This window comes from Mauremys mutica, chromosome 23 (genome assembly GCF_020497125.1).
Source record: "Mauremys mutica isolate MM-2020 ecotype Southern chromosome 23, ASM2049712v1, whole genome shotgun sequence".
In the NCBI taxonomy this organism is placed as follows: Eukaryota; Metazoa; Chordata; order Testudines; family Geoemydidae; genus Mauremys; species Mauremys mutica.
This window is the reverse complement of record NC_059094.1, coordinates 18,160,383-18,280,949: the sequence shown is the minus strand read 5'-3', so window position 1 is coordinate 18,280,949 and position 120,567 is coordinate 18,160,383. Positions and strand designations below refer to the sequence as shown.

The following is a 120,567-nucleotide window of genomic DNA, read 5'->3' as shown; positions in this document are numbered from 1 at the left end:
TGTGGGGCTAGGGGAGGGAGTGCTGGGTGTGCAGTGGGGGGCTGGGGGAGGGAGTGCTGGGTGTGCAGTGGGGGGGCTAAGGGAGGGAGTGCTGGCTGTGTAGGGGCTGGGGAGGGAGTGCTGGCTGTGCAGTGGGGGGGCTGGGGGAGGGAGTGCTGGGTGTGCAGTGGGGGGCTAGGGGAGGGAGTGAAGCCTGTGCAGAGGGGGGCTGGGGGAGGGAGTGCTGGGTGTGCAGTGGGGGGGCTGGGGGAGGGAGTGCTGGGTGTGCAGTGGGGGACTAGGGGAGGGAGTGTTGGCTGTGCAGTGGGGGGGCTGGGGGAGGGAGTGCTGGGTGTGCAGTGGGGGGCAGGGGAGGGAGTGCTGGGTGTGCAGTGTGGGGGCGAGGGTAGGGAGTTGTTGGTGTGCAGTGGGGGGCTGGGGATGGAGTGCTGGCTGTGCAGTGGGGGGCTGGGGGAGGGAGTGCTGGGTGTGCAGTGGGGGGGCTAAGGGAGGGAGTGCTGGCTGTGTAGGGGCTGGGGAGGGAGTGCTGGCTGTGCAGTGGGGGGGCTGGGGGAGGGAGTGCTGGGTGTGCAGTGGGGGGCTGGGGGAGGGAGTGCTGGGTGTGCAGTGGGGGGGCTGGGGGAGGGAGTGCTGGGTGTGCAGTGGGGGACTAGGGGAGGGAGTGTTGGCTGTGCAGTGGGGGGGCTGGGGGAGGGAGTGCTGGGTGTGCAGTGGGGGGGCTGGGGGAGGGAGTGCTGGGTGTGCAGTGGGGGGGCTGGGGGAGGGAGTGCTGGGTGTGCAGTGGGGGGCTAGGGGAGGGAGTGTTGGCTGTGCAGTGGGGGGGCTGGGGGAGGGAGTGCTGGGTGTGCAGTGGGGGGCAGGGGGAGGGAGTGCTGGGTGTGCAGTGGGGGGCTGGGGGAGGGTGTGCTGGCTGTGCAGTGTGGGGCTGGGGGAGGGAGTGCTGGGTGTGCAGTGGGGGGCTAGGGGAGGGAGTGTTGGGTGTGTAGGGGCTGGGGAGGGAGTGCTGGGTGTGCAGTGTGGGGGGCTAGGGGAAGGAGTGCTGGGTGTGTGGGGGCTAGGGGAGGGAGTGCTGGCTGTGCAGGGGGGGCTAGAGGAGGGAGTGCTGGCTGTGCAGTGGGGGGGCTAGGGGAGGGAGTGCTGGGTGTGCACTGGGGGGCTGGGGGAGGGAGTGCTGGCTGTGCAGTGGGGGGCTAGGGGAGGGAGTGCTGGGTATGTAGGGGCTGGGGAGGGAGTGCTGGGTGTGCAGTGGGGGGGCTGGGGGAGGGAGTGTTGGGTGTGTAGGGGCTGGGGAGGGAGTGCTGGCTGTGCAGTGGGGGGCTGGGGAGGGAGTGCTGGCTGTGCAGTGGGGGGGCTAGGGGAGGGAGTGCTGGGTGTGTAGGGGCTAGGGGAGGGAGTGCTGGGTGTGCAGTGGGGGGCTGGTGAGGGAGTGCTGGGTGTGCAGTGTGGGGGCTAGGGGAGGGAGTGTTGGGTGTGCAGTGGGGGGCTGGGGAGGGAGTGCTGGCTGTGCAGTGGGGGGGCTACGGGAGGGAGTGTTGGGTGTGTAGGGGCTGGGGAGGGAGTGCTGGCTGTGCAGTGGGGGGGCTGGGGAGGGAGTGCTGGGTGTGCAGTGTGGGGCTAGGGGAGGGAGTGCTGGGTGTGCAGTGGGGGGCTGGGGGAGGGAGTGCTGGGTGTGCAGTGGGGGGGCTAGGGGAGGGAGTGCTGGGTGTGCAGTGGGGGGCTAGGGGAGGGAGTGCTGGCTGTGCAGGGGGGGGCTAGGGGAGGGAGTGAGGGGTGTGTAGGGGCTGGGGAGGGAGTGCTGGCTGTGCAGTGGGGGGCTAGGGGAGGGAGTGCTGGGTGTGCAGTGGGGGGGGCTACGGGAGGGAGTGTTGGGTGTGTAGGGGCTGGGGAGGGAGTGCTGGCTGTGCAGTGGGGGGCTAGGGGAGGGAGTGCTGGCTGTGAAGTGGGGGGGGCTACGGGAGGGAGTGTTGGGTGTGAGGGGGGGGCTAGGGGAGGGAGTGCTGGCTGTGTAGGGGCTGGGGAGGGAGTGCTGGCTGTGCAGTGGGGGGCTAGGGGAGGGAGTGCTGGGTGTGCAGTGGGGGGGCTAGGGGAGGGAGTGCTGGGTGTGCAGTGGGGGGGCGAGGGGAGGGATTGCTGGGTGTGTAGGGGCTGGGGAGGGAGTGCTGGGTGTGCAGTGGGGGGCTAGGGGAGGGAGTGCTGGGTGTGCAGTGGTGGGGCTAGGGGAGGGAGTGCTGGGTGTGTAGGGGCTGGGGAGGGAGTGCTGGGTGTGCAGTTTGGGGCTGGGGGAGGGAGTGCTGGCTGTGCAGTGGGGGGGCTGGGGAGGGAGTGCTGGCTGTGCAGTGGGGGGCTAGGGGAGGAAGTGCTGGCTGTGCAGTGGGGGGGCTGGGGGAGGGAGTGCTGGGTGTGCAGTGTGGGGCTGGGGGAGGGAGTGCTGGCTGTGCAGTGGGAGGGCTAGGGGAGGCCTGTGCAGTTGTGTGGGGAAGCAGTGCTGCCTGTATAATGGCAAAGGAGAGGCGAGTGGGCCCTCAGGAGGGAGTGCTGGCTGCGTTAGTGTCAGGGGGGCGGTGCAGTGCGCTGGTGGCCCTGGGGAGGGAGAATTGTGGAAGGAGAAGAGGTGAGACAGTAGTGGGTGCCTGCTGTTAGAGGGGAGAGAAAGATGCAGTCCTTCCCTGCAATGCAAGTTTGTCCCAGGGGAAAGGATGGAGACCTCCCTTGGTAGGAGGAGGAACTGAAACCCTGCAATGTGGGAGAGGAGCTTGGAGATGAAGAGAACAGAGTGGCAACAGTATGGACATTGGTGGTGGAAGTGGCAGTGATGCAGGTTGGTTTGTTTGCATCCTAGGAAGTTGAGAACATTGAGTAAGCACGGCAGGGCTGACAGTGCCAACTCTACTCATGCAGTTTATACATACACCGGCAGTCAAGAATATATCCAATGCCACATCAACAATGATGCTGAACAATTCCTTTGAAGTATAAAAATGCCTTTTTCCAAATTGAATCTGACAATTTAAATTTGGCCCATAACTTATATTTGGGTAAAAAAAGTTTTTATAAAACCCAAGATCAATAAAGATGTTTCCACAATTCTGTTTTAATGCCAGTAAAATAGTTGTTTAAAATAAATAGGCCTTCTCCTGTAGGATGGGTTCGTTTGTTTGACATCAGGGGCGTTCATTAGTGCTGTGTTAGAAGCACCCCCTTGTGGTTATGTGCAATGTGTAAGGATAGCTACAAAGAAAAGATCCACAGGGCTACAAAGCCATGGAAGGAAAATGGGATCTGAGAATGTAGGGGTCAGTGAAAGTGTTCAGTTTACCTGCACACTCTAGAGCTCCCACCTTTACCCCGTTCCTAGAGCTCAGGGCATAACCTTCTGCGGGTTTACAGGGTCTTTTACTAGTGAAAGAGCCTTACGCATATATCCTTATCCTCTATTTATTAACAATCACTAAAACAGAATGCACACGCTAAGCATACAATACTCACCACTCCCAATAAGGCAGACAAACTTTTCCTGGTGGCCAGTCAGGATCAGGTCATCCAGGGACTCCAGCTTCTGCACAATATAGTTGGCTGGGTGTTGAGATCTGGCAGCTCTGATCTTGGGCTGTGTCCTGGAGTTGGTTCCAATTAACTTCCTTTTGAACCCCAGTTTATATATTGAAACATGAGTCCTGCTTAGCTATACCTTAACCAATTATTTTACTAAAATATTACAAAGTAATTCTTTGACCAATCCTAACATATTGTGAAATAATTCTTTACCCACTAATACACCACCACCTTAGTTGATTTAAATCTTGCAAAATTAGTTATGCAGACAGAAATCAAAGAACCAGACAGAAACCAGACAGGTAAACAATAAAGAAGTAAGGACCATAAATGTCAGAAGCTGGGAATGGGTGGCAGGGAATGGCTCACTTGATGATCACCTGTTCGGTTCATTCCCTCTGGGGCACCTGGCATTGGCCACTGTCGGAAGACAGGATACTGGGCTAGATGGACCTTTGGTCTGACCCAATATGGCCGTTCTTATGTAAGGCAAAACTATAAAGAAGTAGAGATTTCACAACCACAACTGTTGGTAAGTGATTCCTTGCCAGACAGAATGCTGTCAAACAGTTTTCTTTAAACATCTTTAGATCTTTTTATCTGGTGGTGGTGGGTACTAAGAGCGGGTTCTTTACAGTGGGCTATTTCATTGTTTGAATGTAGTTTAGATGGAATGTGAGGATGTGACTCTCTGCTTCTTGGCTCATGGCTGCTGCTGCTGTCCTAATGTGGTTGCAGAAAAAGGCCTTAGACCTTACAGTCACCATCAGCATAGCAGGGGGTTACAAGGGTAACTCCTGAGAGCATTGATGGGAGCACCCCACATCCACAGGAGAAGGTCCTGGTGCCCTTGGATTTCTGAGGCAGAACTGGATGCTGAATGCTCCTTGGCCCCTGGAGGGTGAATGTGGCAGAGAGCAAACGGAAGCTTGTAGCGTTTAGTTGTTTGATAACAGCAGTGTCTAAATGGTCTGCCTTGGGGGTCAGGTGCATTTGTCAGTTGCCTCATGCTCAGGCATTTCCTGCCCTCTCGGCTCTATATGGTGGTATTAGCAAGCACACATAGAGCGGTTATTTATAAACTCTGGGCCAAATCCATCCCTGCTGTCATTATTGACTGTCACTCTGGGAGGAATGTGACCCGCTGGGATGATGTTGGTGACACTGATTTTTTTTTCTTTTCTTTTTTGGAATTAGTTGTTTTCCCCATTGTCCGGCTGCGAGGGCTTGCAGAGGACAGAAATAATGAGCAACACTTTGACTGCAAAGTGTGAACTTTACAAGATCATCTCACAAAGATGATCTGTGTGAAACACTTCAGGAACAGCTCCCTTTCATTAGAAGGCAGCCTACATTCCTGACCCCACAGCAAGCTTGAGCCCTGATCTTGCAATCTGATCCATGCAGCTGGACCACCATGCCTATCCCCTCAATACCAAAGGATCAGATTGCCTGACCAGGGCCATAACATTATTACTGTTACATAACATTTATATCGCTGTAGTCAATGCATAGTTGCATCAGCCAGATCAGGGCCTGTTGTGATAGACATCTTGTGGAAAGCATGATAGATTAACCCAGGTCTGACTTAAAAAGTAACCTTCCCATCCCAGTTTTCTTTCACAGTCAGTTCTCAGATTAGCTTCTGCTCATTAAAATGATAATTTAATAAAAAATGCCATTGCAAACCAGGGAGTTAGAGGTGGGGACTGGGTAGCAGGACTCCTGGGTTCCAGTCTTGGCTCTCCTACTGACTTACTGTGAAATACACCTTTGTGCCTCAGTTTCACCCTCTCTGGAATCTACACCCTAATACTTTGCTACAAGCATTACCAGGGCAGAGGATTGTGAGGTTTAATTAATTGTAAAGCATGCTGAGATCCTCAAATGGCAGAGACAAATTCTTATCATTGTTGGTGAGGCACAAACGTCAGTAACTCAGGTAGTTCTGAAACTTAACATCTTATTCTCATGGAGTTAGTTCAGTTAAATAGTATTGGTTTCATGCTTAGCATTAGTATTTTTTAAATAACTATCAAACAAAAAGCCAGCCTGATATTTCTGAAGACATGCACACAAACACACCGGAGTCTTCAAGCAGGGGGTTAATAATGACCATGGAATTCAAATGACCCACTTTCACTTCTGCTTCAACCTCGAAAGCCCAGGGCTCCTCATAGAACAAAGGAGATTGACTGTGGCATCATTCTAACCCTATTTATTGTTGACATTCCCATAAGAGGCTGTAGCAGAAGCTTTGGCAACATATTAATTGAACTATACATTGTACATGCTACTCAATGTAAATTACACTATTATGGGGATGCCATTTGATAATATAAACAGTGCTGTATGTATCAGACAGGTGACCCCCTCTCTGCTAAATCCTAGAACTGATGTTCAATCTCCCTGCAGGAGAGGATTCTAGAGTTGGCAGATACACTTCCCGACCTGCACCATTAGCTCCTTATTGAGAAGCAGCACCTCCTGGACTAGTTATTCAGATCCCACCAACACAGCAGTGGAGGAGCTGTAGTCTAAATAAGACTAGGATACCAGCCATGATGAGGGTTAATACTGACCAACTCAAGTCATTTTTGTTTGACCCACTAGGGCAGGGGTCCCCAACCCCCGGTCCGCGGCCCGGTACCGGTCCGCGGCCTCTTAGAAACCGGGCCGCGAACCGACCCAGTGGAGCTTCCGCAGGCATGCCTGCGGGAGGTCCAGCTGAGCCGCGGGACGAGCGGTCCCTCCGCAGTCGTGCCTGCGGGAGGTCCGCTGCTCCCGGGGCTCAGCTGGAGCTTCCGCAGGCACGCCTGCGGAAGGTCCACTGGAGCCGGTGGACCTCCCGCATGCATGCCTGCGGGAGGTCCAGCTGAGCCGCGGGACAAGCGGTCCCTCCGCAGTCGTGCCTGCGGGAGGTCCGCTGCTCCCGGGGCTCAGCTGGACCTCCCGCAGGCACGCCTGCAGAGGGTCTGGCAAACGAAACCGGTCCCTGGACCTAAAAAGGTTGGGGACCCCTGCACTAGGGGTATAGCAACAGCCAAACGCTCAGCTGAGGTTTCATTCATTTTCGGGTGTCCACAAAATACTGTAAATCTGGGGCACGAGCATTAGTGTTAAGTGGTGAAACAGAAGGGCAAGAAACAATGGAAATAGGCACAGCCCTCAGGAATGGATCAATCTGAAAGGATTTAATCATCCACAGCAGGCAGACTTAACACTGACATTGTCAGAGGTTCATCTCCTCTGAAAGGTAATCGTGCCAGACAGAGCTGCCTTAGCCAAGGGCAGCAGTGACACCAGCATCAGTGGCAGGAAGGTTTCAGTTAACTAGACCTGGTGTCAAGTCAGGTTTGCGTCACTGGAGTTCTCTGGTACCCTTTCCGCTTCCTATTTCTGTCAATCGCACCCAAGCAGATACAGTGAACGCAGAAGGGGGCCTGCTAGAATTCTCTGCACATTTGTGATGCTTGCATCTCACATACCTGCTGCTGCTCATTTGACAAGAGCTGGGCTGTAAATTCTAACTTCAAGACAGACCAAAAATCCATTGCAGAACAGAACCAGGGACAGAGGCCCAGAACCTCAAAGGTAATTAGATACCAAAAACACAGGGAATTAAGTACCTAAATACGTTTGAAGATCTAGGCCTGAGCTTCCTTGGATGCACTGCCTACTCTCACTGCATTGCCAAGCGTTACAATGACCAGTTTGGTAATACGATGATAGTTAAGCTGTAGTGTAGTCATAGCCTAAGTCAACATAAGTTACGTTGCTCAGGGGTGTGAAGTAGCCACCTCCTGAATGACATAACTTATGCTGATTTAAGTGCCAGAGCCTCTCCTGCTGACATAATCCCCCCAACAAGTGGTGGAAGTTAATTAAGTTGACGGGCTCGCTATAGCCATAGCCCTGTGTATGGGCCTGACAAACTGCTAGACCCCCATGCTGTCCCCCATCAGCACTTTCAGATGCACTGAAGTCATGCTAGGCATTAAGTGACATCACCTTCCCCTGCTAGGCAAGCAACTCCATCAGCAAAGTGCTTCCCCCATCTCTGTTTTTTGCCTCTATGCGGCTTAGACAATTTAACCCCCTGAACAGTTCCTCCTCTTGCTCAAAATAACTTGAAATTGGAGATGCAGGAAGTGGTAGGTTATTAAAGATACAAGTTATTTTAAGCAGTCAATTTCTGTTCATAGTTGGGGTTGTTTTTCCCTTTGCACTGGGCACAACTGTTTTTGCCCTTGTCACCTACTTGTATGCAATATGCGGACGTATGCAATTATCAAAAGGAAACAATCCCTCACTTTCTTATTTAGAGTTTTGATTAGCTCCTGTACTTACTCTAATTTGTGCCCGGATACTACAGGAATTGCCATGCTGAATATGACAAGTGGTCCATTTAGTCCAGATTGCATCAATGGCTAACAACAGACATTTCAAGAAATAAGTAAAAAAATGCCACCGTGGACAATTATGGAATAACCTACCTATAGGGGACATTTCTTCCCACATCTTGTCAGTTAACCGTTGGTTTAGGCCCTGAAGCAGGAAGGTTTATTTACCTTCTTAACTATAATTGGGATGTTTTCAGTACAAGTGTCTAATCTTTGTTTAAATCCTGATCTTGTGGGCTCAATATCCTGTGGCAATGAGTTCCACAGTTTCAGTTACACGTTATGTAAGATTTAATTTACAATTTAAATAATTTAAGAAAGACATTTGTTTACAAGCAACAGTAACTGTTGCTGATTCTGTACATTGCATTTTTATTAGACACCAACAAGGAAAAAAACAGAACATTTGGCACAAGAATGCCAATTTTTTATTTTTTTGGACACATGAACACAAAATATCCCTGCAGGCTAAAAAAAATACATTGCAAATTGTACACGACCAGCATCTTATCGCAACATGGGGCTGCTAACCCACCCATAACAGTTTAGAAAGAGTACCTCGTATTGCTATAGACATACATCCAGTCCAATTTAATAAAATACAATTTTAAACATTACAAGTCTAACAATATAGAAACAAAAATTACATCATAAGTCAAAATGAACAAATGCAAACATTTTACATTGAAGTTTCAGCCTCTAGACATAGAAATATCATGAAAATGTCAATAGCAAGGTATAAGAAAATCTGTGATATTACAAGATCTTTCCTCAAATTTCACAAGGAAAAAACCTTGCAGTTGAAACAGTATTGATACAATGCCCTCCAAACTCTGCTTTCTTAAAATGAAAGTAGAGCTACTGCCTTGCTATTGAGCAAGAAAACTTCTACAGCACATCCACAAAGGTAGTTGGGGGGGGGGGGAAATGTTAAACGCTCTGTGAACAAGAGGATGCCATTGCCCATATGAAGGGCAAGACTTTTGATATAGGTAAATAAGCTCTAAAATTAGTCTGGAACAAGATACGTACTGTGCGGGCTGGTGTACACTTGAAACGCTACAGCACTTAAGTATGGACACTCCCTATGCTGGCGTCCACCTAGCGCTGTTGACAGGTCAGCTTAACTACATCCCGCAGGGGTGTAGATTTTTCACATCCCTGAGTGATGCAGTGAAGCTGACCAAATTTTCTAGTGTAGACCAGGCGTAAGAAGCATGTTTGCCTGTCTGTCACAACCTTTTATGCCCTTTGGATGCAGCCACAGGCACTACACTAAACTGTAGTGCTTACAGTAAGAATAAATAAGTTGGGCCTGTCTGAATGTCTGAGACAGGCCAACTGGTTCGTTCCAGAGCTTGTTCAGAATCCAACTGTTTACAAAGAAAGCAGAACTGGTTCAAAAGTGGGGTTTCTGCTCTTCTTTACTGTCAACTATCCCTTCCCCCAATTCATTAAACTTTGCTACATTTAAAATCTTCCACACCACATAGCTAAACAGTGGCCAACAGGCTTTATTTATTAAAAAACCAAACACCCTAAGAACTACAGCTACAGAATGCACATCTTCCCATTGATTGACACATGCATAACGATTCAGTCAGTCCCAAGGGGTAATTCAGATCATCAAGCTGCACCTCATCACTCAGCTTTCAGAACTGTATACAATATTGCTGCAACTTTGATCTTGCAGTTATAACCTCCCGAAAGACACACCCTTCAATGACAATAATTCTAAATCTAAAATGCTCTTCGGTTCTCTCTACCTCTCAAAGTGACAACACTGCACCCTTACCAGTATTTTAGTCCTATGATGTTCTAACACAAGATTGAGTTAGAAAGTTCTTGCCATGCTTCCCAGAGCTAGCTGAGGTCTAATAATCTGTACAGTTTGAGATTAAATATTCAGGCTAATTGCAGGCAAGCAGATGAGAGGCTCTCATTTCATTCAATCTGAACTAGAAGTGCTTGGCACTGGACATCTATCTATCTGGTGGTAAAAATTAAATATCAGTCTTATCCACCCTTGACTAATCAGTCACATTCTTGCCTAGTGCATGAACCCACAGTGATCTTTGATCCTATAAGCTAAAGGGTGCTCAATTTCTCTTCAAGGTGCCAAAATTCACCATAGATTGGGTCAAAGTTCATTCTAAAAGGGTTTTTTGTATTCTCCCTGAACAAGTATTAAGAAAAGCAGCCATCTAGCTGAAGCAGCAGTCTCCCACCCACATGTCCTGATTATTATCCAAGTGAGGTATTCTTTAAAAAAAGCTTAACAAATTAAAAAGAATCTTATCTAAACCTGTCCATACTACACACCAGGAGCAGAGCTTGCTTCAGTCCCATTTTCCAACAGAAAAAGTTTAAACTAATTTTAATGGGGCATACTACTCTGAAAGTAGGTTATAAAACTGTCTTGATGACAAACTTCAGCTTACTTAGGTACAACTGAAAGACAGCATTTAAAAATGTAAACTTTATTTTATGTACAAGCTTATTTAGAAGACTGAAGGAAAAAACAGCATTTCATATTGCTGAGCTTTCGAGAGGGCTGGTTTCCAAGCTTGGGAACAACACAGTACTTAGCAGCAAACCCCACACCAATGGCAGAGACCACAGTGCAATAAGCTGGTGACTTTTCAAACTTCTCTTAGCTTCTGCAGTGGTGTAATGTTAGCTATGTTGAATCTCGGAATAAGATTTTAGTCTGTGTTAACTCACGTTAACACTAAAAGAAATCTATTCTCAATGTACTATGTTTGTGAGTTCCAAAAGTATTAAGTGAAGCAGAGCCCTTCTTCCTTTTTATACATTTTAGCTGAAAAAAGCCAAGCAAATTAAAACAACTAATTTCTAGTCTGGGACAGAATATATTTGATTTACACTTTTTAAACATGCTGTTGAATGCAATTGTGTGAGCAACCTAGATTTCCAGGGGAAAAAAAAAAAGATTAAAATGCTGGTACCAGTCTTCAGGTCGCTACTGTCACACAACACACTTAGAACTGTACAGATGGCAAGCCTTTCCTATATATAACACCCAATTTCCAAGCTTATAAAAAAAGTGGTAGACAGGACACCAGTGAATATAAAACAGTTAAAAATAATTATTAAAAAAACCCATGGAAGTGCATCTTTTCTGATTAGTTTCAGAAACTGCCAAACTGTGTGTTCAGAAAACGACACAAGAAGGTTGGTTAAACTCGTGCACAATCCTCAGCTAGAATTTTACACTGTCAGGGGGGCTTAAAAAAAATTTATTGCCAAAGTTAAACCTTCTATGAGAAAAGTTTTAAAATCACCTAGATTTATCAAACCACACAGCAGCATAAAGTGGGCACTTTTGTAAAAGTTTGAAAAATATCTAAAAGCTAATTTTTTTTTAAATATTTTATCATTTTTAGAAGGGGAAATGGTTCAGTACTTGTTACCATATCATGGCAGTATTATTTGTAACCATCATAATTAAAACCTGCTGCCAGGCATCACTATCTGGTTATGTTACACATTCACAGAACAAGAACCACCTAGCTGAATCCGCAGTATAGTGCAATTGCTTTGCAGCCCAAGTCTGCAGAGATTAAAAAGAGAACTAGTAAAACTGACAAAAAACTGCAATACCTGTGAAAGTTAATGTTTGTTAAAAGGCATTTACAGTAGTGAAATCTAAAATCTCCATAAAAAAAAAAATCTATGGCCCCACACAATAGAATGGTTACATTGAATTGGAGTAAAATGGTTTGCCATAATATGCATACTTACTAAGCAGTGCATGAAGAAAGGGAATTACTCATCTTGATAAACTAGTGGGATGAGGAGATAACTTAAAAACCATAGCTAGCAAAATATTCAATAAAAATCTTTCATGCCAAGTCTTTTAAAAATTTCAGGATGATCGGCCTTTTGCGCTTTGAGGTAAAAATTCAGTCCAATGCATCAGAAAAGACAGTTCATGAATTTCTATTACTTAAAACAACAAAACAAATGGCTCAATTGTGTTGGTGCATCAGACATTGCTGTGAAGTGTAGATTCAGTGCGACTGTTCAGAGCTGCTGGTAGTACGCAGTCTGAAATAAACTGAGCCCTAGCTATAAGCAGTAGGTGTTCAAAACATTTCAGGACTGCGTGGGTTGCCGGTTCTGCCTCGTCTTCCCAGATGGACTCAGGCAAAATACATTGTATGCTGGGTATCATGGTGGATTTGCACTGCCTTTGCCAGAGCCTGGGGATCCCGGCCATTACTCTGTCCTGAAACGTGGCTGCCTTCAGCACTGTAAAGATGTAGACACATTTAGAGGGCTATGTACAATGGGACAAAAACGAACATACTTACACAGTTCATTTCTCAAGGTTCTGTACCTGTTATCTCTGTCTACAGCAATAGTCTGGTCCTGGAGCACTAACTCAGGCCAGTAGCTGATCATGAGTCATCCACATACAGATTAGTGCAGAGAGGAGTCCTCCATTAATATAGTGTACTCAAGTCTTTAGACCACTTTCCATTTTAGTCCAACAATCACCACTTCTACAGCACCTTTCATCCAAGGATTTCAAAGAGCTTCACCAACATTAATTCCTAACAACAGCTGTGAGCTAAGTATCTCCTTTGTAATGATGGGAAAACAGAGGTGAAGCGACTTGCCCAAAGCCTGACAGAGTCCATACTAAACCTGGATTAGAGGCATTCCTGGCATTTAGACCTATACATCTTCTGGCCAATGCTGCCTCAAGTGCATCACCTGAAAAGTACTAAGGGATCTTTAGTGAACAAGAGAGTCACCAGAAACTCAGTTTTATGATTCCTCCCAGGTGCACAAGGAGCTGGAGAGAAGGAAAACCTAACTTTCTACTACAGTGCTTTAGCTGCAGTAACTCTAATACAAACCCATTTAACGGCACAGGGAGGGAGAATGGTTGAAGTTACATTTTCAAACTTGCATAAAAGAAAAATATTTTTTTTTCCCATAATGAAGAAGACTGGAAAAAAGCTCACACTGCACTAATGGAAAGTGTAATATTACCCACCCACCCACAAAAAAAACAAAAAACAAAAAAAAAATCACACAAGTGTGTTGTTGTAATAAATAAAGACTCTTCTGACCTCAGCTTCAGTTCTTCCCATGGCTATTACACATTTCTATTTTATTTAAATGGATGGTTAAGAACTAACCACCAAATTTTATAGTTTGGCTTTATGAGGCATATCCAGTCTACTGAGAAAGGCTAATTTTTAAAATGTCGTTTTAGTGACTTTACTGCTGGACTGACAATCCTGGAGACCTGCATATGCACAGGGCAGGTACAGAGCACTGCTCTGGCAAATATCCTTCCAGTTCAGGGGCAGGCAACCAGTTAACAAGAAGGGGGAAGCTGTCTCCATGCTCCAATCAATTCTTAGCCTCTCAACACTGTCAGACATTGCTATTTGAGGTAGGACTAGACTGAGAACCCACCAAATTGGTTCACACAGAAGGCCAGTTCAAATCAGTGACTGGTATAAAGGGAAAGGAAGAAGAGTTATCAGCATTTTATTCTTCACTTACAAGTAAACCAGATCTTTTTAGACATGTTAAACAGTCTACTGTAACGAGACAGAACCCTTTCACTCCTTACCTATCATGATCCTTGTCTACAAGATGGTATCTTGCCCTAAATGCTACCAGCCTGGCATAGTATGCAGGAGCTGGAATGGAGACGGATCTTGTACAGCGGACATACGTGTGACACAGCTGGTAGGTTAGCAGCTGCAATTCATCTGCGGTGAAACAGTTGTCATCCCACAAGACCTGATAGTGAGATGGGCGGCTGGTACCCTGGTAAAGGAGGCAAATATACGTTTAACTGGATTATATCAATTTAAGGCAGATAGAGCTCTAGACTTCTTGAATCAGTATCATTCAACTGAAACTGAGAAGTAGTTTCTAGAGATATTTATATCCAAGTGATAGATCAGAATCTTAGCACTGATTCTTCATGTGTTAAATAAAACTGAGAGAACTGCAAGTCGGCTCAAACTGTAAACAGATGCTGTTGTCATCTGTGAGTGACAACAGCTCCCAACAGCACAAGTCTAGTGCAGACTGAAGATTACCTGAATTCCTGCATGGCTACAGAGGTAAAAGTCAAATTCAGAGGGATGTGTGATGGTGCTGTCCACGGTAGTGCCTGCTGGTACATTACCACTTTTACCCACCTGGTTGGAAAAAGATTGTAATTAGTACATTTACTTCTGCATGTGAACCTTATGCAGCCCTACCAGGACGGACTTATTTTAAGCTTTTAGTGAACGTAGTGCTCATGACAGTGAGGAAGTACTAAGGTCTTTTCCACACTAAGGATTAAACGATGTTTGCAATGTGGCGGGTCATTTTCTGGGAACCTTGCTATAAACGCCTCTATGTACCTAACCTCCTAAACTTGAGCAGTTTTAACAGTAAAAATGTGGCTCCAGAAAAGCCCATGCCAGTCGGTATACACTTAAACAGGGCTGTTGGTAGCACGATTATAATTATAGGTGGGAGTAGATCTAAAGCTGGATAATCCAGGCACATCACAAGCTTTCGCTGAACGTTTAAATTTCCCAACCCCACCCCTGCTCAGACCCTCTCCCTGGGACCTGCAATACACATGCAATCTTAAGCCCAGGAACTTTCCTGAGAAAATACGGCAGTTTGGTGATGTGAACAAGACTCACGCACAGAGACAAAGTAGGCAAGTTTCCAGACCCCCAATTTGGTGCCAAGGATCACCCTGCCACAAGAGCCTGATTTGCTTAGAAACACTGCTTACTGCAGAGTAGAATCATTCCACTACTCTGGTAAGTAAACTGGACATCATCCCCAGCCAGCTGTTCTCGCATTTCTACACAATTCCTCCACTTGTGTACGCAACAACATTACTTGCCCTTTCAGTTTTGTCAGCACAGAAGAGTCTAGTGTGATGCCTTTTCTGCACAACAATGTAGGTTATTCCTGGTCTATAATCTTCTTCCAAACTGATACAGGCCTTCCGGATTGCAATCAATTCTGGCCAAGCTACCTAGAAGTACAAGTGATGAATTCAGTATGCAGGACAGTATTCTCATTAGTTTCTCTGAACAGATGTAATTTCACAACAGTACAATTCAAAGCACAATTCATTGTGTGCACACCTGAAGGGGAAAACAAAAGGAAAATTTAAAACGTTGCTTATATGAAGATTGCTAAAAAATCCTTGTCCTTCAGGTTTGATTAAGAAGCTTCATTCTTACCTTAAGTTTCTAGAGACTTACATTAAATATGATTTTATAAAAAAAACTTAGAGTTTAAAGGTATGAACTGATCAACTAAGTTACCTTACATTTACATTCACCCCCAAAAGGATCCGATAGTGTATTTATATAGCTATAAAACAGCCTCACTAACAGAGCCATCTCTGGGGTGGAGGGTGGCAGCCTATTAGCCACAATATATCACTCACAATGGAAAGGAGGGGAACTTTAACCTTGAGTAACCCAGACCAAACCCAGCTCCTCCAGAAAGCAGGATTGGATTTTTAGCACCCACATGGAGCAGACAAGACCTCTTGTCGAGAGTCTCTCACCCCAAAGGCCTCCAGATCTGATCACCTGCACTCAGTCTACCTTTCCCAAGTACTGTACAAAGGGCTGTCTTGATGTTCACAAGATTCAAGCCTCTACAGGGTCTAGGTGTTTCAAAACTGAAGCTTAGCACCATCAAGCCACTCTCTGAGCAGAAAGGTATGTAAGAATCTTCATCTAAACAGCTGATGTAGATAAAGGTGAGTTGAGGCTGCCATGTGTGCCAGGGTGCCATCCATTAAGGAGTCTCCCCCTCCAGTAGGGGTTCATTTGCCAATACCATTTAGATTCTCAATGGCAAGACTTCACTGAACCCCAAAGAAATGTCATTAGAAAATACCTGTTTCATCTGTCCCTCTGAAACTCCTCCTCTGTAGTAAATGATCCGTGTGGGCTTGAAGCGAGTAGATTTGTAGAACTGGATCAGCAGCTCTCGTACCATGTTAGTCAGGTCCTGGATCACTTCCTGACTGTACAGTAACTCCTGGGAAGTCTCCTGACGGGAGGTCTGCACACGCACAGTAGCACAGTAGCGACTAGGGTGGCCATCCATACTGCCTACCACAGCAGCAATGGACGGCTTCTTTCCATCCCCAGCGGGAGGGTGAGTGACATCTGCTCCCAGGAAGATCACTGGTTGCTGGAACACAGAGGGCCTGTTCAATTTAAAGAAGGCTTAGTTAAAACGCAAGGAAGGAAAAGAGTTAAACGTAGCAAGTCATCTGACAAGGAAAGATTAGACAAGTAGATCTGAAATATCCTTAAGAACTGAAAACTCGCCAGGTATTTTATACAGGAGAGTCCCTGCCCCCAAACAGCTTGCAATCTAGAGAGAACAGACAAGGGAAGTGGAAAGGGACACACTACAAAAAAAGGGGGGTGGGGTGGGAGAAAGATGCAGGTGGCTGAAAGCTGAAGTTTAATATGCCACAATTTCACTCACCTCCTTCTAATAAGTGAGAGAACCACAAGAAGGGAAGAACTAGTGTTTACAGGCCTCACAGAAGTAGCGTGTTTTTAAGGAGATACTTGGAAGGGAAGGTGGAAGGATCAGGACACAGAAGCAGGAATGGACAGACGTAAATGGAGTGGGGGTTATTCAGGGAGGTTAGTGGAAATGAGCAATAGAACAGGCTTTACAGTTTACTACAGAGCTAAGTGGTGTCTGTGATAAAGACAACAGGTGTCTGATCAGGAATCATAGCCAGTTTGACTAGGTGCTCCATATGTAACAAAGCGGCAAGAAAAATAGGTTTCTTGCTTCAGGACAATTCTGGATGTAGTCATCCATCAAACTATGTCTAGACAGTTTACTGGACATTATTGGTTATAGAGGTAGACGTGAAAACATGTAGTCATGAGACGGGTGACAATTCCCAAGGCAATTCAGAAAATGGTCATGTGCTAATAGAAGACGAACACTGAGAATTTTAGAGATCTCCCATCTTTTCATTTTATTTTACTCCAACCTTTTGTCTCCTTTTCAGCCACATTGCTGGACAAGTCTGAAACCTGAGGCAGGCTTTATCCTAAGGTACAATGTATAAAATAGCATGTTGTGCAGCTTTAGTTCTAAAACAGAAGGCACGATCATTTGTCCCATTTAATACAAAAGCATCAACATCTATAGAAGATTTCTAACCCACCCATTGTTTGGAATGATACTGTTTTAGTTACTAAAAAGCAGACCAAGTTAGGCCTTCATTTAAGCTTTAAATTTGATCTAACCTTTGATGAGGTACAAGCACATTGTTGATCCCTCCAAGCTTTGCATTTATCTTCAGACAAAGATTGGACAGAGTTTGGGGTGAGGTTTTTACCACATTCTTCACCTGAACACACTGCGTGGCCATTCCTAAGAGAGTGTCACCAACTCGCTTAACCTCAGCTGCAACAGAAAAGCAAGGTGATTCTGATTATCAGAAGCATCAATGCTCCCCTACCTCCCCCTTGTAAGACATTTGAAAAGTAGGTCAAGATTCTAAAGATTCAACAGTGAACGAGAGTCCACTCTGTGTAACTCTATCTGTAGAAAAGTAGTGAGATATTTACCAACCTCTAGAAAAAGCCCATCACAGAAAAAGGCATTGCTACTCTACCCATCTCATCATTATGCACCTTTAAGTACAGATGATGTACAGTGAGTTAACTTTAAATCTCCTTTCCATACCATACACAGGAGTCTTTCCAGGCAGGATCACTACTATGAGCTGCAGACCAACGTAGGTCAACTTCAAGTGTTTGAACATCGGCTCCACGCTGTCTGCGCCTTGTGCGTATTTACAGAAACATGGCTGGCCTTGGATTGGCATCCCCGCATCCTTTGAGATCTTGCGCAGCTGGTCTGTGAAACTCCTATAAAACAAATGAAATATTAGCTTTTGGCAAATCAGTCCACACAGTTTCAGTCATTTCAGTCCTCTGGCAACTAGGCACGTCATCTTCTACACTATTCCACTGAATGGTCAGTTTTATACTGCTAAAATTCTCTTTAATTAGACCTTTACTAGCTTAGACCTTTACTAGCACAGTTCTAGTTTTGACTGAAGAGAAACTTTTCATGTCTTCACACACTGCAATTGTTCAAATGTCTTCTCAGCCACATGAGTTACATGAGCACAGTTTTAGAAACCTGAACCAGCCATAGATTCTTCATCAAGGACAGGTGCCTTTGGCATGACTGAAGAAATTTGGCTTAGCAATAATGGGGCTTATCCTGAAGTCCTTACACACAGGGAACTCTCTGAAGTCAACAGGAGTTTTGGATGCAGACAGTCACATTTGAGTCTCACATTAACAAAAGCCACAGTTTATTTGGTGGGACTTTCCTTTATCATCAAATCACTACACCCACCACTAAAACTCAGTGGATTATTAAACAGCCCAAAGCAATACCATCTCCAACAGTTTAAGACCAGAAATGACTTCTGTAAAATGAAACTGCAGCAAGACGTTAAATAGCAACTTAATGCAATAATTACAGGTAAAATTAAAATGTACAGGAAATTCAGTTATTGTTCCAAAAATCAGCTAACCCTGCGTCATAGCTCACAGAACCTATAAGCACATGAAATATATAATGTATACAAGGACAAGGAATTACTGGCACTGCAGGTACCATTATAAGTGCATTAATGGAGATTTAATGCCTCAAACAGACCTGTCAGTACCAAGCAAAGGAGAGAGAGTTCAACATTACCAAAGGATCAGACTCATTAAACATTTAGTTGTGTTCATTTTGTATATTGCAGAAGTAGGTAAGTAGCTGTCTTAAATCCCCCCCCCCAACATGACCAACTCCACTGGGCCCTTATATTGCACAGATCTCGTGAGCAGAAATACTCCAACACATATTTAAAGTAGCCATTATCTGAAACCACTGAAACACTGAAAATACAGTTAGTCAAGCAAGGTTCTCCAGATATTCAGCTTCCTTACTTTCAGTTTTAAGCCAGTCCTCTCTAACAATCCAACCCGAAACAGTTTGACATTTATAGTAATCTCCCTTCCCCTCCTGAATCCCTAAAATGAAGCACCAAACCCCTAAAAAATTTAGAGCTTCCATGTAATATTAACAGAGAAAACAAAGGACAATGTCTTATTCTATGTTCTGTAAAGTGCCATATATATTTACGGTACTCAACATTTAACAGTCTGGTTTAGCTACACAATGTTAATAATGCATTTCGTTTATAGCTAAAAATAAATAAATCTGAACTGTGTAAGAAGTGAGTTCAGTAAAACATTACACAAACACTGAATAGCTCAGTAAGTACAACCCGCTCTCTGCACTACTACAGTGCTTTACAACATGAAGGATCTCTTAACTCTCTGGCACCAAGAGTACACCACCTGAAAGCCTCTATGGATACGAACCAAGATGATACTTAGAACTTTTGTAGGTTATTTGGAGGAGAGGGAAGGAGCACATGTTGATTGGGAAGCTGTTCAAGCATGAGGAGCAAGTCAGGAAAACAGAGACCAGTAGTCAGAAGAGAAACATAGGCCAAATGCAGGCAGCGGGAGGAAAAAAGCAGAGGTACAGACACGGTTGTCGTCTTCTCCAAAAATAGCATTTCAACAGTAATATGAGCACCTTGACCGTTTTACTAGTTTAACAGTTTACAGAAGTTTACCAATTCAGGTTACAGACTTGGTTATTCCCCACCTTCACGTTGAAAATATTTAAGCTACTACAGGGCAAGGATTTCCTGCTTTTACTGTGTTACATGTGTTCACATCAAGTTATCATAGAAATGTAGGACTAGAGACATAAATAGGTCATCTAGTCTGGTTCCTTGCACTAAGGCCGGGCTCAATATTGTCTATACCATCCTAGTGTGGTGCATGTTATATCATAACTGCTGGTAGCACAAAGATACTCACTTGAGCAAGTCTTCTCTGCACTGTTTTTGAGGTGCAAAGCAGGCAACAGCCCAAACTTTAATCTCGATGCCAGCGTAGAACTGTTTCCCTCTCATGTCCCAAACACCCTGGTTTGGTGTAGCTACAGTCTTGTTCTAAATAAAGACAAAAATCACTTAAAAATTAAAAACTATGATCAGGTTGATAAAGCAGTGAACAGTATTCTCTAAAGGTTTGTGTACAAGTGAACTTTTAAATTCAAAATACCCACCAATGCTTCATAAGTCTGATTCTAACAACAAGCTATTTTACAACAGATACCAAGAACTCACCCGGCCTCCATACTGCAGCATCGGCGCTGGCAATACTCTGCCTGTTAACTCTGTCATTTCATTATGGACCACAATGCCAAACTCCTTCAGATACGGATCCGGTCCACCTACCATACTGTTGCTCTTCACCTGGAGATCAGGAGAACATCATCATAACCATACATAGGATTTCAGGTGGTTGTTCTTAGAACAATAAGCACAGAGTGGCTCAAGCCATATCCCCTTATGTCAGTGCGGCGCATCGAGAAATGTCCAGGGACATGTGGCAGGGCCCAGACCAGCCCCTGAGAGGGAGTGCCACCTCGCCCTGCTCTGCCTGCAGCTGTGGCCCCTGCTCCCAGCCTGGCCATGACTCCAGTCTTGGCATGGGGTGGTGGGGCGCAGACACATTCTATTACTGCTAAGGGGAAGGTGAGAGCGGAAAAGATTGGGGACCACTGGCTTATATTAAAAGAGAAAAAAAAAGTCTCTTCAGCTTCTTCTATTCTTGGCTAGTCTGCTTATTCACAGAGGTACCTTAAAGCAGGGGTCCCCAACCTTTTCAGGACCAGGGACCGGTCATGCCTGCGGAGGGAGCGCTCATCCCGCGGCTCAGCTGGACCGCCCGCAGGCGTGCCTGCGGGAGGTCCACCGGCTCCGGTTGAGCTGCCGCAGGCATGACTGCGGACGGTTCGCTGGTCGCGCGGCTCAGCTGGACCGCCCGCAGGCATGCCTGCGGCAGCTCAACCGGAGCCGGTGGACCTCCCGCAGGCGTGCCTGCGGGCGGTCCAGCTGAGCCGCGCGACCAGCGAACCGTCCACAGGCATGCCTGCGGGAGGTCCACCGGAGTCCCGGGAGCAGCGGACCTCCCGCAGGCATGACTGCGGAGGGAGCGCTCGTCCCGCGGCTCGGGTAGACCTCCCGCAGGCACGCCTGCGGGAGGTCCACTGGGTCGGTTCGCGGCCCGGTTTGTAAGAGGCCGCGGACCGGGGGTTGGGGACCCCTGCCTTAAAGGGATCAAAAATTCTATGGATTTTGCTACAATTTTCCCACAGAAACCATTTGAAAGATATACACAAAACCCATCTATGGTGAAAAAAAACGTGACACACACAACTTGAAAATTTTCTATCAAAAACCATTTGAAGGGAAAGGGAAAAGTCTTATGACTATTTTCCATAAAGCTGAACTACAGCTACTCACAAGTCTGCTGATTTCTTCCTGCCTGTCTGGTGCCGACCTTGCAGTTGCCTTTATCATAGTTGAAGTCTGATTGTCTGTTAGCTTCTTGATACATCGTTGGCCTGCCACAATGTTACACACCTACATAGCAACAGAATTAGGGATGGTTTATTGCCTCTGAAACAAGGGCTATAAGTCACAGTTAAAAGTTACCCGACTCCTTTACCTCAAGTGGTAAATAAGTGTGTTTCTGTTCCTGTCCCACTTGGAGACACGGAAGGTGAGGATACTTCAGCTGCAGACTGTACTTTTGCTTAAAATACTGAGCTACTGTACACTCCATAGCCTGTCCATTTTCCAGCTGCAGAGGGAACCTATAAAAAAAATGCACTGCTTTGATTATGCTTCTCAATGAAGTGGTTAATTCTTTTTAAAAAACGATATGGAGAATATATTTGAAAGCCCGAAAATGCCCATTTTCTATATAGTTATTTCTCCTTATGTAAACATATGTATAAAATAGTTTCTCAGTGGGCATTGGACTTGAAGCCAAGTTAAAAAAATTATGGCTTTAGAGACATTTTAAAAGCTAAGGCATCTCTCTAATTATTCATCTTGTGGAGAAAGTACAGTTGTATCCTAAATCCACTGTCATTGTTCCAACCAGTCTCATAAAATTAAGAGTTCTTTTAAAAGCCACATGGATATTTTGCCTCCTGAGCTAGCTACTCTTGTAGAAATAAGGCACTCAGCATCTCCAATAGCTTTCACTTTATAGAAGATATTGTGTACATACGTCTGATGGCTCGCTGGTCGCCTGGTAACATTGCAAACTCTGTATTTTCTCTTCATCTGGCCACAGTGGGTAACCTCTACTTTTAGACCTGAAAACCCAAGACAAAAGCCACCAAAATAAAAATCAGACACAGTCAATCTATTACCACCTCTAAGATTTACTTTCAACTTGGAAAGATGAGTGACAAGGAATAGGCCAGTTTCCAGGGTCTGCAGCCTATGAACTCTGGTAGCACAATTTATTACACTCACAGGCTTCCAATATTTTGCACCAGCAGTTTCTAAACTATGCATTTACCTCGGATTTCTTTGGTAAATTTAACACGCTGGGAGTCTGTAAGAGGCTTGGTCTGTTCATTGATGTTCTGAATGTCCAGGACCTCACACATGAACTCAATGATAGGCTGGGCACGATAGAAAGCAGTCGCCGATACTAAGAACAGAAAGACAGGATATTTAGTCTAGAGGAGGTACTTTCTTATGCCATTAAAAACAGAAGTTCTTGCATACCATCAATATTGAGCATCATGTTCCACATGGCAGGCCTGACCGACTGATGGAATCCAAACCAAACCTCTCTGCCTCCTCCCAGAGGGTGGTAGTAACCTTCAGGAGGAGAGAAGAAGGAACGGCCCACAGGGGTGTATCTGATGAAACAGGAAGAGTTAACACTTAGATTCTTCCTTTCATTGTATTCCCTGGGTTCCCAAAAGTTCAAGTCCTAATATATGTAGGTCCCATAGGGCAGACCATATTTCTTCTAACGCAAGTATGTATCAAAAGTTTATTAAAAAACAACAACAACAAAAATAACCACACAACAGATCCCTTCACCCCTTTTGCAGCAGTATAGTTTAAGTTTGGAGCAATGGCAAATAGGCACCATTTTAATAGATTGATTCAAGCCCAGACTGATTAGGAAACCTGCAATCAAAAGTACCCACCTCATGGAGGGAAGGTGTCGTGTGATTACATCAAGTGCCTGTACAGAGTCTTCAGGAACTTCATTTAAATGCCCTGCCAGAGCTTCCAGAAGCAGCTGAAGGCTGACCACTGACACCCACTGAATAGACACTTTAAACGTCTGGTCCTTCCCCTCACCTGGGAGTGTCACCTCCATATCCACCTAAACAATCAGGGCAGATGCAGCACAAACATAAATTAACAGACTCAATATCCTAGCGCAACACTAAGCAACACTCATTCTCATGGACTTGCTTTGAGTCTACAGGTTGTTTCTCAACTAGGATGTAGTAATTTAAGGGAATTCTACAGCAAACAAGAGTAGTTGCATAGAGAAGTTTGAAACCTGGTAATTTAGTCACATCAAGAAGCTGCTCTCAGGTTCTGTTTGTATTAGCCATTATCTTCAACTGGAGGTTAATATGGTGACACCAAAGCACTTAAGAAGAGAGCTATGATTAGTCATCCACTTTTTGTCCCAAATAATTGATAGGAAGAGGCTGGTTTGTGTCCATAACAACACAGTAAAGATATGTTAACCTCTAGTCTTCAAGTCAATGCACTGAACTTCCTCAGGAACCAGTCAACACCACAATTAATCACCAAGGGAATCAAAGATCTATGGAGGGATGCAAAGTGTTCCTCCCCAGAGGTTGAGCACGCTACTTGAAAATTACTCTCTTCCACCATTAGCCTACAGGGTCTCCCTCACATGGCAGTGTGCCACCAGTAATCTGGTTCTCAGAACAGAGAATGAAGTAGGGTTATTTTCTCCAGAAAACTTAGTATCTACACAGATTTTACCCAAATCTGGAAGTTTTGGTATATATTTCTATCTACCAACATACTATTAAGAACTAGGCCACACTAAAATATTTCAGTTGAAAATTACAGAGTTTTAAACATAAGGCTTGACTGGAAGGTGACAGTTTGTTAATGTTTATCCTCATAAAGAGTAAATTTAAGGAGGCCCACTAACTTCCTTGACATTTTTGTGAGAAACAAAAGGAAGCATCTGAAATATCTGGTAACTGTTGATCCATAAATGCTACATTACACTCTGTGCTCAACTTCCTTCCCCCTCCTCCCTTGTTCCTATTTACCTCACCTTCTTCTGCTATTTCCCTTCTCTATACCTCTGCCACCATTAATAAAAATGTATTTAAAAATAGGAACTAGAACAAGTCACGTGTCTCAGCAGCCCGATCAGTTTGCTTGTATGTCATGTTTCCCCACTACTCTTTGCTTTTAAACGGTTTAAGTCTGTTCTGATTAAGCATTTTGGGATGTTGACCGTCTTCCTGCATCTTTGGATAGCACCTAGCAGAACTGTGCTCCACTTCAAGTTTGGGACTTTGGGTGCTACCATAATATAAATCACATCATCAGGCAGACAAGCTGATATTCTGTTAAAAGCCTTAGAAAACCTAATATTAAGAGAACCTAATGATTCTACTCAAATTTTCAGTTTTAATGAAAATGGTTCTTGCCTTGGATTTACTCAAGTAAATTAACATGTGTAACTAATGATTTGTACTGTGAGACCATATGTCTGTAGAGAGGAAGTGAGCTACAGAAGCCTTTGTTTTCAAGTAGATGGGGGGAAAATTGAGAGTCTAGTGTAGAAAACCGAACTTTGTTTTGGTTCTGAACATTAAAACCAGGCCTGGCAGCAACTAGTTTAGCTGGTGCTAGAGCATATTGGCACCCTGGCACTCCTTTCCTATGTTAGGACTTGCCTAAACAAAACTAAAAGGTTTTAACAACCTTTTGAGAAAAATGTACACCAAGAAGTGTGATCTGTCTTAGCTGCCTCCAGACCACAGTGTGTTGATTTACACTGTCAAGGCCAAGTTCAAACACAAGAGCTCCTGGAAAAGAGTCCACTGAAGAACCCAGATCCTTGGATTTCATACAATTCCTATTGCCCCATGGTTTTCAACTACCACTAACTGTAAGGTTTCTTTCTATTGCACCTTTTATCCCAGCACATCATAAACTATGCATGGTATTGCAGTGTTGGTACGGCAACATGTCACTGGAAGATTAAAGCTGTCTACTACAACACTTACCCTATCTCTCCCAATAGGCAACGGGTGTGCAGTGTACATGTTCCTTTTGCCATCATATCCTGGCTGTCGATCACCAAATATCTGCATCTTGAAGTGTCTCACCATAGTATCTACCACCTCCCTAAAGAGGAATGGCATTGTTCAATAGATTAGTGTGAAGAATAAGCAAATGCAGTGATGCATTAGCAGAGTTCTTATAATTGGCCATAACCGGACTCAAGCCTGAAACGAGTTGCTATCAGAGACAACAATGCACCTGATTCTGCCCATACCCAAGTTGCCAGCAGCCCCTTTGTCCCTGAACAGAGACACAGGGCAAACACATGTGCAGAATGAAGAACAAAAATGTGGTCCAAAGAACAAATGGATTCTAACAAAATTCCATCATTAGTTAAATTATAGACAGAAAAAACTATTTGGCCCACTGGTCTCAGTGTAGGATTGTTCCTACAACATATTTCTCAATGTTTTCTACATCTACAGGCCAACTGTAAAAGCTTAGCACAGCTTTCTCTGAGAATATGATACAATTTGTTTTTCCACACCACCTAGGAGCCCTAATCCTGGCTCATTACTAAATCGGCGACTATTACCTACATCGCATATATAAAACTATACTTGGCAGCAGCTGGAGAACTGCTAAAAAAAGTAGAGTTTCCTTCAATTGAGGCTGCTTTAGTGTTTATTAAGCCATCCTTACCTGTTCACTCTTCGGGGCCGCTTTTCTGGTTTGATATCTACATCATAGTGATAAACATCAATTTTAGGGATCTGCACCTGAAAATGATTGGCTAAGAGACGGATGGGTTTCCCAACAGTTCCCAGGCCGGGGCGGCGGGGCGGCTGGAAGAGGCTGGCTGGGGGCCCTGTGAAAGTCAAAGAAAAAAGTTTGAGATAATAAATGATCATCTAACACAATGTCCTCCCAACTGGACATAGGACTGTAATTCAACTGAAGGCTCCTTCTGACAGATGAGGGAACAAAGTCTGAAGTGCCTTGCCCAGGTTGCAAGATTTACAAATGAAAGTGCTCTTTAGTGGCTCCATTGCCTTTTAACAGCTCTAAATTATTTTCATGAAGAACAGAATCATGTACCCAAAACATATAAACTAATTACAGCAGTAATGTATGTAAGAAATCTACTTTTGTAAACACGATTTATGAAGTCAAAGCCCTGTGATGAAATTTAGTTTTTTGTATACTATATATACACTCATCACCTTGTATAGTATCATTAGTGAATAATAGAGAGTTTATTATTAAGTCCATTACAGGCTTCCATGTATTATGCTCAGAGTCAGTATTTAATGATGGATTCTTGGCATGATCAAGTGATTAGAGGTCCAATTTTTAATCTGAAAATTGATAGTATCTGGACTCGGTGAAGAGTTTTTTATTCTATAATATAAATTAAGAATACCTTTTTTAATATAGGACTGACAAAAAAATATTGTGGTTTCCACTCCCACAAAAAATGCTGTGCTGTTTACATGCTAATCGTGAAATGCTATTCAATGTAAACAAAGCTCGGGCCAATTTCAAATTCCAACACAAAGATGGGAGTGAGGAGGACAGTTTCCTCTAAAGGAAGAGAAACAATAAGAGTAAAATGTTTTAAACAAAATTATTAGTGTAAAGACATCCATGTCTTGTTAATAGAACTGGATACGGTAGCTTATAAAAATCTGGGTTTTAATTACTTCTGAGAAAATTTGCAGAGGCTTCAAGAAGGAAGCCATATTTGAACTCAAATTAGCCAATGTCATGTTTTGCCAGTTTCCTCAAAGATATAAGTTAGAACTGGAATGTTACATCATTTAAAGGAACACTTATTTGAAAGTCAAATGTGTCTGATTTTTTTTTTAAACTCACTATTGTTTAAACACTTGAACTGAAGTGACTGAGTAAAAAAAAATTATCTTTTTTTCAGTTTATTTTGTGCATTTGACAGCATTCTGTGTAGTCACAGTTTCACGATTCCCCTGCTTGAGTCTTTTGCATAGCAAAAAAAGAGAGAAAAATTTTTGAAAAATAAAAAGCATGACTGTAAAGCCACAAAAATTGGTAGGATAACTTAGGAGAAATTTAACAACTGAAGCTGCTTTAAAAGCATTTTTTTACCTGACAAAATTTTAAGTTGACAGTGCCCCTTTCAGTCAAAGGGCTGACAGAGAGTCTGAACTTATCCCAGGGGAGCGGGGAGGAAAACAGACATGTCGGGAAACCTCAGAAATGCAGCAATAAACTTTTGCATGCAAGACTAAATCCCAAGAAGCCAGATACCTTTGTTTTATAGGAAGACTTCTAAGTCTCCACTAAATTACCAATTTTTATTTATAGATTTGTGACTATTAACACTAAAATATTTTAAGTGCTAAAGTACTTAGAGGGTGATACTCCAAGTAGATGTAGTCCGTTTGATATATCAATTCTCCGAAGTTGAGGAGAACAGCACACTAGCTTCTTTGAGGCACAGATTTTGTCTTACTAGATATCAAACACGCCATATGCACCATGGCACCGCACCTGTATAAATAGTTTTTATTTATTTTAACTCAAGGACAGCTTGTCATAGGATACGGTTTCATTTTTAAAAAGTTAAAAAGCATGAATCATCGAGGGCAATCAAAGTTTGCTGTGCTTGTTTGGATACTAGAGAGATGATCCATTAATCCTGTGCTAATTAGTCTGAAGCAGTATAGCTTTTGTGGGCACTGACCTGCTAAAAGAGATTAAATGACCAACTATATTTACCCATTTACCTTCTTCAGTATTTGCAAGTTTTGTAAATTAGGAATCGAAACAATTCCAGACATTTGTTGTCAAGAAAGGAGGTTAATATTACTGTACATCTTCTCTTTATAATCTCTTATTCTTTCTGATACAAAGTAGTAAATTAAATGCTATTGTCCATCTGAAACCAGGGCTTCACTACAATTTATGTATCAGAGGGGTAGCCGTGTTAGTCTGGATCTGTAAAAGCAGCAAAGAGTCTTGTGGCACCTTATAGAGTAACAGACGTTTTGGAGCATGAGCTTTCGTGGGTGAATACCCACTTCGTCAGAAGTTTATATAATTTGTTTCCATAATTTTAATTTTGTCCATTCAACTTCACTAGGATGAAATATTTGTATCCCACACACTGTTGCTCTAGTTTTCCTGCCATGTATTAACAGCCTAAGGTACCTCCAAGGGGAAGCAGTGTGACACAAATGAAAGAGGACCTCTTGGAAATGTGTGAATTTATACTGCATCACACATTGATTAACAGACTGTAAACATTCAAAGTAACACCTATAAGAGTGATCTTTCAAAACATCTCCCAAGACATGGAATTAATGAGGGCAGATTTGGTCTTCAGATCAATAATTTATTGCTGTAGATTTTGCAGAGCTCCTGAAAATATCAACTTGCTAGGATAGGTATTCTAGAACCTAGGGTAGATATATATACTTCGGTCAAGAAATACACCTTGCACACATTTTAATCTTTAACCATTATCTCATGTGACAATACTCACCAAGTTCTGCATCCAATAAAAGGTGACATTTCATCATATCCCAACAGCTTTCATTTTAATGACCAGATAAGTCTCAAGTTTTAATCAAAACTCTTTCTACAATGGCCCACCTTCAAAAGTTAGGCATGTTTTTAGGATATCATGCAATAATGTACTGTGTATGCCAATTTTCAAACCTATCACCCTACTGCTTCTCTTTCACATCAAGTCACTTCCTTGGCTAAGGCTGTATTCCACACTAACTCATCATATTGTAGTATGTCTAAGTAGAAAAACTCCTATAGCAGATGGAGTGGCCTGTCTGTCATGCAGAAAGTTTTGAGTGTATAGCGAATCTGCTGGTAAAGTTTAGCAACCCACTTCAGTTCCTCTTTAAAAGTGACAGATCGCTGAGATACACTTGTCAGTATCACCTCTGCCAGAGACCTCTACACTGATCATCTCCAATAACCTGGCACAACCTTATCGCAATTTGTTACTTACAAATGTAGCAGTGGAATGAAACAGTCACTACATTCAGGGCATTTTTAATAGCATGGCCTCACCTATTCTTATTAGAAAAAAAACCCTATATATTTCTTAGGAAATACTCAACTGAACAGTATAGAACAGAAAGTATCACTGATTTGTGAAAGGCCTAAGAGCTGCAGACAGGGTTAACCACACATTGCAATATAGTTAGCAAATTATTAAGCACGCTGCAGCAAAAAACATTTAGAGAAGGCGAAAATACTCTGGCTGGAAAGTAACCGTGGGCAGAACTTAGAGGGGGAATGGAAATTTTCATGGGTTCCTTCGCCCACCTATGAATCAGTCATTGTTAGTAACATGTCCAATGTCTTTACTCAGTATCAGAATACACCCGACACATAAAAAATAACTGGATTTAAAGCACAGCACACAGCTTGTTGGCATCAGGTGCCAGACCTCCTGGACCCAGGAGGCGGAAACAACTTCCTTTCCCCTCCCTCCTGCATTTAAACTACTCTGGAGAAGAGCAAGGAGATCATCAGCTAAAGAGCTACATGTCCCTAGTCCGACAGGGCCCCTCAACATGTGGGGCCGGGGGAGAGGGCTGATGGGGGAGCGGGCCAGGGTGACAGGCCTCTGACCAAGGGTACACACCAGCACCCAGCTAAACCCGGGCTCTCCCCTGACCCTTGCTGAGGAAATGTTCCCCGCAGCGTGGGCCAGGCCTCACAGGGGGGGCTGGGCACCCCCTGAAGCAAAGGAAGCCAAGCCCCCAACCTCCTCAGGACCCAGTGTCACCAGGAATCACCCCCCACCCCCACCGCTCCAGGAAGAAGCCAAGCCCCCCCCCAGCACTGCCCACCTGGGGACCACCCAACCCTGCACCCCGCTATCACCTGGGAGCCCCCCACCTCCCAGAGGGCGTCACCATCTACAGGAGCCAGCCCCCCCGTGGAGGAAGTCACCCCCCCGTGGAGGAAGTTACCCCCCCCCGAGGCAGAAGTCACCCCCAGGAGAGACCCCCCCACCAGGAGCCAGCCCCCCCTCCAGGGAGCCGGGGCTCCCCCCACCCCCGGACACCCCGCCGCTCACCGGGTCCCAGCGCCTCCATGGCGGCGGCGGCGGCGGCCTCGGTGCGGTCCCCCCCGGCCGCGGCCGCCCCGGGCCCCGCCGCTCCCGGCCCCGCCGCCGCCGCGTATCGCTTGATCTCGGGAATGTTGGCTGCGGGTGGGGTCGGCACCGGGAACTGGGGTGGGGGTGGGGGTGGGGGCGAGGCGGGGCCGGCGGGAGCGGGGCCGGGCGCGGGTGGCTCCTGGCGGCGGCACAAACAATCCCCTCTGCGGCGCCACCGAGCCCGAGCAGGAACCGGCGCGGGTCCGGGAGCGCGCCCCCGAAGCCGCCGCGGGGACGCGCGCGAAACCCCCCTTTTCGCTGTCGGGGTCGCGCGCGCCGCTGGAGAAGCAGGGTTCGGAGGCCAACCCAGCGGCCTTCCCGGGCTCGCGCTCGCCCCGCCCTCTTCCCGTCGCGCGGGAGCGCGCACGCCGTCACCTGGGCCGGCGAGCGTCCTCTGCGCGTGCGTGTGCGCGCGTCCCCGACCCCTCCTCCGGCCTTTTAAACCCGGCGGCGAGCCCGGAGGGGTAACTGCGGGGGCCCGGTGCACTGAACTGCGGCCTGCTCCCCAGAGCCCAACCCCCCCTAAAACCCGCCCAGACCCAAATAACCCCTCCCCAGAATACCCCCCGTTCCCCAAACCCCACCTATTCCCCGAGTGCCCCCCCCAAAACCCACCATCCCGACCCCCCCTGCTCCCTCCCGAAAACCCGCCCCAGACCCAAATAACCCCGCCCCACAAAACACCGTTCCCCAAACCCTTCCACTAAATACCCCCTCCCCAAACTCCACCTATCCCCCCAGTGCCCACCCCAGACCCAAATGCCCCCTTCTCATATACTCCCAAACCCCTCCACTAAATACCCTCACCCTAAAACCCACTCTACAAAAAAATACCCCTCCCAAATATCCCCAAACCACCCTACCCAAAATACCCCTTCAAAACCCACCTCCTCCCCAAATACACTTCTTCCAAAAAAATACCTTTCCATGAGTACCCTGGGCACACACAGTGGAAAGCTACATCCCCCCCAATTGCCCCAAACTTTTTTTGGTGGGGAAGGGGGAGAACAGCTCATGTTGAAAATTTACTTTAAGACCTCACCGTGTTAACATCTTAGGTTATCAAAACTGAAATAAAATGAACTGGGTCATAAATTATGTGGATCACTTTTGGCATCCCTCAGCTTTGGCACTTAAGTCTGGGTCAGTTTCATTTGCATTGGCACTCATTCTCTGGCTGTCATGTGCTGGCACAATGCTCTGTGCCAGACTAGTGAGCAACAGGTAACATCTTAACCAAAAACATCGATGGAATTTCTTTTAAAATTAATTATTGTTTTTCTATTGATTTCATTGGTCTGAATCAACTGGGTCCCTTCGTGCTATGTTTCCATCTTAGGTACTTTATGTGCACCATCACAATCTTTAATGTATTTATCCTCACAATACCCCTGTGAGGTAGGGAAGTGCTATTGTATTTATTTATATCATTTTACAGATTAGTAACTGAGGCACAGAGAGGTTAAGTGATTTACCCACAGTCCATAGGAAGCATGTGATGGAGTGGGAAATTGAAACCAGGTTTCCCAAGTCTTTGGTGAATGCCCTACCTACTGGATCATCCTTTTCCCCGTGTATAGAAAAGCAGGATTTTCCTGCCCTTTCCAGTCCTTGCACACTTGGCTTTTCAGTGTCCCATTCCATAGAATGGCAGTTCTCAACCTATGATGTACAGACCACTGGCCAACAGAACTAGTTGAGCACATGGTGCCTGTTCTCATTTCTAATTGCTACATCACATTTTAGAATTTAATGCATACATACTTTCCTAATATTAGTTTTTCATATAAACAGCTGCCACAGAGATTGTGTGATTGTGAACAGGAGGGAAATCTGAGACCCTCTGTCTATCAAGATATAGTCTGCACTATGAAAAAATTTGTAAATCCATAGGAATTGCCATAGTGACTGAGACCGATGAACCATCTAGTCCTGTACCATCTCGGATACTGGCCAGTATCAGATGCTTCAAAGATAGGCCCAAAAAAAACCCACAGAAGACAGAACAGGGATAATCTGCCCTCCTTGAAGATCTCATCTTAATCCCGAATAGAGACTGGTTTAAACTCTAATACCTCTCCTACTTTAGTTTTTTATTTATTATAACATGGCTTCAACTGCTCTGGAACCTATATGATGGGCCATTACCAATTCCTCTAGAATTTTCACAGGAAATAATGAAAGTTCCTTTGCAGCTACCCAGCTAGCTCTTTCTAGTTTACTTTCTGAATGACATACAATACAATTTGGTTTTAGGTACACATAGGCCATATAAACCTATCCCTAGTCACATCTTTGCAGAGCTATGATGTTCTAGGATCCTCACTCACTAAAGGTAATATAAGAACATAAGAATGGCTATACTGAGTCTGACCAATGGTCTATCTAGCCCATCATCCTTTCTTCTGACAGTGCCCAATGCTAGATGTTTCAGAGGGAATGAACAGTATAGAGCAATTTTAAGTCATCCAACCCCTGTCATCCAGTCTCAACTTCTGGCAGTTAGAAGTTTAGGGACACCCAGAGCATGGGGTTGCATCCCTCAGCATCTTGGCTAAAAGTCAAGGATGTTTCATAACCCATGCTTCCAGCCCCAAAGCTCTTCATGTGAGAATTTCCTTCTTCTACCTCTCCAAGCCCTACCTTATGCCCCCAAGCAGGGTATTCGTTTAACCTAATTGCAGCCTGTATAACCTCCTGCTGCAGAGGAAATTGTATTCATTAATGAGCTTCATTAGATCTTCAGATGTTTTGAAGAAATGAAAATTATACTAAAAACCATTCCAAATTTGAACTTTGGTTACTCCTCAATATACTCACATGTTAATGAGAATAGCTATTTTTTTGTGCAGGGTTACAATGCTCTGGTAAGTGTAATAGTTTTTCTTACTAGTGTTAATGATTGATTAATACCCAGCAGCTAATAGTTAACACAAAGAGATGGATCAATAATAATCATGGGATGTCACTCAGAATTTGGCTGGCGAGTGATTGCTTGGGAATTGGGTGGTGTCACTAATAGTTTGGTCATTAAATACTTGGGATGCATTTTGCATTGTATTCTTCATTAATTTACACAGTAAGGCTTCAGTCCTGCAAACATTTATGCCCATGAGTATCTTTACTCACATAAGTAGACTCGTTAAACTCAGTGGACTACTCACATGTGTAAAACTTATATAGGTGTGTATATGTTTGGAAGATTGATGCATAAACAAATTGCAATCCCAGATTAAGATATAAGAAATATCAGGATTCATTGCTTCTAAGGTAAGAATCTAATAATTACAATTCTGTAGTTGGTACTGCTTCTTTTCAATGTGATCTAATAAAGTATAGCATATGTGAACCAGAGTGAAGAAGCCTGGTGTTTTGGCTGTAAAGTGACATCCCCCTGGATATATGTAGCAATATGCAGTCTTATATGTGACTCCATGCTAAAATAAACTGATGCCAACAATTAAGTCTTAAACCTCTCATTCTTGTGCATCCTGGTATGAATATACAATATAGTTATTCAGCAAAAATATCAATACTGGTAGGAAGAGAGTTCTGCAGTCCCCAGATAAGTAAAGAAAAAGGCTAAAATAAGTGGTTAGAAATTAATCTTAATAGTTTCACAAAATTTCTGAGACTAAAAATATAAAGCCTAGATAGAAAACAGTATTTGAAGAAAGCTTAACCCCTGTATTGATTATGACCATAAATCAGGACTTCTTTGATCCCCTTTAAGTCACTAGCATAGCTACTAGCCTGTTCATGTGTCTTTCTGTTGGATTCCTCCTTATTTTCCTGTTGAAGCAAGGGTTTGCTTATTTGCTTGGAAATCTTATTTTTATAAGTGTACATTTCTCCACAGCATTGCAGTGGTTTCACCCTTAAAGGTGAAGATGTTGGATTTTGTATGAACATCGTGACCCAGTCCCCAGACTGTTTTTTTCCTCTACAGTGATACGACGGATGGAGTAGCTATTATTTATTTATTTTGTTGGCAAGATCTGTGACAACTTCATAGTGGGTGTGTATTCACAGAATTCCATCTGCCTAGATCCCAGCCAGTTATACCCAGCCTGGAGCACAAATAACAACTTTGGCCTCAATCCTACAATGAGCTGTAGGTAGGCAGAAATCAGTGTGGGCTCATGTGGATACAGAGATACTGCCATATAAAGATCATTGCTAGATTGCGGCCTTGCTGGGGATGTTTTTCATTTATCAGGATAAGGATACCTGGTGGGTTAGATTTGATTTGAAATTCAACATAGCCAGGCACTGTCTATCTGTTTAAAACGTTATGTCCTTCATATATACGTGTGTCAGAAGCATGGCTTGTTTGGTAAACTACACTCTGGTGTGGGCTATGCCTGTTTGTTTTCTTCCTTCCTTCCTTCCTTGTTTAGTAATTCTCTCTTTTTTTTTTTTAACCAAACAAACACTTATCTAACTTCCCTCTTACAGGGCTGCCAACTTTCTGAACAAGTGAAGGCAAGCATTCAACACTATTAGTAAAACTTTATAATAGTATATGCCAGCATCCTTTTACTACCAAGCCAAATATGGCATTTGCGTCTATAACTCTTGAAATGCAGAATTCTGTGGGGATCACAGGCTATTTAATAACAGAAGCCAATTGGTAATGTTTTCTGGGTAGCAAGAAAGCAGCTGCTTCATTTATGTTGCATTATACCTGGTTTACTCTCCGAGAGTGAAGCTCACCGCTGTGCCATGGGCCACAACGATTTGACATGCCAAGATAGCAGGAAGTAACAATTGCTTTAAACTGATGGCAGGCTGCACGGGCAAGGAGGAATCTGCACCCACCTTCCTTAAAGGGCTGTCTTGCTTGGCTCCACTCAGTGGGGTTCTTTTATGACCCAGGGCTGGGGCGGGGGGGGGGGGAGCGCCCCAGCACCAGAAATGCCATTACAATGGGGCCATTAACCGTGGAAGGTGCCCTATGGCCATGCCTGCCTGGGGAAACTGAGGCCATAGGCCCGAACCAGGCAGCGCCCCCCAGCACGCACTGGGCCACCCCCCGTCTATCCCCTTTGGCCAGAGCTAGGCCACCCATAGGGGGCGCCCCCGCCCCCTGCAGTACCAGAGAGGCGCGGCCCTGATTGGCGCAATAGCCCCGCGCTATGTATTCTGCGGCTAGAGCGGCTGGGACTGGGCACCTCTATCCCCACGGAGCAGACGAAGCGACGGCGAGAAGAGAATTGACATCTCTGAGGCACCAATGGGATGCTGGAGGGGCGGGGACATCCTGTTCAGAGCGGATTGCGATTGGGCTACAGAGATGTAGGGCGGGCGAAGCGAGTTAGTTGTCCAATGGGGTGCTGAGTAGGCGGGGGCTGTAAGGGAGAGAACGAGCTGTGATTGGTCCGAAGTGGGAAGGCGGGGCCAGCTCAGGCAGAGCGCGAAGAATCGAAGGGGCCTCAATCGCTGGCTTGGTGTTGCCTTTAACGGCGGCGGCGGCGGCGGCGGCTGAAGAGAGCCGGGCGGGGCCTTGAGGGGTAGCAGCGCCGAGGGTCCCGCTCGCTACCGGACAGCAGGAGGCCATGGCGGCTGAGGTAAGCCCGTCCGGCCGGCATCGCCTGGCCGGCGCGGGAGGGGATGCCGGGGTGCAGCGACCTTCCGCCCTACCCCCTCCCTGCCGCTCGGTTCCGACTGACTGGGTCTCCCGCAGCTGGCGGGAACTACGACTCCCGCCATGCACCGCGGCCACCGGGCTGGCGGCGCCACCCTGCAGGGCCCCTTCAGGGGATACTACAGGTCCCAGCATGCACCACGCCCAGGGACTACACTACCCAGCGTGCACTTCGGCACACTGAGCCAAGGGGATGCTGGGAGTGTTTGTGTGGCCTGGCTCAGGGGCTGGCAACATTTTCAGACTGTACCCTTCAGAGTCTGATTTGTCTTGTGTACCCCCAAGTTTCACCTCACTTAAATGGCTTGCTTACAAAATCAGACCTAAACATACAAAAGGGTCTCAGCCACACTGGTACTGTAGGATTGCTCACGCTCTCATTTTACCATGCCGTACATGCCATATAACTATAAAATAAATCAATTGGAATGTAAATAGTGTACTTATATCTCAGTGTATAGTTTATAGAGCAGTATAAACAAGTCGTAAGAAATTTTAGTTTGGACTGACTTCACTAGTGCTATTTATGTAGTCTGTGGTAATGCTAGGCAAATATCTAGATGAGTTGATGTACCCCCAGAGGTATGCGTAACCCTGGTTGAGAACCATTGGCCTGGCTTACCTATCAGGGTGAGGGTAATGCATGCTGGGATGTCTGCCCTGGGGTTACACCATAAAGGTGTTGTCCGCACTGGCCCATGCTGAGCATCTGATCTCCTGGGGGGATGGGAATACTAGTGTTGCCAGGACTCTGAGCCTGGTTAAATGACAATCAGTCAAATTCCTACACTCTTGATCTACTGCTGTCTCTACCATCACTACCTGGGGTGGGCAATTGGATGCCTGAGTTGTGTCAGTACAGATTCCTGTTTAATTATGAGAGAAGTGCCCACAGAGCATAAGACCCACACACAATACAAATGAAGACCCCAAACTATGAGATTTGGGGGGTGCACATATTGGCATGGCATCTGTTTTGTTTTTAAATGTCGTGGACCGCATTTAGCCTGCAGCAAGGGCTTTCTCCAATACTACTTCTATGGCTATTCCTCCCTGGCGGTACAGACTATGGAGCTCCTTGGCTGCTCTCTTTTCCTCCCCTTGCCCCTTCTGTCAAGGACATGTTTTTCCTGTTTCTTTGGTAATGCACATATTATCCCTCCATCATCATCATCTTGATCCGATGCCAAAAGGATGTCCTTCTAAGAGATGCTTAGCTGGTCTGTCTTCTGTCATCTTAACTATGTGCCTTACTGCTGAAGTTGTTGGGATTTCACTACAGTTGTCCATTACACAGAATAATAATTAATGACCTGTCAGGTTGTCACCTTCCTGGAGTGATTTTTAATTGCTCACACAATTAGGGATGGCTTTATTTTATGTCAAGTTACATAAAGTTAAAAGTGTTAATATGTCAGGTGAAAGTGGCAAGTTTCTCATGGCTTTTACTGTTGTCTCAAGCAGTGGTAACCAAGCAGTGTCTGGGTACAATGTTTGATTTTTTGCTTTGATGCTTTCACTGAGTTCATCATTTAATCAACTTTATACAATAATAAATACAGCATAATCATGTTTCAGTTGAATGAACTGAATTCCTAAGAGGTTATAGTGATAACATTTCAATATATCTTGTGTAATCCAATTTGATGCATTGGGATGAAATTGAATTCAATGAATCATCTCTGTTAACTTTAATACAGTATAAGCTGCTTAATATTATTCTTGGTTTCTAGCTTAATTCAGAAGCAGAGGATCTGAAATCTGACTTGCAGAAAACCTTTGACAGTGATTCTGACAGTGGACAGGGCAGCTGTGAAACAAGCTCTCCAAGTCAATCCAACAAGGGAATTGCATCTCTTGGTGACATAGGTCTGTAATACTGTCAGGTCTCTCTTTTGGGTTTTAGTTTTTGTTTTAAAAACTGGGTGTTGTACTTTGCATTTATAGGTGTTTCCTTTTGCAGAAGGCTGAGAGAATGTGGTCTTGGACTATTTGCCCTTCAGAAGTCACACATTTGATTTGCTAACCCTTGATTATTTTTTTCTATGTAACCTGCATAAGCTGCTGCTTTTTCCTCTATGTATACAGGCTTTAATTCTCAGATTTTTACATTTAAAAAAAACATCAGAGCAATCACTAACAATGTACATTCTTAAATGTTTTTCTAAATATTATAGAAGAAAATATCTCATAACAGTCATTTGCAGTCTGACACCACTTGGCTTACTAACATACCAATCCAAAACAACATACAGAACTTATGCATGATGTAGTGTAGGAAAATCACACCAATTCATGTATTTTGATTATTAATACAGAACATATGAAAAAAAATGTCTGGTCTGATTCAACAGTGTTAACTCTACTGGCTTGGTGTGTGATGTTTCTCCTACATTTACACCAATCCAATCTGGCCAAATTTTTAAAGGCTGTTGTCGGGGGGGGGGAAGAAAGTAGATGGCTGATGCCTGGAAGAGGAGCATTTGTCTGTAGAAGTTCCATTTGAAAAATGTTGAATTCTCTGATGCTGCAAGAAGAATGCTCAGAGCTCAGTGGAGAAGTGTAACAGTGCTTTTTTTAATAAGGAAAGCTTTCACTTTAAGATAACACTGTCCTAATGATAGTTTCCTATTAAAGTTAAAGCTCAGTGATGTTTCCTGTACCTGGTATGGTTGGAAAAGTAAATGAGAGGATAAAAGAGGATTCTGAACGCACACTTTGTTCCATGTTTATCAGATGAATCAGTTCTTCCCTAATAACACACTCTCTCAAATTTTAAGTATTTTAATAAGTATTATACACTTACTACCTTTTGATCTGAGCTCATTAGTAGTTTTATGACGTTCTGGACTGCAGGCTTTTTTACATATAAAAAAACTAAACAAATATCGCATTTAAATAAAATTTATAAAAAAACACAATTAAAGTGTGGCTAAGGTTTCTGCTGAACAACATTGCATTGTTTTCCCTTCACCGTTCTGAAATACGGAACATCAGAACTCTGAACTCAAACAGTAGAAAACCAGGAAATGTTCAGTTATGGTCTCCCACATATCCTTGAAAAGAAGATAACTGGTTTTGTAAGTTTGTGTTTTAAGGTAGGAATACACACTTCAAAAATATATTGATCTATTGTATAGCAGAAGAGGAAACATGCACAGTGACTTGTATGAGACTAGTCATTTGAGTAAAATTATGATCCTGTTTAAATATTTGCAGGATTGGAGCCATAATGTGTCTATTATAATTCACTTAGTATATTACTATTTCCTATATATGTTCATGTTTTTATTATATATAAATACTTTAGTCTCAAGGAAAGACACTAAAAACTAAAGTCATTTTGAGATGGTTCTAAGTTTCTTTAAGGGTGGATAATTGTATATATTATGCTGTTGGGGTGTGGGGGGGAATGGGTTTTCAAAGTATAGATTAAATTGGATTTGCTATGATGTACTAAACTTCCATTGGTATTCATGAGACTTCAGGGGATAATAAATGTCTCAGAGAAAAGTATCTGGCATGGTGCATGAACTAATCATTTGTCAATTATCATATTTTTTTAAAAAAACATGTTGTGTGCCATAAAGAGTGTAATGTATTTCCACCAGATTCAGATGAGGAGATATTTGTGAGTAAAAAATCAAAAAGCAAGAACGTGCTTCAGGACAGTGAGAGTGAGGGAGAAGAAGAAGGCATTTTTCCTGAGAAGACTGACATTGTGGATGAGGATGTGGAAAGTGAGGAGGAAAATGAGAACAATTTTGCCCAGAAGAACAAAAAATCCCATCGGATTCGCCAAGCTCTGCGGGACAGTGATGAGAGTGACACAGGTGATCCATTGCATTCTGGAAACCTTGAAATAGGTGTGAAGTCCAAATTGACTAAGGATGAGTTGGGCTCACAAGTGAGGAAACCTGTGGAGATGCCAGTGAAATCTCGGAAAAAATACAAAAAATATAAAAGTGATTTTGAGAAAGAAACAGACAAAGTGATAGGCAAATCAAGAAGGAAGACGGAAAAAGAGAGAAAAAGAGAGGCTGTTAGACAGCTGAAGAAGGAAAAGAAACACAAACAGGAGGTATAAAAATTTACTTGCAAACATTTCTGGTGTTTTCAGTTGTTTAAATTCCAGCATTTGGTAGTGGTGGTCTGAAGCCTCCAACAAAATATGTGAGTCCACATCACAACACTAAGTTAGACATCCACATAGGGGGCCCCCAAATTTTGGACAGGGTTTTTTTCTGAGCCATTGGTGGGTTTTGTGTAGTTCTTCCTTGTGTATGCTGATTGCAGCAGTTGAGAACCTGTCTCCATAAATTAGCATATCTAATTTTGGAATGCTGTAAAATCAACATGACTGGCCTACAGAATTTGAAAGATTTTTGTTTTGGGAATGATGGGATGGTGGTTTTTGAATTTTGCTAATGACCCTAAAATCATGAAGGTATCTTTCAAAAATTTTGAAATAAACTTGTAAATTAATATAATTCTTTGTACTTTTCTTCTTATGCTTACCAGAAGGATGGCGACGAAAGATACCGTTTTAATGATAGTGGGTGTCTTCTTGCTGACAAAGAACTCTTTGAGAATGATTTAGAGGAGGAAAATGATCCCCTTCTTGAAGATGAAGAGTCACTAGAATCAATAAGAGCTGCTGTGAAAGACAAAATGAAAAAACATAAGGTAACATACTTTAGTTTAAGGTTATAATCTTTGTAGAAGGTATTGTACCTGAGTATGTAACACACACTTTTACCAAAAGTGGAAGAAAATAGTCCCCCTATCAGATTGCTCGCTAGAGGTGAAGGGATATTAGCGCCCTCTCTGAAGAGCATTGTCATAGAAAATTCCAAAAATAGTATTGCAGCAGAGGCTGTAGAGGCACTTAAAGAAGTTGCAGAAACCAGGACAATAGTTGGCATTGGTTTATGAAAATGTTTGCTGATCCTATTTCAAGATTGATGGCACAGAAAATAATTGTACAAAGTTATTTTGTTGCAGGCTTCTTTGCCCTTGACAGCTCCCGTTTGTTTTGAAATTTAATAGACTTCTTTTTACCAATTATAGAGTAAAGATCTGTTTTCTGAGAGTGAAGACTACAAATGTGTATTTGATGATGATAGTGAGGAACCTACATTAAAAGGACCCAAAAGAAAGGTGGAATATTTCATTATAAATATCTGTTCCTTTTTAACTCCTCGGCATTTCTTCATAATTTTATTTGAAGGCTTATCTATATTGCTCCTGAGAGTATCTTATTCTTCTGTTTGATTTGGGTTTTGTTTTTTTAAACTCTGCTCCAACTGTTAGTACTTTCTTCTGTTTTCTTGCTGTTTGAAAGAAGAAAACTATTTAGTAATATAGATACACTTCTGCACAACAGTCCTGTGGCTTCAAGGGTCTTTCTTTTCTCTGTTTAAGGAACGGAAGGCAGCAAGATTAAGTAAAGAAGCCATTAAACGACTGCATAGTGAGACCCAGCGACTTGTTAGAGGTAAAACCTAAACTCTTTGGTGTAAGGGTGAACATAAGAACAGCCATACTGGGTCAGATCAAAGGTCCATCTAGCCTAGTATTTTGTCTTCATCAGTGGCCAATGCCAGGTGTCCCAGAGGGAATGAACAGAAGTAGTAATCAAGTGATCCATGCCCTGTTGCCTATTCCCAGCTTCTGGCAAACAGAGGCTAGGGACACCATCCCTGACCATCCTGGCTAATAGCCATTGATGGACCTATCCTACGTGAACTTATCTAGTTCTTTTTTGAACCCTGTTATAGTCTTGGCCTTCACAACATCCTTTGTAAAGAAGCGCCACAGGTTGACTATGCGTTGTATGAAAAAATACTTCCTTTTGTTTGTTTTAAACCTGCTGCCTATTAATTTTATTTGGTGACCCCTAGCTCTTGTGTTATGAGAAGGAGTAAATACTTCCTTATTTACTTTCTCCCCATCAGTCATGATTTTATAGAGCTCTATCAAATCCCCCTTTAGTCGTCTCTTTTCCAAGCTGAAAAGTCCCAGTCTTATTAATTGCTCCTCATATGGAAGCTGTTCCATATCCCTAATAATTTTTGTTGCCCTTTTCTGAACCTTTTCCAATTCCAATATATCTTTTTTTGAAATGGGGTGACCACATCTGCACACAGTATTCAAGATGTGGCTGTACCATGGATTTATATAGAGGCAATGTGATATTTTCTGTCTTATTATCTATCCTATTCTTAATGATTCCCAACATTCTATTTGCTTTTTTGACTGCCACTGCACACTGAGTGGATGTTTTCAGAGAACTATCCACAATGACTCCAAGATCTTTCTTGAGTGGTAACAGCTAATTTAGATCCCATCATTTTGTATGTATAGTTGCATTTATCAACACTGAATTTCATCTGCCATTTTGTTGCCCAGTCACCCAGTTTTGTGAGATCTTTTTGTAGCTCTTCGCAGTCTGCCTGAGACTTAACTATCTGAGTAGTTTTGTATCATCTACAAATTTTGCCACCTCACTGTTTACCCCTTTTTCCAGATCATTTATGACTAATTGAATAGGACTGGTCCCAGTACTTACCTCTCTCCATTCTGAAAACTGACCATTTATTCCTACCCTTTGTTTCCTATCTTTTAACCAGTAAACAATCCATGAGAGCACCTACTCTCTTTCCCATGGCAGCTTACTTTGCTTAAGAGCCTTTGGTGAGGGACCTTGTCAAAGGGTTTCTGAAAATCTGAGTGCACTATATCCACTGGATTTCCCTTGTCCACATGCTTGTTGACCCCCTCAGAGAATTTTAGTAGATTGGTGAGGCATGATTTCCATTTACAAAAACTATGTTGACTCTTCCCCAGCAAATTATGTTCCTCTGTGTCTGACAATTTTGTTCTTTATTATAGTTTCAACCAGTTTGCCCAGTACTGAAGTCAGGCTTACCAGCCTGTAATTGCCAAGATCACCTTTTGGAGCCAAAGGGTGATCTGGTTGAAACTATAATAAAGAACATCAGCTATCCTCCAGTCATTTTGGTACAGAATCTGATTTAAATGATAGGTTACAGACTACAGTAAGTAGTTCTGCAATTTCACATTTGAGTTCCTTCAGAACTCTTGGGTGATACCATCTGGTCCTGGTGACTTGTTACTGTTTAGTTTATCAATTTGCTCCAAAACCTCCTCTAATGACACCTCAATCTGGGACGATTCCTCAGATTTGTCACCTAAAAAGAATGGCTCAGGTTTGGGAATTTCCCTCACATCCTCAGCCTTGAAGACCGATGCAAAGAATTAATTTAGTTTCTCCACAATGGCCTTATCACCCTTGAGTGCTTCTTTAGCATCTTGATCATTCAGCAATTGGATTTAAAAAAAATACATGTTGTTGTTTTGATGTACAATTTTTTTTTCCTTTTGGCAGAATCATCTCTGTCTCTCCCGTATCATATGCCTGAGACCAAAACCATCCATGAGTTCTTCAAGCGTAGACCTCGACCAACATTACAGGGAAATGCTATGGCATTGCTAAAGTAAGGACCAAGCTTATCTCATAGTCTCTTTTCTAAATCAAGGCTCTCAATCTTCCTGAAGCAGATTTCATAACGTGGTCCAGGTTATGAAAAAGCTATCTAATATACAGCCTCCCTTCTTATTTGCCACCATGTAGGCCTCCCACCTTTCCTTGGTAATCCCATACTGCTTCTATGGCAACTAAAGTGATTGCTTCAGTGGGAAAGTAATACTAGAGAAGTATTTATTATGTTTTTAACTATGTTTTTAATGCAGTTTAACAGCTGGAAACAAGAAGTATCACCATGTGACTAGCCAACTCTCCACAGACCAGCAGTAAGGGTGTTGATTGATCATCAGTTGGACACAGACCACAGTCTGAGAATCAGTGTTCTAAGTGGCAAACCTGCTAGTTTAGTAACTAGTATGTAATAGCAGGCCACATCTGTTTCCCCTGAATAGATTGATGTACCAGCTAGTCTCTGACAGGAGTGAAATTAAAATCCTTATTTATATTGTACTTGCTATACAGAAGTAAAATTTGAAAAGATCATGCTCATCTAAATTCTCATTCTCCTCTCCAAATTCAAACCACTGCTGTGATTTTTCTCCATGCTCAATTTAATACCAAATCCTGTTTTAGAAGGTGTGTTGTACACTGAAATAAAGAGTATTCAGGGCGCATTTAGTGAACTTTTTTCCTTTTAACTTAAAAAGAAATGAATTCCAAAGAATCCTACATTAATTTGCATTAATGGTTGAGATTTTTAAATGCCCAAATGTCAGGCTGTTTACTGTTATGCTTCCTAGAGTCACCCTAACTTGATATTATTGTATTTGCATAGAACTAGTAATTTGTGTTACTGAGTAGAGAGTATTATATATAGGCATAATGTACAGTAATATTAGATAATTGGTATTGTAATGTGATATGAGAACCAACTCAGTTCTAGGATTCTGAGCATCTAAGATCTGAATTACAATATTGCATTACTATTGTTGACTTCAAGCAAATATGTTAAGTAAGCAGGGCTGATTGAGCACTCCAGATTAACCCTGGTTGCCCCCCTCTCTCCCAAACCACCTCCCACCATGAGTTTAGAAAAAGTTTGGATCATCTTTTTTGTTTTAAATATTGTAGACCAATTGTATTCTACTGTGGCTACAAAATCTCTCAGGAATTAACTTAATCCAAGTTGTGATAATGTAATTTACTTACCAGTTGATTCTGCACTCTTTAGAGTGAACCTATTGTAACTCTTTGTAGTAAAAATGTGTCGGATTAATTTTTGTCCATTTTTAAAATGGAATTTGAAAATGAAGATATGTTTAAAATAAGCAGCGGTTATGAATGATGATTCTCCCCACTCCCTCCAAAACTGATTTTTCAAGGACAATAAATAGAACATAGTTTTGTTGCCTTGGTTTGATTTAGGCTTTTCTCACATTTAACAGGAGTCATTTTGAGGACTGATGTACTGTGTTTTGGTTGGTGACTTTATTTTTCTGTTCTTGGCAGGTCCACTAAATATCAGCCCTGTCTAAATGAAGAAAGTGCAGCCACTAAGAACTCAGCTGTAAATTGCAGCAATAATCAGACTGAAGAGGCTGATCAACTGGCAGCTAGGGAACTGGAAATGGGATTTAATAAGGATACTGGTGTTACCATTGTGGACAAACCTTCCCGTGATGTAGTGGAGAACCTGATAGAAAACTGTGCTGAGAAGCACAGAGAGGATGGTGCTTCCGATATTTGTGAGAGACCTACAACTGCTGGTAATTCAGAAGAACAGCAGCAGTCTAGCCTACACAGTAATGAATGCAGTGAACAAATGGAGAGTGAAATTCCCTTGGCATCTGAAGGATGTGCCTATGTACAAAGAGAGGACCAGTCACAGAAAATAGGTGTAGAACATGAAGAATCTGTTCAACAGGTGGTACCGGTGGTGGATATTCAACCTGAAAAAGTAAGGAAGTCTAAACTGGATAAACTTCGGGAGCTGGGAGTGGATCTATCCATCAAGCCACGACTTTGCTCTGATAGTGATTCCTTTATTATCCTTGATGAACCTGAATCAAACAAAGGTACAGTATTACCTGTTGCAGTCTGCTAGATTTGACAAGCTAGGCAGGGTTAAGCCAGAACTTAGATGGGAGAACTCTGAGGAACAACTAGAAGTTGGTGAATCAGAAAGGGGCAGGCACACTTTCTTTTAAGGAAAACTAATGTCACAGCATAGTACCGGCTATGCTGGTGGCTGTACTGTCTTTCAGATGAGATTTTAAAACAGAAATCCTGATCCTTTGTTAAAGATCTCTCGGCTCTTTCAGTAAGAAGAGTTTAATGATATTTTGCATACTTCAATTCTCCCTGCAGTTCTAGTTAAATAAGATGGCATTTGCTTTTTGTACTAAGCCGGAAGGCCAACATTTTTCAACTTAGGGTGCTTAAAATTAGGCCTCTAAATCTTTTCATTCAGGTATTTGAATAAGAAACCTGACTTTCAGAGATGATGCGCATGAGTACCTTCTGATTATTTCATTAGAAGTCATGGCTGCACAGCAAATGAAAATCAGGTCACTCTTATTTAGCACTCTAAGGATATCAGTGTCTAGCTTTAGGCACCCATGTTTGAAAATTTCAGCTGTTTCAGTGGTGGATAGGTGATCCCATTTCAATCTAAGTTTGCATTACACTTTGAGGTCCTATAATATAATTCTAGTAAGTTTCCATTTATACCTACATACATTTATTAATAGCATTCAGTCTGTTCTTTAAATTATACGGAAACATGGCCTATGCCATGAAATGATGACTCCTCCACTATCAACCTGGATTTAAATATATATGTTGGTCTGATCATATGCGGGGGGGGAAGAGTCTGTTAATGAAATGGAATGTTGATACCCAAATCTCCAATGAATAATTAGTTGTGAGGTGGGTTTTTGTGTTTGTGTTTTTTTAAGGTTTTCAACTGGCATTTGATCATATGCCCAAATATTAAAGTAAGCCATCCTAAGTGCATGGTTGAGCAAAGTTATCCAGAGATGGGCCACTGTTACTGATGTAATTTTCAAATCAAATAACGTTGACCCCTCTTGCACTTCAGCATCCAGTGTGTTTTTTAAATTTGTTTTTGTTTTTTATAAAAAACTTACTTTAGAAACATGTTACAACTGTATGTATAAAAAGTGACAAATTATTTTATTTTTTTTTGCTGCCTCAAATTAACTTGATCTAAGCAGGAATTTTTCTTCTGACTTTAAATATAATATATTATTTTAAGAACTGGAAGCACTGAAAGCACGTTTCTTGAAGCATTCACTTCACACAGCCAAGTTAAAAACGGAACGGACTGTGAACTTGAGCATTATTCGTAAAGAGACCACTGCTGAGGGAAAAGAGGAGCTAAAAGCAGCTGTGATGCCGGTGACTTTGGCTGCAGAAAATCTAGATGATACAGTCCATGCAAAGCCAGGTATATTTGGGGTGAGGGTCATAGTTGTTGAGTTGGAAAAGAAGTATATTTTCTTTGTTAAGAAACTACTGTAATATCTAATATCCTACGTCTTTACTGGAAGCCAAGGTTTCAACTGGAGTTTACTTTCACCAAAATACAAGTATAAGATAATTCAGTATGTCCTCTGGATCATCTTTTATGTGTGTCTGCCTTGTTGATTATAAGCTTCCGTCTTAGGATGTTTCATGCAAAGTGGTGAACACATTGACCAATTAAAACTACATGCTTGCTTCAGTTTCATAATGAGCTGCAATCAATAGATAAGTAATTGTGAAGAAAAACATTCAGATTCTCTTACTGGTTGATCATGGAGTTTTTAATCTGTGATTCTCTTTGCAATTGCAACCATATTTTTCCCCCCCGACACCCACACAAAAATGAGAATCCCTGCTTCCAGAATTAACAGGCATTGTTCCCATTAGCTATATTTTTCTAACCAGGTTGATATGTTAGAAGCTTGAAAAGGTAACTCTTGAACTGTGTTCGCTATTAAAGAGGATGTTGCCCTGTGCCATAATGTAGCCATTCACCCTCTGGAATCTCTCTCCCCCTACCCCACGATTTCATATAAAACATTTATCCTTAATCATATACATAAAATCTGTAGATTAACCCTCGTGTGGTATTCATAATTAATAGTACTTTCATCCCTGTTGCTATTCTTAATACAGGCTGTTTGTGTATCATATCATTTTATTTGCATGTATTGAAAATGATAACTATATGGGAAACTTAATCTGAATCACGTATAATATTTAAATGGTAGAGGTGGGTAATTTTGGCTTGTTCTACGACATGCATGCTTTCTAGCTGTTGGTGAAATATTTCATTTGCCATGGGCAACTGGAAGCCACTTCTCTGATCAGAAGCAAGAGAAAGAAGAACCCTTTGCTAGCTCAAGGGGCTGTGCCAGTGGCATTTGTTGATAATGAGGAATCATCCTGATAATTCATAAAGTTGTTACCTCTCTAAATGGTGTTTTATTTAGGCTAAGAGATTTAGCTCCTCTAATCAGCAGATCAAGTCAGAAAACCTTTTATTTAAAATAAAAAAAAAAAGCACAAATGCCTTTAATCTTCTTTCTGTGTGTGTAGTTACATTAAATTGTGCGCTTGAGGCAGCAAAGTTTAAGGCTTCATTGTAGTGCTTCTAATGTATTCATTTATTCATTTCTGTCCAGGTGAAAAGCTACAAGTGCTGAAGGCTAAACTACAGGAGGCCATGAAACTCCGCAGGATTGAGGAACGCCAGAAGCGGCAAGCACTGCTTAAACTCGATAATGAGGACATGTTTGAGGAGGAGGAAGAAGAGGAGGAAGAAATGACAGACGAGTCTGAGGAAGAGGAATGCAACCCGGAGGTCTATACACCACTTTGTCAATGTCTAATGTCTGCTGACTCCTCATAATTAACAGGGAAATGAGATAAATCAGAGTTTTGTGCAATATTAATATGCACAATTTGCCATGGAGACAGTTCTTTGACACTAAAAAATACTGTACGGTAACTTGGTGTGTGAGAGAGAGACACAGGCATGCACATTGCCCTTTAGGTATGCTGACCTCACTCTAAGTACGCTGCCTTTTTAAGTAGATCAGCAAGTTGAGACAGCAGCTGCTGCCAGCAAGCTCCCTCCCTCCTGAGTCCTGTCATGTGTCGTCTCCCCCAGCTCTGTGGAGATGGGGTACAGGAGTGGTGGGAGGGGGACACCCTGACATTAGCCCCTCTCTTCCTCCTCCCACCAGCATAGCAAGCAGCAGGAGAAGCTCCAAGGCAGAGGGCAGGAGCAGCACACAGAAATGGGGGCGGGACACCTGAACTGCTGGGCACTTGATGGCCTGCTGGGCGGCTTGCGCACAGGGAACTTAAGGGAACTGATGAGGGGGCTGCTGACCCACCCTGGTTCCAAGCCCCCACCAGCTAGCTGTAACGGGCTGCTCTTCCTGCAAGCAGTGGACAAAGCAGGTGGCTGCCCAACAATGTTATAAGGGAGCATTGCACAACTTTAAATGAGCATGTTCTCTAATAGATCAGCGAGGTAATGTTAAGTGAGGAGTTAATAGATCTTTGTTTCAATACCACTCTCTTCCTGACCAGTGACACTAGCACAGAGGTCCCCAGACTGTGTGCGGAGGACTGTTCAGGGGGGTGGGGAGGGCGCGCCACCCAGCTCTGCTCCTGGCTCCAGCTGCCAGCCCTGTGCCCCTGGCTGGGACTCTGTTCCCATCCCAGGCTCAGCCCTCTTACCCCTGTCTGCCCCCCTCTTTCCCCCTGAGCCATGCCCCGCTCCCGGCCTTGGCCGGGGAGGATGGAGTAGGGGGCATGGACAGGGTTAAGTGGGGATGTGACCCTGAAAAGGGGACTACAGCACTGGCATCTGGGCAATAAGTGATCTTTACCAGTCCATATACTAGTTCAGCTTGACCTAAAACACTTGAAATATATGAATAGTCAGAATCTTTTAAAATTAATACAGCATTTTAGTGGCTGGCTGACTGTCTTAGCAACTTAAACCTCTTTTTTGCCTAGAGTAAATGTTTGCTTTGCCATACGAGTTCAGATAACTCCCCGCTCAGTTTAGGTATGCCCCCTCCAGGATTGGCCAATATCTGATCCTTCACACAAAGGTGAAGCCCTTCCCGCTGTCTCACCTAGTCAAGTAAACAAAAAGCCTATAATTTTTTCCATTTTGAGTGATGCCAGTATTTTCAGCTCCTGGCCGCAAGAAGTTTGATTACAACAGAATGGATGAAGACTTAAGTGAGATCCCTTGGCTGATCTCAGAGACGCAATAGAGTCAGTCTTGGAGGCTAGACATTCTTTTCCAAACAGTTATTAAGGGGTCAAAATGACTTGGTTATTCTAAGCCCCTTCAGAGCAGACATTGGAGTAGAGAAGTCCAGGAGTTGGAAACATCCTTCAATTCTCCCCTCAATAATTCCATGTTAGAACTGGGCATATAAAGGTATGCAGTTTAAGTAAATGGTCAAAATAATAATTCCTGCTGTCTCATTACATGGATATGTGTTGGGTTTTTTAGACTGTAGAGTTCCTTCTTGGTGAGGCCGAGGAAGATGATGAGGAGCTGGAAGAGAAGGGTACTGAAGATGGTGATAAAGAAACTGACAAAGAATCAGTTGATGAGGAAAGGGTGGACAATTCTGTGCATTGTGACTCTGTTCCCAAACCTTCCTCAACAGAGTCTACATTGATGCTATTCAAGGACAACTCCTTCAAAATGGGGTAAATAAACCGGTCTTTAGAAACGGTGATCCCAGCCTGCCCCAACTATGTTTTAATCTGATTAACATACACATGAGATATTTGATTTGAGAACTAGTGGATTCGTGTATGTGTTTAAATATAAGGATGCCTGCTGTCTGTCTCACCATTTGTGATAATATTTAGGAGTGTTTTTGCATCTTCAGGACTGCAACAGTCACGTATGAAAATAATAGTTTGCATGTGAAAGTGATGCTATGATAGCAGTGATACTTTTAGGTAGTTTCCCAGACCTGAAGAAGAGCTCTGTGTAAGCTTGAAAGCTTCTTTCTCACCAACAGAAATTGGTCCAATGAAAGATATTATCTTACTCAGCTTGTCTCAATGAAGATCCTTGTCATTTGGTGGAAGAATCAACTTCCTAATGGCAGTGCATTCCACATACATTACCTTGTCTATAAAAGACCAGGCCTGATAGTTAATGCACACAAAACAAAACTTGGTCATAATACTTTTTTTTTTTTTTTTTTTTTAAATTGCAGATATTCTCTTCCTGATGAAAAAGCTGAGTTGGAGGAAGCTCCAGGCAAAAGACCTAGCAAGTTAGGTAAAGTGAAACTGCTATTAAAGCAAGCATTTTGCTTTGGGATTTTCAGTTCTGGCACACAAGTGATTTGCACATTTCTGTATCTAGTTACCATTGGGGTGTCTCTATCATATGCTTGCACTGGGGCTGTGAAATGCTGCTTTGCTACTTTTACTAAAAACTTTAAAAACCACTGGGTCCCTCTTTGTGGTGGGGATTGGAGTATGACTCCTAATCAAAACTTCTTGCATCAAATTGTAAGTTAAAGTATCCAGGATGTGGGTTAGATTTGAATTGTAAAATGTCATTTGATTAGGCATTTTAAGGGAACTGCTGGTGCCAATTTATTGTGAACTATTGAGGCATGTGACTTTCTTTTGCTGATGCAGCCAATGTAACTCTTCACATTCCTTGGTTTGCCTGCACTCATGGTACAGTGGCATTCTTAAAACTCATCTTAAATAGCTGCTTTCTTCCTTAGAAGATGATGATTCATTTTCACTGCCAACTTCCGCAAAAGAGAGCAGCCACAACAGCAGCTTTGAGTTGATTGGCTCCATGATTCCATCATACCAGCCTTGTAACAAACAGATGGCACGTGGGGCAAATTTTCTATCTGCAGTAGGAGGTTTCAGATCTTCCTCTCCAGCTTTGTTCAAAGCAAGCTTTATCAGCTCTGCTTCCAAGGTAAGACTCCTCCCTCATCTTTTCTCCCTTCATTGCACTGTCCTTGCAACTTCATATGTTCTGTGACTTAAGGCCAAAGCCAAGCTTCCTTTTATAGGTCAAAAATGTAAGCGTAGAAGATAACCAGTGTCCCCTCTGTGGTTAAATGGGATTTAATCAATGCAGAATCTCTGTCTTGACCAATTACATAAATATTTAAAAAATTCATATTAGAACAAATCAGGGTGATGTATTAAATACGCAAATCCAATTCTAAAAATTCAAAAAGTATTGGCGGAAACCCATTGCTGAATAATCTGTATTTGGTAACTCTTTATGAACTATACAAAAATATTCCCATGGCCTATACAACATCTCACACTAGTACATTCTTAACCAGGTAGCAGGACAATCATGAATACTTGTTAACCTTCTTCTGTATTTTCATCTGTTTAAAATGGCACAACCATTAACCCTTTTTGCTTCCAACTTGTAGGACCGTGGAAAGATTGTGTTTATATTCTAGTTCATTATCAGATCTTGTGAATTTTATCTTAATTTTTTTCCCTGACTAGAGTTCAGGAAAGATGTCTGAGCCCTCTCTTCCCATAGAGGATTCCCAGGATCTGTACAATGCCTCTCCTGAGCCCAAGAGTTTATTTCCAGGAGCTGGAGAGTCTCAGTTTCAGTTTTCTCTGGAAGATGATACTCAGAGCCAACTTCTTGATGCAGACGGGTAGGTTACTAATCTACATCCTTCAGGGGTTTCATTCTATGTGTGTTAACAGAAGTAGGACAGATTTTTATGGGGTTCTTACTCCCTTAGGCTCATGAAAAGGCATGCTATTTAAATGGCTTTGTTGGTCATTTATGTTATGCCATGCTTTACACAGCGTGATTGGCCCAGTGATAACCTCTTTATTAATGTTGGAAACTGTAGCATATTGAGTACCAAAGGTGCCAATGCATGTGTCTATCCCTCACAAAATTTTTAGTTGGTATTTTTAAAGGTGTGGTGGCATTTTTATGTTTTTTTTAAATCCCTCTTTAAAAACCCTCCACAAATCTGAAGTAGGTCTAGATTTTAATTAGTTTTTTATCTTCCGGGTTTCAGTACAGTATTCATTTGCTGAAACAATTAAGATCAGAAAACCATGTAATAACTAAAACCTTCTTAATCAGCTGATCTGTTGACCGCTGTTAACTTTACTGACTAAAAAGACATGGATGCATTTTACTCTTGCTAGCCATTGCAGCTTTGGCAGAGCAAGATGGATTTTATTTTGCATCATACATCACCAGAACAGCCAAATTGCATTGGCAGAACCATTACTATTGGCAGTGTGAGTTGGAAAACACAACTAGATCCTCTTATTCCAGATTGAGTTTGAAAGACTAGCAGTTAGAGAAGCCATCTACCTACTTAAATTGAGCAAAGTTGATCTAGAATCAATGAGAGATAAACATGGAACTCCCACAATGTCATGCTTAGTCATACTATAACTGAGTCTTAAGACTCTTTTGGGAGTTCAGCTTTGTCTCTGTAGACAAGCCCTCCGCATAGGTGGAAGGGCAAAATTCTCCAATATGTGGTGGGTATTAAACTGTAGTTGCCAACTCCTAAATAAAATTTACTTTCAGGTTCTTGAATGTTGGGCACCATAGGAATAAGTACCAGTCCTCAAAGCATCAGCTGTCTCTGGCTAGTATGGATGAGAATGCAATGGATGCCAACATGGATGAGTTGTTGGACTTGTGTTCTGGGCAGTTTAGCAGTCAGGCTGAGCACACTCCGAATGCTAACACTGGCAAAAAACAAAACATGGAAGAACTGCTCAATCTCTGTTCAGGGAAATTCATCTCTCAGAGTAAGTCCTGAGTTCTGTTCCCAGTGACCTTGATTTGTGATTTTTGGGGGCAAATCTCAGTTTAAAAAAAAATCTTGTATTAATTAATCCTTTAGTGCTGGTCATGCCTAAGGAATTTTAATAGTGTACTTGGAACCCTAAGAGTTTAGTGCACTTTAACTGTTTGGAATCTTTATAGACATGTGTTGACTATCATTTCCAAGACATTCAGTGATGTTCCAAAAGGAAGCTGTGTAATGATTTCTCTTTTCGATTCTTTCTGTAGCAACATCTCCAATCTGGACATCTTCAGCATCCTCTAAGCCAGAAAAAGAGAGTGACACAGATGATCCAATGGCTGAAGCACTAGCACTTTGTTCAGGCTCCTTCCCAACTGACAGGTCAGCATTACAGGGGTTCTAGTTCTGCCTGGTGATCATGATCTGACTTCACTTCTGATGTGTCTCACTCTGGTTCAACAGGAGTTCAAAATGCTATTGACACAAATGTGGTTTGCCTTGGAGGTGAAGGAGTTGAGTATCTCAATGCTCAACAGTTCTTCCTTTGACTGGTGATACGTGAGAGTTGAGAGACTCCTAAGGCACTTGCATCCGAAGAAGTGGGTATTCACCCACGAAAGCTCATGCTGCAAAACGTCTGTTAGTCTATAGGGTGCCACAGGATTCTTTGCTGCTTCTGCAGAACCAGACTAACACGGCTACCCCTCTGATTCCTAAGGCACTGCAGTTCCCAATGTCCATTGTGAGGAAAAAGCGCCTCTACTGCTATTGATGGTGGAGGCGGAAAGTGGGTAGAGAATTTTGATCAAATCAAAGCACAGGATTGGGAACTTCTGCAGTTGAATGCAGGAACTGTGGGCAAGTCATTAACTTCTGCACCTTCGTTTTCCTCCTCTTTAAAACTGGACTGATTCATGTGCACTTAACGAGGATGTTATGAGACTTAATTGTTTAAAGAGTACCAACATACTCTCAAGAGGCATTCCATTTTACTGAATGGGAAACGAACACAAAAGATAATTACTTGCCAATGTTACTCCCGCTAATGCTAATGGGGAATTAAGCACCTAAAGCTCCATGCTACACAGTGTTGGGAGATGGCATCTGAAACATTGCTATCTTGGATAATTGTTTGTCACTAACTCATCCAGCAGTTAAAACCCTGCGCCAATCCATTTCATATCCATTGCTGGAGATCAATTGTAAGCGTGTGATGTGGTTTGGTTTTTATAGGGAAGGGGAAGATGATGAGGAGCAGGAGGAAGAATTTGGCAATTTTCAGCTCGTAACAGATGACCATGCTTTTGATAGCGAGGAGGTGAGTATTGACAGAATGAAGTGATAACTTCAGAGCTCTGCCCATAAGCATTGTTTATTTTCTCAGTGGTCTATCCATTTGTGCAAAAATCTAAATTTCCAGCATAGATTACTGAAACTGCTGAAGAGCTGTATTTGGGTCATTGTAAGAAGTACTGATTTAGAATTCTGATGTACTAGGTAAAATCTCTTGGGTTTGTGAGCACTTAGACTAAAACCTCCTGGATTTTTCTTGGTTTATTTTTGTTTTTAGCCATTGAAAAACAGAGGCAGTTGCGGTTACACTCTACTGAATATCTTAGGAATTTCTGAAAACTGTTTCTTGTTGACTGATAGGATGAAAAAAATGAAGGCGATGAGAGAAGTGAAGATGAAGCAGAAGTTAGTGATGATGAAGAGGAGCTGTTGAGACAAAGACAGGGCTTAAAGAAAAAATTGTGAGTAAATCTTTCTCCCTATCTGACCTGCCAGAAAAGCAGAACCATGTCACTAGAAACTTAGTTAATAGTTAAGAGTCAGAGTTGAAAGAGCTATTAAGGAGTTTTAAAAATAAAGAGCAAGAGGCCAGGATAAAAGTAACAGTGACTTTTTTTGTTTTTGATTAAATAGTACTTCTCTTAATATTGCTCGTGACTTAAGGTCTTTCAATGGGTGCTGTAGTACACATTTTGCAAGTGAAATGACCTTGGTTTTGTTATCTTGTCAGATGGGCAACTGGTAAGAAATCTCAGAACTAAAATAATGATGGGTGCTGCAGGACCGAGGTGAAGTAAACTGGCAGACCTTCCACACGTTCATGTGCTCTTAAACTTGAATAACTTGAAATAAATTGAAAACAAAAACCGAATAATAGCATCTCTAATTTAGCATACACAATAGTTCCAGAAAGACTTTGCTCTTGCTTTCAAAGATTCACGTGATGCAGCTAAACGTTCTAACTTTAACTCCTTTGGAAATTCTCTTATAGAAAACTGCAGGATTTCTTGGAAGAGGAGGCAGAGCTGTCGGGGAGTGAAGTAGGAAGTGAGGATGAATATGATGGTGAAGAGCTGGATGAATATGAAGAAGAGATGCTTGATGAAGAACTCCCTACCGAAGTGGAACTACAGGATCAAATTAACAAAATACACATGTCCGTAGCAATCCTAGTATACTTATACAGTATCTCAAATGCACATCTAAAAGTTATAATAGATTATAATCTGGAATTGCAAAACTAACCTAGGCTTCTCTCCCTTGGACAATAACATTAGGAAGGCGATGCTTGATGATGATAAGCGTCAGTTACGCTTGTACCAAGAAAGATACCTTGCTGATGGAGACCTGCACAGTGATGGTCCTGGGCGAATGAGAAAATTCAAATGGAAAAACATAGGTATAATGTTGGCATAATAATCTTCTATTGTAGAGCAAAAAATACGGTGTGGGAGGTCAGGGGAAGAAAACTCTTCAGTAATATGAGGCTTAAGGTTGTAAGATGTACTGAGCCCTAGTTTATTGTTTTAATACACACCTGTTTCTTGTAACTGGAGGTGGGGGACTTGCTTTGACTTCTCTTGCCTGGTTTCAGACCACAGTAGAACCTTGGCTTGAAAAGTCTGAAGAAGAAACCATTTTAAGCCATTTTTGGATCACATGCTAGTGAAAACATAACACTCCCGGGGAATCAATAACTTCAAGCTAATATAAAGAAATAGCTTTTTTAAAAAAAAAAGTAATAGCTATTAAAAGATTCTCCCAGTCTTAAGTGGTTTTAAGTCCCACCATATAACTAAAATAGACTATAGATGCTATATATTGTTCTTCTGCAGGCTAAGTCCAGGAAAAAGTAAACAGAAAGCTGATGGGCATGGCTTTGAATCTTTTAGTTAAGGTGTATATAATGATCCCCATTATAGGTTGTCTGCAGGACTTGAACCTGGAATTTTCAGCACAGGCCTCTACCACTTGAGAAGGTATAGGAGCATCTCCAATCACTTTTTGTCAGCAGAAGGCTCTTTACTCTATATGTGTAGCCACTAGAGGAGGATACAACATAGCCAGTTTGTTACACACAAATACTTAATATTTTTAGCAAGGCTTCATATGTTGCTGTTCTGAACTCCCTTAGGATAATACTATTGTGACAAGATACTGTCTATATTTTCCCTCAATAGCTTTCTTTTAAGGAGTCACTTACTATTTTTTTTTCAGGTGTTGTGAAGTGAGGATTTCACGGCCCTTTGCTAGATTTTGTAACTCTTCTACTCTGTTCTGAAACATTCCTGTTCTCTCTGCATTTTGGTACAGACATATTAAACAGACTCTTACTATTGACTGCCATTGCCCATTTGCTTGGGAGCAGGCGGAATGGTTAGTTGGGCAAAAGGAAAAACCCTACAGACATTCTGATTGTATATTTCCAGTGGAAATGGGCATTACTCAAATTGTTCTTGATGGCTTGGTTTTTAGGGTTTGTTTATTGGGTATTGCATAGCACACTTAATTTGCTGGGGCAAGATCCCTCGTATAACAACTGTGCCTCTGATACAAGACTTGTTTATTCACAAGTCAGTCTCCAGCCTGTGTCATTGTGTGCTGTGTATATAAACTGTGCACAGGGAATATTTCTGCTAATTTTGATGTCAGTAAGGAATAAGCAGTAGACTGTGGCAATTGTAAATATATGGTACTCTTAATTTAGTAGTAAATTAATATTATCTTGTGTGTTTAAACAAGAATGTGGTTTACATATACAGAAACACAAATTTTGTCTGCAGAATGCTCAAGTACCCTGCTTTAGTTCTTTACATTGTTTAAAGCTGGTGCTAATCTTGTCGAATGATGCTTTCTAAAACTCCTTACAGGAAACATTTCCACTGTTTTGCTAAATGCTTTGGTTCCATCTGTGTCATCCATCTAAATGAGAGGAAGCATTCTGCATGAATTCACTTCAGACATTCATTGCCAGGAGTTGTTTAGGAGAAGAGAATTCTGGGCAGAAAGAATTTTGTTGCAGCTTAACCAGTTCTAATTGTGTGTGTGTGTGCGCACGTGCACATGTCTGGGGTTTTTTGTTGTGGTTTTTTGTGGTTTTTTTGTCTTCATTGTTTCTGAAATTCATACTGATTTCTGGTGGGGAGAGAGTTCGTAACCCTTTCCTAAACTCTGCGTGTCCACTTACTACCTTCTTAAACAAAACCCATGTGCTTTGTCTGTGGAACCTTTTTGGAAGTATAGGTTTCTGTTTAATGGACACGAGAGCTTATCTGCATTCCTTATGCCCCTCTCTGACTGGGAGAACTAACTACTGTCTCTTCTTTTCTAGATGATGCTTCTCAGATGGACTTGTTTCACAGAGACTCTGATGATGATGAGAATGAAGAACAGCTTGATGAGACAGAGACAAAATGGAGAAAGGAGCGATTTGAACGAGAGCAGTGGCTCCGTGAGCAGGTATTGTGTTAATCTGCAGAAAGGCTGACTGCTTAATACTTCTGTACACCATTAACAAAGCATGCTAGACTGTTGGCAAAGTTCTCGGTTGGTCCAGTGAGTTAAAACCATATCAGTTCTAGTTTTCACTTCTCCCTTATATGGCAAGCAGTTTCCCCATCATGAGGTTATGCACTGAGTTGGTGACAGAGCCAGAAATCCTGTTTCCTGCTCCAGAATCTTAATTCCAAGGCCTATAAACTTCCAGGTCAAGTTGCTTTAATTAACATAGGGTCTGAGGAATGAAGTCTGGTTGGTATTTTGGAGCTTTGACTGTTTGTAATAAATAAAAAGATGATGCTGATAAACGACCTGAAAAACTGCAGGAAACTTTAATTGCTGGTTTATATTGGCCTTGTATCCTAAAACTGATATAGTAAAGAGAGTTAGTACGTTCAAGTCACTGAATGAGATGTGCATTCTGAGTCTTGCGATTTGCTTATTTATGAATTACCATTTATTGATGCCCAAATAAATTTGTTAGTCTCTAAAGTGCCACAAGGACTGATACAGTTTTTGCTGATACAGACTAACACGGCTACCACTCTGAAACCAGTCTAAAACATGTCGTCTATTTTTATCAGATAGAGAAAGGAAAAAATGAAGAGGAGGAGGAAGAAATTGGTGAAAATAGTCAGTTCATGATACTAGCAAAGAAGGTGACTGCTAAGTCCTTGCAGAAGAAAGGTAAGCTTGCTTCACACTGAACTGGCATCCAAGAAGAAAGAAAAAACTGACTAGCTACTGACTGTTTCAAGCACTAGTGAAAGTTGCTATTAGTCTAGATATCTCCACTCATCCCCCCCATGCCAGTGCAGGATGGGCTCCAAGTTTGTTAGTGCTTTGACTTGTCTGGCACTAAGAGATGCAGCTGCAATCTTGATGGCCAGCAGTTTTTTTTTTTTTTTTTTTGCTAAAATATTTATTTTCTGTTAATTTAAAAAAAAAATAGTGTGGCAGTATGTCCCTATGCTTTCAGTCTTCTTCCTCTTTTGGTCACTGCCTCACAAAGACTCTTTGAGTGTAGTGACATTCAACACAGCACATTACTTCCCAGAGTGCAAACTGCTTAAGGAAAAATTGCATAATATGGCTTAAATCAAATAATATAGTCAATTTTTAACTTGCACTTGGCAAAAATGTGATTCTGAGACTGCATAACTACTTCAGAAATAAACAAGTTCCCTGCCAGGTGATAAAGACGTCATTGCCATTGTTGTTAGCTATCAGTTATATGGCTCACTGGTCAGTTTAAAACAGAATTCTGGCTGCAGCATTTATTGGAACAGGATTGCTGTCATTTGTGAGTATTTCCCTGTCTGGTAAGAATTTTTTTTTTCTAATGATACTCAGGAATTGAATTTCTTTTCTGTGTTTTTTCTCCCCCCTCAGCAAACCCTGTAGCAGCTGTACAGGAAACAAAATCACTACCAAGAAATCCCTTTGAAACATTCAGACCTACCACTGATCTTCAGGTTGGTACCTGCATGGCATGAACTTGGATGTGTATTTTCATGTTGCATCTACAGAACGCATTTAAAAATACAGATAACTGATGACTGATCAGATACAGAAGGGTTTGGGGGAGTGTGGGTGCAATGTGGTTGTCTCTAAAGAACTGCAGTCTATTAAAATTATTCATGCAATGTGTTAATGTGAAATTCATTGGTTGTCTTCAGCTAAAGAATGGATCACTTCTGAACAGACCTAAAGCTGTTCTTCAGAAGCTTGCAGCCATGTCAGACCTTAATCCAAATGCTCCCCGAAACTCACGAAACTTCGTCTTCCACACGCTTTCCCCAGTCAAGAGTGAAGAGGCAAAGGAGAAATCAAAACCCCAGGTAGAGATTTATGTGGGATGTGCCAATAGTGTCAACTTGCATATGTTGCCATGTTAAAGAATGTTCTGTTATTTGGCTGCATTTTTACTGAATGTGCAGGTGCAAAATCCTGATAGGCAGATGGGGACAGCTACACTTTGTCTCAAATGTGTCCTTGTAATATATAGCACTATGTACAATGTAGTAAGAGCTGTTTGGGTGCATTGCCTGAAATAGGGGACACACTGGAAAACAGAGAGGAATATTTGGGATTAGGATGTGCATATTTGCTCTCATTGGACGGTGGTGATGGGAAATCTTGTTGCAACTGTCCTGAATAATCACAGATGTGTATTACCAAGGTGTCATGCTTTCTTATAGGCGAAGAAAAGAGGTCCTACAGTGATGGTAATGCCTTCACCCAAACGGCCCAGGACTGATGATGCTGCAACACAAGGGACCCAGAGCCGAAGCATATTCCGATACTTGGAGAGCTGAATGTTTGTTTGGGGACAGAAATTGCATCACGTCTTATTGCCAGTCACAGTATATGCTTTGCAAATCTCTAGCTTCAAGCACCAATGGAAAACTGTTTCTTTTTTGCTTGGATTCTTCTTACCTGTGTCAGTGCTGCCAGATAAGTCTGTGCATCTTCCACAAGGTCTTTCCCAGTATTCCAGGACAACCAGCAAAACCTAAACAAGTCCATGCTTTGGATAGGCAGAGACTGAGTTAATACTTCATGCCCAAGCGTTACTGAAATTACACTACAGGATGCAGATCTTGTGGGGAACAGCTCCTCAAATGTCTTGACTCAATGCCCCATCCTCCTGACAGTTCTGTTAGTGAAGTAATCTGTTTTTAGTGTAGCTGTACCACCTCTGTACTGTGGCGAACTGATATATAAAGGACCGAGGGCTGCATCATTGGGAGGTGTGGTGTCCATAATAGCAATGGTTTGCTTACACTGTTTACAATTGCAGTATTAAGGTATTCCTATCTTCCTTTGATACCTACTGCTTTCTCTAATGCTGACCATATACAGACTTGATATCCCAAAAGGTTCTGGTTTACATTTTAAATACTTGTATTTTTTTTTTTTTAAGTTAACCCTTCTTCATTTCTAGAACAGCAGTGTAGCTTTTCTCCCCCCACTAGTTACCTTTTACAGCCAAACTTCACATACATGTAGACATGATGGGATGATGTGTATGTGAAGAGGTTCTTTTACACAAATAAGTCTTATCTTTTTTTTTTTTAAATTTCCTGTTGCCTTGTTTTGGACCAAGGTGCCATCTTCCCTGAGAATTCATCCTTTATAGTGCAGACAGAAATGTAAGGCCTTCTTTAGAATGAAGAAACAAGATTTTTATACTAGCGAAGAACCACTATTCCCATCTATCCTAAAGTCTGAGGAAGGAACAGAAACTTGGAAGATCAGTAAGTGTGTACAATGTGCACCTGGCTATATTGTGAATTTGTGAAGCTAAAACTTATTGTAACATACAGGCTAATTCTTAAAGACTCCACATGTTCCTACGGCTTGATTTGAAATGCTCAAGATGCTGACTTGATCACAGAAGAATCCTGAGTTGTACATTTTGTAATTTCATAAGCTCATTTTGGTGTGTTGGTGGTGTAAAATATTTTAATGTATATTGTGTTTATAAGGTACTATGGTAATATTGGAGTGCAATTTTACAATAAACGTGGTTTTTTGTTTTTGGTTTTTTTTTTTCCCTAAATTTTCTCTGGAAGTTAAAATTAATTTACAAAATCTCATGCAGCTGTGTGCAGGTATTTCAAGGAATACATTTATCTACCAAGCCTGCTTTCTCTGTCACTGTTGACACACAAGAGGGTCCTATTATGGGCTAGCACAAAGAGGAATTGCTTCAGTAAAAGGTGTCTTTTACTCCTTGTAAGGTCTTTTTCACAGGGATTATATTTACATATACATTCTTGGACTTGAGAGTAAATTTCCTTAACGTCCTTTTTTAAGTTTGGTTTTGTTAGTTTCTAAACAAAACCACTTTTATTGCTGGCTAAAAGTATGTATTAACTGCTACACTTCACCAGATTTGAACTTGCGACCTAGGAGTGAAACTGGCTCCGTCTGCGCTTGGAGCTGGGGGTCTGATTCCCTGCTCGAGTAGCCCTACTCATGTTAGTTCCCCTGGAAGTAGTGTGCTAAAGTAGCATCACCACAGTAGCATGGGCTAGCTGCCTCAACATGTGCCCGTGGGGTCTGGGTGGGTTTGTACTCCTAGACGTAGCCGGTGTCTCTTTACCAGATGTCTGTGCTTTGCAGGCTCTTGGTGCACTTTTTCCTCTCATTAAATATATTCAAATAAATATTTGCACCTCCTTACTTCGTCTTACTCAGCAGGCTGAGTTGTCACTATCTGTCAAACTCCTCAGCACTAGCTCCGCACACATGGTAACTTGGCTTCCGACTTGTTCAGACATAGCTCTTCGCATTTGGGCCGTGTGGCTGCCATCAATTTAGACAAATCTCCAGTTATTTACAGTGTGGCAGGAGCATTGCACCAACCCAGTAGGGTAGCAGAGAGTGACTGAACAGTGAATGTGCTAATAAGGTAAGAAGTGTTGTACTCAATGACTTCAGCAATAAAATGCCTCTTCCTACTGCTTTGAGAAAAGGAAGGCACATTAAATCGAAGCTCAAGTAGTTCATAATTCCCTGCCCATTACAATAATGTTACACAGATTAGCACAAACATCCACTCTGTGTAGAGTGGCTGAAATTGGGTTTAGTGCAGGGGTTCTCAAACTTGACCCCTCAGGGGGTCACAAGGTTATTACATGGGGGGGGGGGGGTTGTGAGCTGTCAGCCTCCATCCCCAAATCCTGCTTTGCCTCCACCATTTATAAATATTAAATATAAAAAAGTTTTTAATTTATAAGAGGGGGGGTGTCGCACTCATAGGTTTGCTGTGCAACAGGGGTCACCAGTACATGAGACCATGTACGCCCACCCCAACCACAAGATAAGGGGTGTGTCTTGGCAATTGGCAAGTTATGATATATTACATTCCTAAGGTAAATAGTTAATACAGTACATCTCTTTCTCATCTATATTAAAAACAATAGCATCTGACAGGGAATGTTTGTTTCCTATATGCTTCCATAGAATAATCCTGTCTTGTATTTTTTTTTAATTGTTTGCAGTGCTGAAACCTCCTTTTCCTCTCCTCCCCAACAAATCAGGATTGCAGCCCTGTTGTACTAGGTGTAGTATAGACACATAGTGTGTCTGTGGTTTTGGTTTGGTTTTTTTCTTTATTTCCAGTCTTGACTATCCTTTGTGTGAATGCTTTTAAGATCCTTGGTTGAAAGGTGCTACAGAAGCGCAAAGTTAGTCTGAGAAAAGTAGTTTTCTTCTAAGAAAACTTTCCAATATAGTACCCATTGTATGAAACAGATCATCAATCAGCAGGCCAGCAGACACTTGTGCCTTGTGTGTAATTCTGCGGTATCCACAAAGTGTGCATTAGGTTGGACAATTCAGAGTGCTCCTAGCACATTTCTTGGTAACTCCATGATCTCTGTATCTGGATTTTTGGGATTTCAGCCCTCGTGTTTGACTACTGCTTCTCTGTGGAGAGAATGCGAAAGGTGAGATTTAATGAGGGACTTAAAAGAAAAGAGGATGGAGTCACAGCTCCTTAGGTTGTTCTCTGGTTCCTGGAATTATTTATATTATTCTGCAAACTAAGCCAATTCAGCACAGACTTGCCTACAGGAAAACAACCAGAGGACTTAAAATAATTGATTCTTACTTTGTTTTTAAACATGTGGCTGTTTCTAACCCTAGAAAACTATTTTGAATTTTGCAGCTCATGAGAAGCTACGCTACTGTTTCCCTAAAGGCTCTGCTAACAGTTCCAGCCCCTAGAGAGCAGCAAGAGAATGATCAGGCACGAGGGAAGAGGCTAGTTTCTTAGAATTGCACAAGCCCTTAAATAGCATCTCTGACTTGAAGGGGCGTGCAAGTTAATCATGATCGTCTTCCATCATGGAATCCTAAAATATCCATTGTCACCTAATTAGATGCAAGACTACTGTGGGCAGATCTGTAGTTCCAGGATCAGACTCCTGAGTCCTCTCAGGACCCGTATGTAAATCCATGGTAGAGATCATTGAATCAAGGGCTCACCAATGATGATGAGACTCAGGATTGCCGTTGTGTGGGATGGCTTTTAAGTCCACCACCTCCTAGGTGAGGTAAAGTACCCAGAGAGGGCTAGCCATGTCTGTCTGCAGTGGTTCTGATAGATCTGAGGCGAGGCCAATGGGATGACCTAGCGTAAGCGTAGTACCTAGCTCTCCTTTAAGCTTGAACTGTTATCCAGGGATGACTATTCATAGCATGCTAGGTAGGTGTCTCATAAATGAAAAAACACTATCTGGCCTGAAGAGCTTATAACAAAAATAGAAAAAAAATTACGTCTGAAGCTTTTTGGAGTGAAAAAACACTTTGTTTCTCACAGCAAAGGTGCAGGAGTTCAAGCGATTTACTAAATGCTGCCATTAATGTTCTCATGATCATAACACATTAAGTAATCACATGAGTCTGTACATTTAGTTTAAATAACAGCTGTTGATGCAGTGGATGATAGAACGGTTGGCCCTGTAGGAACCAGCAATACATTATTTTTAGTTTGTGTAAAATAGCCCTACTTTTGCATGATGTATCAATAAGAGAAATAAAGAAGTTGTCTATATAGTAGAATGAAAAGAAGCTCTACTTTTTGGAAGGACAGGTTCAAATCCCAGAAGTTTTAGCAGCCTGCTGTCATTCCATGATAGGAAAAACAGAGTTCTTTTGTGGGTTATTCTCGTCCCCTAGAAATCCGTGGGACTGCTGGCAGTGAAGAGAAGTATATCTTCCCAGGATTATTATCCTGGGGGGGTTTTGTGAGGGAGGAAGAGGTAACCAGCTCTGTCTAAGATTTGCCCCATCTCTAGGATTTATTTTAGTAGGAAAGGTGTGTGGGTGGGCATGTGTGTGGGGGGAGTTATAACGTGTGGAGAGGAATGGTCAATGTTGAAGGAAACTAATTGCATCAGGTGTGTAGCGTACTTATATAGGAATGTGTTATGTCCTTATTTTATGGGCAGTTAGGAGCATGATAGATGACATCTGTGATTGCTCATAGGGGCAAACAGTAATCTCTGCCTCCCTCTGTTAACCACTCATGCTCACCATAGCGGGGGAGCGATTGTGAGGTTTACACCCAATCATGCAAATTCTTGGCCTAAAACCAGGAGCTTTGTTATCTTGTGCTCTGCTGGCCAGTAAGCAGGCTGTGATGCTTCTATAGAGAGTAAGTGCCAGAGGTGGGAACCCTCCAATTTGCAGACCATCCTCAGGCACGTAAAACTAGGGCATGTCAGTAAGAAACCCTCAGTTAGGGCACGTGGTGTGGTAGTGGACAGGGTCAGAGGCAGTCTCTGCCATAGGCAGGTGCTAAGCCACATGGAGCTGCTGCTAAAGTTAAACCACAGGGAGCTGCTGCCTGCAGTATGTGCCTAAAATGTTCTAGTACGGTCACCAATTGAGACTACACGTTATGGGCCAAATCTGGCTTTGCTACACCAGTGTAAATCCAGACTAATTCCATCCACTAACAACTACTCCAGATTTACATGGGTACAACTGACCCCTCAGTAGCCCTGTGCTAAGCGCTTATTCATTTCTATGAGAGTCGCTCCTAGGGGCCCCCCTCAGGAATCAGGAACCCATTGTGTTAGCTGTTGTACACACAAGAAAGGCAGAGTCAATACCCCCAAAAGCTTCCACTCTTGGTTTACGACACCATGCCGAAGGTGGATGAAACAAGCAGATGAGTGGGGCAAATGGGGCAGGATGGGGTAACCATGAAAATTAGGAGCTGTATGTGGTAAGCAGCTGTTCCCAGCCAGCTCCGATCATGCGGCAGGTTTTGTAAGCATCATGGCAGAGGTACGTCTTAAGGAGGATAAAGTTGGGGGCAGGGGTGAAGGGCCTGTGTGGACGTGATGCAGCAGAAGCCAGACTAAAAAAAACTATTTTGAGCTGTGGACTCAAACAACAATGTGCACAAAGCAGAGCTCTCTTTGTGGCTTTGTGGTGTGGCAGTGTTACACTTCATTAAGTCACATCTAATGTCTCGCGCCCTCCCTTTAATTTTAAGATACCATAATTATTGCTGATTTTTAAACTCGAGTTTAGATCCATTTGTCCTAATGATTACCTCTGGCTGTGTTGTGGGCAATATGGAATAGAGGGAAAAGGAAAAAAAAACGCAAACACGTCATTCATTTTAGTTTTTTAAAAGGAATTAAAGTCTCTTAGTATTTAGCCGCTTGCAGAGTTAGAGAAAGAAAGGGGCAGGCAAGAACCTTTCCCGAGGTCACCAAAAGCTGGTCCAATGCTACTGCCGGCAGTGGGAGTCTTGCCACTGACTCTGATGGGCTTTGAATCAGGACCTATGTGAGCAGCTAATTGTTAACCAGGCGGTGGAGTTCTCATTTGAGTATTTTCTGCCTTAACGGTTAGGCGCTTGCATGATGATCGGCTTGCTATCAAATCAACCTTTCAGTAGCTGAAGAGGAATTTTCAGCAACAGGGTAATGCACATTTGATTGTAGTTTGTCACTTACTTCACGTCCCATCCTGAGTCAGTGCATGTGCCATTGGCCTGAAAATGGTTTCAATGCCTGGAAACAGCCAGTGACTGGACTTTGTGGTTTGCACGTTACAGGTGCTTTCTGCAAACACAGTGTTGGGTGACTCGTGCCACTATTGCCCGCCCCATGGTGGCTTGTCATTTCTAACCTGTGAGCTCCCTGGGGCAGGGAGTTCATTTGTCCAGCACCTAGCACAATGGGGAGCCAGTTCGAGCTATAAGCATTTTCTGGTGTCCACTATATTCCCTATCCTGCTCTGTCTGAGAAGGGTAAGGATATAGTAATATACTGTATCTATTAATTGCCTTTGGTTGAATGATCTCAAAGCACTTCACAATCTAATTAGGCTTCACAATTAGCAGCTAATTAGATCGGCACAATATAATTAGCCTCCTCTGAGTCAGTGTCTTAAACAGGAATCAACTGAGGTCCAAAGGCCCCCCCCAGCAAACTGGTGACATAGGCAGCAGTATAACCCTGGTGTCTCACTTGTCTTGGCAGCAGAGCAGAGTGGCTGTGTGGGGGAGAGGGGTGCAGCAGGGAACACAGTTAATGGGATTTAATGATATAATTTGGGGTATATAACTGTAGCCCACCCAAAGCTCTATGTAGGGCTCTCAAACGTAAAGCCACAAAGCAGGGAATGCAGAGATTCAGCTTCATCTCCAGTCTGAGGTACCCAGAGCCCTTGTCCCGTTGCCATCAGCTGGAGTTTGTTGGTGGAAGGACCAATTATGGAGGGCTGTTATTTGTCCCTCGTAGTTCAGACACATCCCGAGGCTGCACAGAGGTGGGAAGGCGACTCTTCAGTCTTTCCCAGGGGATCAGTAATGGGGAGGGTGCTGGCAAAGCTCCCTGGAAAGCTGGGAAGTGAGGCACTGGGAGAGGATGAGCAGCAGCAGCAGCCCAGGTGGCACATTGCTCTCAGGGGTTGAAGAATCCCAGCCTTAGCCCCAGCCTGTCTTCCTTTGTCACTTTCCGTTTCTATTCATCTTTGTCATCGGCTCCCATCCATCTCGCCACTCCCACTTCCCCGCTTCTGTTGCTGATGTACCAATCCCTCCGGGCTCCACCCTGCCTCCGTCTCTCACATTAACTCAGCCTCCTCGTCTCATTTTCAGGTATTGATCCATTTCTCTCCTCCCGGCACTGGGATGATGCGGAGAGAGAGACTCCCCCCCGCCACCCCCATTACAGCAAGCGCCATCTCTAGTCCGGACAAGCCAGCTGAATTTTCTGAGCTAAGCAAGACAGAAGGCTGGACTAGTGGTAGGGAAGCAGGACTCCTGGGTTCTGTTCCCAGCTCTGGGAGGAGAGTGATGTCTAATGGTCAGAACAGGGGACTGGAAGTCAGGACTCCTGGGTTCTCTTCTCATCTCTGCCACTGATTTACTGTGTAATGTTGGGTAATTCACTTCACAGCTCAATCTGGAAAATGGACACAATAAAACTCTGTAAACACTATTAACTAACTAAGCTGCAGAGTACCCATTGTATGAAACAGCTAATCAGACAGCAGGATAGTTGTGGGTCTGAACTGGGGAACAAACATGCCTTTGAGGAAGCTCACACAGTCGCTCCATTTCCCAATGGCTCTAGCCCAGTCTCCCGTTCCTTGCTTTCACATGTGTAGTTTTAAAGTGGGACATAGAACAGATGATAAATTGATGAGTGGGATTGTATGACAGGTCTGCCTGTTCAAGGCTTCTACTGATCATCTGCAGGAACCAGGGAGGTATTCCTCTTCTCCTTCCCACCCCCCAGTGATGTATTCCGGATATGGCAGGGTCTTTTTTTGTCTCCCTCCTCTGAGGCATCAGAGCTGCCCATGGCTGGAGAGCGGACACTGGCTGGCGTGGCCGGTGGTGCTGAGAATTCTCTCGCTCGTGCTTTGCTGGCTGGTTAAATTGCTCACGTGCTCGGGGTGGGGAAGGAATTTCCCCCCAGCTAGGGGGACCAGACAGCAAATGTGAAAAATTGGGATTGGGGGGGGGGGTAATAGGAGCCTATATAAGAAAAAGACCCAAAAATCAGGACTGTCCCTTTAAAATTGGGACATCTGGTCACCTTAACCCCAAGTCAGATTGGCAAAGACCTTTGGGTGGGGGCACGTTCACCGTCTTTGGGGTGCAGGTTGCTGGCCAGGATTATCTGGGTATATCTCACCAAATCAATTCCCTGCCCGGGATACCGTAATCCCTCAGATTCTCTGCCTGGGCCCACAATAGCATAGTCTCCTTGGGTTGTGATTCTTTGGTCTAGTTTCAGCTGCTAACTTTAGTGCGGGTGCTGCCTGGTGTTAGTGGCCTATGCTATGCAGGGGTTCAGACTACATGAGCTGGTGGTTCCTTCTGGCCTTAATGACACTGTACTTTGATACCACAGAGTTTGACACTGTCCAGGGACAGACCTTCCAGGAGGGACTGAGGGGGCAGATACTAAGGGATGGTAAGATTGCTCCAGCAGTTCTGCGCTAATACAGTAAAGTAGGACAATGCCAGATCTTTGTGAGACGGAAGGCGGTTTAGACCCCAGCTGGGTGGGACTGGCCCAGAGAGAAATCACAGCAGAAAAGTGCAGCAGCTGCACCTGAAATAATCTGCTTAGCTCATTGTTTCCCACTTCTAATCACATGGTGATGCATTGCCAAATAGAGCAGGGAGGACTGGGAGTCAGGACTCTCAGGGATTGTTCCTGACTCTGGTGGGGAATATGGTGTAGTGGTTAGAGCAGGGGACTCTTCAGAACACCTAGGCTCCATTGCCAGCTCTGACTTGGTGTTGCTGTGTGACCTTGGCCTGCACTTTTCTGTGCCTCGGTTTCCTTCTCTATACAGAGGGAAATAATACTTCCCAGACACGCGGTGCCATTCATGAATGTTTCTGCAAAGCACTTTGGGTAACAGGAGCGATAAAAGTGACCATTGTTATTTTGCTAGCCTTGTTAATAGAGTCAGCTCATGGGAAATCATATTATGGCAAAGAAATTAAAGAGCTTAGAAGCAGAGGGAAGCAATGGTCTTTGGTCCGTGTTAAAGGTTAACATTGCAGACACGTTTATAATCATAGCTTTCACCACTGCATGGCTCCTCAGGGGGTTCAAGGCAGTCACTGAATTATGTTTTTCTTTTTTTTCCCTTTCTTTTTCCAAGAGACCGAAAGGAGGAGAGAAAAAAAACACTATTTGTTTGTCTTGTCTAATTTAATTTATGTTATTTATCAAAGAGACAGGTTATTTGGGAAACCAGATGGACCCAGGCTACAATCATCTCTATTTTCAAAATGTGAAAAATTATATCAAAGTGGACACGTGAAAAGAAGAGTGTGTGTGTGTGTGTGGGGGGGGGTTGCATGTGAGAGGGGGGGGTGAGAAGCACATGGGAGCTTCTTGAACCTCATCTGCCCTGGATCCTTAATCACATGCCCAAACCGGGGGTTAAAGGACAAAAAGACCCCCTAAGGGGCTAATGGAAGTAGGGGTGGAGGGGTCTTTTAGTGTCTTCTAAAACAGCCATGTCACAATTATTTAGCTTCTCTGGTTTTCAACCATCTCATTAGCTGGCACATCCCCTCTCTGGGAGTGATGGATGGGGGCACATCTTCAAAGCCATGAACTATGTACTGGGTGCATTTGTTTTTGGAATCGAGCAGGTAACTAAATCCGCATTTGTCTCTTTTCCTTCAGGTTCTTTGTTATCAGAAACGCAATGAGGAAAATAAAGAAGCAGAAACGGATGAGGGGGAAAAATCTCTCTCCTCTTCTTCTTTTTTTTTTGGTTTTGTTTTTAGCTGAAAGCGAGTGGATAATTTAATTTTCTCCCTTGTCATAAAGAAAAAGCTGTCTGGCTTAGAAGGATGCGTTCTTTCCTTACTTACTTCTTGCTGCTCGCCTCTTCAGCGCCATGGTGCTGGCTCCCTTTTCTTTTTTGCTTTGTTAGAGTGAAACAGGGCTAGATTTGGGCAATCCAAGATCCTGTGTGCACCAGGACACGGGCCTGCCATAGGTCCACCCTACACTTGCCATGGTTGCAGCAAAGAGTCCCCCTCAGCTTACACCCCGCAGAGTTATTGTTCCAGGCTCTCGGCAGACTCAGGCAGACATTGCTGAGATTCGGATGTAAGCAACTGGCACCAGAAGCCGAGCCTGGAGTGCCCATGTCTTAAGCCACCAGGAATGGAGCCCAAGCTAGCTCAGGGTGGGTTGCCTCTCTCCCGATCATTAGGCTCATCCCCTTTTTTCCTCAGCTCCCACTCTAGGGCCAATGTATGAAAATTGTTACAAAGCACCAAGGGAGAAACACACAGAAGTTCCTAGGATTTACTGGCTGGAGACTGTTCCCCAAAGGCAGCTCTCCCTGTGCATTGCCCGCTGTCCCCCTCTGCCCTGATACTGCCTGGGCCTGCTGTCATTTCTCATTGCGCTAGCAATCAGAGCCAGGGCCAGGCTTTGCCTGTGCAGTTATGGGGAGAGGGGCACATACATAGCTCGCTACCTCATTGTGTTAGGCAGCCTCAGCCCCTGGGGAATCCGGGGGCTGTTCTGTTCCCAGTGCCCTGGGGTGCCTGGATCTGCTGGGTGGGGGGAGCCAGGTGGAGCTGGGCACTTTGCTCTGCACCGACCTGCAGAGCCATAAAGGCTGGAGCAGGGGTTGTGCTGAGGGAATGGGGAATTGGCACAGAGACTTGGACGGACAAGCTAACAGCAGCTTGTGTCTTGGTGAGTAGCTGCTATGGGCTCGCTGCTGGGGAGCCGCGCAAGGTGAATGCGGCCCCTTGAGTTTCATTACAATGAGGGTTTAAATGGCGACTGACATCATCCCGCCCTGTCGCTCCCGTGTGATTTGGTGAAATGCCACAGGGCAGCCTGGGCACCAGTGGGTGCAGGATCTGGCTGGAGGCTCTGAAATGACTGGGTTTTGGTCAAATTCTGCAAACAATTTTGGCCAGAAACACCCTCCCCTCCCCCAAAAACAAAGACTTTGGTTTGTTCCAAATCCCCCAACGGACCGACTGGTGATTCACCAGCTCTCTCCTAGGACACAGAAACACTGGCAGGAAGTGGAAGTGGAGCAGCTGCCGTGCATATGAAGGGAGCTCAGTGTGCTGGACCGTGCTGAGTTCAGATAGCGCCTGGTGAGTAGGAAATCAGAAAATTAAAGGCCCCTAAAATCCAGGGCAGCCCCTTCTTGGCAGGGGTGGCTCTAGACATTTCGCCGCCCCAAGCAGGGCGGCATGCCGCGGGAGGCGCTCTGCCGGTCGCCGGTCCCGCGGCTCCGGTGGACCTCCCGCAGGCGTGAGGTCCACCGGAGCCGCGGGACCAGCAAACCCTCTGCTGGCACGCCTGCGGGAGGTCCACCAGAGCCGCCTGCCGCCCTCCCAGCGACCGGCAGAGCGTCCCCCGCGGCATGCCGCCCCAAGCACGCGCTTGGCGTGCTGGAGTCTGGAGCCGCCCCTGTTTCTTGGCCCTGGACATCCCAGACAATGTCTTTATTTCAACCAGATATGCTGCAGAAACTTGTCCGGAGGCGTAATAATTCAGGCCCTACTAAATTAATGGCAATGAAAAACCTGTCACGGACCGAGAAATCTGGTCTTGTGTGCTTTTACCCTATATTATACAAATTTCACAGGGGAGACCAGCGTTTCTCAAACTGGGGGTCCTGATCCAAAAGAGATTTGCAGGGGGGTCCACAAGGTTATTTTAGGGGGGTTGTGGCATTGCCACCCTTACTTCTGCGCTGCTGCCTTTGGAGCTGGGCGGCCGGAGAGTGGCGGCTGCTGACTGAGGCCCCAGCTCTGCAGGCAGCAGCGCAGAAGTCAGGGTACTAATACCATACCAGGCCGTATTTACTTCTGCGCTGCTGCTGGTAGTGGCTCTGCCTTCAGAGCTGGGATCCTGGCCAGCAGCTGCCGCTCTCCAGTTGCTTAGTTCTGAAGGCAGAAGTAAGGGTAGCAGTACCACAACCCCCCCTACAATAACCCTGCGACCCCCCCCCCCGCCCCCACAATGCCTTTTTGGGTCAGAACCCTACAATCACAACACTGTGAAATTTCAGATTTAAATACTGAAATCATGACATTTACAATTTTAAAAACCCTATGACCGGGAAATTGAGCAAAACGGACTGTGAATTTAGTAGGTTACTAATAGTAACAGTAACCGAGACAGGCCTGAACCGACACCCCAGTCTGAAGTCTTGGGGAGCTTTGAAACCCAAAGCCTGATCATCAGCAGAACTTTCCAATGGGCCCTTTTATCATGATGCTGTGTCCAACCCAAACTTTGGACTGGAGCAGCCCTGAGCTTTGGGGGCAGCCTAAATCCTGAGCTGAACAGTTTCACTGGGCCTCAGCTCAGTCTGACGCCATCTTAGCCCACACCCAACCTTTATGCCGTCAAAGCTCCTGGATGCAGTTTTCCTTGCTGCGTTGTCTGTCGGCATCTGGCACAGCAGCACAGTCTTCTCTGCCTGGATCTGCTCCTCGGTTAAACAGGCTCCTTGCGCCTGGAACATGCATTTGTTCTGAGCCCACTGAAAAGAGAAAAATACAGAGCCCCAAAATCTGTTTATTCCAAGGCGTTGTCTCCTCCAGGCGCAGACAGTGCAATCTATGGTGCATCCTGCCAGATGAGGATGCCTAGCCAGGGTCCGGAGAGTTGCTATCCCCCCTCCTATTCCTATGACTACGAAATTTTGTGGCCTCCTAGCCATCCAAGGGCCATTTAGCCAACCACATTAATCTGCCAGTGACAGACCTTAGGGATGCTCCATCCATCTCAGCTCAGCGCTGGAGTCGTGATGAAGTTAACACTGTGTCAAAAGGGCCCCCAACATCTCCCTGACTCCCATGCTTTATAAATGATCTGAAAGCAAGTGGGAAAATTGAAATTTAACGGAGACCTTCCCCTCGCCCCCCGAAGCCCCAGACCGAGCCAGGGCAAGGAAATCACTCACTGAATCCCATCTGTCACGTTAGGAGAGATGGTTTATAAAAGACACCAGGGACTTAGCAGCGAGAAAAGCGAGCGAGCGAGCGTAGCAATCCTGTGTCTCGAATGAGTCAGACGCTGTGTGGTTCCAGGGAACGTTTGCTAAACGCTGAGCAGACCAGAGCCTGCGGCAGGCTCCTTGGCACATCCCTGGCACCCAGTTCCTGCAGGCAGCTGTTATGTCCTAGGGGCAGCCGGTGTAGGAAGCAATCACTTGAGGCCAGAGAGCAGGCAGCTAACCAAAACCTCCATTTTATTTACAGAAACAGAGAGCTCCCTCAGCCGGTTGAAACCGGCTGAGCTATCCCTTAATAGTCTAACTCAGTTGCCATAGTAACAAAACCCATGACAACCAAATACACAACAGCAGCAACTGCAGGTACCCCTCCTCCTGCCCCCTTAAAAAAGCTCAGGAGCTGGACTTCATGACGTGTTGGGAAAGTAGCAAATTGAATCAGGGAAATTGCAGGAAGATGCGAGGCATGAACTGACCCCTGGGACTTTTGCTTATGTTATTAAGTGTTTGCATTACAAGTCAAGTCCAGTACAGTAATGACTACGGGCCACATTGTGCAGGGTGCTGTACAAACAGAGTGAAAGAGCCTCCTGCCCCCAAAAGCTCCCAGTCTAAATAGACAAGACACACACCGGGTGAGGGCCAGTGAATATTATTCTCCTGTCTTTACTTCTGCATTTACCACAGATGTTCTCTTTAGAAATGGGCTTGAACTAGAGCCTTTTATGGGGACCCCCTGAATTCTGACAACAGATCCCGGGCCTCACTTTCCAGTAGCTTTGACTTTGCGGAATAGAACAATATTTGTTTGCAAAATAAACAAACAGATCTAGTGGGTAATAAGTACAAACTGCTCCCCCACTCTGGGCCATTAGGGTGAAGTGAAGTGTACTGGCTGAACTGTGTGGCAAAAGCTTCCTTGTGTATTACTATCCGTGGGTAGAGTTAGTTATAATTCTGTGAGCACAGTAGTGTGGCCAGAGTCTGGGTCTTTGGGATCATTATTTTCTCTTGTATCATTCAGAGTCCCAATTAATAACTAAACCCAGCGATGTTTGCCCAGATTGGAGACATCTGAACTAGCCGTATGCCAGGAAAATGGCATAAAAGGTTGCAGTACCCAACGGCTGGAGTTCCTCGAAAGCACTCGAGGCGCAGGCTGCAGTGCTCTATGGCTCTTGTTTCTTGGAGGGGATGAGGGATGGGATGTTCAGAAATCCTCAGCATTGACGCACCGTTCCCACTGGTGCTGGGGACAGATGCGGGTAGTGTCACTTCACTGAACTATGCTATGGCTACTCGAAGGCCAGCAGGACCATTGTGATCCTCTAGTTTGACCCTGGACAGCGCAGGCCAGAGAACTGACCCAGTATAATTCCTAGAGCAGATCTTTCAGAAAAACAGCCAATCTTGATGTACAAGTTGCCAGGCATGGAGAATCCACCACAACCCTTCGTAGATTTGTCCAGTGGTTAATCACCTTCACCGTTAAAACTGTACACCTGATTTCCACTCTGAATTGGTCTAGTTTCAACTTCCAGCGACTGGATCAGGTTATACTTTGCTCCGCCAGATTGAAGATCCCATTATTAACTCTCTTCCCCATATAAGTACTTGTAGTCGGTACTCAAGTCACCCCTTACCCTTCTCTTTGTTAAGCAGATTGAGCTCCTTGAGTCTATCACTATAAAGCAGGTTTCTAATCTTTTAATCGTTCTCGTGGCCCACTCTTCCCAGGACTATAGGGGGCCATGGGAAGCAGAGCATGAGTTAGAGCAGCTGTTAGGCTGCTCTACATTTATACCGAGGGCCTGAATACAGGAAGTGTGAAGGTGCTTTAAGGAAAGCTTTGTTCTCTGCCCCAGCTGGGGACAGGGTAAATGAGCAACTGATGGGTTGAGAGCCATTGAGCCTGTGTGATTTTCAGGCCAGGCCAGGCCAGGCTAGCACTGCAGACAGAACAGACCCCAGAGACTGAACTCCCCTCTGGCCCACAGCGCTCATCCTCCCATGCAGGGATGTTGGTCGAGGACAGGCTCAGTCAGCTGCCACCCATTGGTTCTGTGGATAAGGAGGGAGTTTTCAAGCCCCCGGTGCGCCACAGGCCCGGAATGAACCGTGTGCAGGGAAACGAGTTTGCTGCAATGCCCGCAATGAACCAGGATTCGTTCTGCCGCCCAAGGGAACGTGCGAGGTGATTGCCTGGTACCGTGAAATGCAAAGGGGGGGAGTCACGCTAGTGATGTTCACAGGGGTGTGCTGTTAATGCAGGATTCACAGGGTTTGTGCTTAGTGAAAAACATATTTCATTAGCACAGATGTCCTCAAAACAGTGATCTGGCAGCATGAGTGGGCTCCACAGGTAGTTTCCAAACCTGCATGCTGTGGCCACGAGATGGTGCCATCGTAACGTTAACCTCCTCCAGCCTCAGGCACCAGTGCAGTGAGAGAGCTTTGGACAAAGCCACGTGACTCAGCAATGCTGCTTAGTGTGCTGCGTTTAGGACTTTGGCAAAGCAGGAAAATGCAGAACTAACTGAGCTAGTGGAGGTGAGGGAGCAGAGGGGCAGGGAGGGCTGGTAGCTCCCGGCTGGTTTGTTTTTAAAACTCCCATTTGAAAATTAAATTCAGGAAGAAGAGGGAAAAGTTACTCTGAGAGCCCTCCAGTCCTGAATGATAATGCCCATAACTCAGTATTTATCACTGTAATAAATCAGTAGCACATCCCAGGTCTGCAGAACTTGATGGCAGCCGTGGGGATAGAACTCAGATCCTTCTGCTCTAGCAGCCCAGGCCCAAAGAGAACTCTCCAGCAGCTGTTGGCAGTATAGGATCTATGACATACAGATGAGCTGTTCTGACTCCCTCCAGGAGAGGGCAGTGATGCACATCACATTGTTTGCCCACACCTTGGATGCTGCAAGCCATTCTAGTTGCCCCCATCTCAAAAAAAGATACCTTAGACTTGGAAAAGGTACAGAGTAGGACAACAAAAGTGATTAGGGGTATGGACCAGCTTCCATCCGAGATTAAAAAGACTGGGATTGTTCGTCTTAGAAAAGAGACAACTAAGGGGGGATATGATAGGGGTCTATAAAATCATGACTGGTGTGGAGAACACGAATAGGGAAGTTATTTACCTCTCCACATAACACAAGAACTAGGGGTCACCTGATGAAATTAACAGGCAGCAGGTTTAAAGTGAACATAAGAAAGTACTACTTCACATAATGCACAGTCAACCTCTGGAACTCATTGCCATAGGATGTTGTGAAGGCCAAAAGTCTAACTTGGTTCAAAAAAGAATTGGATAGCTCCATCAATGGCTATTAGTCAAGCTGGTCAGGGATGCAACTGGGTGTCCCTAAACCACCAAATGCCAGAAGCTGAGACTGGACAACAGGGGATGAATCACTCAAAATTGCCCTGTCTTATTCATACCGTCTGAAACATCTGGCACCGGCCACTGTCAGACAACAGGATACTGAACTTGATGAACCATTGACAGTGGCTGTTCTTACGTTATCATTTCATGAGCTCTACCATTCTGTCGCGTGGCTGAGAAAACAGAGGGTCGGGGGAAAATTCAGTGAAAACTTTTGCAGAACATTTTCGCTGTTTTTCATTGAAATTTAAAAATGTTTCAATTGGCTCTGCTCAGCCGCAGACGATACTGTGCAGCTGCTGCCAGGTGTTTATAAGCCAGTTCAGACATGGACAAAACACATAGTGCAACGGATTATGGGATGGGCTGGAAGCAATTAAAGGATGTAGCAAAAGGTGTATTTTGAAGAGAGATCTGAAAGTAGAGACTCATAGAAATGAGAGGTGGGAAAACCAGCCACGTGCCGTCCATTCCAGAGCCTTCAGCCGGTTCAGGACGGTTCATTTCCTACGGGCTATTGGCTTGTGCTTTGTGCGTTGAGTTCTGTTGTGATAAATTAAAGGTTTTATTTGGTTTTTGCTGGTTTGAATAATGACACCACATGCACTGGAATATCAGAGCTTTGAAAAGCTGCAGTCGCTGCACAGAAGGCGATCAATCCAGTCTGTGCCACACTGGAGGAAAACAGACACTCAGCAAGGTAACTGACAAACCCCAGGGCAAATTATTCTCATTAGAACAGTGTGAATATTTAGTAACCAATAACAAAATTAGCCTCTATCTGGGAGCTGATCACAATTTATTTACTACTCAGACTTGGGAGAATTTTCATCTTGGATTTTCACACTCTCTGGATTGCTTGCAGGCAGTTTGCTGAGAGTGTTCAGTGCAGGATATTCCAAATTCTAGTTGAGGCATTTGGCTGGATACGTCACTTGATATTATTTATTTTTTGTGTTCCCTGACTGGATGAGCCCAAAAGCACTTCCAAAAGGAGTACTTAGTCATGCAAAATTAAAATCTGCTTTCTGGGTGAAATTCACCTGTGTTCAAAGGGCCCTCACAAGGAGATCCCATTTAAGTCCCATTCACACCTATTAGACCAGGTCTGGCTTAACGCCTGTCTAAAGCAGGTAAGGTGTTCCAGACATGGCGGTTCCAGCTTGTTGCAACTGGGAAATCAATCAATCAATCAGTCTGTTTTCATAATTCTAAAAGCATCTGAAAATTGTTTGTGGTTTGGTCAGAAAATATTTCTCTCTCCCTCTCTCTCTCACATGCACACACTCTCTCTTTACAACCTAATGATCCTGCATCATTTAAAATTGTGCGTCTTCATCTTTGACCTCCTGATCTGATCCTACACTTGGCATCCTCTTTACACAAGGGCTGGTTAAACAGCCAGAAAGGATCAGGGGAGGCTGGATGGCTCAGGAGATGGCTCTTGGGACACATTTAATCTAAGTGATGGGTTGGAAGGCGGCCCAAGTCAGCGGTGACCACAGTGGGGTTAGGGTCTGGTGGATGCAGCATTGTCCATACAAGCAGAGTGGCTGGTTTTAGTCAGATCCCTATCTCCGCTGGCAGGAGCCAGCCCCCAGACGGGCAGTCTTGGCACAGTGCTCAAGGACCACGTGAGCTCTGGAAAGTGAACCCCCTTCTCGCTGGCTGATTGTTCCAGGTCAGGAGTGACGCACACTGGCGAGGCAGGGAGGATGGGCCCAGCATGCCCAGGCTGTTCCCGTGCGGTACCTGCTCTGTACACAGTCACTGGCTTTCCGTTCAAAGCGAATGGATCCAGATGGCCAGGTTGTGCCTGACCTGCCTCCCTGAAAACGCTGAGAGCTGTGGGCTGCACCTTCTGCAGCCACCCTCAGGCTTGCACAAGCAAAGAGCTCAGGGATTGAATGATTTACATTTGCTGGCATGGTCCAATTGTCAAAATCCAGTGGGGGTGAGATGTGCTGCGCTCATCTCCTGGGACCACCATTAGCTCGATCCCTTAGAACCTGAGGAAGATCAGAGACTGGGCTGGCCAGAGCTTTCCTTTGGAGAGCTCCTTCTGTCTCTGTACGCCAGCTCCCAGCAAATGCGACCGCTCAGAGGGTGGGTTCATTCTAAAGCGCAAAGGGATTGACAAGCCTCTTGTAACAATGGAGACAGTTCAGGAAGCCACGTGCCACTCAGGGGCCTTGTTCATTCTCGGGTGCTCTCTGCAGGTGCTGATACAGGCAGGCTCAGAGTCTCAGTCCAAGCTGGGCCAGAGCAATGCAGATATGATATGAAAACTCAGGAGCCCTGTATCCCAGTCCCTGCTCTGCCACAGACCTCCCGTCAGCCTGTGTGACCTCGAGCAAGTCACTTAGTGTCTCTGTGTTCCCATCTGAATTTCCCTACCACAAAGGGCTGTTGGGAGGATCCCCGTGATGATTATGAGATGCCCAGACACTGTGATAATGGGGGTCAGCCAAATACCCAAGATAGATACTAGTTTACGGGTTATCTTGCACATTCTTCTGAAGCAGCCAATACTGGGGACTTCTCTAGAGAGACCCTCTAGTCTGAGCTCTCTCTTTCTCTACCTATCTATAATTACCGGGATCCACCTTTAGTGTTCCAGCCTAAGCTGTCAGTCTTCCACTCCCAAGCAAAGAACAGTCCCGTCTGCTTACCGCACTTCCCATTCGCAGCATGAAGAGCAAGAATCTGTGTTTCAGGGGATGCAGCAGCACTCGGCAATTTATGTCTGAGTCAATTATTTATATCTGGGGCCCTATTCTACTTCATTCTGCAAGATGATATTTCTGAATGCAAATGGCCCTACTGTAGATTTATTGTAAACCTGAGCACATATGCTGTGTCTCCTGAATGTGTTCTGAATGATGACAGCCTCCATCTGGACACGGGTGCTACAAGGCGGGGAAAGAAAGTAGGAGAAATGGAATGAATTACTCAGAGGGACAATTAAAGCTAGGAGGGAGGTGGACCCCATGGGAAGGGACAGGTCTTTTCCTTCTCTAATGACGGTGTTTCTGGTTTGTTGTGGTAGGAGACAAAATGTAACTGCCCAAACATGGCTGAGAACTTCTCCAACCTGGTGAAGTCCCAGTTCCGATGGTTCCAGAGAAACTCCACCCCTCGCCAAAGCTCCAGCGAGGACATGAAGTGCCAGCACGCTCACCCACGCCAAACCCACAGCTGAAGCTTTACTTGCTCGGAGCTGGCTGTCGCTGGATGACGCTGCCAGGCCCCTGTGCTAAGAGCCGGTCACCCCCTGCCTATGGAATGGTCGCCCTGCTGCTGAACATGCTGTACTTGTTCTGGGGACAAACTGACGACTCCTTTATGTTTAACACCAACACGGAGATTCTGGAGGGAGGCCCTGCACACCAGCCCCTCCCACTGGCTGTGACCCCAGCCACTGGGGAGGATGGGTAAGTGCCAAGCAATGGCCCCCACAGGCAGCAAGTAACTTCTGTGTCAAGAAACTTGCCATCATGCTAGGCCCGGGCACTAACAGGAAGGAAGTCAGCCTGAGCCAACCTGGGGGGCGTAGTTTGTACTCATGTGTTAGCCTCTCCCACGCCCGGCAGCTCTCCCAATGCACTTCACAGAGCGCCTAGTGCAAGAGGGTACTGGGCCAGGCTTGGACTCCAACACAAATAAATAATCATAACTTACAACACTTCCCAGCTACGCCCGTCCTGGTCTCCACAAACCTCTGCTGGTGAACCTCAGCCCAGCCATCAGCTCCCTCCTATTCCAGTCCTGGGCCCTCTCCCACCGTAGTCCTGCCCAGACCTCCCAGCTCTGCAGACCCCTCATTGCTGGCCCTGCTAGTCCAGCCCCCAGCCTCTCGGTCATGCTGAACCATGGTGGTTTTGTGAGGTGGACAAATGAGAACTCTCAAGGCTGTTTTTGCTCTTGGTTTGTGTCAGGAGTTGAGCTGAGGTCTCTGGAGATGCCAGGTTAATGTGCTGAGCTCCATCCTGGTAGGGCAAAGAGCACTGCCTGCTCCCCAGCGACAGGCTTCCCAGCATCAGCTCCCTCTCCCCTCACCTGGGCTCTGCGCTTGGCTTCATCACCTCCCTCAAGTCAGCGAGCGACTAAGGGCCCCATTTCCAAAGGCCGGAGTCTGTGGCACCGGAATAGCCTGTAAGCAGGGGCGGCTCCAGGCCCCAGCATGCCAAGCGCGTGCTTGGGGCGGCATGCTGCGGGGGGCGCTCTGCCAGTCGCTGGGAGGGTGGCAGGCAGGCAACCTGCGACCGGCAGAGCGCCCCGCACGGCATGCCGCCGTGCTTGGGGCACGAAATGTCTAGAGCCACCCCTGCCTGTAAGGACGGGTAAAAGGCAGATAGTGCTTCAAGCAGCCCTTCCAACGGGCTGTAAAGCCAGGGTCCGGAAGACTTGTGGTCAGTAAGATCTCATAGCACTTCCCTCTGGAGGCAGGGGGTCCTGGCCCAAGCCTAAACCCGGTCAGTACATTCAGCCTCCTTCAAATTTCCCCCTGTGGTTTCAATTGGGGACAGCATTGCGCATTTCCTGCCTTAAGCTGCTGTTCTGCACAGCTGGTAAAGAGGTGTCTTGTCCTGCCCCAGAGGAGGTCGCAGCTCAGTGGTAGGTGAAGTGGGTGCCTCTGTTTTTCCCTTTCTGTCTTACAGGGGTCCTGTGCTAACTGACTGTAAAGTGTTTTGAGTCCTGCCAAGTGAATGACCCTTGGAGAAGGGCGAAAGTATGAGCAATGATTTGTTATTTGAATGAGGTAGCTTGGTGATTACCCACAAACCAGTGCTCCCCTTAAAGGAGACAGGTTCTGTTGCCTGCATCACTCTGCAGCAGGGTGGGGGAGGAGAAGACCCGAGCTGCCACCTCCCCAAACGCAGCCACCTTCGCCTGCTTTGGGGAAGCGACGTGTCTCCACATCCCACCCGCCCAGGACTCTCCTGCACTATCGCCTGTCGTTCCTGCCCGTAAAACCCAGTGCACAAGAAAACAGCTGCGATTAATTAAAAGGAATCACAGACCCTTATCGGGAACATCTGGCCACATCCCCGGGGCGGGGGCTCTGCACGAACGTGCTGCTTCCCTCCCATCCCACTTCCCCCCATGCCACATTTTCTGCATTACAATAGGGGACAGCTCAGCTTGCCAGGAACCCCTGGGGTTGGCTGGGACGCGGCTAAGGGCATCTCTCTGGGAGCCCAACGGAGGGTTGGCTGATGAAGTCGGATAGAAACGATTCCATGACACATGGCTCCAATGCTCCCCTCATGATGGGCTCAGGCCTGGGGGGATCTGATTTGGGGAACTATTGCTCCACAGAGAGGCTGGTTCAGGCTGACCCATCATGGAACAGGAGAGATCTGGGCACAGCTCCCAATGAGCTCAGGCAGCATCGCTCCAGATCCCTGTCTTCCCACAGCCTGGTATGCTCCTAGCTCAGGGAGCCATCCTGCCCCACACCTGACCCTCTGTTCCTACAACCCAGCCCTTTCTAAACTGCGTCGCTCTGCACTGCGAGTCACTAGCAGAGCTGGGGCTAGAACCTAGGACTCCTGACTCCCACGTCCCCTGCTCTAACCACTAGACCTCACTCCCCTCCCAGAGCAGGGATAGAACCCAGGGCTGGCTCTGAGCGCCTTGCTCTAACTGGTAAAGCCCTGCAAGTTTCCCCAGCCTCTAATGATGAGCACAGAACTGCACGGCATTTAGTGCGGGGGGGATAGAGCAGCCCTGGCCGCTCATCCCCCTCCTGAGGTTCCGGTCCACACCCTCCATAGGCGGAGCCGCAGCGCCCCCCTCCGTGAGCCATGGCAACGCAGGCTGGAACCTCTTCACGCTGTTTAAAATTCCAGCCGACATGGTTAATAGAGCCTCATTTCTGTGAAAAAAGCATAATTAATCGCCGAGGCGAGGAGCTAATGCCGCGTCCTCAGCTGCTCGGGATATTAATAGGTGGTATTTCCACATTCCTATTTTACATTCAGCCTGAAGGGGGACTTTGAAAAACCCCAACCTTTCCTAATTAAATACCAGATTAGAAAAATGGCTTTCCCTTCCTGTCTTCACTCCATTACTGGCCCAGTGAGAGGGCAGGCACGATGCAGCCTGCAACTCCCGGACCAGGGCGTCCCAGGCCCTGGGCTGACCCATCCCCTCCTGCACCAGGGAGAGACAAGAACTAATTCCCTGGTCTCACCACCGGATCCACAGCGAACCTGAGTGCAAGGTTTGGCCAAGGAGGGTCTGTTGTCTCTCCTGGCTCAAAGAATATTGCGGGGAGAAGAGTCAGGAAGGGGAATGTCTGATCTCGAAAATACGACTAGATAAATACATAAAACTGTTTTACTTATAGACGCATACAGGCACTTGCCACCTGCTTACACACACAATGCAAATACACACACAGTGTTCACATTTCTCCACATACCTCCCACATGAACAAACACATGGCTAGACAGACACGCCCGCATATGTATACATTCATATTCACCCACATGTGCGTGCATGCAATCACACACGGGCCTGCACACACACACACACGCACACATTCCTTGCCACCACGACACTGTCCAGTCATTTCACAGTAAAGAATGTTAGGAGGAAAAACACAAAACTAAACACCCTGGTATATACCTGCCCCCACAGCTCCTAAAGCTGCAAACAGAACAAAGACCAAGTGCAGCACATTTGACTTAGGGGCACTGCAAAGGAGCAGGACATGAGCAGGGGGAGCACTGAGGTTTACAATAATTGTTGCCCACAAATATTTCGTGCTTGCTGCACAGTCACCAGCAGCACTTCCTTATGCACCCGCAAGGTAAGGAGTTTTCCAGGTCTCTGTAGCCCATGACCCCCCTTCCACGCAGCAGCGCCAGCCCGGCCGGGAGTGGGGTTCAGCAGAAGCTGAATGCCTGGCTAAGGCAGGGGGAGAAAACAGGTTAAAGGTCCTGAATGCCCCTCTGGGGACAAGCTCTCCTCTGACCAAACATTTCACCTCAGGGAGCTGTGAAGAGGCCCTGGGCGTTGGCCACAACAGCTGTCAGTCAGGCCCTCCCTGGGATTAACCGGCCTGTCAATCACCCCCTCTCTGCAGCGATTGTGTCCCCTCAGCCACACAAGCTGGGCCTGTCAGAGATTTATTGTAAAGCTCTCGCTCTGCAATGCAGGGTCGTAGCCAGTTATTTTACCCGTTTTAACACTCCCAGGCTGCACTACACCTCGACATGGAACAGGGTAATGACTTCAGCTGGCGTCAATTCTCCTTTACTGCGGACAGGGAAGACCAATAAAATGCAACAATATTGAGACCCAACAGGCCTCCCTGGGTTGTAACTGTGACAGGAAGGCTGTAATTTGTATGATTTAAATGCTCCAAATAGTTCACCAATTTGCACATCCTCTGTTTTTTGGGGAATGTCATCTAGTAGTTAGAGCAGAGGCCTGGGAGTCTAGACACATGTCTGCCACTTACTTGCTGCGTGGCCTTCAGTGAGTCACTTCACTTTTCCATTTACTCTGCTGCAAAATGGGCCTGATATTGTTATGGCAAGAATCACACATAGTCTTCCAAATTCTTACTGTGCAGGCAAATGCGCAGGCTTGGGAAGACGTCCAGAACTGATCTACATGTGTGAAACAAAAACAAATTAAACTTCCAACCTACTCAGAATGCACATCAGTGATTTCCCCTGCCATGAGAGGCCAACCTGGAGGACTCCGGACATTTGCTACCAAGTAGCAGAGGGCCGACGCTGGCGTCAGATTTGGGCACTGGTGCCAGAAGAGAGAACTATAAGTACCAGACTTCCAGGGTCATTAGTGTTCATTGAGACCCTCTGATGGGAGGCACGATAGTAATGTCAAATGTTCCTGCTTCAGCTGACTATTACAGCAATAGCCAGGTGGGCTCTTCGTTAGCCCACAGAGGCGCTTCTGGCCCTGAAGACTTTCCCTTATCCTGCCCAGAGAAAACAAGAGGCATCCTTGTCTATAGCTAACACTTGACCATAACCCACAGATATTAAGTAGTGAGGCACACACCTTCTAGAATCACAATAATGGAAGCCAAATTAGCAGACAGCTCAGAACAAATGCAACATATAAAAATATGATCACATAATATAAAGAGGATAATTAAAGCAACAGTCGATTAAAGCCGACATGTGTTCCCCATTGTGCTTTCTGTGAGGGCTGTGGTCTTGGAATATCAATCCATGAGCAGGTCCTCATGGGAGAATGATATCACAGCCTGATCTGGCCTTATTATGGTAGCCTTAGGTCTGTGATCTTCCTTGCTCTGTGTGTGTGTTCTTTGGGAAATGTATTACATGAGCCAAGAAGTATGATAATACATCTGGCAGGAACAGCGCCTTCTCCCCCAGCCCGTGGGGTGACAGCAAAGCTCTGTAGGAGTGCACAGAAACAGCCCTACAAGCCTTAGCCCCAGAGAGTTGGCCAATTTATTTCTCTTATATTGACAAAAATGAAGCTGAAAAGCTTTGATGGGGCAACACAGTTGGCCAAAGTATCAGAACATCTGCAAAGGACAAAATTAGGAACGGACAAACTGGATTAGATCATAATCATCCGGCAGCAAGGTCCTGAATCCTTGTTTCAGGTTTAAAATAGTTGGGGTGACTTTTCTTTTAGTCTTTATTTTTCATCCTAGGTGTTGTCTGTTATTCTTGCCAAATGCCTGTGAGCAGAACCATTTGGTTGGCGTTTCTGGTGTGAGCGGAAACTGGGCATGCCAAAACCCTAGTGAAAATTCCTGACCCTAGTGACCGCTCCAGCCCAGGTCTAGCTGGACTGTGGCTCTGATCCAATATGGCAATTCATATGTTCCAAAGTTATTTGCCCCTTTGGCTCCTGCTATGTTGTGCCATGTGACTGAGGTGCCCTGAACCTCAATAGCAAGGTCCATAACTGAGCTTTAAGGACCATGTCTGCATTGCATCAGCCACCCCACAAAATGTCTTAACGCCCAAAGCCGCCTCCCCGTAGGATTCTCTGGAGTGAGTCTTTTCTTTCGTTGTTCTAAAGCAGGGGTAGGCAACCTATGGCACGGGTGCCGAAGGCGGCACGCAAGCTGATTTTCAGTGGCACTCACACTGCCCGGGTCCTGGCTACCAGTCTGGGGGACTCTGCATTTTAATTTAATTTTAAATGAAGCTTCTTAAACATTTTAAAAACCTTATTTGCTTTACATACAACAATAGTTTAGTTATATATTATAGACTTATAGAAAGAGACCTTCTAAAAACGTTAAAATGTTTTACTGGCACGCGAAACCTTAAATTAGAGTGAATAAATGAAGACACGGCACACCACTTCTGAAAGGTTGCCGACCCCTGTTCTAAAGTCCTGGACAGGAATCTGAGGAGAAGCATCTTCCAGTCCTGTCCTGATGCCATGGGCTGTCTCCATTGGGAAATGATGCTTACGCCTTTACTGAGTGCAGAGTGCCTTTAGTCTCCTTGGTTCGCCAGTGCACAGTAAGCCAGGCAGAGGTAATTAAGATTCCCTGAGGAATTAAACACAAGTACCATCTAACAGCAGTTACTGACTGGCACATTGTTCTATACCTGGCACAGGCACTGGAGTTAATGCAGCCAGTGGACTTTCTACTGACCAGGAAGTCAATGCACTTTGCTGCTGTAATAAATGATTGTTAAGGACTTTTCTCTCGTCCTTCCCGCACAAGGGACACTTTAAGCTGGCTGCAAAGGGCTGCGTGTGCCTGGAAGAGGGATGTCCCTCTGTCCTCTTCCGGTAAGCTTGTATGTACAGCATCCCGGAGATCCCAGAATCCGTCTTAGGCTGCATGAGTTAGACTCATGGAGAGACAGAGACTAGATCAAATGCATCCCAAAGGTAAGAAGCGAGGGGACTTCCCGGAGATGGTGTGGCTGAAAGTCTTTGGGTGGGACCTGGGAACAAATGGAAAAAGGTTGTAGCAGCATCGGAAAGCTAATTCTCTCTCTCTGGAAATAGACTGTATGTGGGTATCTTTTTCACCGGCGTGTGTGAGTGCACATGCATGTGTGACCATGTGCACTGTACATGTCGGCATGTGCCATGTAGCTGTTTATCTAGCCATAGCTATAGATCGGTTGGATGGACTCATTTGGCCTGGTTCTGAATCCACTCAAACATGGCGGGGTTCAAACCCTTGACTCACACTCTAATGGCAATGGGGTCACACTTTGCCCACGTGGTGCCGAGCACCTGTTGGTTACCCCAGTTCCAGCCCAGGGCAGCCTGCTCTTCCCCATAAGAGGGAACATGCCCCTTTCTCTGCTGTGTTCTCTCTTCCCCACCACCCTCATCTCTCCCCTTTTCTGGGCTCTGATCTTCTCTCTCTCTCTGAAGCCTCCTGCTCTCCCTCTGCTCTGCCCCATCCTGCCTTCCCAGGGCTGGGAAAACTGGTGTTGTTCCTGGAGAGGACAGGGAACATGCCAAGGGCAGGGGTAGGTGAGAGTGGAGTCCAGCAACCCCACACTGTCTCCCGTGCTCTCCCATTAGCTTCTCACCAAAACAGGCTTCCCAGGCTCTTGTTAAAATTTTCCACCCATCAGGCTTCCTGGTGCAATGCAATGAATTTCAGCCGGGCGCCAATGCCCGAGCCGCCAGACGGGCCCAGGGCGCGGTTAGTTAGGGGCTATTTAAAGCCCAGAGCCAGGAACTTTTATAACCTCCTTGTTTACTTCAAGGCTGTTTGTAAAAACTGTTGCGTGTGTTGCGCTGCCTCTTGCCCAGCCCCTCTCAGCTACACAGAGCAGCCCCTGTCTTCTCCCCGAGGAGCCCCCCCATCCCAGAAAGCCCCCCAGGCGTCAGCCTTCCAATCCCATGTCTCTCTGCCTCCCTTTGAACAGAGAGGCCCACGCAGAGCTCCCCTTCCCAAATGGTTGGGTCTCTCTGAGGCACGTTGGAGACTTGTTGCCTCCTGTACATGGACTCGAATACCCTAGTGATGGAGAGCAGGCGTGTCTCCCATTTGTCCGGTCAGTCGCTCTCTGGCTGAAGAGGGACCAACCGCTCAGTATCTGCTTTACTTGGGGGCTTTTCTTCCCACTGGCTTGTGGCCACACTAGCAGCAAACGCAATCCTAGCCACACGCTGCCACATTCTAGCTGATGAGCTCAGGCATTTATCAGGTTAAGCCTCCGAACTGCCCTTGGGCAGATGGGTCTAGATCACTATGTGCATTTTCTAGGGGGAGAAACTGAGGCTCAGTGACCTGCCTGAGGTCACACAAAGAATGAGTGGCAGAGCCAGGGATAGGACCCAGGAGTCCTGATGCCCTCTCTGCTGTGCTTCAGCTACCAGACCATCCTCCCTCTGGGAAATTGGTGACTGAGTCTGACCCGAGGCATCATGGGAATGTTCAAACCTCCTGGACTGCACTCTGGCCAGAGGGTGATAAGATTGCATTAGGCAAGGAGACTGTATTGGCCAAAGCAGCAAAGAGTCCTGTGGCACCTTATAGACTAACAGAAGTTAGTCTATAAGGTGCCACAGGACTCTTTGCTGCTTTTACAGATCCAGACTAACACGGCTACCCCTCTGATACGTGTATTGGCCAAGTACCTCAGCAAAGGCACATGTCTCGCTGGGAATTCCTCCTCTTGTGCACGCTCATCGGTGCATGGAGACCAGGGCTGGCTCTATCATTTTTGCCGCCCCAAGGAAAAAAATTAAAATAAAATAAAATCCGCCTGGACTGTGTCTCCCCAAGAATGGACAGAATGCCGCCCCAGGCACGTGCTTCCTCCGCTGGTGCCTGGAGCTGGCCCTGATGGAGACCAAGCTGATAAGAAATGCCACAGCTAGCTAGCCAGGCCACCCCCTTCCATTTCTTTCCCTATAGCTGTCCTCACTCCAAGAGAGGTGAGGCTCGGGTCCTGGGTTCCATGGGCCGAGGGAGCTGGGAAGGAGGCAGAGTAGCTGCTGGCCAACTGCCTGTTGGTGCAGGATAGGCTGCTTACTTGGCAGGAGGATGAGTTCATCTGGTGGGCGGGAATGGGGTGAGGGGAGGCTGGTTATCTCTGTGGAGCCCCCAATGTTTTAGGGGTGCTAAGCCCCATTCGCCTCTCTCCAGCCTTGCCCAGAAAGCTGGTGTCCTGGCTCCTCAGTTCCCATGAAGCTCCGGCGTTCCTGCGCCTTGCTCTGTGATTGACCCCGGTGGTGCCTCTGCCGCTCTGGCTCTCTGTGCGCGCACATCCTGAGAGTGGGAAAGCACCTCTGCCAACATCTGCTCAGCGTTTGTTTGTCTTTCATTTCCATTCACGTCCCCCTTTTATCCTTCCATCTGTGTGGGGCTAAAAATAGGGCCTCAGCCTGACTTGAGCGGCTCTGCTTAAGCTTTTAGAGACTTCAATGAAATCCCATTTGTGGCCCTTCTTTTTCCCAGGCTGGACAGGAGGGGAAGGAACTGATTTGCGTCTCGCCTGCCCAAACTGCGTCTGCTTTTCAGTTCTGTAGCTCATCTCAGCCCTGGTGCTATGGCCAGGGATGACTCTACCCCTACAGGCTGTTACTTAGGGCAGCGTATGGGCGGCTGCATGCTGAGCAGAGGACAGACATTTTGTGGGTGGCTGCAGTGGGATGGACACTTGTGGGTGGCCTGAGGGTGTGTATAGGAGCTTTGGCAATGACCACCAAGGGACCGAGACCCAGTCAGATCCTCTCATCTTCATTGTGTTTGCTGCAGGAGGAAGGCCCCAGCAGGTCCGGTGTCACCAAAACCTCAGGCTGCCTGGGCCTGTGAATTTTTATTGCTGACAAACATGCCCTTGGCTGGTCAACTGCTAGTGTGACTGGGTGTGGGATGGATTCCTTGAGGAACTGTGAGTAGGGGCTTTCACAAATACAGCCGGCCTGATTCTCCTCTCACACCAGTGTAGATCAGGAGTCACTTCAGTGAAACTGGTCTTAGAGGAGGACCAGCCCAGAGACCCTTCCTAGGAGCAGAGCAGCAATTTCTTTTTCAAGCTGAGGTTCCTGAAGACCCCACTCTGCTGGCACACGAAGAACCCTGTCAGATTGTATGCCAGTCATATGTGGGAGGACATGGCTGTCACTCGCCTTACCCTCAATAATTCCGCCTGCACATGGCCAACCCCATGTTTCTGAGAGGTTCCAAACCCAACTCCTGACCTCACCTTCCCCGGAGCGCTCACAACACACACACGTCATTGCATGAGTCAAACCCTTCCCTACACTGTGTGGAGACTAATCTCTAGTGACGGCCAACAGATGTCGCAGGGGAAGGGGCTTCCTTCCTCATCTGTGTGGCAAGAGCGGAGACGAGCCTGCCCATCCTTCTGCTGCCTGAAACCGCAGGGGTGCAACACCCAGGCCCTTGTCGGAGACACAGAAGGAAGTGGCTGGTGTCTTCTCCTCTCCACTGGACAGATTAGTCTCCTCAGATGCATCCTCAGGGAGGAAACGTGTGAAGGGGAAAAAATATTCCAACACCTGGCCAGTTTGTGACTCAAATTCAAGAAATAAGCAAACTCAGCTCATTGAGGCACAAATTGTCCCTGTTTGAACGGAGCTTTGTGGTGCGTCTCGCTGTTTGGGTTAACTCTACCCATGGCCTTTTGTTTCTATAACCGTCTACAGATATTTGGAACATGGTGAATGTCACAAATGGAGCAAATGGTGTCAGAATAAAATCGAGCTCTAACTCCGGGAGAGGACAAAGGGGTTGCGAGGCCATTTCCCCTTCGATTGCCTCAGCCCAGGAACAGACACTTCAGCAGTGCAGCAGAGAAATGGTGGCCTGTGGTTAGTAGGCGCCATCAGCATCGGACCCGAACCCTAACGTCTGTCACTGTCACAAGCAGATCAACAAATATTTCATTAAACTAGGAGAGGCCCAGGGCATTGACCTACCTTCAGACAAAGCCGGTTTATTATTATTATTTCAGACCCTTGTTACACGAACAAGGCCAATTTGATACAGACACACACGTGAGCTTGGTTGAGGTGACAGGGGAATAGGGCCACGGAAATTAGAATTGGACCCAAAGAGGGTGTGGTTTAGCTGACTCTTCGGCCCCCTACGCACAGCCTTGAACTTGAGCGGCTTTGGATAAAATGGGACCTGGAGTAGAACCAGCCCCTCTTTGGCATTTGCTTTGCAACCCAAAGAACGGATCAGCCAGGTTTTTTAAAATCAAGGGCACCCTCAAGTTTTTGCCCCGTGCAAGATAAAAATTGGCACCAGTTATCTGGCTTCTCTCCCAAGTCTTGGAATCGGGATTCAAGCTTGGCTCTAGTTTTGCATAATTGAATGCACCTGTGGTTCTTGCCCACCCTAAGAGCGACACTCACGACCATCCCCAAAGGGACTGTCAGGCAGAATGGGGATTGTTTGCAAGACGTACTCTCTGTGATGCACTTTGCTGATGCGCACAGTGGTGGTTGTTTTTCCTCTATTTAAACTCCGACCATGTACTGTCTGCTTTTCACCCACTCAGACACTGCTCTGTTCCCCACGGCTGCGTCTTCTTGTTTCAGTCCAATTATTTCAGAGAATTGTAGGACTGGAAGGGACCTTGAGAGATCTGCTAGTCCAGTCCCCTGCACTCAAGGCAGGACTAAGTATTATCTAGCCCATCCCTGACAGGTGTTTGTCTAATATTCTCTTTAAAATCTCCAATGGAGATTCCACAACCTCCCCAGGCAATTTATCCCAGTGCTTAACCACCCTGAGAGTTAGGAAGTTTTTCCTGTTGTCCAACCTAAACTGCCCTTGCTGCAATTTAAGCCCATTGCTTCTTGTCCTGTCCTCAGAGATTAAGAACAATTTTTCTCCCTCCTCCTTGTAACCACCTTTTATCTACTTGAAAACAGCTATCATGTTCCCCCTCAGTCTTCTCTTTTCCAGACTAAACAAACCCAGTTTTTTCCAACCTTCCCTCACAGGTCATGTTTTCTAGACCTTTAGTCATTTTTGTTGCTCTTCTCTGGACTTTCTCCAATTTGTTCACATCTTTTCTGAAACGTGATGCCCAGAACTGGACACAATACTCTAGTTGAGGCCTAATCAGCGCAGAGTACAGCAGCAGAATTACTTTGTGTCTTGATTACAACACTCCTGCTAACACATCCCAGAATGCTGTTGGCTTTTTTTTTGCAGCAGTGTTACAGGTCTGCTTTGAGTTGATTCTTCCCCCACATCCCCGCTCAGTGAAAGCTTTTCTCATGTTTACTTGGGGCACAGTTGTGAAAGGAGACCAAGCCAACCCTCAGTGCACCCAGCACTTGACCACAGCTTCCAGCACATCCCCAGTCACCACGTCTGCCTCCGCTCCTTGTTGCCTGGTGGACGGGTGGCTCAGGAGTCCAAGCTTCAAGTCTTCACACGCCCAGGAGACCTGAAACCAGATTCTAATCCCAGTAGGGTCAATGTAATCCTTCTTCCTTCTGAGCTGGCCACTTGAATGCTATATTTGCTGGGCACTGGGACCTTGAAGAGTGAGGTTCTGCATGGACATTGCAGATCCTGTAGCTCTTTCTGAAAGAATGAGGCAGGGGTTGTTCCAGTGCCTCTGGCCAAAATTTCAGTATGGTGTGTGCCAACTGGTGCCTCACTCCACCCTAGAGGTGGCTGCATTCGGTGCATGTACATCTAAAAAGCACTTGGGGATCTTTTCAGGGAAAGGCTCAATATAAATGTGTGCAGTGTTGTCACAGCTGTGTTGGTCCCAGGATATCAGAGAGACAAGGTGGAGGAGGGAATGTTTTTTATTGGACCAACTTCTGTTGCTGAGAGAGACGAGCTTTCGAGCTGACACCGGTCTCGGGTTCAGTTCTGCTAAGGACCCAAATCCTGGCTATTTCTTGGACTTTCAATCCAAACCTTTCCCATCTGCAAGGACTTGTGAGGGAGATCGCAGGAGAACCCGCACGCTCGTAAAATGTCTGTCACTTGTAGTTCCAGTTTTGTTCGGAACAGCGTGAGAGCCCTCAGCCGTGGGCACAGGCCAGAGGTGGTTATACCAGCAGCACCAAAAAGGAATCGCCAAAGGAAAATGAAGCAAGACCCCAGTGAATTTTCAGTGTAACTAGTAGGCTTGGGCAGCAAACTGCAGCCTCTGTCTGTGGGGAATGCATCTGGCTTGCTATGCCCTGGTACCAAGGGTCTCGCCCTCAGGGAGTGCCTGGGTCCTCTCATTTGCATCTGTGTGTCCAGCATCTGGGTGCATTTGCATCTGTGTTTTTCACTGGCTATTTTAATACCCACAGGGAGCTGTTTGTGGGACCAAACCAAAGTGAAGTCCAGGCTCCTCATAACTTCATTTCAGCTCCTGAATGTGGAAACACAGCCAGGGGATCCAATCTCATGTTGTTATTCAGGGATGCAGAGGAGAGATTAAAGCCTATGAAAAACACAGATACAAATCCGGAGCTCTCTGGGCTTCCTGCAGATATCATCTCTGCTCTTCCTCCGCTTGCCATCAAGAGCCCCAGAGCACACTGCACGGCTCGTTGGCACTGGGTGCCGAGTAGTGGCTGGTCCGAGCAGCTGGCATGGAAATCCTCTCTGGGACACAGTGCCACAGATGCCATGTCTCTCTCAGAGGCTGCAACAGAACAACTGTCCAAGCCCAGGATCCAGGCGTGGCATAGCCTTGCGGAATTGATTCCTGCAGAAAATCTACATTTTAAAGAGAGGTTAGCATGGAGGGCAGCAGGGCACAGGAACAATGGGGAGTGTAACGTTGCCGGGGCTGAGGAGCTGAGAAGCTGCAAGGGTGAATGACAGTCTGCTCTATTACTGTCCAGTAGAGCTGGTAGCAACTTTTTTGATGGAATAGTTTTCCATCACATATGCAGTTTTGGTAAACTCGTTACACTTTGCAGGCTGAGGCATATGCCAGTTTCATTGACATTTTGGATGGGAAACATTCAAAATGAAGTTTCAACATTCTCATTCGTGTTCAGAATCCCCCAGTGGGATGATGCTCGTATTTATTCATCCTCACTATTAATAGCAATTCTCTAGCCATTTTCACCCATCAATTTCCATCTGCTTTGCAAACACTAACTAATTCACAGCCTCTGCCCTCCAGAGGGGTGTCCCTGCGGAATCCCCATTTTACAGCTGGGAAGAGTGGAGCTCACTTAAGTTATTAGCTCAAGATAACTGAGCAAATAAGTGGTAAGGACAGAGAATAGAACCCAGGAGTCCTGACTCGGAGTCCTCTTGTCTACCTGTTAGGCAAACCGTCTCTGTTTGTGCCTACATAGCTGATGTGCCTTGCCTGCCCTGTGTATTTTGCATGGGCTGGATGTTATGTTAATCCTCTCTTTAGTTTAACCCTTTCCTGGCCGTCTTGTAAGATAGGTGCTGGGGGCACCTGCCGCCTGCAAACTCCTTTTCTCTAATTACAGACACTGTCTTTCATGTGTCCACTCTGCCTGCTGCCTGGCTCCTCAGCCACAGCGATGGGGAAACTGCAGTGCATTGTAATGACATGAATGCATTTGCTGGGAGTGAGACAGGGGTGCTGAAAGGGGAGAAGATGGGGGCAGCACAGAGAGGAAGCAGCATCTGTCTGAACTCTCTAACCTCCCGTCTCATGGCAGCTGCCTCTCAGGAGCCCGGGCTCTATGCAGGGGGTCTGGGCAGGATGCACAGAGCGAGCTGGGCCCAATGCACCTTGGACTGAGCCAAACCTTGGGACTGAGAGCTTGGAAGAGGATGCGAGAGACAAGCTCTTTTATTGGACCAACTTCTGTTGGGGAAAGAGACCAGCTTTCAAGCCGCGCCAAGCTCTTCTCCAAGCCCGGGAAAGGTGCCTCCAGCGTCACAGCTAAATGCAAGGTGGAACAGACCGTCTGGCATGAGCAGTCAGCACAGATTGCAAGAACCACTGGAGCACTTTCATTTCTGCGTCTCTATAAACCAGGGAGAGTCCCAGACTGGGACAGCAAATCTGAACTCTCCCCTCCAAGGTAAGAGATGCCCCGGTCTGGAGCCCAGGCCACATCCAGGCTTGTGGCATAAGTCACTATCCATTGGGCTGCCCCAGAACACCAGCCCCCAGGGCTCCTGCACCTTGGGGACATTTGGATTCTGGTCCCACCACCCTCAGCCGGCTCACCTCTGCGCCGGAGGCCGTTCCACAGCCCCAAGCTCCCTCACGGGCAGGGTTCAGTTCAGTCAATCTCCCTTACGGCTCCTTGTCTAATAACAATCCCAGGAGCATTTTGTTGCTCAGTGTCCAAAGAAAACGAACGCTGATGGCATTAAGTTGCTGGGCCATCAGGGTGCTCTGCAATGTATTCCGCCCCCCCTGCCCCCCCTGCCACCATGAATAAATCATTGTTTTATTAAAAGGAAGCAGCTGCTTTTTTTTTTTTGATACCCCATCCATATCCACACAACCCTTATTGGCACATGCTCTGACTCCAAACCCCCCATTGGCAACCTCTGAAGCATAGCAATTGATACACCGAGCTCCCCAAATCCTATTGAGGCCTCGCCTTTCTGCACGAGCAGCCTCTGAACAGCTAATTCACTGCTCTTTTTGTCCCTGGGGTTAAGTGGTTAAGTGTGTGTGGATCCCATAAAAGGCCTTTACTCCATGAAAAGCTATATTTATATTGTAATCACCAAAGAACGATTTAGACGGTCAATAGCCAGTATAGAAAAGGCAGCAATTGTTGTGGTATTGCTCTCTGTGGGCTCCCCCCGGCTGCCCCTCCTTCTGAAGAGGAAGGGGGATTATGGCCCACAAAGCCAGCTGCCGGCGGTGGAGATGGGGGAGGCCCATCTTTGCGTGAGTAGCTAGTTTAACTGCTCAAGTTCAGTCACAATCCTTTGTGTCTGCAGTTTATTGGTTGAGTCTTCCAAGAGGACTTGCAGTGGATACAAACAGCTCCTGCAAAGCAACCCGGGCAGCTAAGTTAAAGCATTTCCAAGGCAGGTCACTAGGAGTTTCATGCAAACTTTATAAAGCATTTGTTGGCTGGTTACATCTTGTTAGTAGCTGTACGTGCATTGGGCTCTCTGCGTGTATCTGTTTCTTACTCCTGACTGAATAAACATTTATCTGCACGTAGCCTGTCTTCAGATTTTCGTCTGGAGAGCTCCTACGTGATTATTACTTGTAGCACACGACACTTAGCAAAGCAAAAGATGACAGCCTGAGCTCTAGAGACTTTACAATTTCAGGGTCCGATCCTGCCAGCCAGGGGCGGCTCTAGGAATTCCGCCACCCCAAGCAGGGAGGCGCGCCATGGGGCGCGCTCTGGCGGTCGCTGGTCCCGCGGCTCTGGGGGACCTCTGGCAGACGTGCCTGCGGAGGGTCCGCTGGTCCCGCGGCTCTGGTGAACCTCCCGCAGGCACGCCTGCGGATGCTCCACCGGAGCCGCGGGACCAGCAGACCCTCCGCAGGCATTTCTGCGGGAGGTCCACCGGAGCTGCGGGACCAGCGGACCCTCCGCAGTCATGCCTGCGGGAGGTCAGCCGGAGCCGCCTGCCGCCCTCCCGGCAAAATGCCGCCCCAAGCGCGCGCTTGGCGCGCTGGGGTCTGGAGCTGGCCCTGCTGCCAGCTCTACATGGTTCTCTGCACACAGAAGTGCACTGATTCAATTTAGGATGTGATTTAAACCAGGGGCAAGGGCTGTGTGGATGCTTCAGTTTAAACCAGGTTTATTACAGTTTAGTTTACATTGTTTAGGAGCAGGTTTAAACTGCATCAAACTAAGCAGCTCAAACTGAAATAAGTCTGCAGGCCGTTATGAGTAGCCTTCAATTGCTTGCAGAATAAGATTGCAAGATGGGGTCCTCTCATATCTAGCGTGGCAGGCTGATTTAGGGTTTGCATTCTGTGCTGTCCAGGGAGCTGGGGAGCAGGGACATGGAGTCCTAGATTCCAAGGCCAGTTCGGACCATCTAGTCTGACCCCCTGGATAACACAGGCCACAGAACTTCTCCCAAATCATTCCTACAGCGAATCATTTAGAAAAACATCTTAATTTAAAAAATGTCCACGATGGAGACTCTACCACAGCCCTTGGTAAATTGTTCCAGTGCTTAATTACTCTCCGAGTTAAAAATGTACATCTCACTTCCCGTCTGGCAATTGGCGGGAAGAGCTGACAGCTCCGCTTGGTTCTGCCCCACAGGAAAAGGGGTGTGTGGAGGGGGAAGTGGCTTTGCCCCTTACCTGGTTACATGACACATGAACAAAATGCAAAACTGTCACCACGCGATAAAGAGAAGCCAGTGGCAGGGATGAGCTTTCATCTTCACTATGATCTCCACCTCCTCAAAGCCAGTGGCCAGGTACTGTACAAACACATCTGCGCTATGGCTTTAAGAGTCAGGTGAGCAGGAACAGAACCTGGCATAACAGTTCCCCCCCCTCCCCACACCACACTTGATGCTGCATCAGGGAAACCAGAACGGATGAAACCTATGGCTGGGGGCCAGGGCTCTGCAGGCTGGGAACTTGCAGTCAGCAGAGCTGTGGAGAAGAGACGTGATCCTGGCATTCAGAGGTGCTACGGCGCTTTCTCTGAAACCTGCCACTTTCGTGGAAGAGCTCCTGCAAAGGGGCTTGTTGTCTGCCCATTGCAGAGTGCAGGCTCCCCGCTGGGACCCAGACAGAACAGGAGCTGCTGCTGAAGTAACCAACGGCTGCTTATTAAAGCGGAAGATAATTTGGTTTTCTAACCCTGGAGGCTGTGGCATCTCTGCAGCAGGTCAAGCGATCTCTTTGGAGGACACATAGGCTTATGGCATGACTTGCTGGCTGACCTTGGGCAAGCCATGTCATTGCTCTGTGCCTCAGTTTCCTCACCTGTTAAGAGGGAACAACGCTGCTCTGTTTTTCCCCACCGTGGCTGTGTAGGAAGGGGTGCGTGAAGCGGATTTCATGGACGCCTGTCAGACCCTTTGCTAAAAGATGGGAGAAGAAATACCCAAATTTCAGTACTGCTCTCTCTATAGCAGGCCTCTAATAAAACGGACGCCAGCACTTTGCTATTATTAGTTCTGGGAAAGATTTGCCAAGGCCCTCATGGCAGCTGGGCACCATTCATTTTCAGGGGGAGGGAGGTGCCATTTGTGCATTTGAAATTATCCCCCTACATTGACGTAGCCCTTTTGTCACCACCAGCGTGACCATACTGTGGGACCTCGGGCAAGCAGGGCCGCCCAGAGGAGTCAGGGGGGCTGGGGCAAAGCGGGGGAGCTGCGGTGCTTGTACTCACCCGGCGGCAGTCTGGGTCGTCGGCAGCATTTCGGCAGTGGGGGGCCCTTCAGTTGCTCCGCGTCTTCAGCAGCACTGAAGGGCTCCCCGCCGCCGAAATGCCGCCAAAGACCCGGACCGCCGCCGGGCCAGGGCTCGTGGGGCCCCTGCAGGGCCTGGGACCTGGGGAAAATTGCCCCACTTGCCCACCTCCTCCCCCGGGCGGCCCTGCGGGCAAGTCACTTAATGCCTCAATTCCCCACCTCTAACGTGGGGGTCGTGATCTTTCCTTCGGCTGTTTGGATTATAAGATCTTCAGGCCACAGAATGTCTTTTACGATGTGTTTGTACAGAGCTAGTACATGGGGCCCCTGATGCTGGTGGGGCCCCTTGGTGCTACTGTACCTCAAACACTGGTCTCCCCCATGACAGACGGGAAGACGTGCTCTTACACCAGTAGGCTATAGACGTATTAGCCAGTCATTGGAGGTGATCACCACCCTAAAGACTCCAATGTTTCCCCGGTCTTCCTAGCCTAGCTCATTCAGCATCGGGCCACACACCCTTTTGCCAGGGTAACAACCCTTCATTACCCCATCATTACCTAATCTTCCTCGTATCAAACAACTCCTTCCTCCTGTAGCTTAGTGTGAAGTGCTAACTAAAATTACATCACTTTAACGAGATTAATTGAGCACAGCAAAGAATGGCACGAGCAAAATTAATTCCTTGAGAGTAAAGAAAGGCCTTCCCTTTCCACCAAGAGCAATTTCCAAGTAATCAATTAGATGATGTTCCAACTGATATCCTGCCATTAGGGAATGAGCCTTCTCTCCCTGACACGGGTGTGAATATTCATAAGAATTAACCAATTCAACAAAAAAACCTAGAAGTTCTCTCCAGCCAGCATCTTATCCACCAAGATCTTGTCAGGGTGTGACGCTCAGAAAAGGGGACTTCCCCTCATCAGAGGACTTGCCAAACTGGACAGGACAAGGATCCATCGAGTTCAGTCTCCTGTCTCCAACAAGGCTGGCTACAGCTGCTTCAGAGCTAGGTGCAAGAAACCCAGCAGTTATAGAATAACCTGCTCTCAAGAAAAGTTTCCTCCTGACCCCTATTAGTAAGAGGTTGTTTTATGCTCTGAAGCATGGGGATTTAGAGCCCTCGCAGAACTCTTGTTTCTTTTTCAATCCTTACTATGCTACTCTGACCTGCAGAAGAGCTTTGTGGAGCTCAAAAGCTTGTCTTGTGCACCAACAGAAGTTGGCCCAATAAAAGATATTGACTCACCCACCTTGTCTCTATGATACTCTAGTTATTTATACCCAAGCCTAATTCTTGTTTGAGTCCTGCTAAACTCTTGGTCTCAGTTGTTGGTCTTTCCACTTTTAGGATAATAATAAATATATTTGGACCCCTTGATGCATTTCATCCCTGGATCTCAAAGCACTTTACAAAAGTGGGTATTTCTGTCCTGTTTTCCAGGCAGGGGCAGAGAGAAAGATTGGGCTCTATTCACAGCTGGCATAAGCAGCATTTGTCCCTGAGGTCACTTAGCAAGTCAATAGCAGGATCTCCTCACTGCCAGGCCTGGGTGCTAACTGCAGCCACCTTTTATATTACACCTTCTTCCTACTGTTCCTTTTCTTGCTATCGCTACCACTTCCCTTGCAGTAAGTTTCACCAGCTTACACTGCTCTGTTAATTGCAACACCATTAATCTCACCCCTGAGTTCAGGTCTCTGGGGCTCAACATACCCAACTGTAAAATGGAGATAAAATGATATTTCATCCATCGCATTCTCCAGGCGCCTATCGCCATGGCATCAGCGATAGGTACCTAGCCTGTGGGCCATCCCCTCGTCAGCGCATGGGCGGGGCTGAACTATCCGGCAAAGCATTTGGCAGATGCCGTTGCAGTAACGCAAAGTGGTACAGGGACGGGCTGCGATCCAGCAAACCAGCAGCCATGAGCAAGACAATGAAACGCTGGGCCGGGGAGGATGGAAAAAGCTTTGGATCAGAGGAAAGGGAAGGCTCCATCCCTGAGTGCGTTACATGCTTCACCTTTTCACCTGGCAAAGACACAGCGTCTGAAACAGGCCTGGACTGGTGCAGACTCTCCTGGTCCCCCTCCTCCCAAAGGAAAAAGGTCATTAGGCTGCTAATTGCCGCTGACATTCCCCTGAGAACCTGACCTCTGCTCCAGAATATGGCCGGCTAACGGGCTAATTTATAATGAAATAATTTATGCTAAATACTCTCTGGGAGCCGTAATGGCTGGGCTCTCCCCACCTGCGCGCGCGTAAATGGCATGAAAAGCCAGCAGGGAAAGGGCGTCTGCTGAGGCTGTGCCAGCAGCCCTGCCCCCACTGCTCCCCCGTTTTAACAGCTCCCAGCCTCGCTAGCTCCTTCTCGGCTGTGCCCTTGAAAGGGCAGGTCTACTAGAGAGCCTCCCAGTGGCTAAGCTGGTGGGTGGGCTACAGGAATAAGACCCCCCCTGTCCCACGGCAGCACCTCTGTAGCCCCTCGTCACTCCCAGGCCTTTACCCTGGCTGCTGGAGACTCACCCCCCTGGGGAGATGGGTCGGGATTAGCTCCCCTTCCAGGGGGGGAACTAAGACCCAGCGAGGTGATGCCATCCACCCAGTGAGCTAGGGCCGAAGCCAGCAAGTCCCTGCTCCTGGCGCTAGACCCCCCCGTCTCTCTCCTGTAGGCGTGTTCCTCTTCACCCGGGCAGGGCTGGGAACCAATCCCTCAGCTCTTCAGCTCGGCTCCCCAACGAGCCCCTTATGTGCAGGGTCCCCAGGGGGATGATTCCGGGGTGCGGGGAAGGGAGCACACGCAGCTCCCACTGTAAAAAGACATTCACTGGGGAGAGGCAGGTAGGGCTTCAGTCTGCCAATGAAACAGTCAGCTTCCCGGAAGAAGGAAGGGCTGGTGGCTAAGGCCCTCAACTAGGCATCAAGAGATCTGGGTTCAAATCCAACTCTGCTACAATCTCCCTGAGCGACCTTAGGAAAGTCACTTAATCTCACTGTGCTCAGCTCCCCAGCTGTAAAATGGGAATAACCACCCTTGCTTGGGCTATTTGGATTGCAAGATCTTTGGGGCAGAGACTGTCTCTTGCTCTGTGGAAGTGCAGTGGTAACACAATGGGACCCCCATCTTGGACAGGGCCTCTGCCTGCTATTCCAAAACCAATAAAGAATGGGAGAGCGGAACAGTCCAGGGGCTGCCTTGATGAAACGAAAAGGAAGAGCCACACTGGTTGAAAACATTGATACCAGCAGCACCCTGCTGTCCTGTGCGGCCAGGAGACGCACAGCTGGAGCGGGACATCTTAGGGTCCTTGATGCCTCCTTGTTCTGCGTTTGCCGTGTCTGTTCTTGAGAATGGAAATTAAAATGTTTCTATAATTTATCAATTATACACTCTGACTTTTCTGATGCTTAATGTGAGCTTTATGACAGAACAAATTTAAAAGCATTTTATTGTACCCTCCGGCCGTATGGAAATTGCAATGATAAGGCTGAACACTCTGGCTAAGCAGAGAAACCGATTTTCCTCATTGGGCAAAACACACAAACACCGCGGCCAGATCTGCCTTCTTTGGAGAAATTTGTAATGAGAATTTTTTCTCCACTTGATTTAGTACTTAGGTGCCCATCCCCCTCCCAGCATCCAAGTGCCTTTTCCTGCAGTGTTATCACTAGCTGTTCTCACAGTACGAATGCCTCCCCCCAGAGCAGCAATGTACCTGTAGTATTACTGCTGCGAGCTGTTTAAATAACTATGTTACTAGATACCCGCTGCCTGAGGGAACAGTGTAAATACCAGCGGTGCTACGCGTGTTTCTCTGTGACGGTCGCTGTGTCCCAGGAGAGGGATCCGAGGAAGGGCTGAGGAAAGAGATGAGGCACTTGCTAGGTTCACTCAGGTCATTCTTTCCTCTGGGGACCAAAGCACCATGGGCCAAGCCCTGCATGCAGAGCGAAAGGTTTCAAAGGTTCAGGCTATCTGAGTTCATTTCTTCCCATTGGTCCCACTGCAGAGGCCAGGGAAAACCCAGCCCCGTGACAGGTCCCTTCCTGTGCCCAGCCCCTACCCCTGTCCCCACTTCCTGTCCCCCTTGGGACGACGCTACTGGTATTTGCATCATTCCTAAGGGAATTGCCTGGCAGCCGTCTAAGATAAAGAAGCAACTTGGCCCCCAAGCTCAGTCTCCTTCGCTCCAATCCAGGCCTTAGCTGCTTAATATTTGCTGTAATTAATTTCCTCTTACTGCCAGGCTCTCCCATGCACAACGGGTTCCCTTTGCCAGGTTCTTCTCACAGGGAATGTAACGTGTCTCTTCAAACTCTAGTAAACCCTACGGGGTTCCCAGTTGGCTTCATCGGACTCTGTGTTCTCCTGGTTTCATTTAGGGGGCGAGTAGCTCCAGGATCCAATAACACCATTGCTCTGTTCCAATACCTAGTTGCCAACTGGAACCAGCAGAAAAGTTTCAGTGGGAATTTCCATGAGGAGGAGAGAGAGCAAATGTTGCTGATGTTATCTTTAGTGATGGGCACGAAACAGACCCCCCATGTCTAAACACAGAGCCCCAACTTTGGGGTGCATGGGGGGGCTAAATCCAGATCTGAACCCAGAGGGGGATGCCATGGTTTGGGGGCCTTTCTGTAATGGAATCAATTAATAACAAGACTCAGCTGTTCTCGAACCCCGCTCAGCCCTAGGTCTGGAGGAGGATGAATAAGAGCCATCATCCCTGTTCTAGAGAGGATGGGACTAAAGCTCAGAAATACGGTCAAGCAGCAGCAGAACTGGGAACGGAATCCAGGCCTCTTTTTATTGACTCCTCCTCCCATATTCTGCTGACTGGACCCCACTGTACCAAATCTGTCCCCTTCGCAACCGAACTTTGCAATCCAGCCTGGAACCTGAATCGCCGGTTCACGCGCCGGGCCCCATTCCGTAATGTGCAGAAGTGGAATTTAAACTCAAGACAGCCCTTAACTTTGGGTCCGGAATCCAAATGCTGCCTGTCAGGCCCATCTTCCCTTTGTGTAAGGGATCCACTGCAAACAGACATTCCCTCCGACAGCTGGGCTTTTCATTCTTTTGGTTTGGCTCAGTCCTGGAGTTTTCAAAGGATCCCTAAGCAGCAAGCACTCCCACCCTCTGCACACATTGTTTAAATTAGTGTCTAAATGAAAGGATATTGTTGGTTCCTGTATGAAGATAATAACCTCTGGTAGCAGAGGGAATTTCACCCATGCAGAGAAAATTTACCAAACTATTTCAGTCCGGAGAGCCATGGCTCTGTAGCCCTCTCACAGGGATCTGTTTCTCCGTCGCCCAAACAAGTTAATGCAAACAAACTCATCAGGAAGCGGGAGTTTCTCTTGGAATGTCGCTATAATTGCTAAAAGCCCTTGTTTCCTAAATTGAAAATGTGCTACACTTCCCATTCCAAGTCTAGACCTCTAGAGGCAAGCGTGTCAGGCTGGACCAAATCCTCTCAACCAGTCAGAGGAGGGAGGAGCAGCTGTGCTGGCGGCACGGGGCACTGGCAAAGATTTAGATCAGTGCTGCTAATTCTAACAATCCGCCTTTTTAGCCGAACACACAATCAACCTGGAGTTATTATCCTAATAAATTAGAGGCCACCTAGGAACATTTGGCTCGTCACTGTGGCTGCTTTGAACTTCATGGTGCAAATCAGAATAGAACTCAGGGCCTTCTTGAGTGAAACGGGAATCTCCATTAGCTGTTAGCAATGGAAATCTCTTGACACAAGGCTGAGCAGTTCTGAGTCCATTCAGGAGAGGGCAGTTCTCTCTCTCTCTCTCTCTCTTTTGTTCTTGTTGAAAAATGATACATATTTTCAGCAATTTTTTTCAAATGAAACAAAAAACATTTCATTTGGCATTTCTTCTTCTTTGGTGAAATGAAAAAAATTCTCCCCAGCAAAGGAGTTCAAAGCGGAGAGAAAGATCCAAAACAATTATTTTTGGTAAAAAAAAAAAATTCAACTAAAATGAAAACTTTCCATGAAAATTTTCATGTAAGTCAAAAAGCTGCTTATCGTTAAATAAATGTTTTGATAACACAGCTCTAACACACACCCAGACACGCCCCCCCCTCGTTACAATATAATAAAGCTGTCACATTCCTGTTTTTTGCCTTGAGAGGGCAATTAAAAAGCAGACAACCTTTCCCCTGGAAACTTTGAAAACTCTCTGGGACGAGCCCTTGTCCACTGTCTCTGTGTGTTTCTCTCCTTTCAGCTTTGATGACTAAGAATACTCCCATGGAAACAGGATCTTTTCTTTCTTAGCTCTCCAGCTCTTGCTGATGATTTCCCAAACTGACGCTACACTCAGACCCATGCAAAACTTTCCTAACTGGTGAAACTTGCCTGGATTAGGAGTTTGGTTATAAACCCACATTGGCTGAACTCCGAGTTTGCAAACCTGCCTGCAGCCCTTGTCCCAAGTGTAAAGAGTTTGGTGCATTCAAGTACAGGAGTTCGGATCTGTAGCTGAGTTTTTAAAATTTGTTTATTTTTGTGTCTATTTATGAACCAGAAACTCCAAGCAAAATTCAGGGTGTTAATCCCATTTGGATCAAAACCAGAAAAAGGTTCAAATGAGGCACTGAAGCCAAAACCACCGAGTTACTGGCTTGCTCTGTTTCTACGAACTCTTCTATCTGGATTCTGCAGGAAAAACCCCCCCATGATCCAAGAACTCAACTTCTGTGTGTTCCCTGTGGGACAAACCAGACAACAAAGGCTAGTGCAGCTGCTAAATCAGTGGTCCCAATTCTAAACGTCCTAATCCCAGCAAATAAATATGCCCCCGTCTCTTGTTCAGCACACGGAGGTGGATTTATGGCCACCTGTCTGATATTATTTATTAACATAAAGTTGTTTTAAGAATCTGATTAATCTCTTATGTTCTGATTGTAAAAGCGTTTTATTTCCGTCCTTGTAAAACAAACTTGTAAAGAAGTTAAGTTACTGAGCTCTGAGAAGGGATGTAACAGCGTTCGGGCGGATAATGGCTTATAAATCAGCCCCACACGGCCTTTGAGAATTTAAAACCTACTTTTAAAACTCCAGGAGCTTTCCTGCCTCCTGCTAAGAAACAAGCTTAGTAATTTCCACTGGCTTTCTTTGCCTGGTTACCGACCTCAACCCACCGAACCTCAGAGGATTGTGTCCACACACAAAACAGGAAGAGCTAACATGAGACTCTTGGACCATCTGTTCTGGAGGACAAGATAAGGGGCACATGCCACGCGCGCTCCCGGAGTGCAGATGCCAGTGACCTGGTGCTGCAGATTATGGGCTCTACAGACCCCTAAGATTTCAGCTGGTGTATGAGGAGTGCAGCGTGGGGTCTGGACCGGGCAGCTGTGGACTAGCTAGATCCTGCTTGAAGCAATTTCAACCCAGTGGATAGTACGTCGGCGCATCAGTTACTTATCTCGGAGAGGGGGTCTCCCTTACCCACCCCTCACTGAGAGCCATTGCGATGGAATACTGAACTCTAAGGTGCCTTCTTGACCCATGCGAGCAAAGCAGCTGTAAAGAGGCTGCTAATGCCCCCTTCCACTGGGAATGCCCCTGGGTGCTGCTGCCAAGAGCCCTGGGCACCAGGAGCACACTGGGGTGGAAGGAAATGTTCTCGGTGGTTCTTACACCTTGGCTACGCCCTGGCTGGCCACAGGGGCCATGGCAGCTGGGGGTGCAAATTACAGCAGGCCTGAGGATTGGGGGGCTTACTGCTGTCATTCTCCCTCCCTGTGCTGGGCTCTGCTGCCAGGATGCCTGTTCCCCATAGGAAAGACGGCGGGAATATGCACCAGCTTGCCCCATTCCCCCTGGGCTGCGCTGACTTCACTTCACAAGGGTTCATGCAGGTGGTTTTGCCAGTTCCTTTTTTTTACAGTTTCGTTTCTCTGCACCCCCTTCCCCCTTCCTGTACCCTTGAATTTTCCTCTGTCTTTTGGGTGAAGCGTGGGATTGGGGATAAGCTGCTTGCATATGAGTCAGAACCTAGGAATCTGTTGCATCTTCCTGGGGTGAATCCCAAGCTAGTCTGCTGGCATCTCATCCCAACCTCGGCCGGATGTTGGGTTTGTAACAACCCCTGGAACCAGGTGGAATGGAGGGTTTCACTCAGAAGGTTCTGAGTAGCCGTTCCCTTCTTACAATAGTGCTGCAAGTATATTTTACAAGTCTGCAGCACCTGCCATCTGCAGATCCCAATGCACTTTAAAGCCATTAATTAATTTAGCCCTAAAAGAAGTGGATTAGCATCATTATCCCTCTTGCAAGATGAGGAAACAGACACACAGGAAGGCAGTGACTTGCTCAAGGTCACACAGCGAGTTCCTGGGCCAACCCCCCAATCTCTAGTCCTGTGCTTTAACCACAAGACCATCCTTTCTTGCTGTGCCAAACACTTCTCAGGACTGTTGTAACGTGGATTGGCTTCTTTTACTGCTATATTGGACCACTGCAGGCAGTGTTGCCTCTTTGCAAGCTTCCGACTGTGAACATGTTATGAGAGCAGGGCTGTGGCTGAAGGATGCAACAGGAAATGTGAGAGAGGGAGGCTGAGAAGGGACAAAGGTACTGCATTCCTAGCTGTGCCTGTTGCTTTTCTTATCAGCGGAGCAGAGCCCAGGCGGTGACTCACAGCTGAGAACAGGAAATGTGATGTAGCATTGCCCAGAAACACCCCTGCTGGGAATTAGGGACACTCAAATCCCACACAATTCCAGCTTTCTCTTTTGAATGGGTTCCCTTTTGCCCCGAGTTCCTAACAGCTCCGTCCTGGCCCTACGCTGCTGTGTGCTCCTTTTGGTCCAACCGCTATCTTCAGCGGCCCGTGCTTATTTTTATAGCGAAGCCAATGACCAGATTAATCTGACCGTTTATTGTGAGAGTAAAACTATACGATGGGGAAGTGACCTGAGGTGAGTGTGTACGGGATATGGTAAATGGAGATCCCTAGCCTCATTCCCATGGGATCAACAGCTTGTGGTCAAATCTGCCGAGATTGGTTTTATGTTTGCGTCTCCATGACAAACATTCAATAGGAAAGGATTTTAAAAGATGTTTTATGGGTTAGTTCAACGCCTGCATGTGTGTCTGGGGGGAGGCACTTGATTCCAGTCTATAGAGCAGTCTGTGGATATAGATGCAGATTCCTCTACAACTGGGAGCCAAAAGCTAGCTAGTGAAAATTGCTCTGATTCCATTGACTTCAGTAGAGTTATGCTGCTTAACAGTAGCTGGGATCTGGCCTTTATCTGTAATTTGTATCTGCAGTACATTGAGTGCACCTGCAGTCTCTCTTAGATGGTGTGTGTTTAAACACACACACACACATGCACACACACTTATATAAACACAGTGAGACAGACCCTCCGCTGCTGTAAATTGATATCTTTGATGTCAATGGAGCCATGCTGGTTCCCAGCAGCGGAGGGTCTGGCCCAGGATCGACACGCCCGTGCACACGCATGCACGCCGGTGAAGAAGAGGAGCTCTGTGCTGCTCAAAAGCTTGTCTCTCTCACCAGCCGGTCCAATAAAAGATATTCCCTCCCCCACCTTGTCTCTCTCTATAACATAGACACATTGATCTCTCTAGGGATGCTCGGTGTTCAGATACCACAGTGACAGATGTAGCATACGAACCTGAATGGAACAGAATTGCAAAGCATGGAACTGCATCTGTTTTAAAACCTTTGGGATTTTTGTTTTGTGTTAATAGACACTGTCAAAATCTGCTCCAGGTCGAAGCCTCTTTTGCTGACATGGTGCCTAATCCTCAGCTGGTGACAATCGGCATCACTCCGCTGCCCTCAAGGAGCTACACTGATTTACACAAGTTGAGTATCTGGCCCACAGTCTGAGGCTCTGATCCTGCACTTCATCCTGCCATTGATACCGAGAGAGACACGTCCATGTAAAATGAGTGTATTGGAGAAGGAGGCCCCAAGCTTGGAAGCAAATTAAAAAACAAACAAAAACACTCAAATATTTAAATAAAAACAATTAATTTAGCTGCACATTTGTGGGTGTTTTTTGTTTGTTTGTTATTGTTGTTCTTTTTATGTTGTATTTACTAGCAGTGTAAAAAAGAATCAGACAAGAAATTGACTGGGTAACTGACATTCACCCAAATACCCAGGCGTCAGATCAGACCAGATGATCACAATGGTTCCTTCTGGCCTTATAATCCATGAATCCATGTCACCTTACATTCCTGCTCAGTGACACCAATCCAGCATGCCGGCCAAAAGGGGAGCAGAGATGGTGGGGAAGAGTCACAGATCCCCAAATCAACCTGAATCCACACTTCAAATGCTTCCTAGATTCACTCCTCTGTCCGGCCTGTTCTCGGAGAAGATACCAGAGCTGATGTTTGCACATCTCAAGCCTTTCTTATGAGCTTAAATCTCAGCATGAAACCAGCTCTAAGTGATTCTACGCACTGCAATGTGGACCATGTTTCTGCTTCTTCCTAACGTCCGATGTTGCAGTTGTCTGTTTCCACTCGGATGCTGTGGACTGCACTTGCGCAGGAGCTGATGTGTTTTTATTAGAAATGGGTGAAACTTTTTGACAAAATGGAAACCGGCTTGGAAAAATGTCTGTTTGGGGGGAATTTTGGGGGTTCTCTCAAAAAGCAGAAAACATCAAAATCAATTTTTTTAAATCATAGGCCAACCCATTTTTTCCCATTTTTAACTGAAATCTTCATTTTTCAAAGAAAAAACAGAAAGAAATGACAAAAACGGAAAATATTTTCATTTTCATCCATTTTTCAAATGAAGATAAATCGTTTCCCAACTAGCTCTAGATTTTATATAAAATAACGGGCCAGATCCTCAGCTGGTATAAATCAACAGAACCCCATTGAATTTAGTGGAGCTACCCTGATTTACACCAAGTGAGGATCTAACCTCTCTGTTCTGACTCGACTAGCCCCTCACATCCTATCTCAGCCATAGAACAACATAAAACGTCTGTTTCCATTCATCTCGCCACCTCAACTTTAGCTAATGTGCCTGTCACTGAGCTACCTAGGTGCTGTCTCTGCCGGATCTATTTCTCCGGGGGTTTTTATGAATTCTTCCTTCTGTTTCAGTTCATGTGATTTTGCACCTCTTGAGTTTTAATGTCTGTCTGGGGTTTGTTCAGACCTGGTGAGGAAAAGGGGAGACTCAGGAAGGAAATTAATGAGTTTTGACCAGTTCAGCTTAGGTGAAAACTGCAGCGATTTAGAGGCAGCAAGAAGTTTTCCAATCATACAGATTCCATTTAAAAACAGTTTGTAAGGGGTACATAAATGATGAATGGCCTTTTAAAGAAATGATTATTCACTTGTTAACAGATCAATAGGTTGTGTATTACTGGGACATGTCACCACAAGTTCTGTTGATGTGCTTATAACCATCTATAACCCATACTACTCACCCTAGTAAGATGCTCATAATATCTATTAACTGTTTATTAACCATTTATAAAGGAACCTTAATATGCAGCATGACCGGTTTTGCTTTAACTTTTGACAACAAGTTTAATAAAATAAAGCAATTAAAAATAATAAAAGTTTTGCCTGCAACTCAGCTGATTTGAACCCACGGTTAACAAGGTTTTAACTAGGTCTTTTGGGGCTTCATTCCAAAAGCTTTGAGCAGCTTGACTCAAGTCCTTGCCAAAAGACTAACTTGGCTCCCATCAGAAGAATCCAAGTAAAAAATCGTGTTCAATTATAAATGAGCGTAGGGATAGTAATAGTTCTTAGCACTTATCTTAAGCACCTAGAGATAATATTAATACTTAGCATCTTTCACCTATAGGTCTCACAGTGCAGTAATAAGGTGTGAATTATTATTATTAATTTATATTATAATAAACCCAGAGGCTCCTGTTACAATCGGGCACTGTACATACACATAGCGAGAGACAGGCCCTGCCCCAAAGCATTTACAATCTAAATCGACGAGACAGACGAAGAATGGGAAACAGAGACACAAAAAGGGGAAGTGGCTTACTCAACATCACACAGTGAGTAGGAGACAGATCCTGGCCTGGAACCCAGGAATCTCTGCTCACACACTGTCTCCAGTGAGTGAGATCTGTTTTACAGTGTAAGTGGGATGGGAGGTGGTATTTTACTGTAACCTTTCACTCATGCGGTGCCTCAGCACGTAGCCTGAGGACTTAATGAACTGACCTGTGCTTCCCTTTCTATGGATTTCAACGCTGTCCCTATGCCCCATTTTGCATCACTGGGATATTTGACCCTGGTGCTTTTCTGCACTCCTCTTATACACATCCCCACCCCGGCACTCCATCCCCAGAAGAGTTAAGTAAAGACAGAGATGTTTGGAAAGAGTCCTGGGGCACCTTATAGACTAACAGACGTATTGGAGCGTGAGCTTTCGTGGGTGAATACCCACTTCGTCGGATGCATGTAGTGGGAATTTCCAGGGGCAGGTATATATATGCAAGCAAGAATCAGGCTAGAGATAACAAGGTTAGTTCAGTCAGGAAGGATGGGGCCCTCTTCTAGCAGTTGAGGTGTGAACACCAAGGGAGGAGAAACTGGTTCTGTAGTTGGCAAGTCATTCACAGTCTTTGTTTAATCCTGAGCTGATGGTGTCAAATTTGCAGATGAACTGAAGCTTGGCAGTTTCTCTTTGAAGTCTGGTCCTGAAGTTTTTTTGCTGCAGGATGGCCACCTTTAAATCTGCTATTGTGTGTCCAGGGAGATTGAAGTGTTTGTATATTGTAATTGAACCTGTAGGAGAACACTTCAATCTCCCTGGACACACAATAGCAGATTTAAAGGTAGCCATCCTGCAGCAAATAAACTTCAGGACCAGACTTCAAAGAGAAACTGCCGAGCTTCAGTTCATCTGCAAATTTGACACCATCAGCTCAGGATTAAACAGACTGTGAATGGCTAGCCCACTACAAAAGCAGTTTCTCTTCCCTTGGTGTTCACATCTCAACTGCTAGAAAAGGGTCCCATCCTCCCTGACTGAACTAACCTCGTTATCTCCAGCCTGATTCTTGCTTGCATATATATACCTGCCTCTGGAAATTTCCACTACATGCATCTGACGAAGTGGGCATTCACCCATGAAAGCTCACGCTCCAATACGTCTGTTAGTCTATAAGGTGCCCCAGGACTCTTTGCTGCTTTCACAGATCCAGACTAACACGGCTCCCCCTCTGATACTAGAGATGTTTGGGGGTCTAGTCCCCCTTTCTCAGTCAGAGACACAGAATGTGAGCGCCAGCTGGCCTGGCTGACGGAGGGACAGGCAGCAAAGATGCCCCAATGTGTGGATAGGAGAAATTTGTGAGTATGGAAAGTTTCAGCCATCAGAGGGCAGCAAAGCAGGAACCAACTCTGCAGCTCTCCCTTCAAAACCAAAATCCATTCCGGGCCTCCTGTCCTATCCGGTCGTGTGCTTTAGGGGTAGGGTGACCAGACAGCGAATGTGAAAAATCGGGACGGGGGTGGGGGGTAATAGGAGCCTATATGAGAAAAAGACCCAAAAATCGGGACTGTCCCTATAAAATAGGGACATCTGGGCACCCTATTTAGGGGTGAAATTGGTCCTTGTGCAAAAGTCCAGCATGAAGCCTCAGCTCGGCTGGATTTAAGTGGGGGCCCTGCCCCTCACGCTGATTTCTGCACAGGGGTGAATTTTGTCCTGGGAATAGCCCCACTGGGGCAAGAAACCAAAAGTAGCCCTGGGGTATTTCTCTCAAAATCTCCACCCCGTTCCCATTTCCAGCAGGGAGAGCTGCTTTTTCCCATCTCCCATATTAATGTCTGGAGAAGAGAACCCCTGGGTCAAAGGGGCCGATCTCTTCTCAGACTGACTTTGCCCCTGCCACCTCCTTAGCAGAGCCGAGACCGTTCCGGGGGTGGGTCCACTGCACGGGGTGGTGTGTCCTTGTCCACTGGGGGCTGTTTGCAGGACATCTTTTGCCATGCATGAAACACATTCCCCGTGAGTAGGAGCTGATGTAAAGGGCAAGCCAAGGGAGCCACGGAGCTGTCCTGTGACAGGCATTCAGATACCACGGTGACGGGCTCCGTACACAAACCCTGACTGTCCCTGACCTTTACCGCAAGGCCCTGTGCTCTTGAAGGGCCATGATGTGCTTGTCTGTGACCAGAACCACATCCCCCATCCCCCATTCCCGTGGACAATATTTGCTGCTGTTTTTTTCACCCTTGACAAATTAGACAAACCCCTCCCCGCTGCGAGCCAAACCCAGAGCTGCTTGTCCCAGCTGAAGAGCTTTTATTGTATGGTCTGTCACAGATCTCTTCCCCCGGAGGGGATGCACTAAGGTTTAACTACATCCTGACACAGACATTCTTCCCCCATCACGGGGAGAGCCACGTGAACCTTCCGAAATGTTTTATAACTTCATCATGCAGCCCGAGGAATTCCAGCCCCTGTCACCCTGCTGGGTCTCGTGTGCTCAGAACCCGCTCCCCTCCCAGCCGATTTTGGGGGAGCTACTTTCCATTCTCTCTCTAGGGCTCCCAGGCCATGGGGTGACATGAGGTCATTTCTCCTGCCTGATCTACCCCTCTGATTTCTGAGCCCACTCAGCCAGGATTTGTTTGGCTGCATGAGCCATCTCCTGCCCATATTGCTTCCTCTCCTGGGACCCCCAAAACGTCCCCGACCCCGTGCTGGTCATTCTACCCTGGCCCTTAAGTATCCTTCCTCGCCAGCAATGCAGTCCTGCTCGGTCGGGTCTCTGGGTCTCTGACTGACTCGCCTGCTGGTCTGCAGCTCTGGCTGATTAGCTCCCTGAACTGCTCCTTGCCCCGGAGTTCTCAGGTCTTTCCCCCGCCCCCTTTGCATTGTTCAGCTGGTGGGACGGGCGCCCGCTTTGCTCTAGCACAAGAGTTACACCAGGCTCACTCCTTGGTCCCTCCTCTCCGTCTCTCATTCTTGCCAGGCAGGCCTGGCTTTATGGGGCTCTTCTGGCCACTGGGAAGCCTCCTTGTCCAGGTTTTCTCATTGTTAGCCCGAGCAGACTGTCTCCAGGAAGCTGGGACGCCTGTGATGTTTCTCTTCCCCTGTCGCTCCCAACCATGTTACATCTGCTACCTAATAACTGCTCTGCTTTCACACTGGGCATATCACCATTTTTTATTATTATTTTTATGATGTCTTAAAACCCAGCCTTTCTGGGTTAATTGGCTTATCTGGCTTGCTTGTGGATGCAGTTCTCTCCAGAGGCATTCTTGCATTCCTGCTGAATTCTGAGCAGGATCCATCCCATCTCAGTTCCCAATTATACCCACTAACGCCATGGACACATTTATAAATATGGACTAACTGCAGACAGATACGTTGTTCTCTGATTTCAGACAGCTAATATGCACAGGAGGGGCTCATTAAAACTAGCAGAGGGCCTGTGTGACTGCTATACACTTGAGGATGGTTTGTTCTACCTATCGGTCTCAGACCTCTTGACTGCTTCTTGTTACGGTTTTTGTTTTTAATCCTGGTGCTCATGAAACTGAGCAGCAGACAATGTGGGTTGGATTCAAACATAGCGCATGCAAATTCCAACCCTCTACCTCCCCCATGCACCTCATTCCCTACCTGTAGTACCCCCTGCTATTTCAGCCCAGGACCTCTCTTCATACCCAAAAAGTGTAGCCACTTTTAGGATGTGCACAAATGAGGAATGAGATGAACCTGACCCAACATCCGTTATGATTCAAGGCAGGACTGAACCCCTGCCTGAAGAGATACTCATTCAGATACCCTTTAGGCCACAGGTTCCTGGTTGGAAAGCATGTTTGGGGTTTCAATACCTCTCCTGAGGGCATCCACATGTCTCCCATGCCTTCCCCTCTAGTCACTGTGTGTTACATTGTGTGTGTCCATAGCTGGAGTGGTTTGAAAAGCCTTAGATACCATCTGAGATTCACTGTGACTAAGCAAGGTAATTTAGCACTGACTGTTCCACTCCCACATACTGGTGTCCTCTCCAAAAGCACTTAAAGGCTTAAGTAGGACTTAAGAGGTGCATGGGCCATGTTCTAGCCCTCTGCACAGGGGTAAATTTCACTCAATAAGCATTAAAACTCAGAGTCATAAACAGCTCTGAGGTCAGCCAGTGGCTTCAGTGCTTGACCTGGGGTGACCAGATGTCCCGATTTTATAGGGTCAGTCCCAATTTTTGGGTCTTTTTCTTATATAGGCTCCTGTATATATGACCCCCCACCCCTGTCCCAATTTTTCCCATTTGCTGTCTGGTCACCCTAGCTAGATCTCTTTATCCCATGGATCAGTCCAGCCTACGGTCCTTGCCATAACCTGGGCATTGACTGCTTCTCCTTGCTGCATCTGTAAAGCTGTGGTTAGTAGGTCCAACTTGAAGACAGCTTTCATTTTCTCAATCTCACTTATTAGCTGGCACCTAGACAGCCTGGTGATGGGCGCAGTAGAAGCGCGACGGCCAGTAGACAGAGGGTTCAGTGATGGATAGCCCCCTGTGCCTGACCTCAGCGTAGGGGTGAATCTCACCTCACACTGAATAAATGGTGAGCTGCCTTGGGTAGGAAATGTTCTGAATGAGATGCTATCTAGTTTTCCCATCACAAGAGAGGCCTTTTCAGTGTTTCCAATGAAGATGTTCTCATGAGACCCACTTCTTACAGGCTTCTTCCTGATACCAACGTATCATCCAACGTTGCACAATCACATGGATGGCCTTAATTATGCACCACATAATTGACTTTGCCTCTTAATTGGTGGAAATCTTTTTGCTGGCATTTTTAATGATGGGTTTTTACCACTGGGGAACAACAAGCTCCCTTGTCAGGCATCAGCTCCCGAGTGCTCGATACTTCAGAAATGGAAAGAATGTGGTAAAAACGCAGGCAGAGAGGAGAGATGAGTACAGGCGAATAAAGACCATAAAATGACTCACTGGAGTATTTTTCCTGCTGATTAGCCAGTTAATCAATTTTTTACCCTTCGTATTGGCATAGTTCACAAAAGCATCAGTGACCTACCGTCTCTGGATGGATCCTTTCCATGTTACTTAACTTCCTGCACATTCAGATCATCTTTAGAATGCACATTCCACGGGTATACTGGTCCCTGGGATGGGGTGCACTCCCCACACTCGCTTTAAAGGGGTTAACGTAGGCCAGATGGGCCAATTAACCCAGTAGGCTGCAAACCCGGGCACATTTAGGCCGAGAGGAAAGCCCTAATTAAGGGAAGCTCACCTGTGTAAGAACAGGCGGAGCGCCTATAAAACTAGGGAGCTGGTAGCAGACAGGAGGCTGCAGGGAAGAGGGCTGCAGCCACTCTCCCTGGGACAAGGCAGAGAAAGGGATTTGGACCCAAGAAGGGTTTTTCCAGCAGACCCAGGAGATAGGGGAAGGGTGGAGGAGGCGAGCCTGGGGCAGGTGAAGTAGGAAGAAATCCAGGGGAGTGACAGGAGGGTTCGTGGGAGTACAGGCCTTAGCTGCTGGAGACAGGGCCCTGGGCTGGAACCCAGTGAGGGGGTGGGCCCAGGTTCCAGCCCAGGATGGCACAATCTGGGCAGTGAAGCTGAAGCCTGTCCTGGACAATTCATTCTAGCCACTGGGATGGTGTGGGAGACTTTGATAGCACCCCAGATGCGGAAGACTGTTGTGAATTGGCTGGAGAACTAAGCCACGAAGATGAGGCGCTGCAGCTCCTGAGGATCAAGGGGGGGGCTGCAGAATGGGAGAGCAAGACGAGGGGTGTTGGGCCAGCAGAGCTAATCCCCAGACGTGGCCAGAAGGAAGCAGCACTCCGGCAGTGAATAGGGGTCCCCGTGGCAGTCCCATAATGTACACAGTACATTATCCCAGCCCCAGCTGGGGTCAGGTGCTGGGTGCTGCACAAACACAGAACAAAAAGACAATCTCCTGCCCCAAAGCACTTACAATCTCAGTCCATAGCAACTTTCATCCTCAAAGCCACATGGCTATAAATGAATCTGTTGCTGCAGAGTAGCAGCTGGCATGCTGCACAAGAGAGGGAAGAAGGCATTGGCGCTGGCTGCCACCGGGCCCAGGGGGTACTCAACCCCCTGCTCCAGTCCAGGCCTCGCCAGGGCTGGAGCACCCCCAGAGTCGGTGCCTATGGAAGAAGGGTGCACTAGCAAATAAAAAATATCCAAAAAAGGGCCAGACTTGTAAAAATGACAGGGAAAAGGGGTAGGGAACAGACCAGTATGTGACATTTTAAAAAATAAGATAAACTTGGCAGAGAAAGAAATATTGATTTTCAAACTTCTTATTTCTCTCTCTCTCTCTATTATTCATGGAGGACAAGTTACCATAGTAAGTTGTTGCTTAAAAAAATAATAATAATAAAAAAAGCCTTTAAGCCAGTCCTTGTCCATGTCCCTTTAAGGGATTCCATAGCACCCGGGTACCCCCCGTCTCGTCTGAAAGGACGTGGGACTCATTGTTGCAACCACTAAAATTAAAAGCAGAATCCTCATGTGTGTTCTCATTGGTTCCTGTTGTCTTTAATAAAATGTTAAACTCCTAGGAAGCATCTTCTTTCCGTGCCGAGCAGTGTCCACAGCCAGGCTGGGGCCATCAGCACAAGCCCATTGTCAGATTTCTCATCCCCATTAGCGTTCGTGAGAACAAGGAGAGTCTTTTATTCATTAAGCCTGGAAAGTTTTTTTCATGTGACTCTCTGTGACATAAGCCTTTCGGTTTAGAGCTGCAGGCCTGCCATCCTGGGCATTCATGTTCTCTGCTGGTCCTCAGACAGAGCTGGCCAATTGTGTGGGGATCCCAGGCTAAAAAAGATATATTGGAATTTTAAAAAGTTCAGAAAAGAGCAACAAAAATGACTAGGGGTATGGAACAGCTTCCGTATGAGGAGAGATTAAAAAGACCTGGGCTTTTCAGCTTGGAAAAGAGACAAGTAAGGGGAGATAGGATAGAGGTCTATAAAATCATGACTGGTGTGGAGAAAGTAAATCAGGAAGTGTTATTTACTCCTTCTCATAACACAAGAACTAGGGGTCACCAACTGAACTTAATAGGCAGCAGGTTTAAAACAAACAGAAGGAAGTATTTCTTCACCCAACTCAAAGTCAACCTGAGGAACTCCTTGCCAGAGGATGTTTGAAGGCCAAAACTATAACAGGGTTCAAAAAAGAACTAGACAAATTCATCGAGGACAGGTCCATCAATGGCTATTAGCCGGGATGGGCAGGGATGGTGTCCCCAGGCTCTGTTTGCCAGAAGCTGGGAATGGGCGACAGGGGATGGATCACTTGATGATTCCCTGTTCTGTTCATTCCCTCTGGGGCATCTGGCATTGGCCACTGTTGGAAGACAGGATAGTGGGCTAGATGGATCTTTGGTCTGACCCAGTATGGCCGTTCTTATGTTGAAGTCTCTCCAACAGAGCCATGGGAACCTCAGCTATCTGTGTGACTGGCGTTCACACCAGATCTTTTTCTGTTCCACCCCAGGTGAGTCTTGCACTGAGAAGGACCCGAAGCAAAACCTTAGATTCAAACACACCTGACCTGAGGGGGCTTGACATCCAAACGTGGACCATGATGCAGAGTTTGCAAACTGATCCCTCACTGAGCAGGTAGCATGGTCTGGTTTATCCATGGAGATTTATCCAGAGGTTTTCTCCTCTGACAGTGAAGGAGTTTTAACTAGCAGGAATAACAGCTGGCGTAGATTCCAGACTTTTAAATCAGAAAGGGCATTATGATCACTAGTTTGCTCCCCCATATAACACAGGCCAGAGAATTTGCCTAAGTGGTTCCTGCATGGAGCTCAGTAACTCGAGGGTATTTTTTAGAGCAGCGGTTCTCAACCAGAGGTCTGGGGTTCCTTGGGGTGGGGGGACGTGAGCAGGTTTCTGGGGGTCCACCAAATAAACCAGAGAGCAGGGCCAGCGTTACACTTGCTGGGGCCCAGGGCCGAAAGCCGAAGCCCGAGCCCTGGTGCCAGGGGCCGAAAGCCGAAGCCCGAGCCCTGGTGCCAGGGGCCGAAAGCCGAAGCCCGAGCCCTGGTGCCCGGGGCCGAAAGCCGAAGCCCGAGCCCTGGTGCCCGGGGCCGAAAGCCGAAGCCCGAGCCCTGGTGCCAGGGGCCGAAAGCCGAAGCCCATGCAGCTTAACTTCGTGAGGTCCCCTGTGGTGTGGGACCCTGGGCAATTGCCCTGCTTTCTACCCCCGAATGCTGGCCCTGGCTTTTAATCTACTGGATATGCAGAACAACCGTTGTTGTGGCACAGGTGGGCTGTGGAATTTTTATAGCATGTTGGGGGTGGGGGTGCTCAGAAAGGAAAAGGTTGAGAATCCCTGTTTTAGAGAGACATGCAAAGACGTATTTAAAGACTCCAAACATGAAGAATGCACCCCCGCCCTTGGTAACTCGCTCCAGTGCTTAATTACCTCCAAGAGAAGTAAGGGCTTTTCCTCCAAGCCGAATCAAGGGAGAAGTTAGTTTGTTCTCTCTCTCTCTCTGAAATGAACACAGGTAACTCCACACAAGGCAGATGCCAGGCAGCTAGGATACAGAATTATCTCTTTTTCTAAGCACTGCACAGTCCCAGGGTCCCAAGTCTCTGTTATCAGCCACCGGGACATGCAAAGGTTTGCAGCATTTATAGACCCCAAGAGTGGGGCAGCAACCAATGCATGGTACCAGCCCCTGGAACTGAATGGAAGCCCCTGGCAGAATGTGATGCTAAATTAACAGGGTTTCCGATGGTGTTAAAGAAATACTAGCTCCCTGCCACTGGGAAGAGTCCCTCAAGGAGATGTTGCTAACATCCCTCTGCTCCTGAGCTATGGAATCGTTAAGCTCTCCGAGCCTTATGGAAAAGCAATGCAAAGTATGAAGTATTCAGACTAATGGAGGGATAATGGAGGGATTCCTTGCTTCTGATGGGGGTCAGGCTCCACACCGGATACTGGGGAACCTTCCCCTGCTAGACTCATCCAGGCGGCTCTGAAGGACCCTTTTTAAATGCCTTTGGGAAGGCACCTGATTGCACCGCAAGGTGGAGATTAGCAAATATTTTCATCCTGGCTCTCTCAGGCCCCACTCATAAGCAAGTGCCTTTCCTGCAACAGCTCCCCTCTAATGATCACACTCGCCCCCCCCCCCTGCAAATGGCTCGGGGAGAGCCCTGGCTGACAGCCTGCTGCGGAGGACACACAGCCACTTCCCACCAGTGGGGCCAGCCCATGCCCAGCTCTTTGCGAAAGGAGCTTTATTGATCAAGCCCAGATTTGACTAGCGTTGGCTTTGCTTTGAACTTTAACAAGAGGGGCTCTGGGCGCAAACCACTTGGGGCCGTACACATGGGTGACAAGTGAGATCCAGTTCCTGCACTGCTCCAGAAAAGAACGTCTCCTTCTGGGGAATAATAAGGAAGGAAGGAAGGTGGCACCAAGGAAGAAAGAAAAGAAAAGCAACCCCCACCCCCCAGCTCCATTGCAGTCCAGAAGCACAGGCTCAGCTAGAGCACAAAGGGTTCTTTTCAATTTCCCAAACAATTTCCTAGGCAGACCTTTCGGTCTGGAATGGATTAGTGTTTCACAGACCAAGAGGAAACGGTGATTTTGGGGGTCCTGGTTTAATGGAAGGGGCGGAGTCGGCATCAATACTTTCCTTTTGTAGCTGCGCGGCAGATAAACCACAGAGGAAGCGTCTAAGGGACAGCAGCCCTGTTCTCTTGGCAGGCAGCGTCTCCGGAATCAAGAGAAATCCCTTTTTTGTGAGTTATGAAAGTGAAGAGGGTTTGGGGAGTGAAAGGAAGGAATTTCTTCACTCCGGATACGGTCACATTGAGAAAGGGCTTCTTCTGTCCTTAACAGGTCACGGGCATTCACCCCACAACCGGAGTGTATATTTGCTTTGCTTGCCTCTCTGTGGTTGGATGGGTTATTTCTGCAGGGCCCCAAGTGGTATAGAATTCTGCCCCTTCCGGTGGATTGCAGTTACCAGATCCATCCCTCTGCAGCAACTGGACAGGCTGCAATCATCAATGAATTTATCCTCACAGCAAAGCATCATTATCCCCATTTCACAGAGGGGAATGGTGGGCAGAGAGAGACCACGTGACTTGCCCAAGGTCACACCGGGAGTCTGTGCCAGAGAAGGCTATTGAATCCGAATCTCCTG

At 45.9% G+C, this 120,567-nt stretch overlaps 2 protein-coding genes across 4 annotated transcripts; one reads left to right on the top strand and one right to left on the bottom strand.

Moving 5' to 3' along the window:
* Window positions 1-8,307: 8,307 nt before the first annotated feature.
* On the bottom strand, window positions 8,308-30,417 carry AGO4 (argonaute RISC component 4). 2 transcript variants are annotated; one of them, XM_044997848.1, is made up of 18 exons: window positions 30,311-30,417; window positions 25,927-26,092; window positions 25,227-25,347; window positions 23,136-23,317; window positions 22,702-22,838; window positions 22,490-22,624; window positions 22,193-22,280; window positions 21,623-21,770; window positions 21,418-21,537; window positions 20,236-20,364; window positions 19,925-20,058; window positions 17,709-17,893; window positions 17,267-17,426; window positions 15,879-16,194; window positions 14,863-14,997; window positions 14,051-14,152; window positions 13,573-13,772; window positions 8,308-12,230 (listed from the first exon to the last, which is right to left on the bottom strand). In XM_044997848.1, the coding sequence occupies exons 1-18, from the start codon at window positions 30,327-30,329 to the stop codon at window positions 12,122-12,124; spliced, it is 2,586 nt and encodes an 861-aa protein (XP_044853783.1). In that variant the 5' UTR covers window positions 30,330-30,417; the 3' UTR covers window positions 8,308-12,121. The 2 variants fall into 2 exon arrangements, with proteins under 2 accessions (XP_044853783.1, XP_044853782.1); XM_044997847.1 differs by lacking the exon at window positions 30,311-30,417 and having other exon boundaries at window positions 25,927-26,135.
* Window positions 30,418-35,874: 5,457 nt separating this feature from the next.
* On the top strand, window positions 35,875-61,735 carry CLSPN (claspin). 2 transcript variants are annotated; one of them, XM_044997432.1, is made up of 25 exons: window positions 35,875-35,961; window positions 37,772-37,907; window positions 39,650-40,119; window positions 40,560-40,724; window positions 41,109-41,198; window positions 41,463-41,535; window positions 43,450-43,558; window positions 45,058-45,623; window positions 46,826-47,017; window positions 48,240-48,418; window positions 50,099-50,301; window positions 50,823-50,887; window positions 51,351-51,553; window positions 52,108-52,268; window positions 53,174-53,400; window positions 53,666-53,780; window positions 54,633-54,717; window positions 55,053-55,153; window positions 55,684-55,848; window positions 55,970-56,091; window positions 58,024-58,151; window positions 58,775-58,877; window positions 59,583-59,665; window positions 59,870-60,031; window positions 60,392-61,735. In XM_044997432.1, exons 1-25 carry the CDS (start codon window positions 35,950-35,952, stop codon window positions 60,506-60,508), a joined length of 4,032 nt encoding a protein of 1,343 aa, XP_044853367.1. In that variant the 5' UTR covers window positions 35,875-35,949; the 3' UTR covers window positions 60,509-61,735. The 2 variants fall into 2 exon arrangements, with proteins under 2 accessions (XP_044853367.1, XP_044853366.1); XM_044997431.1 differs by having other exon boundaries at window positions 51,348-51,553.
* Window positions 61,736-120,567: the final 58,832 nt, after the last annotated feature.

Excerpts from the sequence above, each read along its gene's own strand:
- CLSPN (XM_044997431.1), top strand. Across the intron at positions 41,199-41,462 it reads TAAAAGGACCCAAAAGAAAG|GAACGGAAGGCAGCAAGATT; the intron begins GTGGAATATTTC and ends TCTCTGTTTAAG. Across the intron at positions 52,269-53,173 it reads CAACTTCTTGATGCAGACGG|GTTCTTGAATGTTGGGCACC; the intron begins GTAGGTTACTAA and ends ATTTACTTTCAG.
- AGO4 (XM_044997847.1), bottom strand. The coding sequence starts at position 26,135 with ATGATCATTTATTATCTCAAACTTTTTTCTTTGACTTTCACAGGGCCC. Across the intron at positions 23,318-25,226 it reads TGCCTATTGGGAGAGATAGG|GTGGATATGGAGGTGACACT; the intron begins GTAAGTGTTGTA and ends CTGATTGTTTAG. Across the intron at positions 14,153-14,862 it reads GTGCTGACAAAACTGAAAGG|GTGGGTAAAAGTGGTAATGT; the intron begins GCAAGTAATGTT and ends TTTTCCAACCAG.